General features: G+C 49.4%; 3 protein-coding genes across 21 annotated transcripts; 2 read left to right on the plus strand and 1 right to left on the minus strand.

The window, feature by feature from the left end:
• Window positions 1–14,321: 14,321 nt before the first annotated feature.
• Window positions 14,322–26,472, minus strand: ADAMTS15 (ADAM metallopeptidase with thrombospondin type 1 motif 15). The gene is made up of 8 exons (XM_054223226.1): window positions 25,523–26,472; window positions 21,167–21,299; window positions 20,360–20,527; window positions 19,620–19,903; window positions 19,004–19,181; window positions 18,703–18,884; window positions 17,923–18,098; window positions 14,322–17,481 (listed from the first exon to the last, which is right to left on the minus strand). Exons 1-8 carry the CDS (start codon window positions 26,441–26,443, stop codon window positions 16,701–16,703), a joined length of 2,823 nt encoding a protein of 940 aa, XP_054079201.1. The 5' UTR covers window positions 26,444–26,472; the 3' UTR covers window positions 14,322–16,700.
• A 9,749-nt stretch (window positions 26,473–36,221) lies between these two features.
• ADAMTS8 (ADAM metallopeptidase with thrombospondin type 1 motif 8) lies at window positions 36,222–53,284 on the plus strand. Its single transcript, XM_054223257.1, has 9 exons — window positions 36,222–36,855; window positions 44,730–44,969; window positions 45,217–45,349; window positions 45,874–46,041; window positions 46,254–46,552; window positions 47,158–47,341; window positions 47,898–48,070; window positions 48,177–48,352; window positions 50,074–53,284. The coding sequence occupies exons 1-9, from the start codon at window positions 36,229–36,231 to the stop codon at window positions 50,804–50,806; spliced, it is 2,733 nt and encodes a 910-aa protein (XP_054079232.1). The 5' UTR covers window positions 36,222–36,228; the 3' UTR covers window positions 50,807–53,284.
• Window positions 53,285–59,532: 6,248 nt separating this feature from the next.
• Window positions 59,533–120,454, plus strand: ZBTB44 (zinc finger and BTB domain containing 44). 19 transcript variants are annotated; one of them, XM_054223237.1, is made up of 10 exons: window positions 59,533–59,719; window positions 78,319–79,388; window positions 84,059–84,143; window positions 89,701–89,864; window positions 92,203–92,503; window positions 94,633–94,871; window positions 101,488–101,545; window positions 102,254–102,524; window positions 103,745–103,996; window positions 106,862–106,929. In XM_054223237.1, exons 2-7 carry the CDS (start codon window positions 78,371–78,373, stop codon window positions 101,499–101,501), a joined length of 1,821 nt encoding a protein of 606 aa, XP_054079212.1. In that variant the 5' UTR covers window positions 59,533–59,719; window positions 78,319–78,370; the 3' UTR covers window positions 101,502–101,545; window positions 102,254–102,524; window positions 103,745–103,996; window positions 106,862–106,929. The 19 variants fall into 19 exon arrangements, with proteins under 19 accessions (XP_054079212.1, XP_054079211.1, XP_054079216.1 ...); XM_054223236.1 differs by lacking the exon at window positions 106,862–106,929 and adding an exon at window positions 105,280–105,611; XM_054223241.1 differs by lacking the exons at window positions 94,633–94,871; window positions 101,488–101,545; window positions 102,254–102,524; window positions 103,745–103,996 and adding exons at window positions 113,512–113,702; window positions 113,853–116,194; window positions 116,457–117,939 and having other exon boundaries at window positions 106,862–106,986.
• The last annotated feature ends 1,442 nt before the right edge of the window (window positions 120,455–121,896 follow it).

Genomic DNA, 121,896 nt, shown 5'->3' on the forward strand with positions numbered 1-121,896 from the left:
TCTGCTTTTCAAGATCGGGCCCATGCCCTTGGTTGACCTCCGGCGTTTTACTGCCGCATGGTTTGGATTAGCTGACTCATTGTTTATGGCGGGGTTTCACGGCCCTTTGGTGGGGCCGAGACACACACACACACACACAAAAATCATCCGTGCTGGGCAACGGAGGGAGATTTCGTCTTGCAGAGCATCAATGCCTTGTGAGATGGGCAGGAAAGCAGGGGTTTCCTGGGAGTCTTGGAGAAACCTGTGATTTTTCATAGAGAATTTCTTACGTGCTGCAGGTGGCCCCCCAGGACTGAGGGGATAAACAGATTTCCAGCATCAGAAACCTTATCTCCATCCTCCCAACTTTTGTTTTCTCCAACCAGTCACCCAGACGTGCTGGGGATGGAAGTCAGATGTGTTCTGAACAGACGTGAGGAATTCAAGCCGGGGAAAATCATACCCTGTGGATGAGGCAGGAATTTGAGAGCAGAGCCGCTCCGTACCGACGTTGCCTCCTCCTTCTCGTGGTTATCTGCTGAAAACACCATTCTTTAATCAGACGCCCCCTGAGCTCAGCGGTGGGGGGTCTGAGGGTCTCATCAACCTCAACAACCCAGTCTTTCTTCTTTTGGAGGCCAAGCAAAGCATCGAGCCCCACTTCTTGGTGGTGCCATCGTCCCCACGCATGACCAGATGCAATGGGAGGTGACGGCTCCCCATAGATGATGCCCATGACACATGCTCTCCTGCTGCGCTCACTCCCTGTGGCCAGGTAGGGTTTTGCTGAACAAGCCCACTCTTCATCTGCGACAAGGATATTTGAGGCTTATTCCTCCCGGCGTATGTGATCTCAGCCACGGCTGAGGACCGCGGAGGAGGTCAGGTCCGTGTCCAGATGTCCTCAGGGTCTGTGGGCGTTTAGATTGCAGATTCCTTCTGGCCCCAACCCCATCCCTGTTCAAACTCGCAGATTTCCGTTGGCTTCACCGTGCTCCTGGCTTGCAAAACGCCGGAAGATTCAGCAAATGCAGCTGCCGTCACCGATTACCCCAAAACCTGCTGGCACGAGGCTCCTAAACAACCGGGGAGGCTGTCACCCCCGCACACTGCCATACCCTGCCGAGGACCTTCCTCTCGCTCCTCTCTTGACGCGAACATGCAACGGCAAATCCGAGCATCGGTGGTGAATAAACACTGGCATTTAGGGAGTAATTTGGCAGAGCCCGGCCAGCCGCTGAAGCCCATGTTGGTGTTTTCCATGATCGAACCAAATCTGCAGAGACAGGGTGTAGTAGGGTTGCAAACCGAGGACTTCAGCAGCGATTTCTTCTGGTTCTGGCTGTAAAAAGGGGCCTCTGTACTCATTGCCCCAGATGAAAACTTGTTGTATTTACAAGTGGAGAGGTGATTTTTCAGCTCCCAAGCCCGCAAGCTCGCTCTTCTTCGTCACCAGCACTGACGATCCTGCATGAGACTGGTAAGGCTTGGGTGCAAGCTGGAAATGGCAGATGTGAACACAGCCCAGGTTTGTCTCAGTCCCAAATTTGGGTTCAGCTCATGAAGCAAACAAGGGCAAAGTAGCAAAATTCCAGTCAGACCCATATTTGGGCTCTGAACTGCAACGCGGAGTGGTTCCCAGTAACGTGCAAACCATCTACGAGTCCTGGTCCGAAGCGAGAGGGGTTGGCAGTGCTCCCGGAGCCCTTGAGCACCACGTTGTTTCTTCCACCACGCTTGGGGTGGAGCAGCGATGTGAGCTCCGGCTGCGCTGCGCCATTTGCCACCCCAGCGCTGAAGCCATTCCTGGGCTAGATAACATCTCACCAAGCTCCTTCGTTAGGTCTTGGCAGGCTTTGCTCTTGAATATTGGTGCTTGGCACCTCATAAATGCAAGGTGTGCTGGAATGGAAGCAAAATCCATAGTGTTAAAAAGCACAAGTGAAAGACTCTTGGGTCATCTTTATGTTCTTGACCTCTCTGCCACCGCTCCAAGCTGCTGTAAGCCACCCAGCGCTCTTAGCGGACAATATCCCATTGATTGCCCGAGGAGCTCATGCCAACGGAGAGGGCTCCGCTGACATTCCTGGCCCCAGTCCGCCCTTGGAAATGCCCGGGACAATGCACAGACTGTGTAGGTCAGAGCATCGTCGCACCAATCCAACCTCGCTGGAGGCCTGATGATGGGCAGCACAAAAAGGGTCTTATGGTGGTGGGGTACAGGCGTTCCTTTCTCGGGGTGGTGGACGTCATTGATTTATTCCCTTTTCTCGCTGGAAACAAAATGCCCTTTAAAAAGAAAGCAAAAAAGCTGAACTGGACGTGCCTTCGCTCTGAATACCGCCGGTTCCTGCCTTGCGTGGCCTTTTCTGGAGGGTGCCCTGCCCATGCCGATAACCCCGGCTCGCGCTGGCCCCGGTCCCCGGGGAGAAGGGAATTAGCACTTCATATTTCTAATGTACAAGTCGGGAGCAAGAGGCCGGCTGGCGTCTAGGCTGCTGCTGGCCCCTGACGAAATTCCTCCTGCTCTTCGCCAACAGTCCCCGTTGGGTTTCGGCTGAGCCCTTCTCCCCAGAGAGGTGCCGGCATCGGCATCACCCCCAAACCTCCCTCCTCCCCGGAACCGCTGTCTGCAGGCGGTAAAAGCAAATCTGCTTTTAGGTTAGGGACCAGGTCTTGTAAAAGGCTGGGTGAAATGCTGAGGAGAGCTCAAATAACAACGTAAACCCGTGAAACGTGAGCAAGGGCTCCAAGGGGCTGGCTCCTGGCGGCATCTCCATCATCCAGCTCCATCCCCGGGGTCGTGCAGAGACTTTGTTTTGCTCAGCGCCGTGTGGTTGTTTGGTTGCTTTTTTTTTTTTTTTTATCTTTAATACCATCTTATTTTTATAGAAGCCTGTTTCCCAAACAGGGCCTATAAAATCTTCTCCCTGCCCCTTCTTCCCCGAGTAAATATTTTTAGCTCTCGTAAACACAGGCCATTAAGCTCTTGAGAGTGAAAACCAATGCTCTGGGAGACACCGCTATAGGGGCAACCCACGTTCCTCTCCATCTAGACATGGTTAAAGCACAACCCAAAGTTACACCCTTATCTCAGCACCTCTGGCCGGACCCCGTGGCATGGGTTTGGGACCCACCAAGGTTTGAGAGCCACCAAGGTTTGGGACCCACCGAGGTTTGGGACCCTGGGAGGAGGCAAAACTCCGCAAAGCAGGTGCGAAACTGGGGGTTTTTATCAAAGTAAACCCAAAGGAACGAGATGGCCAGAGCTCGGTGGGTTGCAGCTCTCCCCAAAACGTCACTGAGCTTGGAAAACTCCCATCCCTATCATTAATTGCCCCCCAGCCTTTGCCGGATCCTGTGCAGGAGATGCTGTACACAAGGACGCTTTGCTGCTTCTCGGACCTCACGGTGCCTGGATCATGCGCTGATGAGGTTCTGTCTTTCCTTTTAGATAGCAGAGTGGGGGGAAAAAAGAAAGATTTATAAATTCTACAGTTTGAAACCCCAGCGGAGATCTTTGATTCAACCTCCCCCCCTTCATGAGGTTTCCTGCTGTTGCTGCCCGACATTTCACCAAAGTTCATCCACTTTGATCACAGAATCCCTGCAGTCTTCACCAAATTCCCCTAAAACTGATGGAAAATTCACACACACACACACCCCTTATTTTTTCCCTAGTCAAAATGTTGACTTTTGGGGAAATCTGAGCAGCCACAGCGTTTCTCTGGGCTTTGCTGGAGGCCGGTGCCCTGGTTTTATACGAATTGATAAAGAAGTTGCCCACAAGGATCATTTGGAGCAGCCCGGCGAGAAACGCCGTCCCGTTCCCAGGTCTCGGCATTCGACCCAGGTTGCGCAATGAGCCGGGGGAGGCTGGGATTGCGCTGATGAGTCCAAGATGTCCCCAGTAAAAGGGGACATCCAGAAAAGGCCAGAGGAAGCCACCGGTGCCAGGAAAGGACACTGGGAAAGTCTTTGATGAGAGCAGATATGACGTTGGCTTGGATGCAAGAGTCCTTTGAAGAAGCAAGGGGCTGAGGATGTGGCTTTGGGACAGCAAGTGGCTTTCTCTGGCTGGTTGGGGCTGTTTAATCTGTCTGGCCCCGGTCTGTGGGACACAGGGTGGCCTTGGAGAGCTGGACTTACCAGGGCAAGGTCTGGAGATGAAGGCTGGGGAAGGGGCTTAGTGGCACGGCTTAGATGGAGCGAGATCAGAGCTGGGCTCCCGTCCAAGGTTGAGGGCAAGGCAGAACTCTGAATTTCCCAAGCTGCCCGAGCTTCCCGGGTTTTGCAGCTTTGCAGCCTCCCGGGAGCAGATTCCCATGGTGGATTCCCAGCGGCGGAGAGAGAAAGCTTCCCAAAAGGGCCCAAAACCCATCTGCCGAGCAGCTTCCTTCTCAGGCTATTTGCGGTACGTGGATTTCTGAGGAAAGCGGCTCCTGTTTCCCTCCATCCCAGGGGAACCTCCCTTCCCCCTGCAGCGATGCAAGCCCGAGGCCGACCCATCTGCCCGCCCCGCGGTGCGGGCGCTTCCCACCATCCTTCGGCCCCAAAAAGCATCCCACTGGGAAACCTTTCCGTCGCCATCAGGAGCCAGCAGGCCCCTGCTTTCTTCCTTGCTAGGGTTCCTTGGGGCGCGATTCGCACAGTTAAGGATAAGGCACATTTATTAAGCTCCCCAACTCTCTAAGCAGTGGCTGAAAGCTCAGGAGCATCCCAAGTTGTGGCTCCACATCTAGAGGGACTCCATTAATATTTCCTTCCCCTCTTCTTCTCTCCCACACCCTTTATAGGAGAATAGCGTCGTCTGTGAGGATTGGTGGACTTTGCTTTCCAAAGGGAAAGGGGCACTGAGCGCTTTTTGCAACCAAGCCCCAACAGCTGAGCCCTCGAGCATCGTTTCCCCTCTTGTCCCCTTTCCCAACCCTGAGATGGGAGAGAATCTCCTTGCCAACTGGTGGAAATGGGGGTGACCTCAACCAGGAACGCAATAAAATACATATATTATCCGCCCGCACCGTTCATTTTCCTCTTGCCGCTCCCTGTTTTATTTACCCCCCGATGTAAGCGCCGCCGAGAGCCCCCCGTGTGCGGCAGCGGGCGGCGGGTGGGGTTTGCCGTCCCTGAAATGAGCTGGTGCCGGGCTTGCAGGGGGGAGATGTCAGATTGCCCTGAGCCGTAACACAAACCGCACGCATTCATTTTCCCGTCAAATCGCCTTTAAACAAGCCCGATGTGAGTAAACATGGAAGCGCAGATTGCAAAGCCTGTACAAACACTCCCGGCTACCCGGTTTATACACAGCAGATGTTAAAGTTTAGCAAGCCAAGAGGGTGAAGGAAAAAGGTTTCTTTTCGCAGACGAGGAGGAAAAGGTGATGCGGTTGTCAGAGCCGGCACTTTTCGATGGGCAAGACCCACGTGGCAGCGGACGGTGGGATGCGGGAGGCAGCGACGCAGCCTGGAGCATCCCCAAAACCCCTCGCAAGGTGCCTGGTACCTTTTATTCGGCCCCGATTCAGCCCGGCGCGCAGCTCAAATCATCCGTGGGATGTGCCGGGGTGGGCATCGCCTCCGCAGGGCACGCTCCGGGGGTTTAGGAGGGTTTGTGGGTCGGGGCCATTTGGGATCCGAGCCGCGGCACGTGTAGGAAAGCGGCCGCCATCCTGAAATAATGTTATCTTAGCAAATGGGTTTGTTATGGTTGTCGGCTTCCTTGAGGAGCGTTTCTTAATCTAGAAAAGCCGCCGTCCCAGCGCAGCGGGAAGTTTCTCATTATCAGCTCCGAGGAGTTCGGAGATGAGAGATTAAGGGGAAAGGGACACAAATCCACTGCTCCGGGAAAGAAAAATATGGGATCTCTCTCTTCAGTAAAATGTGAAAATGCCTTGGAAATACTGGCTGCATCCAGATGTGAACCCAGGTAGCCCAAAGCTGTGATGGAGGTGACCAGATGTGGGCTATGAGCAGCCGCTGGCGCGGCTTTAGCAAAGAAAATCTAACAGAAAGTAGAGAAAGAAGAAGCCCCGCACCTTTCACGGTGCCTCTCCTCCTGTTTCCTCATTTTGCCACGTTCTTTGCATTGTTTTTCACAATATTTTGGGGATAGATAGATAGACAGATAGATAGATAGATAGATAGATAGATAGATGGATGGATATATAGATAGATAGATAGATAGATAGATAGATAGATAGATAGATAGATAGATAGATAGATAGATGGATGGATATATAGATAGATAGATAGATAGATAGATAGATAGATAGATAGATAGATAGATAGATAGATGGATGGATATATAGATAGATAGATAGATAGATAGATAGATAGATAGATAGATAGATAGATGAATGGATGGATATATAGATAGATGGATAGATAGATAGATAGATAGATAGATAGATAGATAGATAGATAGATGGATGGATGGATATATAGATAGATAGATAGATAGATAGATAGATAGATGAATGGATGGATATATAGATAGATGGATAGATGGGTGGATAGATGGACGGATAGATGGACAGATGAATGGATAGATAGATGGATGGATGGATGGATGGATGGATGGATGGATGGATAGATAGATAGATAGATAGATAGATAGATGGATAAATAGATAGATAGATGGATGGATAGATAGATAGATGGATAGATGGATAGATGGATGGATATATAGATGGATAGATGGATAGATGGATAGATGGATGGATATATAGATGGATGGATGGATGGATAGATGGACGGATGGATGGATGGATAGATAGATAGATGGATGGATGCATGGATGGATGGATGCATGGATATGTATGTAGGTGAAGCAATTTGAGGGGTGAAAAAGCCACCTGGAGACGACTAAAAGGTGCATGAAAGCATGGAGGAATGGAAATAGGAGCACGTGGGAAGCACAACCAGAAGGTGCCATCTGAAAGGAGTTTCATAGAACCATAGAATCATAGACTGGTTGGGGTTGCAAGGGACCTTAAAGATCATCCAGTTCCACCAGCCCAGGTTGCTCCAAGCCCCATCCAACCTGGCCTTGAACCCCTCCAGGGATGGGGCAGCCGCAGCTTCTCTGGGCAACCTGGGCCAGGGGCTCACCACCCTCACAGCAAAGGATTTCTTCACAATATCCCATCTAAGTCTCCCCTCTTTCAGTCTAAAGCTGTTCCCCCTCGTCCCATGGCTCCCCTCCCTGCTCCAGAGTCCCTCCCCAGCTTTCCTGGAGCCCCTTGAGGGACTGGAAGGGGCTGGAAGGTCTCCGTGGAGCCTTCTCTTCTCCAGGCTGAACCCCCCCAGCTCTCCCAGCCTGTCCTCCCAGCAGAGGGGCTCCAGCCCTCCCAGCATCTCCGGGGCCTCCTCTGGCCCCGCTCCAACAGCTCCGTGTCCTTCTGCTGTTGGTGCCCCAGAGCTGGAGGCAGCACTGCGGGGGGGTCTCACAGAGCAGAGCAGAGGAGCAGAATCCCCCCCTCGCCCTGCTGCCCACGCAGCACCTATATAGGAGCAAACACAGGCACTGTGCTCCCTGTCCCCCCGGATTTGGGCTCGCTACCCAGAATAAGGAGAATTTAGGACCTTTTCCTCAACATCTGCGCTTGCACCTCTCCCCCCCAGCAGGTCCCTGCTGGCGTCCATCAGCGGAGCCCCGTCTGTCCGTCCCACCGTCTTGTTTGGTTTATCGACATTTTCAGCCCCTACGTTTTGTCCCGCAAGGGGAATGTTGTCGGGTTGTTTTTTATCTCCTTCCCACTCCGGTTTTATCAGTTATTTATTTATTTGGGTTTATTGCTTTCCTTGTTCATTTTGTTCGTTTCGTTTACTCAATCCCCCAGGCTGCTGAAATGAGGCACCGAGACAGAAAATATAGGACAAATAATTATTATTTGCATGTTCTCTGGAACAAGCCAAGAAAGAGTCTCCGGGGAGAGGGTGGGATTCGCCTCTGTTTGTTTCTTCGGAGGCAATATTAAAGAGGAAAAATGTGAAAAGGCGGGGGGAAGAGTTAACCCTTGCCGGAGCCGCTTCTCGGCACCGTGGAGGGGACCGAGAGCTCCCAGCAGCGGGGAGGAGGAAGAGGGTGGATCAGAAGCAGGTTCCCCGGTGCTTTTGGCTTCCCACCAGCAGAAACAACACCAAAAAAAAAAATCAAAGGCAAGAGGAATCCCTGGCAGCAGGGAGAGAAAAGCCGCGCAGGCCGGTACCCAGGGCAAAGCCAAGGGCAGGGTTATATTTTTCCCACGTAAACTCTCCCCTCCACCAAAAATAATAATATATATATATATACCCCCCTCGATGGCATTTTTAGGAGTGAACCCCAGTTGGATTTAGTGAATAATTTCCAGGCTTGGCTGCCGAGGCGAGGGGCTCTCGGGCGGCACGTGGGATGCTCGGCATCCCCCCGAGGAGCCCCGGCAGCAAACATTCGGATGCCCATCGCTTTGTACCAACTCATCGGCTTTGCAAGGGAGCTAATTTGGTGCCTTTCTTTCTTCCTGCCTTTCCTAAAAGGGAGCAAAGACACTGACTCACACGCACGCGACGCGCTAATTGCGGCCGACTTTTATTTTTCAGGTCCAAATAGGAAACGTCGGCCACGGCTGGGAAACCACCTGGGCTGCATCAGAAAATAAAATCCCTAAAGTTTGTCTAATTACGTCTGCACTGGGGATGGGAGGGAGGGAGGAAGGAAGGATGGACGCAAGGAATTATACATAATCATTTATACAGGAGATGGAGGGTTTTTTTTAAATAAAGAGCAGCTTAAGTGCTTTAAAATGACGCGCTTTGCATTTTCTTCAGGACGTCAGATCCTTGCTCTGGAGGAGATGGTGCTAAGGACTGGAAGGAGGATACACCTTGTGTCTTTTATCTTGCCTTTCTCTTCCTCAAAAGCCAGAAAAAAAAACAAAAAAAAGAAGTTTAAAAGGGATTGAGCCAAAGATTTCCTTTGCAAAGAGGCACACATTTTGAGCGGTTTTGTACAACCGAATAAAGCACGCTGTGAACAACATAGAAGTGATTTTCCTTTCCTCCCCATCACCTTTTGGTCCTGCACAGCAGGCACGGAATCCCGGAGGGTCTCGGGCTACTCTGTGATGCTCCGGGGATGCAGAGAAGCCAAAAAAACCCGGGATTCAGGTGGGATAACAGCTGCTTCGCGTTAGCGTCTCCCTCTGGAGGTTTCCCTTGTTTTTCTTCTTTCTCCTTGTTTCCTTTCCTCTCCGCTCGCTCCTTTTTCTCCTGCCTTTGGGAGAAAATAAAGCCGCCCGGGTTCTCCCTGTCTTTCGGTGCCCGTTTTTCCTCCGTGTTTGTTTTTCCACGTTGATACATCCTCACCTCCCAAGTAAGTGCTGAAGCCAGGGGGTTAATGGGCAGCTTGGGAAAACGCCGATCCAGGCCGTACCTTGCCATGACCGTCCCGCGCGACCCCGAGCAAGACCCTCAAACCAAACTCTCCCCTCCCTCCTTAATCCTGGCGGTATCTAAAGATGGATGAAGACGTGGCCTTTAGTCTCCCTCATTTCGTTTAACATCGAGCGTGGGGATATTGGGGTTTTTTTCCCCCCAAACTCCTTGAGATTTTTTTACGATGCTCAAATAGACCGAGCTTAAACAGACTCATCTCCTCTTTACTCATCATCTCGCCGCACCTTCCCCTCCATCCCTTGCCCAGATGTCCTTCCCCTACCTCTCACGCCTGCCTTTCTACAGCGTTCGGGGCTGCTTCTGGCCAACATATGTCATCGAGAACACAGAGCGCCTTAATTATCTCTGGCATGACGATGTGGTCCCTATAGTGACCATAATTTCGGGAACATGTGTTTCTGCTATCCAGAGCCCGAGCGCTGCACTTTGAAACTATTCCGAACGATATAGAGTTGCAGAAAAAGCCGAAGCGGTATATTAGCAAGGAATAAAAAAAAAAAACCAACACGACCCTGTTCTGTGACGTGGGGAGGGATATATTTAGGCTGTTTTCTCAGCTCTTGTACACCCCGAAGGCTTTTGATGCCGCGTAAAACTTCCAGCGCGTGCGTGAAGTCGCTCCGCTCGCCGGCTGCACCGAGCCGGGAGGTGCCGAAGGGCCCGCTCAAAATTGAGAACGTGCTTAAAGGGCTGGGAAAAATGGGTGGTATTTAAGCACAAATAACGATTAAAGCACCGAAATGTGGCCCTGAGCACCTCGGTGGCTCCGGGACGGTGTATTTCTTCGCCAGCTCTGGCCGTGCTCGATGCTTCGGCCACCTGAAAGTGTCTCAGATGCTCTGTCAAACCCCCGCCATCTCTCTTTTTTTGATTTTTGAGCAAAAAAAAGCTGCCGTGACTGCAAATAATTACCCTCACGCCCGGATTACGTACAGTGTTGTTCCTGCCACGACTCCGAAACATTTCTCCTTGAGGGCTTGTATTTCCAGAGCTGTCAATCCAACACCTCCCACCGGCGCTAAATTCATTTACAAAGGGGTGAGAAAAAAGAAAAAAAAAAAAGAAAAGAAACGCTTTAAAAAATAAATAATCAAGCCACATTAAATAACCATTTGGGAGACCATACGCCTCCCAGGTTTGCTTGGCTGAACTTGAGATTAATTAGGCTAAATCCGAATGCAGCACCTTCCCCAGGAGCCGGCTGGAAAGCTCTCACCGCTCACCCCACGGCTGCAATTTTCCAAGGGTTTTTACCTAGTTAAGGATTATAATCTTTAACAGCTGCCTGATTTCCTCAGCAAATTCCTTCAGAGATGCTGACGAGGTCCTCGGCTGACCAACGCCGTCTCCGCTCCTTCTGCCATCGCTTCTTCAAGGATTACGCGTTTATAGGGTGAAAGTATGCGACGGGAGACCTCCAAAAAGATAAAACCCAGCTTTTTCCACCAGTCAATCAGGAGGTGGGAGTTTGTTTGCCATAAATCCACGAGCTCTGCTTGCCAGATTAGAGTCGGCCGGACAAATTTGGCACTGACCGTGTTGTATAATTAGAAAAAGAAAAAAAATGCTAAAAAAAAAATAATCATAAAAAGAAAATTAAAAAGACTCAGCAGAAATGCTTGTGGGAACGTGTCAGTTTGCTGGCTGGGGAGGATGATGGGGGGAAGTTTAGTCTGCTGCAAGTAGCCGGCGAGGGTCGGCATCGCCGGGGGGTTGGCATCCCTCCCCGGCCGGTCCCGCTCCGCTGCATCGCCCGGCCACGGAAAAGCCGGGGTTAGGATCAGTGACACATCCCCAGAGCCACCCGAGCAGGGAAAAAGGCCTTTTCTGCTCGGAGAGCAGGTTTTATTCCTGCCAGATTCGGGAAGGGCCGGCCGTAGCCGGCGCAACGTATCCTCCCGCAGCCGCCGGCGCCGGGAGAGGGGATGGAGAAATGCGGGGAGAGGTGCCGGGGTCTCCCATCCCTGCTCCACATCTCAATTTCATTTCATATCCCCGACCTCGGGCAAGCATCCCCGGTTTCCCCGTGTGGAAAGCAGAGCTCTGCGCTGCCCTTGGCGTTTAGTCCCCCACCCCCGCGAGAGGTTTTCCGCAGGACATGTGCTATCTATTAGGTCCGTTTGTTCAACCTACGCCTGGTTTTGCTTTTGTGTCCTGGCAAAACCCAGTAATAATAATAATAACAATCATAAGAGCAATAATAATAGCAAGGCAGCATCCCAACCGCAGGGAGAGGATCCGCGGCCACATCCAAGCGCCCTGGACCAGAAGGACAGAGGGGGTGCACCCCCCTCCATGGTTTCTCTCCCTGACGTTACACTTCAGGTAAACCCCTTCTTTTTCTTTTTTTTTTTTTTTTTTTTAATTTTTTTTCAGTCTTCTCGGGTTTCAGCTCGGGCCGGAGGAGAAGAAGCAGATTCGCAGGCGGTCCCAGATGCGGGATGGGGTTTTAGTTTCACAAAGGCTCTGCCCGAGCCGTCCTCAACCCTCAGGGACGGGTCTGGAGCGAAGCAGGCGGGGGTTTTGGCTGGACCTTCGTTCTCAGCAAACCCCCGTTGCGTATTAAATCATCGAGAGAGTTTAGCACTCGTTATGTGTGTTGCGGCAAGAGCTTAAGAGGCCAGAGATCTCCGTGTCCCATCAGGAGCCCCAGCCATGCCCCGTGCTGCTATGCCATGGGGGTACATTCCGTTTTCGTGCCGTTTTTACTGCGTAAAACATAAGAAAAGGTGCGTTGGGTCGGAGCAGAGGTTGGTCTAATGCAGCATCTTTCTCCAAAGGTGGCCAAAAGCAGATGCCCGGGGAAGTGCGCAAGGAAAGGGTGAAGAAAGCGGATGGGGGGCTGAAATAAGCAGAACTAAATGCACTTGTTCTGGCAGAGGACTTGGGTAGGCCTTTTCTTTTTTGGTAGGTTTTTTTTTTTTAATAGAGGGTTTTTTCGTGGGTTTTTTTTTTTCTTTTACACTAAACCCCACAGTCCTCTCCGTGTGCCAAACCAGGGCAGAGGGAATTGAAATGCTCCCAGAGGGGCATTTCAGAAATACTCCCCGTGCCTCTCCCGGGGGGTAAAGAACTCCCTTCTCCGGATTGAGATGTTTGTTGGGAGCTTGATGAGGACTCCTGGGCATAAGGGGATGAGTCTGGTGCCCATCGGTCTCTCGCTTCCAATTCCCTGGCTGGTTTTAACCCCGTTTTAACCCCAACGACGCTGAGGTTTCCGAGTTACGGGTTTCCTTCACGTTTTGAGGAGCTGGGGGATGCAGGAGAAGACGCATCAGTGTCCCCTGAAGGGAAAGGCAGCCGGCTCAGCCTTTACTTTGACACCGGAGAATCCAAAGAATCCCAAAAAGGGAAGCAAACCACAATTTTTTTCCATGTCAGAAAACCAGGAATCCCTAGAGCCATCAGTGACGGCGTCTTCACGACGCTGGGAAAAGCTACCCCTTCCCCTTGGGCACAGCACATGATGCTCCGCACCGTTTCTCTCTCCCTGGGAGCCTATTCCTGGGGCTCCGGGCTTGATGTGGATGCGGGACATCACCTGTGTCACCCTCCCGGTGCCAGGTGCCAGTGTTTGGCTCAGCCCCATTAAGCCACCACTGGCTTTGCTGGGACAAAGCTCCCTGAGCAAAGAGGCCATGACTTGGTTGAACACCAGCCTTCCCTCTGAAGTCTTTTTTCCTTCCTTACCGGGTAAATACTTGGGGGTTTCGAGGGTTTTTTGTCTCTCTGGGTGATTTTTAAGGGCACCTGGTTAAAAACGTGGCTGTCACCCAGTGCCGGAGGAGCAAGGTGTTAGTTTTAACTTAGATTTCAGCTGCTGAATAGATACTCAAGGGGAAAGCTATGGCACGGGGTATTGCACCGGCTGGAAAAATCACTCTTTTTTCCTAATAAAGCTGTTTGCAGCCGGAGCCTTTGCAGCGTGGGATATATTTGGGCTGGAGCTGAACTTTCACGTGGGGAGAGACTTGGGCGATCAATCCTTTATTCCCCCTGTAGGAGCCGGCGAGGGGAAGATGCTCGGTCGGGTCTGTCGTGTTTCTTTCTTTATGGTCATGAAAAGCAAAGCGACCTTGCCCCCCAGTAAAATAAGTTAAATTTGCCCAATCATTACAACATAGTGGGGAAAAAAATATTGGATTTGCTGGGGGGAAACAAAACGCCGGAGGGGGTGACACCGGGCAGACGTGTCCCATTAAAAGGCAGGGCTTTGTCTCACGGTTGGCCCTGAAGGAAGGGGGAAAGAGGGCCGTGACTCAGGGAGGGTGTGCTGGGAATCGGTGAGAAGAATCCCGGCTGTTTTCCGGGCACCCAGCAGCCCCGCAGCCGGGTGGGCTGGGCTCCCAAGATAATCTGGCTTTTCCCAGACCCTCCGGAGGCGATGGGACAAGGGGCTGAGACCCAGGGTTTGTCGGCATACGGAGAGGATGACTCCGGAATAGCACGTCGGGAAGGGAAGGGATGGTCCCGGACAATGGGATGTGCAGACTTGGTTGTTCCAGGATATGAGAGCACCCTTCCAGTTTACATCAATCCCTTTAACCCTATATTTGCTGATTCCAAGGCTAATCCTGATTCCTGGCTACAGCAAACCAGCCTCCTGTATTTCACGTCTCAGTGCAGGCGACTGCGTGGAATAATCCACCGCCGGGCTCCGTCAGGCTGGTTTTGGGTGGTTTTGTTTGTTTTTTTTTTCCCCCCAATAACAAATCCTGTAGCAGAATCAAATCACAATAAACCGGTTAGGCTTTCCAAGTTGTTTTTTCCTTGAATTATTGAGGCTTGAAAGAGGCCGGGATCGCAATAAGACCAGAAATGCTCTGCAGCCACCAACTCAATGACATGGGCGCAAACGTTTCCCCACCACCACCACCCCGTGGGAGACCAGGCGTAACTTTAAATACGGTTTTATTTCAGGTTTGCTATTGACGCACAAACAGCAGAGATCGATGTTTAGTATACATGGTATACACAAAGCAGCCAGTACGATCGGCATCTCCGTCCTTTCCCTTGCACGCTCGGCAAAAGAACGGCAACACAAGAAATCCCTCCGGCCCCATCCTTTTCCCCCCCGGCCTTGCCGCCCGATGCGAAGGAGGGTGACGACTTCTCGGTGGCTTGGAAACCATCTCTTGGATGGCCAGACACGGAAGGGCAGCTCCTCGGAGCTCTGTCCCCAGAGGAAAGCACAGCGGGCTCGGCTAATGCGGGAAAACCCTCCCGAAATGGATGAGAGGATCGTGGGGATGGAGAGGCGGGAGGGATTTCCTAGAACGCGAAATCCCATCCCCTGCGGCGCGGAGCAACCGCAGCATCTGCTGCCGGCTCCCTCGAGCAGCGTGGAGACCCAAAACATTGCGGTGTTCACAAAGGCGTCACCCAAACCCGGGGAGGATGGATGGGTCCGCAAACGTTGTCACGAGGAGTTTGCGAAGCTGGTGGAAAGGTCGAGCGAGGAAACCCTTGTGCTACCACTGCCCACTTTCTCATCGTCTTTCTTGCTTTGCCTGCAGCTGGAGACCTTTTGGAGCAGGCTGAAGGGCACGAGGAGTTTCCACGCTGTACCCACATGGGACCAAGCGAGCAAGGTAGGTTCCAAGCCTCTAGTTGCTGAGACAGCGTCTTCTTCTACCCATAATCTGTGTATCATCCCAAAAGTCCCTTCCAGCTCATCCCAGTGATGGCACAGCTCCACCCAGAGACCCCGGGTTGCTCACACGGTCACAGCTAATTGATTAAGAGGCACCTTCATCAGCAGAAAAGTGAAAAAAAGCGGAATGGTCCCTGATGGTTTGATCTGAGCAAGAGGCCTAAAGGATGGGTGGCTGGGAGGAGGGCGGTGTGTGAGGTAAGACAGCTCCGACCACCATGGGCAGGATGCTACGTAACCCTCGGAGGTACCGAATAAAACCCTGGAGGGGGAAACCGCTTGTAGATGCTCTGCAGCAGCAAGAGGCTCAACCCCCAACTCTTTTTCCACGCGCCTGAACCCCGCCGAGCCCTTTTTACCCCCAAGGGAAAACCCAAAACCTGAATTTATCTTCCGCTTAAAAAGCGATGCTGGGGACGTCGCCCCGGCTCCGCTGGAGTTCAGCTCAGGATTTCTCAGGGGGGCTTAACGCAGAGGGGAAAATAACCCAACGTGGCCCAAAGTCTGGGGGGGCGGAGGGCAGTGGGATGTCTGGGCACGGCGTACTGGTCCCATTAAGCAGTGAGCACCATTTCCAGAGCGGAGTCAAGTACCGGCGACTGGCGGGGCTGCATCCGACCCCCCCTGCGGCACCGCTCCGTGGTACTACAGTACTTGTTGGTTTTTTTGGAATGCCAGCTCAGATATCAGGTCCATAGTGATCCCTTTTAGCCCTGCAAAACTTCAGGCGGGTGGTTTCCAACCTGCCCTGGAGCGGGGCGTAAAGGAGCGTCCAGCTACTGGGATGCCGGCACAGCCCCGTCCTGAAGCACCATAGGATGGGAAATAACGCCCGCTGGGAATAACGGCATCGCCGCTACGCAAGGTTTATCCCTCGGGGAGAGAAGGAAGGAGGTTAAAAAAAAAATAAAAAAAATACAGAGTTAAGCACCATAAAATCTACACTGGTCAGGTCATAAACATGAGGAGAAAACGAAGATAAAGCCACCACCTTCCAGCCTGGCCCGGGGATGCTGCTGGGGCTCTCCAGACACCCCAGGCTCCAAAGTCATCGCCAGCGAGCCCTGGAGGCATCAAGACCTCGTCGCACGGGTGGCCGGACACCGTGATTTGCCGTCATTGCATTGGTAAATCCTTCTGGTCCCTTTTAGCACGAGTGTCGGGGGAGCCCGGGGAGGGGGGAGGTAGGCTTGGCCCTGGGAAGACGGGGGAGGCTTCGACTGTGCAATTTTGGGGCATCTCCCTGCCTGTCCTCGGCTCCATCCCGGGCAGCGATCCCCCTCCTTTCCATCCATCCACCCCCCCGACTCCCAGCCTCTGCCGGTGGGTTTCCGCGTCGTTCGGCGACTTCGAGGTAGATGTTCGTTCCCGCCCTGTCTCCGAGTGACCTGGTCGGTAAAATCCCTCTTTCCCGGGCACATGGGGTGTGCGTGCTCTGTCCCCACACCCAGGTCCCTTTTTTTCCCCCATTTTTTCTTTTTTTTTTTTTTTTTTTTCCCTTTTTTTCCCCTTCCCCCACTGTTTACTATGTGCTATGGACATCTCCCCCTCTTCCCAACCCCTGGCTGCTGCTCGGCCGCTTCCAACCAGAGGAACACCATGCCCTTCCTCGCGGACACTCCTTGACCTGCTCAGCACGGCCTCAAGGTGCAAAAATCCAGCTCCTGCGGCTTCCTCCGAAAATTGCAACTCTCCCGAGGCAGCAGGCGCCCGCTTGGGACCGAGCACTTCAGAGCCCGTCTCTTGAAACCCCGACCGCAGCTCTTGGAGCAGGGAGACCAAGGTCCAGCTTCCCACGCCGGGCAGGGCTCCCCACAGAGCCGCACGTCGGCCGGTCGCTGTGCGGCGTCGCACTCGGCAGCCGGTTGGCCGTAGGAGTCGCGACAAGCCACCGAACGCTTCTGCAAGCCATCGCCGCAGGTGACGGAGCAAGCCTCCCAGCCGCCCGCCGCCCACTTGTAGGAGGGACGTTTGTAGCTCGGTCTCCCACCGTCCAAGCGGTTGGACAGGCTGAGGACGCTGTTGTTGAGGTCTGGGGGGGTCTTGCCCTCCTTCTTGTAGGAGGACTTGTCCTCCTTGCTCTCCTTGGGGAGGTAGAAGGAGTAGCGTACCCGAGGAGGGGTCATCTTCCCCACGGAGAGTACCTCCAAAGTCAGGGGTTCCTGGATGGGCTTGAAGGCTTGGAGGCTCTCGACGGCGGTGCCGGTGCCGCTGTACCGCAGGACGCTGCCCTTCACCATCAGGTCCCTCTCCACGGCCGAGACGATGAAGTGGCCGTTCAGCAGGTACTTGCCCTGCCCGTTCTTCAGCGCCAGGTAGTTGTCGTCGCTGATGAGCCCTTTGTAGCCCCGCTGCCTGATGTCGATGTTGGAGGCGCCCGCGGGGATGACCACCACGAAGTTGTAGCCATGCCTGGAAGAGAAGGGCAGGCCATCAGGCAGGGGGACATCTTGCTGTGATGTGGCCTCAGCCCAAAGCTCTACAGCCCTGAGATCTTCCCACCCCTACGGTTATCTCCTCCTTCCCTTGAAGATAATTTTGAATCTCCTCTCTATGCTGAGTTTTGTCTAGCTTGAGGTCACCCAGATATGAGAAGATGCTTCATGTCCTCTGGCTCAACAGTACGGATGTACCAGAGAGAACTCCACCAGCAGAAGCCGATAGCACGTTAAATATGTCCTGCTTCTCCTTCAGAACTAGCCCAGGTCTCCATGCAGTGATGTACACTAGCACTAGGAGAGTTTGCTTGGGATGGACTTAGCCATCTCCCACATCCACCATCTCCACCCCCTTCCTGCATCCACTCCAAAAAGCTGGGAGAAGGGGAAGTGCACGTGGTCACCTAGCACTTACATGGGTTTGGTGAACAAGCCCGAGACCTTCTTGCAGCTCTTGTTGTCCCCTCCACACACGCTGCATTTGTCAAACTTCTTCTTGGAGCCCAGCTTCCCGTCACAGCCTGCTTTGATGCATTTACCCTGGACGCAGACCGAGGTGGAGTCTGGGGAGCAAGGGGTGCCGTCCACAACCTGCACGAGGGTGAGCAAAACAACCTGTTACATTTCCCTGTGCCACCCCACCAACCCCCCTGGAACGGTCACCCAACCCAGGGCTACCCAAATCCACCCAGCAGGCCCTGAGGAGACACCGTGCCACCCCGTGATCATGCTCTGCTTTGCACTTGGGATTTTTGGGGTCTCTGAGAAGAGACGGATGGGACTGCGTCCCTTTTCTGCTGCATCTACGTGATTTTCTGCCCTTCCTGTTGCATCGGTGCAAAGGGAATGGGCTGCATCAGGAAGACAAGCTAACATCACTCCTCTCAGTCCCGTGTCTGGCCATCTGCACTGCATGCACATCGCTTCCCCGGCGCCGTAATTATCATCCTCTATTTCAGCACAATGAGCATATTCCAGAGGCACCATAACAAACCTGGAGGAAGAGCCTCCATGGACAAACTCCAGCCCTGAAATAAATAAGCGGACACGTACATGCTGATTCCTACCAGCCTGGCGGAGCCCTCTCCTCTACAGCTAACACCAGCTCCCCACCAGACAAGGAAAACGCATTCATCTCCAGGCGCTCTGGAGTCATCCTACAGCCCAGACGCTGACCCTGGGGTCCCTCACCAACCTTGGGTGCCAGCACGTAGAAGTAGCCGGTGCCGTTAGCCCGGCAGATGAGCTTGCATTTATCCCGGGGCGAGACGCCGGAGTATTTGGGGACCCAGGAGACGGAGGCGGTGAGACGGTTGGTGCTGTGGCTGTAGCCATTGAAAGCCTCACACTGCTCCTCGCGGAAGCTCTTCCCCGGCACTGGAAGAAACGAGGATGTGCATGGGATTGGGGACCAGCCTGGACCTCCGGCGCTGGTTTTATGGGGTTGTTATAGGTCGTGCATGCAACCACGAGCGGGCCGGGCTCCAGCCCCTTACCTGCAGCAGGGCAGGGGTCCAGGTTGCAGGAGCGGTACTTGACGCGGACGCCCTCGCAGTAGGAGCCCCCGTTGGCAGGCAGCGGGTGGGTGCACTCCCGCTTGGCCAGCTGCACCCCGCCGCCGCAGGTCCGCGAGCACTGCCCGTAGGGTGCCCACTTGGCCCAGCCGCCGTCCACCTGCGGGGATGCCGCGGCATGAGATGCTGCATCCCCAGCCGGGGCTCTCCAGACTTGGAGCCATCCTTTTGCAAGCAAAACCTCTGCCGGCTGCCCCCAAAACCTGCCCAGGGCTGGACGGAGTGGAGCAGCAGCATCCCTCCTTGAGAAATAAGCAATGCCCAAGGGAACTCCATCTCTTGATGAGCCCCATGCTCAAAACCAAGCTCATGGGGCTTGGAGCAACCTCATCTAGTGAGAGATGTCCCTGCCCAGGGTGCGGGGTTGGAACGAGATGATCTTTAAGGTCCCTTCCAACCCAAACCATCCTATCTATGTTTCTTTTCACATCACTGTCCCCCCGCCGGGTCCCCAGCACCAGGAGGTGGGGGATTGCTCAGCAAAAACTGGGGGCGACCCCGCGGGATATCTTCGGGGGCTGGCGGCGCAGGTACTCACCCTGTACTTACTGATGTTATGCCTCTCAACGCAGGCACCCTTCAAGCAGAAGCGACCCTCGCCGCAGCCGGTGCCGTCCGCCCAGGGGAAGTGCCGGGTCTGGCAGACGATCTGTCCCCGCGCTTTGCCCGTGCACCACAGCTTGGCGCAGTACTGCATGTACGGGCAGGGCTTGGAGCCCACCCCGAAGGCCAGCTCGCACTGCTGGTTCAGGCTGTAGCTCGTCCCCGGCAGGTCTTCGGGCAGCGGGATGGGTTTGGCGGGCTGGTCCAGCAAGCAGTCTCCTGCGGGAGCATGGATGGGGGGTCTACCAGGTCCTCAGGGGTTGTGTGGACCAGCGTGGGGAGGGAGAGCATCACTGTGGGGTGGTGAGGGATGGCGGCAGGGAATTTGGCCAAAGCTATCCCAGCCGGATGCTGCCATCAGGACTGGTGTTACCCCAAGGATGGCCTCAACATCATCCCAGACCCAAGTGACTCCATCTCTTGGTGATGTTGGGTAGAGCAGTGCCGGCAGCCTCAGGGCAGACACCACTGCTGGGGACAGCCCAGCCCCAGGGAAGCTCATCTGGTGCAGAAACATCCCCAAACTCCCTATTTCCTTCTAATTTGGTTTGCAAAGAGGGGAGAAGAGCTGCTCTCCAGCCCATCAGCCTCTCCTGGTAACCAGCCCCAGGGACGGATCCTGCTCATACGGGGCAGGAGCACAGGGAAGAGGGCGAGGGGTGCAGGAGGGCTCACCATGGCCGCTGTCGAGGAAGTCGGTGATGATGGCAGCGCTGCAGGCTGACCAGGGGTTGGCGCGGTCGATCTGGATGAGGGTGGGGGACATCATGTGGTTGGTCTTCAGCCGACCGAAGACCTCCTCGCAGGCCTTCACGTTGTCGTGGGGCATGTTGAAGACGTGGCCTGGGGCAGGAGGGGGGGGAAAGGAAAGGAGGGGCAGCATGAATAACCCCACGTGGCAGACAGATTGGGGTGCAGCTTCTTGCAATGGGGGAAACTGAGGCACAGAGCCGGGCAGACCCTTGCAAGGATTGCAATGGCTGTGGACAGCCCAGGAGGCACCCAGGGAGGGATGATGCTCACGTAGGTGCTGGGAGCTTGCAGGATCACACAAGCCACCCCGCTGGCAGCATCCCCGGGGCAGCGCGCTTCCCGGCACGCTGTCCCGTGCACGTGGAAAATACACGGGAAAAGAAGGAGAAGGGAAATTGCAAAGAGAAGGAGACTTCAGGGCTCGTCCTCCCCCTCCCTCCTGCTGAGGAACGCGAGTATCTCCGGAGGTAGGTGTGCCCTCTGCCTGTTATTTCAGGATTCCCGAATCCTGGAAACCCACTGGGGTAGCAACCGCAACAGCAAAGCCCTTTGCTGTCTCAGCAGCTCCTTCCCACCCAGCTCGGGGCGGCGGGGGGGTCTCATGGAGTTTCCCCGTCACCAGATGCCGGGTATTGTCTGATCTTCCGGAGGATGAAACCAGGGTCATTTTGAACCTCGCCGGCTCCTGGCATCCCTCCCGAGAGAACGGGGAGAGCGGGGGAGCCTTACCCAGCTCGTGGGCGGTGGTGAAAGCCGACGGCAGCCCGTCGTCCTCGATGACGGAGCAGCTGCGCTTGGGGTCGCACATGGTGCCCACGTCCGCCATCCCCAGCGTGTCGCAGGTGGTGGCACCGCACAGGTCCTGCGAGGCACGGAGGCAAGGCGTTAGTCCCGGGGCCGGCAACGGGCATCATCACGGTTCCCCATCCCCGGTACCCCATGGTGGGCTGATCCCAGGCTGCTGGGGGGAGCCAGCCCAAAGGGATGGGGACCACACCAGGAGGCAGGAAACCTCACCCTGACCCAGACCGGGCTGCAACAATGTGTTTGCATGGCACCGGGGATGCTTTTTGGTCATAGCATCCTCCCGGGGCCTTCAGCAACAGCTTTTCCCACCCCAAAAGGCTCCTCCAGCCAGGGTGGAGCCAGTTTCGGCATGTAGGAGTCAGCCTGGCTCCCGTTCTTCAAGGGCCGGCCCCAGGCGGGTGGATGGGAAGGCACCTGGCCTTGGTCTCACAGCTGACCCACTTCTCATCCTCATTTCTCAACACCTTCCTAGGAATAAGAAGCCCCTGGACCGGGTCCAGATATTCCCAAGGCTGAGGGAAATGGCCCTGTCCCTCCAAAACACTTCACAGCCATCCCTCGAGGGGCAACCAAGCCCAGACGATTGAAGGAGGAACCACCCCCAGCTCGAGGACGGCCGTACCCCACAGAGATGCCTTTCCCAGAGGATGGGAAAGGTCCCGTCGTAGGTGGATCTGCCCTTCTTTGGCATCCAGAGGCCCTCGTGCAAATAAAAAGTCCCCGTTTGAAGATGCAAAGCCACTGCAGCCTTATCCTTGGATGCCCCCTTCCCCTCCTGGGATCTCTCGGAGGCTTGTGAAAGGTTGGAGCATCATCTCCATCATCCCAGCTGGGCTGGGAGCTGCCGGAGAGGCCGTGCAGGGGGCAGGGAGCAGCTTTCCACATGAAAAGAAAACGTAAGGGACTCGCCGGGCGCTCCCATGCTATAAATAAGCGTGATTCATGCTCCGCGCTGGCCCGGCCAAAGCGCTTGGGTTGCTCGAAATCTTGCAGGAGCGGCTCTGCCAACATTTCCAGCGAGGTTTCCAAGCTGAAGGCATTCCCGCGCAGGCAGGTTCAGCCACGGGTAAATAACAGTCCCGACGACTCCAGCGAGCCCCGGCCAGAGCTGAGATGGCTTTAACAGGAGACCTGTGGCTACGAAGTCTGGAGGCACAGATGAGACCGTGCTCTCTGGAGAGGCGAGGGGGCGGAACGCCTGGGTCTGGGCCGGCTGGTGGAAAAGCCCATTGTACAAACCGGGTTTGGATCTCCGCTCTGCAACAGTTTTCCTTGTCGGCTGGGACCCTGTCGCATCCCTGATCTCGCCGCGCATGGATGGCATCAGGTGGCAACCCCGCATCCCCGGTGGCAGGGCCACTGAGGGCGAGCGTCGGGTGACTCCATGGGGCTGGCAAGCCCCAGCACAAGGTCTCCCCTGTCCCAAAATGCCACCAGGAGCGAGTGCCACCGCCACGCTGAGCTAGCCCAGGGATGCAGCTTGCCCAGGCCCCCCTGCCCGTGCCCTCTCCGGTGGCAGCCCCAGCGCTGGGGGTCTGGGGGTGAAGACGGGGGGCCCACCCAGCGTCACGGGGGAGAGGCGGCCGCCTGCTGCTCTTTGAAGAGCCGCCGTTTCCTCGCTTGGCCCGGCGAGCTCTTGGCTCCCGGCCCAACACCTGCGCTGACACACTGACCCACTTCTCGCTCTGAACCTCGCCTGACGACCGCCGGGGGACACGAGCGAGCGGCTCCCAACGGGGGTTTTCCCTAACCCCCAGCACAGCCCCCCATGGACAGCCCCCTTTCCAAGGCTGGGCAGCATCTCTGGGCTCTAAAGGGGTCCTGATCCCCCCAAAACACCTCCTCCATCCTTGCCGGGGGTCCAGCCTGCTCAAGAGGGGAGGCAATGCAAACAGCGGTGCAAGGATGGAGCTATGGAGGAGAGGAGAGAGAAAGGCAAGAGGTTTAAGGTGGGAAAGCGGCATGCAAAGGGCCAGCTCTGCCTTTGCACGGCGTGCTCACCGTCACCGATATCCCCCACTGCCAGCCCAAATAGACATCCCGGTGGTCCTCACACCACGCCGAGGGGTTCAAGCATCCCGCTTGATGCACCGTCAGGGCTCTCCTGCCAGCCTGCCCTTCACCTGCGGGCGCTTCTCCATCCCCTTGTGAACTTCTCCAGATGTTCTGCAGGTCACCTGGGGAGGATCCTCGCAGCTCGTGCGTTAATTCGCCTACTCAGAGGCCAGGTCATGCACGCTCTGCCAACCGTGGGGGCTTCCCATGTGTGCCCAAAGCAACATCAAAAAGCCGAGTGCGGGTTTCCAAATTCCCCGGCAGCATCTGCTGCACGCTGGGCTGCAGCCAGACGTTCCTTGGTGTGACCTGCCTTCGGTTTTACAGCAGGCCAAAGATATTCAGCAGAACTTTGCTGGTGGGACGTCAAGGTTCAGGTCGGGGCGGGAAGCACGGCCGAGCCCTTTGCCATGGTGTGCGGTGCTATTTCCAAGAGGCAGGAATGTGGCTGAAGGCTGGACGCTCTGCAGGACCCTCCAACAAGCATCGTCTCAGGTGGGAATGTGAAGGTCCCACGGCTGTGGCTGCTGGTGGATCCGCACCCACCGCCTGAGCAGGACCGAGCTCCCCAAAGGTAAATCCACCATCCAGCACGACCGACATCGGGAGGGAAAGAAGCTGAGCAGGAAAGGACGGCCCCATTCATCAGCGACTCGTTGACACGACTGGAAACTGCCTATCAACCGGGCTTGAGATGAAATTTAAGTCGGGGGCTTATGCAACAGCTTTTTGGCAGGGAGATAAGCTTCGGGGTGTCAGGGGACCACAGATGGATGCACTCAAGGAAGGCAGATGTCTCCTCGATCGTGTGCCTTTGCACCGAGCTCGCTTTGGGGATTTCAGGAATGGATGGTTTAGCAATGTGTAAAAAATGCAGCCCGGCCGTGATCCGCAGCTTTCGAATGGCTGCGACCGAATCGGTCCCGCGTGCGGCTCCGGTGAACTCACCGGGTTTCCACCAGAGACGGAGCAGGCTCAGTCCCCACAGGGGTGTCAGGACCTGCTCCAGCAGCCTGGGGTTCAACCCTGCCTCTGCTCCGGCAGGATTTACAGACGGACAGAGGACACGGGGGGACAGGGAGAAAGGGTGGGACAAGGTGTCACCCGTCCTGCACAGCATCGTTCCTGCTCCGGGCCATCCTCAGCCCGCGTTGACCCCAGGTGAAGGGCGGCTGAGCCGGGCTGGACGCTGTGTCCTTCCCACCCACCAGTGCTTGACCTGGAAAGACGCTTTGGGAATGGTGTCCCTGCTGTTGAGGGGAGTTCCCCAACCCGTCCCTAACCCAAAGACATCTGGCCAGGGATGGGGGAAGGAGGTAAAACATGACAATCCCCTTCAAGCTGGGCTCGTCATTCTCCCCTCCCACTAGTGTAGTTCCAAAAATTTGGGGGTGAAAGCACACTAAGACAGGACCGCAGGGAAGAGGAGGAGCATTTGGAGCAGCATCACTGCTTCGGTGTGCCCCAGTTTATCGGGGTGGAGGAATGGAGAGCTCATCCTGGCGCAGCAATGACCCCACGCAGCCAAAGGCGAGCAGAAGGCAGCCCCTCTCCCACCCCAGGGAGGCAGCCAGCTCACGGCAGCGGTGGGGGAGGCTCTGGCCTCCCCCCGCCAAGATCTGCGAGTGCTGGCTGTATCTCTCCTGCTTTTCTTCCAGCCCTGAACCGGCTCCACGCAGAGCAGCGGTCCAGGTTCTCAGGAGGACCATGAGTCAGAGGAAGCGGGGAGAGGTGGTGTTTTTTTCTTGGCAGGTGGCACCGTGAGCTGTTCCCAGCCGGGGAGGGGGAAGCGGGGCCGCACTCCTCCTCTTCTGGGCTCGAATCCCCGCATTTTGGGGTGGCGGCCGCTGTGCACCGGAGCTGCCAGGCACTGGCTGCGGAGGCTCCTGCCAGCGGGCAGGGGATGGAGCGGCAGGTCTCTGCCCGTGGGGACAACTCGCCTTTGCACACCTCCTGGCCTCGCTCACCCCCTGGCAAGTCTTTCTCCGGGCTACTGGCCAAAACCTGCCCAGAGGACAGCAAGGGCTGGCTCAAGCGGGCTTGCTCCACACCTCTGCTCCCCCTGCCCCGGCATCTGAGGGTGGAGAGTCCCTTGGGAAAAGGGGATCGGGCACAAGTGCCACCTCCTCCAGGTGGGGCGCAGGTGGCAGGAAGCCTTAGCACAGCGCAGGGCTCCTGGAAATTGGGGACAGCCCCTCCGGGTCATCCTCCCCCTGCACCCACCTGCTTGGTGAAGAGGATGGCGGTGTCCCAGTACTCGGGGTGCTTGTCGCTGACCTTGTTCCACTTCTTCTGCCAGGCGCAGAAGTTGCGGAGGGTGAGGGCGGCGTTGCCAGTGACTTTGGGCCCCTTGTCGTCCTGCCCGATGAGGAGGAACTTGACGACGGAGATCTGGATGGGGTTGCGGATGCTGGGGTGCTTGTAGAGGCGGGCGGCCGTGGCCATCAGGGTGAGCAGGTAGTGCTGGAGGTCATCCCCGTGGAACTTCACCATCGACTCGTCGGCCACCACCAGGGTCTCCACGTAACGGGGGACCGAGGCGAAGCGCTTGGCCCGACCCCCTTTCCCCCCTCCACGCCCCCGATACTTGTCCAGCGCCTGCAGCACCCCGGGGGTGAGCCCGGAGCCCACGGCGCAGCGGGATGCTCCGGCCCCGAGGGGGCGGCCGGGGCTGCGGCGCTGGAGGCGGTGGGCTCCGCCCGCCGCCCCCCCCGCCAGCGGGCTGATGATATACTCGGCTCCACGGTAGCCGAAAGCCCCCCGGAGCCCCCCGCAAAGGCTGAGGGCGGCGAAAGATTCCCGGTCGCCGTTGACATCCCCCGAATAAAAGCAGTGGCGGAGGCCGGGGAGGGGGCGGGCGGCCCCGGGCGCGCCCCCCAGGTGATGGGCGGCGAAGGCGGGCGCGATGAAGTGGGCGTCGGGGGTGAGATGGAGGTAGAAATCCTCCCCGAAAGCCGAGAGCTGGAAAACCACGGCTTGCCCTCCCCGGGGGGGTTCGGCGGGACCCCGCCTGAAGTAAGGCCGCCCGTTGATGTCGGGGTCCAGGCGGAGGGGGGTGACCAGCTCGGTGTCCGCCGGGGGCCCCCCCGAGGGCAGGCTCAGCCCCGGGGCGCCCAGCAGCAGCAGCGGCAGCAGCGGCAGCATCCTCCCGGCGGGCTCACGCCGGCGACATCGGGGGCTTGGGGAGGGGGGGGCGAGGGGGGGGGGGGGACACAAAGCAAGACCCGGCCCCCCCCTTCCTCCCTCCCTCCTTTCTTCCTCCTCCTCCTCCTCTTCCCAGAACTCGGCGGAGGCTGGAGGGGAGCGCAGCGGCCGTGCGAGCCGCCCTGCCCCGCCGCTACCTGCCTTGTGGGGGCCCATCGGGTTTATATACGGCGGGACCGGGTCGGGGAGGTGTCGGGGGGGGTCGGGAGGGGGGGGAACGGGGCGAGGCTTGGCCCCGCCGCAGCCACTCCGGTGCGGGGGGCCGGGAGCGGAGCGGGGCCGGCGGAGGAGCGGGGCCGGGAGAGCCGCGCTCCGCCCGGGGCTGCCGCCGCCGCCTCCCCGGGGCGGTGCTGGAGGGGGCGGGATGGGAGCGTGGGAGGCGGGGGGGACACCCTCTTTACATGTGTTCTCGCAGCGGAGAGGGGGACCCTGCAGCCCCCCCCGAAGGGCCCTGCACCCCCTCTCCCAGGGATGCTGCGGTCTGCCGGGCTCCCTCCCGGTCCTGCTCTAAGCCATGAAGCTCCGGGGGGGTTAAATCCACAAAAATGGGGGTGCTGGGGGGGGGGTGGGGTGGGTGTCTGGCTGGGGCAGGGGTGCGCAGTGAAGATGAAAAGTCCTCTGTTCCACGCTGGTGTTTGGGACACCTCAGCAGAGTGGGGGACCTGCTATTTGGCAGCTATTCGGCTCTCAGGCTTCTTCGGGAAGGTGTTAACCTGTTTTTCACAGCCCAGGTGAGTCTAGCACCGAGATCCCTCCACACACCTTCAGATCTGCCATCCCTAGCAGAAAGCCACCCCCTGTGTCTCTGGACCAGGGGTACCCTGGTCCTCTTCTCCCCAAGGGACCAGCTTTCGGTGCATCCCTCGCTCCCCCACCCCAGCCCCATTCCGTGGCTCCAACCATGGCGCAAAGGGGACATTTCCACTTCTCAGAAAAAGCTCACCCTCCCTGCATCCTCAGGGCCACCAAAGGGAGCACTCGGTAAGTGTTAACACCCATAACGTCCCCTCCTCTGAGACCCCAGTATCTAGGGGTATAGGAATCTCCCCATGGCCACCAAACACCGTGATCGTCAGAACAGCGTTTGGGACCAGGGAGGATGCTGGGGCAGCTGGTGCTGTTGGGAGACAGAAAGATCTCACCGTGGGTGGGATTTTTTTTAGAGTGGGACAGCTAAAAGGAGAGCGGTGAAGAGTCCTCAGTGACCGTCTGTGGCTGAGGAATGGATTTATTGGCAGCAACAAGCACCCCGACACCAGGACGGGCTGCACAAGGGGTGCCCAATGCATCTTTTGCCCTGGCAGCAGCTCTGTTTCCACGCAAGCCCGTTTTGTGTCCGAGGGAAGGATGGATATTTCAGTCATGCTCCAAATTTACCCACTGGGCACCCAAGTCCTGCACATCCTCACGGCCCACGCTCCTTTCCAGCGCCCTGGGTGGGTTTAGCGGTAAAATTACGGCCTTCTCGTAGACAGTCTGGTTTTGATGCGATTTCAAACCCCAACAGAGGCTGCAAGCACGGCTTAAAAAGTTGTGCATATGTGAAATACAAGCCAAGAATGTTGCTTAAGACACAGAGCCCACAGCCTGGCTCGTTTCGGTGCCAGCGCTTCCCCGTGCCGTGGTTTGCTGGGTCGTGTGCCTTGCAGCTGAACTTGTGACCCAGAACAATCATCTGACTGCGCCGGGCTCAACGAATCAGGGATTTTGTCAGCTGGCCAAAGTGCAATGTGTCCGGGGGTGTCGATGGGACCACAACGAGCAAACGGGCAGCGAGGGGAAAAGGACACAACCTTGAGCATCTCGAGGTGCCAGGAGGGAACTTCTCCTTCCCACGGCACTGTCCCGTTCGACAGGATGAGTTTAGCCCGGAGACCGTAGCAGCACCCAGGGTGGCACATGGTCCCAGAGGTGCCACCTCACCACAGCAGCGCCCAGCCCTGGGCTGGGCCCGTGGCTCCTGGGGACATTTTGGGGGTGAAGCTGACTTTTGAAGCCGCGCTGGACGGGGAGGCTGCTGTGCTTCCTCCCGTCCCCACCTCTGCTCTGTTTGTTCTTTGTGGCTTCATGTTTAAAGACAGTAAATTCTCGTTCCCTTCAGACGGGATGGGACAGGCACCATCTCAGGCGGTGTCTGGTGTTCAGCATTGGGGAAAGACACCGCGGAAAACCCCGCAGGCTGGCACGTACGCTGAGCTGCAAGGAGCTCCGGGGGTCTCTGCCCTGCAGGGGTGAGGAGCAGGTGGGAAAGGGAGTAGGAAGGACCCTACGTGCACCGTGAGGGCACCTTGGCTCCAGGTACCCCAGCCATCATCAAGACGTTAGTCATCAAGGGTTAGTCACTGCTGCCCCGGGAGCTCCAGCCCCTCCATCTGGTAGATCTTCTCCGGCGGCAGAGGATGAGTCAAACCGAACTGGCAGGACTTTACCCCCAGCCTGGAGAACATCTGATTGCCTCCTGATGGGGAGAGGCAGGCAGAAAACGTGCGTGTTTTGGCTCTGCCTGAGCTGAGACACACTCCGTCCCGCCAGCCACCGAGTTTTCGCTGGACTCGCTCTGTCCCATGTTGTTCAGGGTGTGCCAGCACCTTTGCGGTGGAAGGGAAGGGATGGATCAGCTGCCTCCTCCATCCTCGCTCTCTCCCTGGACCAGGGGGAATCACCTACCCAAAGATGGAGCTTTGTTTGCCAGCCAAATCATCGGCTGCCTTCATTTTCCTGCCCACAGTGCGTAGAAAAGCTGCCTGAATGTATCTTTAGGGCTCAGCTCCAGGGGCTACCGGCGTGTCTCGGAGCACTCCAGACGAGAAGAGAGGCCTATTTTTAATTTGTTTTTCCTCTAGCTCAAGGCCACGACGTGATTTTCACAGCCCCTGTCGCTAGAGAGGACCCAGACAAAGCCCTTGAGCAGTCCCAGGGTTGCGGCGTCTACTCGGGGCGCTTCTATCTCGGCGGCACGTCCCTCTCGAGGGTGGGCAGGGAGGAATATCTCTGTTATGTCTCCTGCCAAGACAGAGGAGCAGATTACGGTGATCGGCCATGACAAGGGAGGGTTAGAGCCAGGAGAGAGCCCTCAGGGCCCTTCTTTGGGGACCTCCCGGCAGCTGCTTGGACCCCACAGCCCTTTACATCCACACGAAGGGGCCAGCCCAAGACAGATAACATCTTGGTCTCGCTCTACGTGTCTTTCCAGGTGTTGGAGGCTGAATCTGGCTGCTCTTCGTGCCTGGGTTTAATGGAGATAGGCTGGATACAGGCGACACGAAGGAGAGCAAGAAGGCAACACTACTGGTAAGTAGGGGATGGAGATGGAAGATGCCTTTGGACCTGGAGGTCCATAATAATATGGAATATTATATATTATGGAATATATATATTATATATCCAAAATAATAAGGAAAATCAGGGTATATACAGTAAGTTCAATTCCTACTTTGATTTTTGCCTAGAAACCACTTGAAGGTAAAACCTGTCTCACCCAGGCCTAATCCATCGCTCATCCCGATCTTGAACTGTCAGCGTGTGCTGACATGTGGAATATAAATGGACCCTCCTTCTCCCACCTTCCACCCGCTTCGTCCCAAGCACCTCTGGGAAGTGACAAGTTATTTTCTTTCGTTTTTTCCCCACCATTATGGCGGTGCCAACGGTGTGAATTTAGAAATAAAAGGACAAAAAAAAAAAAAAAAAAAAGGCAAAACACCGAACCTCCCGTATGTTCCAGTTCACAAAAGAAATAGTTTTAAATAGTCCGTTCGAGAGGCCAAAGATAGAGTGGGAAGGTTGTAGGCAGGGAAAAGCCAGTCGTTCACTTGCCTTGGGCTGAAAGGTTGGCAGATCGGAGGGCTGGGCTCTCACCCAAAAGTTCAGGCTGTGCTCTCCCAGCTCCCCACCACATGGGCAGGAAGGAGGATCCTCTCCAGGGACCGAAGATGAGTCAAAGCGAGTTGTTAGGCGGCTTTCCAGGAAAGAAAAGCTTGGAGAAAAAAAAAAAGAATAATAATAATAATAAAAAAATCTGGCTGCATCTAGATAGGGTCATTGAGGGATGAGATACGCAAGAAACCTGAGCACGTGGAGGTCTTTGTAACCTAAAACCTGCCCCATCCTTGGTCCAGGAAGATGCTGGATTTAATTAGATTTGCTCTGGCTCGCTTGATAGCGAGTGGCTATGGGCAGGATGCTCTGCCTTGGGTTTCCCATGCAGCCCTTGCAGTTCTTCCATGCAGCAGGGATGGCAGCAGCGCTTTGCCTGCCCCGTGAGAGAAGAGGATCTGTGCTTCGGACACCTCCAAGCACTGGTACGACACCAGAAAAAAAATCATATCAGCCTGCTTCCACCGTGCGCAGGCGACATAGGAGAGGGATGCCTGTGCCCCGCATCTCTGCTGCCTCCTCGCACGGTCCCACCATGTAATATCACCTCTGGCATCCGGCAGGGCTTCGATACGGGAATACCAAGGGATGCTGAAAAAATAGTAAAGTTCATTTTTACCTGATTTCCAGCCAGTTATTGCAGCTCCTGGGGTTGCTGACAGTTCATATACCCAGAAAGTATCCAAAATTCCCCTCTCTGTTCCTCCCCCACTTGGTATTTAAAGCTCTCCCCTGTTTAAAGGAAGACAGGAGCAGGTTTTTCCATGTTGTTTTTAAAAAGTAAGCGGAAATTTAGAGGAGCTAGACCATGGTCCCACATAGCCCCCAAAAATGGTATCCCACGTTTCTTACCGTTCATACGCACACCCTCAGCCTGAAGATTTATGACCCAGGACTACACGGCTCTATATTGTCCCCACCTGCCTGAGGCAGGGTCCATCCTTGATTAATTAATTTCAGGCAATGCTAATGTTAGAAATACATAAACCAAAGACGCCCAAAGACACCAAGCTTGCAAAAGGGCGAAGCTGCAGGTCCGGGTAAGCCTGAAAGGCTGTCAAAAAGTGATGCACGTCTGGAATAAACCCGGGGTGATGGAGATTCCCAAGCCAGCTGCCGAAGATGCTCGTCACTCAGGAGAACCATTATGAAGTTCATTCATTTTCATCAGCCCATCAACCCAGGGAGAGTGGAATAGGGGGGAGGAGGGGATTCATGTGTGGTGGTTTGGTTTTTTTTTTTCTAGAGAAGGGTATTTTCATTATAATTTGCTGTATTTATTTAGCACTGTTTATGGGCTGGTTCGTAGGAAAAGCAGCTCTAGGGCAAGCTTGGTCTATTTGGTCATATTTGGTCACATTTGGTCATATTTGGAGGTTTTTATCCCCAGGATGGACGCAGCTTTGCAAGGAATTTGGGGAAGGACCAGGCAATCCTGGGAGGCTCTTCTCACTGATGTGCTGATCTCAGGACACCTTGGAAGCTTCAAGACCCAGCCGGGAAGAGGAGAAGGAGCTCCCCAGGGAGTGCGAAGCCTGGGAGGAGGCTGCAGCGCTGGAAATAGGATTTAGCCCTTGATTTTGGAAAGCCGTATAAACCTGCCTTCCTCAGAGCCACACCTGCGCGCAACCCGAGCTCCAAAACCAGCCCGAAGCAAGGATGCTCTCTGGTGACACTTTCTTGCTCTGCAAATCAAGGTAGGAGATGCGATTGAAGGCAACAGATTGAGTTACAAATCAAAATGCAACTTAAAAAAAAAAAAAAAAAAAGAGAGAGAGAATAAATGTGGACGTGCCTTAAGATGGTTTAGAAATGGGAGGTAGAAACCTTTCAAATCAAATCAAATCAAATCAAATCAAGTCACAGCCGTGGCCTTTTTGCTCTCGAGGTACCAAACTCACGGTGCTTCTACGGCACCAAGAGCTTTCGGAGGCGGCTTCGTCAGTTGATAAACCGAGACCCAGCCTGGCTGTCCCTGCCCTTTCCTGAATCCTAAAAAAAACTCATTTCCCCCCCGTTTAAGCGACCCGGTAGGAATTACGGGTTTCCCCACCATCACTCGCACAGCCACCGAACCCCCCCGTACCGTCGGCACACGGTCGCCAGGGATGTGCTGCTGCACCAAGGGGTCAAATATTGCAATAAAGGAAAAGGCAAAACCAGTTTTTTAGTGGATAACGAAGGTTTTTGAGGTACCAAACACCAAATAACCACCACTTGTAAGGCAGGGGGGCCCTCTTGTGGCTGTGGTCGTGCGGCAGGTGATTAGGTATTTCTACCGGGATGGCACATTTTGCTACTTTATTCGCTTGCCGGTTCTCACTCGCTCCAAATAAAGCCCAAATCGCCCCTTCTTGTGCAAATCTAAGGCAAGAAACCCTTTCCCTGAATCTCACTTGCCAACCTAAGACGGTTTCACCAAAGATGACTTGGCAGGACACAAGGCCAGGGCCCTGATTTAAAGGTGGGTTGTTTTTTTTCTGGGAGAGATTTCACCCCACCTGCTGCCTTTGAAAGGAAAACTAACGGAATTCCTTATTTTTGCCATCAGCTGCTCCTGGAGGAGGAGGAGCGTCTCTGCTGCCTTCTCGCGGGGTCCCAACGCATTATGTCACCCCTGGCATCTGGCAGGCCTTCGATACGGGAATACCAAGGTATGCTGAAAAAAAAAAAAAATCATAAAGTTTGGTTTTGCCTGATTGCCGGCCAGTTATTGCAGCTCCTGGGGTTACCAATAGTTCATATACCCAGAAAGCATCCAAAATTCCCCTCTCTGCTCCCCGCCCCCCCCGAGCTTGGTATTGAAGGCTCTCTCCTGTTTAAAGAGAGCGAGACGCAGGGTTTTCCAGGGTGTTTTAGAACAGTAAATACCTGCTTATTTTAAACGGAAAACTAATGGAATTGCTTATTTTGACGTCCGATGGGGTTTGGGCCGGCTGCGGGCCCCCTTCCCTCTCCTGCAGGATCTGCAGGGATGGATTTCGGGATTCCCACCACACAGCACAGGGCGGCACTGACATCTAGTGGTAATATTTTAATTTTTTTTTTTTTTTTTTTTGAGCTTGTAGCTGCTTTATTGATGGCTCAAATAATTCTCCCTAATGTTTTTCCCTGGGCCGAGGGCAAAGCGAACAGGGGAATGCCTAAACCAGTAGCCCGGCACTGCAAATTTGGATGCGCTGCCATTTAGAAAGCAAGGAGGGCATGGCGAAGCATCCCAGAGAGCCCTGAAAGGGGATAATCTCGGTGCTGCAGAGCACGAACAGCAAATGCAGCGTGGGCCTCTCATCCTGGCAGCCAAAATTCCGCTGGGAGATGGGCGCCGGGTGGCAGGAGCGCAGGACTCCGGGAGGGATGTGGGAGGGAAGCCTGGCTTTGCAGAGCTGGGGGACGCGCGGAGGGGAGCGGGGCAGACGTTCGCAAGCTGTTTGATCAAAAGGGTCTTTAAATCACAGTGACTGGGGAGTTAATGGCTTTCACATGCTCCGCCAACCCCAGAGAAACGAGAGCCGCCGGCAAGGTTTGGTGGCAGCGCGTCCCGCAAGGGGTTAAGAAGAAGGAACCCCGAAAAGTCTTGGGGTGCCTCATCCTCTGCTGGGAGGAGACGCAGAGGGGCAGCCAGGTGAGGTTTTGCTCTCTCCCTTGGAGCTGGTTCCCCACGAGCCCGGCGAGGCTCGTACCGGCTACAAGAAATCCCAGCTACCGTTCGCGGAGCCAGCCGCTAATGAAAACCAGCGGCGCCTTCAAGCCGAGATGCGAGCGTGTCCCCCGAGATCAAAGACGCAGCGCCGAGAGCGGAAAGCCGGGGAATAAATTGCATCCTGTGGGAGAGACGTGCCCCGCGTCGCCTGCAGCCTTACCTGTCCTGGTTGAGGGCAGGGGCACCTCGCCTCCTTGCCCACCCTCCCACGGCAAAGCAAAGCCCAGGGAGATGCGCACCTGCAGGGCCAGGACTCACTTTTGGCTTCTGATCCTGCCTTTGCTCTGTTCTTCTGATTTTAAAGCCCGAACTGTGTTTCCCCCCCAACCCCAGCGAAGCTGCAGAGGGAGGAAAACCCACCCTGGCCTGAACAACACCGTGCCTGGGGTCGCTTTTTCCCCCCCCCCCCCAAATTATTATTTCCTCCCCTCCTGCGGTCGCAAAAACCCTGCACTTTAAAAAGACAGAAGTAATCAGAGCCTTGGCCCCAGGGCAGCGCGGCTATTTAGAGACAGGGCTGTGTGTTTACTATATAGGTAGGGATGCGGCTTTTAAGTGGAGATAATAATAGACGGGCAGATGTAAATACATCCTCAAGTAAAGGGAGAGCAGCCTTTAACTCCACGCCCCGTTGCTCAGCTGTGGCCAGACTCTGTTTTCCCAGGAATCCTGATGTGCCAAATGCTGCTTTACCCTTTCGGATCCTTTTAGGATAAGGCTAAGGGGGGGAGAAAAAAAGAAAAGCCTACATTGCAGAGGAGCTGGTCCTTGGGCTTGCATCCACAGCAAGGTTAAAGCAGCACAAGCCCGGTCCGGAGCATGCGCTACTCCCTTTAAAAGGCTTAGAAAATCAGGACAAGGAGCAGAATAGGACCCACCACCCCCAAACTGTGGCAAGAACATCCCGGGATATCCCAGTGCTGCAGAAAGGGTGCTCCAAAGGCCAGGAATCTCGTGAACTAATGGGGAAGGAGGGCTTAAGAGGAAAGAAGGAGTAATATGTAAAGCTTAATTTCCCATTCTCCATTACAGCTGGTTGTTCCCTGGTGCTGAGCGGGTTCCCGGCCAGGGACAGCATGTTTCTGTCCGTCTCCTGGTGTTGAGCACACGACAGTAGCTACCTGCTTTTGCAGCCCGAGATTTTATTATAGTCCTGTAGGATTTTCACTCACTGCAAGGGAATGAGGATGGGGAGAAAAAATTGATCTGAAAGGGACAAATCTGGGTATTAAATAAAGTAGCACAACATCTCCCCCCACACACACAAAAAAAAGAAAAAAGAAAAAAAGAAAAAAAAAAAGAAAGCGACAGGAGGAACTGGCTGCATTGTTTTATTCTCATAGGTATTTTCCACAAGTCCGATTTAGCCCGTTGCCTTATTCCAGCCAGAGGAACCCCCATGTGGACCCAGCTGTTTGTTCAGGGCATGGAAACCTCCTTGGATTTGTCGCTGTCGGAGATTTCCCCGGGGCCCAAAGCCCTCTCTGTCCTCCGCTAAGCAAAGGACATGGGAACCGAGGGGCAAAACCCCCCCGGGGCACCTTCTGCCTCGCAGGCTGAAATGAGATGCTCTCCAGCTGGCAAAGGCCCGGTGCTTTCCAGCATCGAAAGGATGCTGGGGAAAAATGGGAGAAGAATCAGCTCCCTGGGGTAATTTCTCCCATGGTGGGGAGGTGTGTGTGTAGGGGGGGGAACCGTGTGCCAAATCCCAACCCCATGGGGCAGGACCACCTCCCCGAGCCCCTCTGATGCCCGCCTGGGCAGGATCGGGCCCCGGCTGGGCTGAAGGGGTTAATGTTGGGAGAGTAACGGGCTGGAGTTGACACTTGGAAGCAGGCGGGGCTCCCGGCGCCTGATTGGCCTCAAATCCCATCCAAAAGTGGGTTGTTGTTTTTTTTTTTTTTGTGGTGTTTTTTTTTTTTTCTTCTCTCTGCTGCTGCTTCTTCTTTTTTTTTTTTTTTTTTTTTTTTTTTTTTTCTCTCTTTCACTTCTCCTCCTCCCCCAGGCTCTGGCTGGCAGGGGAGGGGAGTGGGGAACAGCGAGAGATCAAAAATAAACCTCTTATGTCAAAGCCGGGGGGAGAAAGTATAAATACAGCGGGCTCCGCAGCCGGCGCGGAGGCTGCGGGGGAGCGGCCGAGAGCCCGGCGATGGGGCGGCCGGGCCGGGCGATGGGGCGGCGGGGGTGGTGGTTGCTGTTGGGGGGCCGGGCTCCGCTCCACTTGCTGCTGCTGTGCCACGCGTGGGCGCTGCCGCCGCCTCCGCGGGAGACGCAGCCCCTGCTGCCCGCCCGCTTGCCCGCACCCCCGGGGCAACTGGCCCTGCGGCTGGCCGCCTTCGGCCGAGCCGTCGTCCTCCGCCTCCGCCCCGACGCCGCTTTTCTGGCCCCCCGCCTCCGCCTCCAGCGCCTGGGGGGCCGGAGACCACCGGGACGGAGCCCGCCGCGCCGGGGCTGCTTCTACGCCGGAGCCGTCGAGGGGAGCCCCGATGCCCCCGCCGCGCTCAGCCGCTGCGGAGGAGGGCTCCGAGCCGCTTTTCTCCTCGACGGGGCGGCTTACGAGCTCCAGCCCCTCGGGCATCCCTGGCCCGGACCCCCCTGGAGACGCCTGCACCGCCTCCAGCGCCGGGCCGCCCCCACGGGGGCTCCCCCCGCCGCCGCCCCCGGCCCCGGGGAGCCGCTCCGCCGGGCCAAGCGCTTCGTCTCCCAGGCGCGGTACGTGGAGACGCTGCTGGTGGCTGATGCCTCCATGGTGCGCTTCTACGGGGAGGACGTGGAGGTAAGGGCTGGTGGGGTCCATCCCTCTGTCCTCACTGCTCCCCCGTCCCTCTGTCCCTATGTCCCGGCTGCTTCTCCATCCCTCGGTCCCGCTGCCCCTCCATCCCTCCATCCTCTTCCTCCTCTGTCCCCGTCGCCTTTCCATCCTCCATCCCCCTTGCCCCTGCATCCCTCTCTCCCCTTCATCCTTCCATCCTCCTTTCCCCCTGCATCCCTCCATCCCCTCTGTCCCCTCCATCCTCCGTCCCTCCATCCCCTCCTGTTCCCATCCTTGTTGCCTCTCCTCCTCCTCCCACCCACAGCCCTCTGTCCCTGCTGCCTCTCCAGCCCCCCTGTGCCCCCAGCCCCCTAGCTCTGCCCGCTGCCGGGGCCCCTTGCTGCCTCCCCGGCCCCTGCAGGGACTAGATCTAAGGAAGAAATATTTTACACTGAGGGTGGTGAGCCCCTGGCCCAGGTTGCCCAGAGAAGCTGTGGCTGCCCCATCCCTGGAGGGGTTCAAGGCCAGGTTGGACGGGGCTTGGAGCAACCTGGGCTGGTGGGAGGTGTCCCTGCTCATTGCAGGGGAGGCTGGACTAAATGGTCTTTAAAAGTCCCTTCCAACCCAAACTGTTCTTTCATTCTATTCTATGATCCTATAAGCATCCCCGGGATGCCAGAGGCCACCTTGGGAGAGTGAGCTGGGCACGGGGTGGGGGACCTTGGCTCTGTCCCCACCTTTCCTTGCTGTCTAGGGGCTGTAAATCCCTGGAGCAAAGGCTGCAGGGTTGATCTATGGGGTTCAGTCGTGTTTGGGGACCCTTTCCTAGACCGAGCATCCTTTCTGGGGGAGCCTGTGTCTGCACAGGCTGGACACTGTCATGTCCCATCCGTCTGGTGTCCCCACAGAAGAGGGACAGAGTGGGTTAATGTCTTTCTTGCTGTGCTGCGAAGCAATGGGCTTAACTCCCTTCCGGATAGGAGCTGGGGCCAGATAGTAAATAAACTGAGTAATGCGTAGTCCCGCTCCTGAGCCACCTGTTAGCAGCCGAGCAGATGCACGAACAACCCTTTCCCCCAGCCACCACCACCAGAAACTCTCCCTCTCCTTCAACATGCTCCGGCTGCAGAGACCCTGCCGGTGGCTGGGCTTTGCGGAGACCCCGGGAGCAGAGACCCCAGTATGTCCCCTGCCTGCATCCCTCTCTGGGGCTGTTGCCCAGCCGTTTTCATCGACACCAGGTTATTTTTCACATCTCTTGCAAAGCCAGCTCCCCACCGCCCCGCTCCCTGCAGCGATGGGCTGTTTGGTCCTGGGGTCCAAATTCAGGTTTGCCTGGGCTGAAACGGGTCTTTGCAAGGGGATAACGGTGCACCGAAGTTGCTCGTTCTCTGCTGTGGGTTGGTTGGGTACAGGGGCTCTTAGTCCTTGAAGCCGGGGCTCAGCAGGGAGCAGTCGGGCAGCTGAAACCACTCTGGCAACCTGGCATTGCCATTTCTGCCCGCTTTGCCCTTCCCCTGGGGGCTTCAGCCAGCTTCTCCCCTCCTGATAGAGCAGCGTTTTAACTCCAGCCCTGCTCAGACCTTGAGAAATGCTAAACCTTGCAGCTCCAGCTGATTTCAGCTGCTGAGCATCACTCGGGTTTCGCCCCTTGCTTGTTTTTCCTTGCGTGCCACCACGCCAGGCTGGCAGGAACAGATAGCAGAGGATTAAGGAGCGATGGATGCTGCGCTTCGAGACACACACACACCCCCAGAGCTCACAGCAGTCAAAAAACAAAGTTTGTGTGGAGTAAGCAGGATTCTAAGCAACAGGCATATAAATGGGGGTGGAAATGACTCTCCCAGGGGTGTGAAGCTGGTCTCCGATTCCCCCAAAAGGACAGGAAAAAATAGTGTATTGCATCTTCTGCAAGCAGCTGGGCACCCGATGGTTTTAAACAACACCCAGGGGTCTCCTGCTACAAATAAGGTGACGTATTTTAGGGAGAGGAAATAACAATCCTCTGGGTAAACCTGGGAGAAGGCACGTATAGACAACCAAGGGGCTGACACGCTGGTACCCTGCCCTGGTTTGGCTGGTACGGCCCTGGGAGAGGGTGACGCTGCCCGGCAGGTACGTGACAGCTCCCTCCTTGGTTGCCAGCGTGTTTTCAGTCTCTTTGGCTCCCTTTTTACCGTCATCTCCTCTTTGTCCCCAAGAGCAGTATCTCTGCATCATCTCTCAGGGTATGTCGTGATGGGCAGGCAGGCTTTAAAGATCTCGGTTGGGATGAACGGAGCAATAGCGTATTTAAGTAGCTGGGAGAAAACTTTAACCAGAACCAGCCCTCGTGGAGCAGTAAAAAAAACAACAACAACAACAACAAAAAAGCCACCTGCTGTGTTTCTGTGTCTTTTGTTCTCAGCAGCAAAAATGCAGGGAGAAGCGCTAAGTTACTGCTAACTCAGGAGCCCAAACAGTCATCCCACTTCTCCCCAAATACCTATGGTTTTGGGGCCAAAAAAAAAAAAGTGATGGCTTGCTCGTGCTGGTGAGATCTTCGAGAGCTGACTAGGAGATGCCCAGGGAGCAGAAATGTTGAGTCAGAAGAAACCATATTTATTTGGTGACTTTTCTTCCCGTAACCACACTTTAATTACCAAATATTCATTAAAGGTCACAAGCATTGTTTGTATTCCCAGTTATTTTCTTGCATAAGCTGTAAGAGCTCAAGTAGGAGATAGTCACCGTAAGATGTGTTCAAGCGTTGCGAGTGATAATCAATGCCATGCGGTTGCTAGGAAAATGCTATTAATGATCTATTTCTAATCAATCTGAGCCATTATCGCTCAGCTGTTAACCTCATTTAGGTAACGAGAGCTTAATTCCACCTCCATCAATCCTCATGGAAACCAGGAGGAAAGGACGAAGGGAGCGCAGAGCCAGACCTGAAATTTGGGGGTTAATTATCATTCTTCTGGCTTGGTGCTGGCAGGAGATGGGGTATTTTGGAGGGGGGGGGGCATTAGCAGGAGGACAGTGCTGAGCAATAACGCCTGTGAGCAGGTGGTGGAGGAGGAGTTGGGATGTGACCTGCAGTGATTGGGAAGAGCCCCCTTTATATAGGGGTGGGTGCGAGGCCCCAGGCTGGCCACATGAGTTATGCTCTGTATTTTTCCTACAAAAGTACCCCAAACGCTCAGGAAACGAAGGGCGGTGAGCATCACGAACAGAATTAAGTGGGGGGTTTTGAGTATGGGAAACTGAGGCAGGAGGCGGCGTGGGGGCTGATCCCTCCGAGGCGCAGAATAAAGGGGCGCTTGGGCTGAGCACCTGCAGCTTGCGGGGAGGCTCCGCGAGGCTCGGGGGATGTTTGCCGAGACACCTCGAGCAACAGGCGGTTACCGAAACCATCCGCAGCATCCCCAGCCAGCTGGCAAGCAGAGTGGGATTCCTGTGGTGGGATCTCTCCCGTCTCTCGGGTGCGGATGAGATGCGTTTCCAAGCTCTCCTCTGCGAGCACGATGGCTCCGAGCCCCTTCCCTTTCCCCCTTGCACTTGCAAGCGAGGAGTCTGCCGTCCCCGACTCCGAGAGCTGGTAGTGACCGAGGACCACGGCAAAACCAGATCGATCTGATTAAGCTGGGATTCCTCGCCTGACTTCTGTGGGTGGGTTGTTTGGTTTTGTTTTGTTTTTTTTCAGGCAGATTTACCAGGTTTTTAGGAGTGCTGTTGCAATCCCTTCCCTCTCAGAGCAGGTGGGTGCTGGAGTGTGGGGCACGGGGTGCTGCTGGCGTCCCCCTATCCCACACCCGGATCCACCATCAAAGTGACCTCGGAGGTAAAGCCAAAGCCACCCCGGAGCCTCAGGTCCCCTCGTGTCCGGCTCCTAGGCTCGCTTTAGGATAATTTGCAGCTTGAGCGGGTGAGTGCGCTTAATCCCTTGACAAAAGGAGCCCGTCCCCTCCTGAGCCCATCCCAAAGGCAACCCGGGTGGGATTAAAGGGGATTTTTGCAAAGCGAAGGGGGGACCTGAGCGGGCGCTGCCATCCGTCGGCATCGCCGGTGCTCTTCCTCTGGGATTTGTGCACCCCGAGCTTCGATGCGAGGGCTCGGAGGACGGGGCAGCCTCCCTAAATATTCCCCCGGCCCCTGCGCTCGCTTCCTCGCATTGACCCGTTAATGTTAAACAGCTGCCGCGTTCCGGCCCCGCCGCTGGCACGGTGACGGCCGATTATCAAGGGCTTCGGTATGAAAGGCGCAGCGAGGAGGGAGCTGGCTCCCACCGCAGCGATCCTGCCCCGGGATGATGCTCTCGGGATAGGGTTTGGCTTTGTGTCCACCCGTGCCTGCGAAAGAGGTGGTGGCGGTCCTCCTTGTGCCTCAGTTTCCCCCGCCCTGAAAAGGGGGTAATTCCTTCTCTCGCAGCTCAGCCCCAAATACCCAGCAAAAAGGGGAAAGAGAAGGGGGGGGGGGGGAATCAAGTGACAAACAGAAAAGGGATGGGGCAGAGAGCTGGAAGGGCAGGAGGGTGTCCCCCAAGTGTCCCCCTCGCGTCCCCCGCCCCCGGTTTCTCTTGGCTGCTGCCCACGTTTTTGCAAGGGAATTCTTGGCCCAAGCTTCAAACCACAGGAGGAGGCTGGCAGGGCGGCTGCCGCGGGTGTCCGAGCCAGGGGGCCAGCGTGCCGACGCTGCTTTTTGGGGGGAGAGACAGGCTGGGATATGTTTTTACCAGTTGTTTTTTAAAAGCCGGGCAGGCCTTGCATCTGACCCCGTGTTTGCTTCCTTCCATCTGTCCGCGCTCCAGAAATCTCAGCGTTTCATTCCCCCCCGCCTTCACAGAAATGCTGGCTTCTAGGGAGAAAGGAAGGGCGGGGGGAAAGCAAGCCCCAAGAACCTTATTAACAACCAAACAAACCCACGGCCCCGCGTTGGGGTGAGCATTAATCTCCGGGAGATGGGAAGCGAGTCGGAGGGAGGCGAGTCGTGCCGGGGTGTTGTACGGGTGCTCCCCGCCATCCATCCGCACTGGGTGGGTCCGGCGGTATTAGATCATTATGCGCATACCACAATAATAGTTTAGCCTGTGTGCAAGAGCAGTTTCTCCCCCCAAAGGTAATAATAATAATAATAATAATTAAAAGAAAATGAAAAACCAAAGCAGTTCGGGGATCTCTGCAGGCTTCGGCTTCCGAGTGGTTCCCACGGAGGAGAATGTCAGCAGAGATTTTGCAAGCGCCCGTGTCGGAAAGCGAAATCCTTCAATGTTGTCAGGTTAAAAACAGCCACTTCCGTTCCCCGGGCCCTGATTTATATTTATTTTTTTGCCATTTTTAACCCTCTGCACGTGCTGTTTGCTGCTGGCAGTCTGGCTTTGGGTGATGCTGGTGGTACCTGTGCGTGCTTGGGCTTACAAGTGCCCAGAAGCGGCGATGCTGCGGCAGGAGGGGTAGCAGAGCTGCTGTAATGCAGGTGTGTCAGGGAAAAAAAAGGCATTCCCCCCCCCCCCCCCCATTTTGAGGAGAAAATGGGTGGAATTTGACCTTCTTGAGAGCAGAGGGGTTGCAGCCAGGGAAAAAAAGAGGTAGGAGGTTTTGGGGCGCAGCATTGGGCGGTAGAAACCCCTGCTGGGATGTGCCTGACCATACAAGCCCTGCGTGGGGCGGAGGAGGGCTGCTCCCGCGATCCTTTCAGGCTCGGGCTGGTGCCCTCTCCCCCCAGAGCAGGTATGGGGCTGGTTTTCCAGCTGTATTTACCAGTTGGACAGAAATCCCGCCGCCATCTCCCAGGATGCTGGTTGGAAATGGCAGGGAAGAGCCTTGCGCTCTTGCGGCGCCTCGCAAGGAGGCAGCAACCAGTCTGTTTGCACCTCTGGGCTCCCCAAACCTGATCCCCCCCGCCGGGCATCTGATCGCAGTATCCACATCCTCAGCCTGGATGCTGGGAAGGAAACTCCGGAGAAGGCAACGTTCCCTCCCAGGTGGCTCCTCAAGCCAGAGTCCGTTTGCAAAGGCACGGGGAGGACGGGACGAGCGGGATTCAATTCATCCGCAGCCAGTTTTTGGCCAAAAGTGCTCATTCAGCATCTCCTGAGCCCTGGGGAGCCTGTAACTCGCTTTTGGCCCCAGCTTCAAACCCTTCAGCCAAGCCAAGGTGGCGCAGGTGGGTTGCTGCTCTCCTCGGAGCAGTCGGGATCCATCCGAAACCCAACCAAGCCCCGCATGGTCCGGGGATGGGTATAAATGCACACCAGATGGTGGGACAAGTGAATTTGACCTTTTAATCTGCGCTAAATAGCTGTTTGTTCGCTTCGCTTTCCGCCTTCGCTTTCCAGACGAAGCGAAGGCGCGTGGATGTTTTCCGAATCCCTCCGTTCCTGAGGCTGAAAGAGTTTCTTGGCTGGATGTCACCCTGAGGACGCGAGGGTCAGTGTCCCGGGGAGGTTGCAGTAGGGACTGAGAACTCCCAGGTGAAAACTACTGGGATGGAGAGAAACCTGTAATGGGTTAGAGAAGGATGGGGCAGGATTGCAGGATTTTCTCCCTTGGGAATGATGGATGACCCCATGATGCGCCGCTCCAGCGCAGAGCATCCTTCCAGGTCTTCACGTGCGTGATTTTAGGAAGACTTTGTGCTATTTTTAGGGAGCTTCCCAACAGACTTTCCCCGTGGGGTAAACAATTCCCCCAGTTCCCCTGGAACAACGGCTCGCGGGGATCTCACCTGGGTTTCTCGCCTCAGCGGTGGCTTCTTCGTGACATTTGTTGCACGCTTGGGGCTGGGATGTGAGTCACGTCGCGGAGATCCGGCCAGTCTAAATAAACCAGTCTATTCAGCACTCCCATCGTCTTTGCCGGGGCCTGCCCTTCGGATAACGAGCCTTGGGATACGTCTTGCTGAAGCGAGACATCTGTTTACATGGAGCTGCCAGCGCCGGGATAAAATGTGGCAGAATCAGTTAAAATAGCCGCAACCGCCCTGGGTGAGTGGCTCTTTTGCTCTCGGTGCAGCAAATATGCCCTCGCTGTTAAGAGGAGGGGGGGTATCTCCGTAAAAATCTCCTTCCTTTTCTAAGAAAATGGCATTTTGTGCATGTCTCCGTCCCGACAGCATCGCGGTGGATGAGCGCGCAGGGAAACATGGATTTTTGGGCGAAAATCAGCCGTCGGAGAGGGCTTCCACCGAGTCCTTCCAGTTTAATTAGCTAGTGGCGCTGAAGCGAGACCGCGGGGTGTAATTCGTCTGGGGAGGAGAGAAGCCACTTTCTCTTTCCCAATACCACATTGTGTAATAGCTGCATTTTTTCCTCCTGACTGCGGGGCCGTGAACGGGTGCCAAGCAGAGGAGGAATTTCGATGCTCCGATAAGATGTTTACATCAGCCTAAACATCGCTGGCGCGTTTGACATATTAAGTAATCTCTGATGGTCCCAGTCGCAGAGCTGGGCAAAGCCTCGGCCGTCAAAGTGCTTTGGCTTCGGTCTGTCACCGAGGACGTTGGGTTCAAACCCTGATGAACAGCTCAGGCAGGAGTTTTGGAGCAATTTGAGGGTGGTTTTGCATCCGCGGGAGGTGGTGCATGAGGTGGTTCCTGCCCCGGGGCAGCGAGGGCAGGGTTAATGCGGTGGGAATATGCAAGAGCACTCGCAGGGAGACACGTGAGGTTTTCCCGGAAGGTTTCTGGGTGCAGAGGGTTTGTGGCAGGTGAGACACGACAGCTGGGGAAGAGAATGGGCAGAGGTGAGCTTGTCCTGCCCGTCCTCCCCCCCGGCACAAGGTGTAGAGCATCACTGACGGTGCCTGAGATGGTCTGGCCATGGTAGGCTTCATAAATGAGGTTGATTTCTCCTTTCCTAACGAAAAAGAAGAGCTCCGTGGAGAAGGTTTCACCCGGGCTTTGCCGCTGTCTCCCTGCAGAACCACGTCCTGACCCTGATGTCCATGGCGGCTCGCATCTACAAGCACCCCAGCCTGAAGAACTCCATCAACTTGGTGGTGGTGAAGGTGCTGGTGGTGGACGAGGAGGCGGCGGGGCCGGAGGTGTCCGACAATGGCGGCCTCACCCTGCGCAACTTCTGCAGCTGGCAGCAAAAGTTCAACCCCCCGAGCGACCGGCACCCGGAGCACTACGACACCGCCATCCTGCTGACGAGACAGGTCTGAAGGGTGCCTTGGAGGGGGCGAGAAGAAAGGGGTCGAGGTGTCCCTGGAGGGAGAGGAGGGATCCCCCCACCATGCAAAGGATGGAGCTTGCAATGGTGGTGGGGGGGGGGGGGGGTGTTGCGTTTGGGGTGCAGAGCACTGGTGGGTTGCCCAGCTCTGCTGGGAGATGTTGGGGCTACCAAACGTGGGACCCCTTTCCCCCTGTCTCACCCCCCCCTGCCTTGGCACCGCTCGCTCACAGGACTTCTGCGGACACCAAAGCTGCGACACGCTGGGGGTGGCGGATATCGGCACCATGTGCGACCGCAACAAAAGCTGCTCGGTGATCGAGGACGAGGGCCTGCAGGCAGCCTACACCCTGGCTCACGAACTGGGTAAAACATCCCTTCCCGGGGGCGGGTTGGAGGGGGGGAATTTTCCGCTTTTTCATCCCAGCGTGGCCCAGCCCCGCTGCTGGGAGGGGATGTAGCACAGCCCGGCACCAGCGTCCCCCGGCTGGGTACCACTCGCCAAGCTTTGGGCAGCACCGGGGAGCTTCTGGCACTGGCAGAAGCTGGTTTGCACCAGCAAAGGCACTTAGAAGTGGCTGAACTGGTATAAATCGGTTCATTTGCCCGATGTGATGAGCTAAGGCGTGGGACCAAACGCTTCTCCCCCTTGGTTTGCTACTCCTAGGGATGCGCTGGCTCATTTGGGCCGCTTTGCCCTGCATGCGGCTGTGCCGCTGCGCCAGAGCAAGCGCTGTTTTGTTGATCGCTTCTGATTTATCGAAGCAAATTAGCTTTTGCAGCGAGAGGAACTGCTTGGTAGCTCTTAGATGCTCCCAGCAGCCCGGGCACCATCAGCAGCAGAGCAGGGACCGGGAGGCTGCTGCTCACCGATGCTCTCTGCTCCCCAGGCCACGTCCTCAGCATGCCCCACGACGACTCCAAGACCTGCGAGCGGCTCTTCGGGCCCCTCGGCAAGCACCATATGATGGCCCCTCTTTTCATCCACTTGAACAAGACCCAGCCCTGGTCCCCTTGCAGCGCCATGTACCTCACCGAATTCCTGGACGGAGGGCATGGTAAGGAGCATCATCATTCAAGAACGGCCTTTTCCTTGATTGCTCAGGCTCTTGAGGTGGGATGAAGGGGGTTCAAAGCAGAGCACGGAGAGAGGTTGGGGGTGCCCTGACGGGTGCAATGTGTGGCGTTGAGCCTTGATGCATCATCTCGAGCCTTGATGCATCATCTCGAGCCTTGATGGATCTCCATCCTAACTCTCATCCTTGCCCAGGTGACTGCTTGCTCGATGCCCCGGCCGAGCCCCTGTCCCTGCCGGCCGAGCTGCCCGGCCGAGGAGCCCTCTACAGCCTGGACCAGCAATGCCAGCAGATCTTTGGCAAGGACTTCCAGCACTGCCCCAACACCACCGAGGAGGACATCTGCGCCCAGCTTTGGTGCAGGACGGGCAGCGGGGAGCCCCTTTGCCACACCAAGAATGGCAGCTTGCCCTGGGCCGACGGCACCCCCTGCAAAGCTGGGGGGCTCTGCTGGGACGGTCACTGTGTGCCCCAGGACACCCTGAAGCCCCAGGTAAGGGAGGGAATTGGGGACCCTTTGGAATTCCCAAACCTCTGACCCCAGTCCTGCTGTCTGCTGGACTAGCTTTGGATTTGCCTGATTTGTTTCCTGGCTATCTCTCCTTCAGCAGCACCTTTCGTTAATCTTTATTACCCAGGGCAGCGGGGTGGGAACTAGATGACCTTTAAGGTCCCTTCCAACCTGAACGATTCTATGATTACTGGCAAGCCCAGCTCATAGCAAAATGCTGCCGTGCCTTTCGCCGAGGCGCAGGCTGGTCTGGAACAGAGCAAGCAGCTGCAGTTCTGCAATTAAATCATCGCTTTTTGTCCCGCCGGGGGAATTAGCGGTGATTTCTGAGTCAGTCAGCAAAGTACTTAAACCCAAGCTTAACTTTGAGCACACGAACAGGCTGGTGGAAGTCAGGGATAACTTCATGTGAAGTATGTGCTTAAGTGCTTTGCTGGACCAGGGCCCCGGCTGGGGACGCGGGGAGAGGAGCTGGACGGGGGGGCAGATTTTAGCATTGCTCCAGACCTTTGCTTGCCCTGGGAGCAAGCAGCCGGGGATGGCTGAGCTCGGGGATGGATCTAGCAGCTTCTGGTGTCCTCTTGCAGCCGGCGGTGGATGGCGGCTGGGGGCCGTGGAGCCCTTGGGGTTCCTGCTCCCGGACCTGCGGTGGCGGCGTGCAGTTCTCCTACCGCCACTGCGACAGCCCCAAGCCCCAGCACGGCGGCAGGTACTGCGAGGGCCAGCGAGCCAAGTACCAGTCCTGCCACACCGACGAGTGCCCGCCGGATGGTAAGGATGCAATTCCCAAAGGCAGCCTCACCTCCCGCCCCCCGTTCTCCAGGACCCACCATTGCTCCGCTCTCCCTTGACTCTTGATCAGGGGGTGGAGTGATAGGACGAGTGGGAAGGGTTTTAAACTGAAAGAGGGGAGATTTAGATGAGATCTGAGGAAGAAATTTGCTGTGAGGGCCGTGAGCCCCTGGCCCAGGTTGCCCAGAGAAGCTGTGGCTGCCCCATCCCTGGAGGGGTTCAAGGCCAGGTTGGCCGGGGCTTGGAGCAACCTGGGCTGGTGGGAGGTGTCCCTGCCCAGGGCAGGGGGTGGAACGAGATGGGCTTTAAGGTCCCTTCCAACCCAAACCAGTCTATGATTCTACGATTTTCTGGGGGCATAATTTTCTGCTGGGGGTTGCGATCCCCTCTGGCTGGGTGGGCGGTGTGCGGCATCCCTCCCCTGCTCGCTCCTCCCACTGTCCTCGGCTCGCTCCAACATCTCCGCGATGGCCGAGGGCAGCGGTTCCTGCCAGCTTCCCGCAGCTTTTGGCTCATGTTTCGCCTTTCCTTTCAGGGAAAAGCTTTCGGGAGCAGCAGTGCGAGAAGTACAACAGCTACAACTTTACGGATCTGGAAGGGAATCGCCTGGAGTGGGTTCCCAAGTACGCCGGAGTGTCACCCCGGGACCGATGCAAACTCTTCTGCCGAGCCAGGGGGAGGAGCGAATTTAAAGTCTTTGAGGCCAAAGTAAGATTATAATCACCCCTTTTTTCTTTTTTTTCTTTTTTTTTTTTTTTTTTTTTTTTACCCCATTTCAGACCAAATGCCCTAATTTCTCCTGCGCGTTTCCTAGGTGATCGACGGGACGCTGTGCGGGCCGGAGACCCTCTCCATCTGCGTCCACGGGCAGTGCATCAAGGCCGGCTGCGATCACGTAGTGGGGTCCTCCAAGAAGCTGGACAAGTGCGGGGTGTGCGGCGGCAACGGCTCGACCTGCAGGAAAATCTCCGGCTCGCTCAACCGATCCAAGTAAGGGGGAAGATGGGGCCGGCAGAGACGGGCTTGGGGGGAGAGAAAAAACAGCTTTCCCCTCTTATTCTCCTTTCTTCTTTATTTTTTTTTTTATTATTGCGGAAGTGCTAGGCTAGGAATATTAGGCCTCTTCCTAGGGTGTGTAAATTTAGTTTGCTTTCTGTACCGAAAACATCGCACCTCCAAACCCCTGGACTCGAGGAGTGCTTGGCTTCCCCTCCATGCCATTAACCTGGGCTCGCGGCCATGCCAACCCCCCCAGCCCGGTGGCCTTGCGACAACCTGGTCTTCTCCCTGACCTCGGGAGCTTAAGCTGAGTTTATTTCGGGGCAGCGTTTATGCAAGCCAAGCAGAGTTTATTTCCTAAAATAATAGCTGGTGCTGACACCGGCGCTGGGCTCTGTACACCGCAAATAAATCCGCCGCCTCGAGGAGTTCACAATACACATCTCGCCCCGATGCGGTGAGCTGGACACGTATTTTGAGGGCTGATGAGGGATATAAGTGGTTCAATAGCTTTTCCCGGGGCTGGGGGATGAATTTCAGTCCTGGGACACGGGCACGGAGGCAGCCGTTTCCCTCGCCCAAGATCTCCGTCGCTTTGCCAAGGCGCTGAATTTAAGGCTTTTGTTGAAAAGATCTTAACAAAAGCCCAACGCGTCCAATTCCATGCGGCGAGGTGACTCACGCAGTCAAATTAGATTTCCTAAATGGTTTCCTTCCAGGGAGCCAGCTGAAATGGGGCTTCCACTCTCCTATGAATTGTTTGCGGTTGACTAAAGAGAGATTAGCGTGGTAGCTACAGCCAAGAAGAGATCCCATTAAGATCAGGGTTAGGCAGGCCAGGGTGACTGAGAGCAGGGTTTGACCCAAAGGCTTTGTTCCAAAATACTTGAAACCTAATTAATGACCACAGCATCGACCGTGGGGATGCGTGGAAAACGATCCTGCCGGCCCCACGGTGTGAGTCATTTTATTATAGCAGCAAGTAATTACCGTGGCATTGGGTGCTGAGTACCGAAGCCTTCCCGCTGCTGGCCCGGGAGCCGTGGGATGGGCTCTGGCAGGGAAACCCTCCCCCGAGGAGGAAATGTGCTCTGTGCCCCACAACGGCAGCTCTTCTGCATGGTGGTACCTGCAAAACCCTCCCAAAGGTGAGCCCAGGGTGCCGAGACACCCGCCCATGGATGGGGATGCTGTCTTCTAGGAAAGGCTTTCAAGTTAATAGCAAGTTGTCTACAATAGGAGATGTCTGTTGGGTTAACTGTTTGGCTACTGATCCGTTTTTAGCAGCGACATCTGGCCAATGTACGTAAGCGTACGATGCCAGCAGCACCCCAGCTCTCTCCTGTCCAGCTGTTCTATACCTATCTACAGCTGATGCCACCCTTCAGCATCACCGCTGACAGCATCATGGGCACAGCCAGGCTTTTAGTCCCAAACGCTTCACCCATTTCAAAAGAAAAAGGGGGGAGGGGAATTTCCCACCAAGGCTGGCAACCGTGGGGCTCTTCGTTTGAGTGCGGTGCTCGTTTTCGCATGCAAAAATCTTCCAGCCGAGCACACATCTGGCACGACTGCAGTATTTCCAGCTCTTGAGCACTCTGGGTTACACAGGGACGACTTCAGAGCCACAATGCCACTCGCCAAGTGCTATCCCCTGCATGGGTCTCCTCTTAATTAGTCCGGGAAAATAACTGTCCCTTTGCCCCGTGCAGATACGGCTACAATGACATCGTCACCATCCCCGCCGGGGCAACCAACATCGACATCAAACAGCGCAGCCACCGTGGGGTCCGTCACGATGGGAATTACCTGGCCCTGAGGACCCTCGAGGGCAAGTACCTGCTCAACGGAGACTTTGCCATCTCGGCCATGGAGCAGGACATCCTCATTAAAGGCACCATCCTGAAATACAGCGGCTCCATGACGACCCTGGAGAGGCTGCAGAGCTTCCGACAGCTCCCAGAGCCCCTGACTGTCCAGCTGCTGACCATCGCCAGCGAGGTCTTCCCACCAAAAGTCAAGTACACCTTCTTCATCCCTAAGGACGTCCCTTTCAGCAAGCAGAAAGGCAAAGAGAAGAAGTCGGCCAACGTCATCCGACCGATGCTGACCTCCCAGTGGGTGCTGGGTGACTGGTCCGAGTGCTCCAAGACCTGCGGCTCCGGCTGGCAGAGACGGACGGTGGATTGCCGGGATGTGGAGGGTCAATCCTCCACCGCCTGCGACAGAGCCCTCAAGCCCGAGGACATCAAGCCCTGCGGAGACGTCCCCTGCCCTCTCTGGCGCCTGGGTCCCTGGTCCCCCTGCTCCCAAACTTGCGGCGAGGGCGTGCGGACGCGCAACGCCTCTTGCATCGATTACGCAGGTAAAATCACCGCCCCGGAGAAATGCAGCTCACCGGGGCCACCACCGGCCACCGCCGCCTGCGTGCTACGGCAGTGCTGAGCGGGGGCGGGCTCGGCGGCCACGCATCGTGCCGGCCGGGATGCCAGACAAATCACCGACTCACCCGACGAATAACCACTCTCCAGCGGTTCATCCCCACCCCATCGACGTCTACCTCAGAGGGGGGAATAACGGCGGCCAAAAAAAAACCCCAAAAAAATGGGGAGGAATCACTTCTTTTCTTTTCTTTCTTCCTTTCTTTCTGGCCGGCTGCTCGCAGGCAAGTTGTAGTTTAAGGGGGAAAATAAGCGTATCGGTAGGGTGTTTCCAAAGAGCTGTTGTTAAACATGGTTGGAGACTCTGTTTGCGAGGTTTGCTGGGGTTTGTCGCTGGAAAAATAATGCAGAGCCTGGCTTTGACGTCGCCCCGTCCCGGCTGCAGGTCGAGGAGGTCCAGGGTGGGCGGCTTTGCCGATAAAATCAGGATCCCTTTGCAAAAAGCTTGGACCAGGTTGCAGTCCCCTGCCTGCCTGAGGGTGCCGTGAGGCTTAATTAATAATTCAGTGCTTTCACTGCGAAATGCCCATTGTGATACCCCGTCCCCCCTCTGGAAGCGGGCACTTGGGTGTGACAGCCTTTCCTCTCCCGTCCCTGGCTTTCCGTCCCCCCTGTCCTCGTTTTCTCAGCTTTGCTTGAATTTTGGAGAGGATTTGGCTTGCAGCAGGGCTGAGCCCAGGATCTGCAGATGCTGAGCCTCTCCCAGCCCGTCGCGGTGACCGAGCTCTTCACCTCGGGATACGTGAGGATGCTCGGATGTGGCAGTGGGGCTCCAGCCTTGCTCGAGCAACTCTCGGTGTAAAACCGAGCCTGGTAAGGCTGGAGATCTTTATTCCCATGCATCCAGCGCTGAGAGAGTGGAGATGTGATTTGGAAAAGTTTTGCTGTCGCTACATGAGTGATTTGGTATCTCCAAGCTCCTCTCCCGATGCCCCTCACCGCTTCCCTGCGGATTCCTCTGCCTTGTCTCCCAGCAAAACCTCGCATTTCCAGTGGGAACAGCCTTTTTCTCATAGGAAGGGGAGAAAAGCTGGAGGAGGAGGGCTTGTGTTTGCGATGTCTGAGCTTTCCCGTCTGTAATTGCGGAGCGAATCCTTTTTTTCCTGGCTCTTTTGCCTGAGCTAAGCTCCCATGAGACCCTTTTCTCGCTGGCAGGTTCGGGATGGGACTGTGGGATGAGCCGCTCGCCCAGAGCCGTGCCAGAAACCATAACACTTAATCGAAAACCCGAGATATTCAGCTTTTATCTCCCATGGGTGATCCCTACTGAAACCGAGGGGGCTGCAGCCAGGAACTGAGGGTACCGAGGGCTCGTCTCCCTCTTTTTTTTTTTTCTTTTTTTTTTTTTTTTTTTAATTTTAGGAAAGAAAATAAAGGCCAGCTGCAGAGTTTGGATGCAGAGCTGTTTGGGCTGTTGTTCAGACCTACCTTCGGGCAAATGTTCTGCGCCTGCTAATTAAATCTCCAGGAATTTAAGCCCTCTCTCTCGCTCTGGCAAATAGCTGGATGCTAAAGTCATGAAGCCTCGCAGGGTTATTTTTCTTTTTTCCCCCCTTTTGAGTCTGCGAGGGTTTTAACTCGAAGGCCAGCCTGCCTTTCCTCTCCAGCGTCGTAACCAGCGTTTAGGATGGGTCAGAAATTTCAGCCTGAGACGGTGCCAAGGAAAACGTCTGTATTTATCACAGAGGAGTCGTGCATGCCAAGGGTCTCTTCCAGTTTGGTTTGGGTTTTTTTTTTTTTTAATATTCACTGCGCGGTCGCTTAGCCGGAGCTTCCTAGGTGCAAAAACTCCCTTCCTAGATGCAAAATCCCCCTTTCCTCGATGGAAAAACTCTCCCTGCCGCCGGCAAATCCTGCTGCTTTGCCAGCAAAGGGGAGGATGGGGCGATGCGGTGTTGAGGTGGGGGGTCCGGGTGATGTTAAGTGGGATTCCTGCCCTAGCCATCCCGTAGCAACACGTAGCCTTTACGCTGATTTAAGTCAAAGAGGTTATATATTAGGATATATATATATGTATATATACGTTTCCCTTCAGTGAAGGATTGTAGCAGCGTACTGAGCCTCTTGTGTTAGGTATTTATTATAAATTTCTGGTTTGTTTTGTACAGTAGCTGTCTGGAAAGGAGGGGGGGTGGGAAGGAAAAATAAAAAAAAAAAAAAAAGACTGTCTGTGTCTTAACATGCTGCTCCGGAACCTGAGCGGGGTCGGAGAGGGGATGTCTCTGCTCGGCGTTTAACCACTTCGGTCAATGGCTGGTGTCTCCCTCCTCCCCGGTGCCCCCATATCAGGGTGCAAGTGCCAACCGAGCTGTGTAAGCGTAACAAATCCGACCCAAATTAAGCTTTGGACTCTGATTTTAAAGGGGGGAGAAAATATCATTTCCCAGTTTTTAGCCTTTTGTTTGTATTTGTTTTTAACTTTGAAAACAGTCTGTTTGTGACTCTGCCTTTACCCCCTCAATAAAGGATTTCTTGCCCGTTATTTGCCTCTATTTGCACTTTTCTCAGGAAATATTTTTTTTTTTTTATCTCCATCCCAAGAGCAATATGTTAAGGCTCCCTTTTCCATAGCTTGTTCAGCCTTAAAATAAATGGCTGATTTGGTTTTGAGATGCTAAACCAAAACTTTACGCAACAGAGCAGACAAAACCCGGGGAGCGAAAATTATTCCCCAGAAATTTTGAATCCTCTCTTTATTGCTTATGAGCAGCCTTTATGTATACATACATATAGATAATTCTGCTATGTGCTAGGACGAAATACAGGATAAACGGGGCTAAAAGGGAAAGGATGCTGCTCCTTCACTGACCTATATAATAACCATCGGCATTGGGAAGCTGGTGCAGTCTCTCTAGGTGGTGTCCTCTGAAACGCAGCATCACCAAAATTTGGGATATGACAACGTAGATTTTGGAGCTATCTCCTTGGAATAAGCACGGGCTCGTTACCAGGTAATTAGGATATCTTTGCTTGGGTTGAACAGGCTAGATGTCCTAGGTGAAAGCACAGCCTTGTGTTGAATAGCGGATGGGGTTTATTTTCCGTATATCGGCGATTTCCAGCCACGGATGGGCTGGGAAACGATACCGCCGCGGCTGGGTGGAGGCTGCCTATATTTAGCCCTACGGGAGGGCAAGGGAAAGGGTTAACCCATCGCAGTGGGATGTGTCGTTACGTTAATGGGCACAGCGACGCATGCCACCCTATTTATAACCAGGTGTGACATTCATTTTAGATGACTTCCCTTGGCACCCGAACAGCCGGGTCCTGGGTTTTGGCTCATTAAGGCAAATCCTGCCCCGGCTTTTCCCCTACCTTTCTTTTTCTTTGTTTCATTGCCGTCGCCGGGTTTGAGGTGAATAATTGGCATTTCAAACAATGCCAAAGGCTTTGGGATATTAATGGGTAGGAAAAAGTCCCTAATTAATCATAGCAGCGCAACCCTCACAATTCAACTTTTTAAAAAAAAACAATGGTGGGGTGAGAAAATAAACCTTGCGGGAGCTTCTCCGTCACCGTCCCCACAATGGTACCCCGGAGACAACGGGGACCAGCGGGCAGAGAGATGTGTTTCTCTAGTCCCATGGCGGGGGAAATGATTAGGGTCAACCCTTGGCCAGACGCTCCCCCTGCCACGTTGTGAACAGAGCTGCTCCCCAATCAGGGGTAATTATATTTTTTCTGCATGATCCCTCATCTACGGCACTTTCGGAGGACGCAGGATGCCACAGGCCACTCCCCCGTGCATGAGCATCACCAGATACGTGTTGAAACCGTGCTTTGCTCTTTTGTTCCTGATCCTCCTCCCTCCAAGGGCTGGACTCTCCTTGATCTCCCACCCAAGTTATTCCTGGATATTTGCTCCCCCTCATCCCTCTGCTAATGCTGGTCTTTAGTTTAACAGCTTTCCTCCCTCCATGGTTTATCTCTCCCCTCCTGTACCCTCTTGCAGCCCCATTTTGCTAAACGTGGCAAGCCAAACTCTGTAGGATTAGCTCATAAAATGATATTTTTTAAAAAAAAGCTCATAAAACCTAAAAAAAAAACCCCAAAACCCAAACTCTCCTGTTACTGCAGGATACTCCGCATAAATCTGAATTTATTGTCCCCTGACAGAAGTGACCGCAGTGTCCCAGCAAGGTCACAACAGCACCTGGTGCTCCAGCCATGAATCCTTCCTTATTCCTGATGGAAACATCCTTCCTGACTCCTCCTAGGACCATAATGTCCCTTTTCTGCCATTATCCTCTGCTCGGCTCATCCATCCCGGTCTTACAACCCCTCTGATCTTTTAGATCCCCCTTTTAGATCCCTCTTTCTCCACACAGATTGAATCCATAGCGGTTGAATTCATCCTTGGTGGCCCAAGCAAGGGATCCGATTCCCAGAGCTCCTGGAAAAATGGCATTTCAGAGGAGCTGCTGCAATTCAGAGCATCTTAGAAAACAGGATCCTCTCCTGTTTGGAGGAAACTGCCCACTTCAGCCTCCTCTCCCACCAAGCAGGATGCTTTAACCCCCGGGATTGTGCTTGCTGAGGACCAGGGTCTGGGAAAGGTTTCTGGGTTCCTAGGAGTGGACATAAACCTCAAATCCAGAAAATTAGGGGTTGCCACAGAGAGAAATCAGCAGGATTGAGCTAAAGCGAATTAACCGAACCCCAGAGACCGCAATAGGCTGGCGGATGGAGGGGAGATGCCTCTTGTAACACCGGTGGGGAATTAAGGAGTGGGCAGCGAGTCCTCGAGGGTGGGAGCAAAGGGGTTTTCCCTCTGGAGGTGCCGAGGGCAGGGCAGGGAGAGGAAGGCTGTGCAGGGAAGGTGTCGTTTGCTTTCCGTGTTAATGGATGCATCCTGCCAGGAGCAGGAAAGCGGGCTCATAGCAGCACGGGATCTGCTCTGAGAGCCGCTGAAGCGAAAGAAAAACTATCCCACAGGCTGCGAAAAGAGGGTGGAACAGCCTCCAGGCAGGAATTGCACATTCTGGTTGCTTGGGGCGAGCAAGGGAGAGATTTGAGGATCAAAGCGAGAAGCCAGGCACGAGGGATGGACAGGAGACGTAGCTGAGTGTCTTCTGGGTGGAATGGGAAACGATGATTTCTGTTTAGGCAGACGAGGAGGGCTTTCAGGGGACGGCACAGCCTGCTGCCGCATCCATCGTGCTGCAGACGGGACCCCCTTTCTTGCGGCAAGCCCCAGAGGCGATGCAGGACCGCTCTGCCAAGCAACCCCGGCTCCGGCAGCTCGTATCCGATTTACAAGCCAAAGGTGGGTGATAGGAGTCACCCTTTGAAAGCTTTCTCCTCATTTTCCCACCGGTGTTTTACACCCACCAAATTCCAGCCGGTTCAACCAAGGGACTCCCCCGGTCCCTACAGGTCCCTATAAATAAGCAATAGATGCACAGACCAGATTTACCACTGGGTTACTCAGGGTTTATGTCAGTGTAGCTCCATCTATGTCCACGATTCGAGGCCGCAATGCTGTAAAAATCATGTAGGAGCAAATCCCCTTAACCAGAAGCCGGTATTTCGGCGACTCATTGCAACGCCTCTGGCTGAGAAACTCCTAACTCCGCAGCAGGAGCAGACAGCAATAAAGGATGACCCGGTAGCTTGGGAAACCTGAGCAGGCATAAATCAATACAGCTCCCTCCCGGATTTACTCCAGCAACCGCCGTGGCTCTGGGAATGGCTGGAGAACCTCTTCAGGTGTGGAGGTCTAATAAATTGTTATTAATAAAACAGCTGCTTCTGCTGGAGTGGGAAGAAATTCGTATCGGAGGCAGGCTGGGGAGGCTGGCACGCTCCCCTGCGGGATGTGCGGAGCGCTCCGTATCCCAAACCTACCCAAACGCCCCACCGTTAATTAGAAACCTAGCAAGCCACGCAGAGTTGGTGGCCAGGAGGCGGGTGTGCCGTCACGGGAGGTTGTAAGGGAAAGGGAGAAAGAGGAAGAAACGAAATAAAAGGCACTTATTTCTTTTAGCAGGGTTGGGTTTGAATCACCGAAGACATGATTTTTTGGGGGGAAATCAATGCACGCGTGCGGGCCAGCTCCTGTCGCCATCTGCAAGGCAGCTTGCTTTCCCATCGGGAAAATGCTAGCAATTCAGGGGAAAATCCAACCTCCGGACACTGATTTGCACTGGCCAAGCACCCCGCGGGATGCCAGGACATCCCAGCCAGGAACCTGCAGCCCTACCGCTCACCTGGCACTGGGGCCGTGCTTAATTCTTGGGGTGTTTAGGTGTAATGAATGAATTCCTTAAAAAAAAAAGTCAAGGTGGTGCTTCATTGTGCAGTTTTAGGGCTTATTTCCAGGCCGTCCATAGGAAGTTTCAACGCTTTACTTGGAGGATTTCGTTATTTTGCCGAAGCACGGCGAGGACGGAGGCCACACTGAGTTTTACCATCTTCCAGACGTGAATTTGGGTGGTTTGGACCCAATTTCCCTCCTGTGCAAAGCCCATGACCTGCTCAGAGCAAGTCTCAAGCAGGACACGGCTGTTGGTTGACTAAAACCACTCAATTTACAACAGTTTCGCCATCAAACACCCCCAGCTCCACACTTTTCGGAGCAGCATTTTGAAGGTGAGGGATGGCAGCTTAATTTTTTTTATTAATCCGCTGTGATTCAGGAGTTGCCACGGATCGCCAGGAGCAGATTCTTCCTTAATTAAAGTCTTATTAAAGTGGAAACAACCCCTGCACATGCTCAACCTGCCGAAATTGGTGCAATTTTTCCCTTTTTTGCAGAAGAAGAGATTGCGGGGGGGGGGGGGGCTGTTGTGCACCAGGGTTGCGATACAGCTCCCCGCAAATAAAAAGCTAATGTAAGAGGAAGTGAAAGGAGAATTAAGCAGCAGGGAGAATTAAGCAGCAGAGATTCCAACCCTGGAGATTTCTCTCCCCAATTTTCCAAGAAAACATCTCAAACTGTCCCAGGTCCCATCTAAAATGTGGTAAAAAAATTACGATGGCGTTTTCCAAGGGGCCGGTTCTAAAATTTTTCTTACCACTGATGAACATTTTTGGACCGTGGCCTTTCAATCTGTTTCCTGCTTCAATTTACCGAGTGCTCGGTGTGAAAAAAAAAAAAAAAAACAACCACCCAAAAAAAACCAACAAAAAAGCCCACCCCACTGTAAAACAAGCCACGGAGGAAACGGTTGCGCTAACCACGTTAAATTAAGATGTGCTTAACCCCAGTTAGCCCGGATTTGGACCCAGTTACTGGGGTGGATTAATTAGAGATTCTTAAGTCTAAACTTGATTGGGATGGATGAAAACTGGAGAGCAGTTTGCACCGTCCTGGGCACCGGGGCTGCAGGCACCGGGGGGGGGGGTGGGATGCACAGTCCTGAGCACCGGGGCGGCAGGTACCGGGGCATCAGGGGTTGGGATGCACGGTCCTGGCCCCGGGGGTGCACTGGAGCACCGGGGAAGGGGGGCATACACGGTCGTGGGCACCGGGGGTGCACGTCCCGGAGCACCGAGGCGTAGGATGCAGGGTGCTGGCCCCGGGGGTGCACACCCCAGAGCACCGGAGGGGGGTTTGGGATGCACGGTGCTGGCTCCGGGGGTGCAAGTACCGGAGCACCGGGGGGTGAAATGTACAGTGCTGGCTCCCCGGGCCTGGGATGCATGGTGCTGCCCCCGGGGATGCACCGGGGGAGGCGGAATGTGCACGGTGCCGGCTCTGGGGCTGCAAACACCGGGGCACCGGGGGGTGGGATGCACGGTGCTAGCCCCGGGGTTGCACGTCCCGGGGCACCGGGGGGTGGGATGCACGGTGCTGGCCCCGGGGGTGCACTGGAGCACCGGGGAAGGAGGACATACGCGGTCCTGGGCACCGGGGGTGCAGTCGTCGGAGCACCGGAATACACGGTGTTGTCGCCGGGGCTGCACGTCCTGCAGCGCCGGGGGGGTGGGATGCACGGTGCTGTCCCCGGGGGTGATTGCACCGGAGCACCGGGGAGTGGGATCCACAGTGCTGGCCCCGGGGGTGCACACACCGGGGCACCGCGGGGGGGGGTGGGATGCACGGTGCTGTCCTGGGAGTGTTACCGGGGGAGGGAGGGGGCGCACGGTGTGCACGGTGCTGGCTCCGGGTGTACACACACCGGGGCACCGGAGGGGGTGGAATGCACGGTGCTGTCCCGGGGGTGCACGCACCGGGGCAGCGGGGCGTGGGATGCACGGTGCTGTCCCCGGGAGCCACGTTCCGGGGCATCGTGGGGGTGGGATGTACGGTGCTGGCCCCGGGGGTGCAGACCCCGGAGCACCGCGGGGATGGGATGCTCCGGATGCCCCCCCGGCTCGGTAGGATGCCCGTCCCGCCGCATCCCTGTCCCGGGGGGAAGGGGCGGGGGGGTGGGGGGTGGCGGGGGGTAGGACCACGCACTGCCGGTCCCGCCGCCGTCCCGCCGCCCCGCACTGCGCATGCGCCCCCCCTCCGCCCGGCCCCGCCCCGCCCCTCCCCGCCGGCCCCGCCCCCTGCCGCCGCGGTGCATTCTGGGACACAAACAAAGTGCCCGGCGCGGCGCGGCGGGGCGCGCGCGGTAGCTCGGACCGTCGGGAATCTCCCCCCCCCGCCCCTTCCCTCACCCCCCCCGCCCCCCCCCCCCTTCCCCGCCTCCTCCGCCCCGCCCCTCCCTGCGAGCCGCTCAGCGCGCGCGCCCCCACCTCTCGCGGGGGGGCTCGCGCGCGGCCCCCCCCCCCGCCCCCCCCGCCCGCCCGCCTTCCCCTCACCTCAGGGGGGAGGCGGCGGCGGCCTCTTCCTCCTCCTCCTCCTCCTCATCGTCCGCCTCCGCCGCCGCCTCCCCGCCCGCCGTCATGGCCCAGGCAAGGCCCCGGCGCGGCCCCAGATAGGGGGGGGGCTCGGCCTCCCGCCCACGCCGGGCCCAGCCGACCGCAGGTAAGCGCGGGCCTGATGAAGAGGAGGAGGCGGTGGCGGCGGGTCGGGGGCGGGGGGGGGGTCCGGCCGTTAGGGCCGTTGGTTCCCCTCAGGGGCGGGAGGGCTTTGAGTGCTGCACCCCCCGGTCCGTCGCCCTCTTTCTCCCCGCCCCGGGGTCGTGTCGCCCCCGGGTATCCCGGGCCACTGCGTGGTGGTGGAAGGGTGTATGTGTGTGTTTATCCCGCCCCAGGCCCGTCGTGCGCGGTGTTTGCGCGGATCCCGAGGGAGCTGCGCTGGCCGTGGAAGGCCCTGGGTGCGCTGGGCTGCCCGGGCACACGCAAACATGTAGTTTTCTGGAGGGAGGGGGGGGCGGAGGGGGAAGGGGGAGTTGTGTTGCCTTCTGCATCCCAGCGGGATACCTGCCGCCTCTCTTTATCCACTGCAGGCTTATGGGAGGAAAAGAGGGATTCCCGCAAAGCTCGCTGTCCCTTTGTTGTTGTTGTTTTTTTTCCCTACAACACCCCTTCTGCATATTCTTTACTGCCCATCTGCCAGGGTCTGCTGTGCTCCCTCTGCTTGCACCCGTGGCCACGCACGAGGAGGATATCGTAGTCCTCATCTGCCAAGATCTGTTGCATGTTTCTCTGCTCTCCTTCCATGTATTTGGGTTTATTTTTCTATATACAAACATAAACATTGGCAGATGCTGGGGGGGTATAGTCTGCTTCTTGCTTGCCAAGAGCCTATTGCCTCCTTTCGTACACACAGGGCAAGAGTACCGCGGCCTTCCAAAATCTGCTATACTTCTTTCCACACACAGGTGTGCTGGGGAATTCCTCCGTGCTTGACCACCACAGCCTCTTAAATACGTACACCCCAGAAGGCTTCTTCCTGCCTACAAAAAGCTGCTGAGGTTTTTTTCCACCCAAATAGGCATGCTGTCATTTTCTACTAACTCCTAAGGGACAACTCCTCCAGCCCATCTCCTGTTTGTGCTGTGGAGGTTGTTCTGCCCACTGATGAGAGAGAGTCTGTCTCCTACACATATCACACACACCAGGGTTATCCCACTGACTCCCTGCCAAAAGCCGGTGGGTGCATCCTGCGTTGTGTGTGTTTGCACACCTCGGGAAAGGTGCAGGCAGCATTTCACTGCTAGCCTTGGGCAGGCAAGCAGGCATTTCTCCTAAGGGCTTCCAGGGAGAAGGTTTCCACTGTTTGTCCTTTCATGTCTTACGTGTTCCCACAGACACCCAGCGGCAGCTGTTTCGGTGCCTGCCCCCAGACCATAGTACTTCCTTGCTACACGTGCCAGAGAGGTCACCCGTTCTTACCCATTTCTTATCTCTTCTTGGCTGCGATTCATGGCTGCCTGTTACATCTTTCATGACTGAGACTTGCAACCCTTTTTCTTCATGTGCCCTGCTGATACTGCAGTGCGATACGGTCAGGTTAAGCCTGCCTTGTTTTTTGCTTTGACTTTTGGTTTTTCTTTGCTGAGAAGTCTGCCAGAGTAAAAAGAAGTAGTCTGCGTACTTCCTAAGTATCTGCAGATCCCAGGTTGGAAACCACAGGACTAGAATTCATTCAGATTCTCTTTTCCAGTCATAGACATAATTTGTCCAGCCCAGGATCTGTTCTGAAGTTTCTAGAAGTCTTCTGCTTTCATAATTATCCTCATGTGAGGTCCTTGGTTTGCTGTACCCACGTGGGGAATTTCTCAGGTTTCCCACTTATGCGTATGTCCCTGCTTTCTCTCTGTACTTCTGCCTGACACAAGGCTTTTCCTTTTCCCCTTTTTTAATTTTTATTTTATTTATCCTTGGGGTGTCTAGTATACTTAGCTTTTACTTAGGTGGAGGTCACCCAGTTCACCTGCCGAGTTGATTCCCGGCTTCTAGCTGCGTGTTTTTGTAGTCTAGGTGACGTGTTGTTTATCATGTGTGGGGCACGCCTGCGGCACTGCTCCGTGGACCCTGCAAGGTGACACTGAGTAGGAACAGCTTTTGTGCAGGCAGGTCGCAGGCTGGGGTCTAGGAGTCTTTTAGGGGATTTCAAGTGCGGTGTGCTTTTCCTCTGCTGCTGAGGTCTCTCACCGCTGCTTGACGTCTCCGTGTAACGCAGATCCAAGGTGTGATGCACCTGGAGACCTTGCCTGGGTTTAAGTGCATCTATTTAGCGAGATAGAGCTGAACAAGTGTTAACCTGCTAGCTTAGACACAGCTCTACCAGTATAAATGCCTCCATTGATGTAAAACTGTTTATACCAGACACCAGTTACAATGCTGTAAGTGTCTCTCCCTAGGGACTACTTCTATTTAAACAGCTGTTTTTAATCCAAAACTTTAATTGGTGCGAACACTCCAAGCAGCCCCTTTCCAGGGGAAGGGAATTTCCAGCCCTACTTTACTCTCCCCAGGTGGATGTTGCACGGACGCTGACTTGTCAGGAGGGAGGATCACGCTCGCTTTCCCACACAGGTTTCGCGCTGGTTTTGTTTACAGGCTGAGAGAATTCCTCCTCTTGTGACTGTGAGGTTTGGAGAGGGGGGAGTGTCCTTATGTATTTCTTCTGTAATACGTAAGAGAAGTAGTCAGCAAGTGAAACTGAACCCTTGCCATGTTTGTTGCAACAGGAGGTTAATCATAAACTCTGGCAACTTTTAAAAGGGGTGGTTTCATTCTGTGGTGTCTGTAGCAAATGTGTGCTCTTAGGAGGGTCTGGTCAGCTGTTTGCAAAGAGGCTCAAAAGCAAATACAGCTTCCCCCCCTGTGTGAAGTTGAACAAGCTTCCCGACGTTATTTTTGGTCGTATCCCATGACTTGCTGGAAGGAGGCTTTTATTTTTATGTCCTTCTTGTGAATGGAAGTGTGATGCCTGTGCTATGAGGTGAACGGTGTTTGTGTGACTTGTCACTGACAAGGAGAATGTCTTGGATACTTGGCGCTTGTATTTGTTGCTTCATTTTCCCTGGCATTGTCTGTTACATCTGGTAAACTTCTTTTTCAATGGGCTTTGAGAACATTTGAGTGTTTTTCTGTGAGACAATCTGGCGATATGTGTAACTTCACTCCTTTTAGGCATTGTAATCCACTAGCTTAAACAAGAAGAAAGTCAAACTGTGAACAAGCAGTGATGCTGTTGCTGGCACGTGATGAGGAAGGAGATGTTCCTTGACGTAGAGGGGATTGTCTGTTGACATTCTTCTGTCTCACCCGGTTATAAGTAGGTTATCCCTGCTCAAATTATGCAACTGTGCAGACAGCCAGACTTCAGGAATTCCAAATACTTCAACGTGTCAAGTGCTGACTTCTAAATTAAATGCTATGGTTGCAGAGCGCGTTCACAGTCTGTCGCTTGAAATATGACATCAATCTTGGAATCGCGTGTGGCTGAAAAGGGGCAGCAACTTAATTGCTTGTTTCTTTGAAAAAATGTTGTGTGCATTTGCAGGAACAAAACTGGGTGGGAGATGTGCCTCTACCTGCGGTAGTGTTTCGATATGGAAGTTGGTGGTTAGCGTTTCACTGGTTATAAGCAGGAAAAAAATACTGAAAACATTGATTTATGTAAGAAGTTGAAACGCCTCGCTCTCTTCGTTTGCTGCTGCTGTTGCCTCAAAAGATGCGGTTTACAGCATATAGATCTAATTAAATCATTGTGTACTTATCGCTAAGTAAATATAGGAGTCCATTACTCTTAACTTGCCTTGGAGATCAAATTGATTCTTCTAATGGTTTCACTGGATGAAAACAAATGTCTGGTGCTGTTTTGTAAAAGGTGCCTAAATGAAATGGTGGTGGTAGGAAACAAACTGCAAACCTGATTAAAATGGCATTCGCGCATACGGATGGGAAGAGAGGAATTGTAAACGCTCGGCATTTCATTTAATTCTTACATTCCATTTAATCAAGTTAAGGAAGTGACTTAAACTGTGCGTTATTTGTAGATAGCATGTTTTTAATGTATTCCAGTTTACAGCTGGGGAAATAATTATTTGACGTGATCATGTTTATCAGAGTATGTGAATGATGGGATAATAAGGACTGCAAAAAGTGTGTTGAGCTCAGTGCGTGGTTTGTGACAGTGGCTAGAGTAAATCATTAGGGGGAAAGTGGAAGAGCATACATAGACAGCGCAGGAATCATTCCTCAGAACATCTACCTGTGGTGAAGGGTTTGGAGGTGGCCCGAGCTCGAGGGGATGTGCTGACAATCATGCTTAAAAGTGCCTGTTGGACTTGTTTTCTATGGATTTGCCTTGGCCTTTTGGACAGCTTATACCTGTAGCTTTTATAGTATACCTTGCAATGCATCCCACAGCTTATGCAAAAATTAATTCCTGGGTTTTGGTTTTGGTTTTTTTTTTTTTTGTTTTAAACCCAAAGAATGGTAATGTCATTGAGTGCCTCCTGGATTTTGTAGTATGAGAAAGAATAAAGAATCTTTTTCCAGTCACCACCTCATTTGCAATTTTATAGATCTCTGTGTTCTGAGTTTTCTCTCTTTGGGTTTCTTTTCTTTTTCAAGCTGTGTTGTCCCAGTCTGCTTAGTACATCTGCCTGCGGAGGCTGTTCTACATCGCTTTTTTTTTTTTTCTTTGAACTCCGCTATATTGTTTTGAGGTGATTTGACCACAACATTTGTTTGCTTGCTTTACCCAAGAAGACTGAATGAAAGCAGTTTTTTTTCAGAGCATTAGGAGATGCTTTCTAATAAAGGGATGCTTGGTAGCTCATCTGTGATAACATTATAAACATTTATGGTGTGTAATGTTTTATATTCAAAAGTACAGATGAACATAGTAATTGTAGTGAGAGCTATTGTTAGTGGAAATACAGTTATGGATACTGAAGAAGATCTTAGTTAGACATCTAGCTACAGATGGTAGTTGATACGGCATTTTGTATTTGGATGTTACCAAGAACGCTGTATGGAAAAACTGCAGTTGGGGTGCGTACTTGGCGGTGTTAAGTCTATAGGAAGCATGAAGATGTCATGTCCCGTGGAGACCCAAGAGCCCTAGAAATCACGAGTGGGTTTGGGAATAACTGGTGGTTTAAGGGGCAAGTTGATGCCATGTTAGGGATAGACATTTACATGGAGTTGGAGCTCTGCAGTTCTGACAGTTTCGGCAGTTTTCTCTCAGCACCTTAGGGTGTTTTTAAGTGCATAAATACCCCTGTTAAGAAAGACCTACTCAGAGAAGTTTCTGTGAAACGTTAGTAAAGATGCTAGAGGCTTAAAAAAACCTCACAGAACTCTCCTTATCCCCAGCCTGAGCTGTGGATGTGGTTCTGCCAGTCAGGGTTTGGCCATACAAGGGAAGAAAGTTAGAAAGCCTGTAAAGTTGCTGCTCACCTGATAACGTGATTTGTGGATAAATACAAGGATTTTTTAGTTTTCGGGGCCAAGAAGAACTCCTGTTAGGCATTTAAGTTTATCTGCATAAATGAGTCATTAGGAAAATAAAGGGTACACATAGTGCTAAAAGGGTGATGACACAACCACATTCCTGCTTTGCTTAAACTTGTTCAGGATTCTTTATAGCCGCTTCCGTTTGAAAGGTGGCTGCTTGTTTATATGTCTGTGACACCTTGACTAGCTGGCTGTGGTCCATGCTGTCTGGATTAGCAATGCCTTTTCTCCTCTTCAGATTGTACACGATGTGTGACTTTGCCTTGATCTCTCCCCTTTGCTCTTTACGCAGGTTTTTCCGTGGTGTTGCTTGTCAGCGCAGGCTTCCAGTACTTCGGGCGTTAATGGGGCTAGCGTGCTTCAGGGAGATTTATGCAGAAAAATTCATTTGTTGTAGCTAATGTGGATTTCATTAAGGTGTACCGCTTCCTTGCTAATCTGGAATAAAAGTGAGAGAAGGACAGCTGTCATTGTATTGTAATAAACCTGAATACTTCAAGCAACAAATCGGTTGACAGGTAAGCTTTGTGCCGAACTAGTTAAAACTAGCACTTAGCCAAATTTGGCTGTCACAAACCTAATGATTGTGATACACAGTTACAGTCATTTGTTTCTGAAAATGAGGAGACGGGTTTGTCATTTCCAAGTGACAAAAATTAAAGGCTCGTGCACAGTAAGGTGGGAGGCACAGCTTGGGGGTGATAGCAGAGGGGAGGGATTCTTCAGCTACTGAAGTTTGGTTGCTGTTGGGAGTTCTTGGGGCATAATATACCTGGTTAGGCCCTGGTTTTGTCTTGGAGGAAATGAAGAAATAATTTCTTTTCCGAGCATGGTTTTCACTGTGCTATCAGTTAAAATGATCTCTGAAATTCACCCTTTTCTCTCTGAAAACATGGCGTGTGCCCTTTTCTTTCTTCAAAGACATGTAGTAGGACTTGGCACTACTCCGTAAATAGGCGTCCACGTGTGCGAGGAAGCACAGATAGTTTTTTGTTTCTGTTTTTTTCTTTTTAACTCTTTTATGGATCTAATGCAGTAGTGCTACCAAGAAAACCTTGAACTGTACTAGAATATTTTGGTATGCAGATACAGAAAACCGTGCCGCTTTTCTTGATATTTCTTTCACACGTACCACCAAAAAGGCCTTGGAGATTTTTTTTTTTGTTACTAATTTGGGAGGTTGGCTTGAGTAGTCTTTTTGATGTATATTTTTCATAAGTTTGTGTTGGTATGCTTGCAGAGCTTCTGAAAGTGAAGGCTGAAATGCTATGGGTAGCCATGGTAAAAGAAGAAAAAATAGCTTTCTGGAATTAAACTAGAAGGTTGCTGCCACGTGACAAATGAAAGTAAAGTACTTTGGATATTTTTTGGCAATTTGCAGTACTTAGAAGAATTTAATGTTCAACTTGTATTATTTTTTTTTTGGTGGTGTTCATTTGTACTGCTGTTAGAGACCAAAGACTATAAAATAAAAAATGAGGACTTTTTGTTATGCAGGGTGGGAAATGGTCATGTAATGGCTTGCCTACACTGAGAAATTTGGGAAAAATTTAGCCTGAGTTTGCACAGAGCAAAAACGTAAAGAAGGTATTAACATCACATAAAAATTATGCATGAACACTGTCATGGAAAGAGTGGTTGAATTTGAATGTGTGCCTCAGGGATGCACGCATCTGTCTATTCAGTATAATCTGATTATGTTCTGTGGGGCTTGCCTACATGAGAGTATGAGGACTATGAATTCACTTGTTGCTTTTATTCTAGTAAAAAAAAAAACCAACAAAAAAACCAAAAAAAAAACCCAACAGAGATTTGCCCATGTATTAATGGCACAAGCATCTCTAGCACGCGCTTTCAGAGCAAACCACTGTTGAACTAGCGGACTAATAGTTTGGCCATGTGCTTTTACAGAGCACGGGTGAAACCCAGAAATTGCAGGGCAGTGAATCTGTTGTGTAATATTTCAATACGTCCTATCTAGTGAAGTTTGCACATTAATTTTTATTATGAGAATAAACGTAATTCAGTGTATAACAAGATCTTTTAGCAGTTACTGCTCGTATTGTTAAATGAGCCTCAGTTTTAAGTACTATCTGAAAATTTGCTTTTATGTGTTATATATAACACTAATGCGAGATTCCTACAATGAAAAGTTCAAAGTGCTGGAGGCTGGGGAAAGTGGCATTTATCTAGTTTGCTTATTCAACCATGTGAAAGCTATATTAGGCACATAAAGTTTATCCTTTGCACTGCAGCTTCAAAAAGGCAACAAGTTAAATCTGGGGCCTTTGAAGTAGTGAATGGTAACATTCTGTTCTCTGAAAGAGCAGACTTCAAATGATCACACCAAAAGTTGAAAAACTGTGGTGGCTAGGGAAAACAAGATTGCTGGGGGGAGGGGGGAAGGGGAGAATACAGGTCCCGAAAATGCGTGGAGTTTCTTGCATGTCGTTAGGAATAAACAGTAGCCAGAATATTGTACCTGATTGCATTCCTGAAGCTCTTTGCCCATTCTGTACCAGAATGGTGCAAAGTTACCGTTTTAAATTCTCCCCAGATAAATCTTATTGAAGAGTTCAGCTGTTGCGTGAAACATGGAACTTGTTGGAGCCAGCGAACCTCGGTTATGTAGAAAGGTAGAGAGTCTTTTAAGAAAATGACTTCTCTCATCTTTCTGTCTCTGTAAATGGTTTCAAGAAACATCTTGTCTTCTAGCTCTTGCGTAAAAACACTCAATGGCGTCAGATCAACAGTTTACATATGGCATGCACTACTGTACTGCCCTGATTATTGTAATCTCTTCTTTTAATTAGATCCTGAGATTAGGAGCTGTCTTGCTGATCAGTGCACTTACTGTATGCCCTATCAGTTCTAGCTAGTACATGTTTCTAGCTGAAACACCGTCTGGATAAGTGAGATGCTCTGAAAAGATCTAACCATAGTTTACTTCACAGACATGCTAAGGGGGAGCTGCACAGAGAAGAAAAAACACACCAAAAAACACTTCTTGAGAACCAGGAGGTGAAAATAGATGCTGACAAACATCTGATGAAAAATCAGGTATTACGATAGTCTGGTTGTTCTGTAGGCCTTTCAGTTTGCTGTTCAATTTATTCTAATAGTATGGAGAGATTTCTCCAAAGTCAGTTTTAACTAGTTAGCTTCCAGATTATAGCTCAGGTCCATTACTAGCTCCCTCATATATAATGTCGAGGTTTTAATTTCATACTGTTGGATTTTCTGTGACTTTAGTTCTGTTCCTAGGATTCCAGTTCTCAGTCATCTGTTTAATGTGTTGTGCTGACGATACATCTTAACCTTTTCATCAGCATTTTTTTGAGCCTGTGTCTCTACAGAAACACTCAGAGATCATTGCTAAAACAAGTCCTTGTGGCACTTCACAGGTAAATTCTTTAACCTGTTATTTCAAGTACATGAATTACTTCTTTTCAGCCGGCCTCTTAGCTGCCATTCGTCTATTCATCTCCTTGTTTTCACTAATGACTCTATATGTCATGTTATTCAAACATTTTAATGAAGTTCTCATCATACATGGCATTTCCTTCTCTTCTGAAAAATACATTATCGAGTCAGTTTGACATCAGTTTGACATAGTTTAGCTTCAGTAAACACAGGTGGTGTCCCATTTTCTGTTTATTTTCTTATTTTTCATTCTTCTTTTTTTCAGATAGGTTTCATTTTAGCCAGATTTCTGCAGTTGTGTACAAACACCTATGATCCTGTATCTTTGAGAGATGAGAACATCTCTATATTTTTAAATAATCAGAGCTTCTGCACTAAATATTTGAGAGATGAAATTAACACAGTGTTAATGTTGCCAAGCTTTCTGGCAGGTGTGTACCATAAAATGGGACAATCTTTCAACAGTCCTGCTTCTTTTTCTGGTACACTAGTACCTTTTCCTTGAGAATTAAAATATCATTTTGCATGTTTGTAATCACAGCCCTGTCTAATGGAAACGTTTCTAGATTGACTTCTAATGAAAGGAGTGGTAACATGTTTTACACACCTACAACGTGATCTTTAATCTTCAGGTTTTATCTGGACTAGGAGTTGTAGCTATGCTTTAATCTTCTTGGTCTATTAATCCAGCACACTCAGTGCCTACATACAGAGCTCTCAATCGTCTGTCAGTGGTTCCCAAGCTTTTTTGGCTACAAGCTGTTGTCAGCTCTCAGCTTCTCCCATCAGTCAGAAGGGTCTGCTGTTGACGGTGGCCATTTACAATGCTGTGCAGACTAGCTTTTGTTGCCCAGAAGCCAACGGGACCATTTAGCAGGCCAAATTTTGCTGTGTGTGCCTTGAATTCCAGCTCTGTGACATTTCCACAGTTGTTAATTTCCCGATTTGTCTGTGTATTGGTTATCTGCTATAGAGCTGTCTCATGACAGTTGTGAGTTTGTCAGTGGCAGAGACTGAAACTCTCATTTGTCTCCCGTTTGCCCAAGACATAAGTGGTGTGCAGTTCCTGTAATAGAAATTAAAAGGAAAGGTTTACAGTAGGATTAGATTCCATTGCCAATTTGAGATCGGTCAGAAGAAAGTCTTGCAGGCTGCTTCCTGTAGGCCATATATACAGGATGATAAGGGACAAGAATAAATCTAGAAGTGTCACTTTCACAAGGAAGTGACAAGGCAGAGCTGCACGAGAGTCTGCTGCAAGTGTGTGGCTGCTGGTAAACTTAATGAATGTGGCCTTGGCATCTGTAATCTATTACGGTCAGGCAGATGACTTCTTAATTCTGCCAGATGCAGGGGTTGGAACAGTTCCTTTCTGAGTTCCAGGACATGCTTGGGGCTTTCAAACAGATACAGTCTGCAAAGGACACTCTGGAAGATGTGTTGGCCCACATTGGTAAGTTCAGTGTCTTGTTCTGTTCCATCACTGGTAAGTTTTCGAAAGTTTGTGGAGGCACTATTATTGACAGATCCGACTTCGTCTGGGTGCACGCGTTTCCATCCTCTGCTCTGTGTGGGGCTCTAACGTAGGCTTCTCTTTAGGCTGTAATACTTCTTTCTGTCAGGCTGCACCCAGGCTCTCTTTATCTGATATCTCCTGCCACGCTGTCAGAACATGACTGCTGAATTTTTACATCCGACTTCTTCATTTCCATGCAAATGACTAATCTGGAAAACAAAACAAACATCCCTAAGACATGTTGCGCTTCACGTTATGTGTAGAAACAGCAACTCCTGAAAAATAGTGATGGTTTAATTAATGATTTACAGCTTTTTCTTTGTTATGGACCTCATGGTACAAGAACAACAGCTTTGTGACATGTTTTATGTTGGTTTTAATATTCTAAAATAAAAGTAGTAGATGTTCCCCTCTTTTTCACTGGAGTAGATGTTGCTTTTTTTGTATCCATCAAACATCCTGCTTTTATATGCTGAGGGGTCTTGTAGCATGAGGAGGATTTTGGTCATCTCTCTGTGGGTTGTACACGCTTTTTTAGTTTAGAACCAGTACAACCGAGACGTTTGGAACTAAGCAAATATTTCTGATTTAATCTTGGTCTTTGTTGCTTTAACAGCAGGTATTGTGCTGTTTGTGTTTAATATCCATGGTGTAAAAGAAAAAATAAAATTCTGCAAATCCGAGGAGGAAATAGAAGAGCATGCTAAGGTACTGCCCGTCTTTTGGCGAACAGTCGAAATCGGCTAACAGGAATGTGCAGAAGCGGATTGCAAGAACAGTACCTTTCCCTGTCCTGTCTTGTGGTGGAGATTTGTTAATACGCTGTTACCAGGGTCTCTAACACGATAATTTGGCTTCTCTCACAGGCCCCTTCAGTTCTGTTCAGATCAGCTCTGAGTCAAGACAGCTGCGCTAAGTGGACGTGTTTCTCGCCCCGCGTGCCAGGAGGGCAGTGGCAGTTGAGGGACGGGCTACGGGAGTTTTGAAAGGGTGCTGGCCAGGAGCACGCTCTGTTCAGCCAAAACTTGGGAGGTGTTGAACTTCAAGGTGGTGAATGAGGATGAGAAAACAATTTTGGTGAGCAAGCCCTGGGCTCATCATGACTGAGAGATGAGAGAGCTGAGAATTTTTGTAACTATTTTCAGGAGTTTGCACAGAAATGGGAGCTCTTTCATTAGCCTCATACCTGGTGCATATCAGCTTCCTCACCGCTGAGTAAGCCACATGTTCCAGCGTGTGAAGAGCTGGAGTTTGGTGCATTTAGCAACAGCGTTGGTTTCTGAACAAAGTTTACACCTTTATGCTAATAATAGTTACTAGCGAAAGCCAGAATGGGTGAATTTTTTACTGTCTCTTCTATGGGAATATAGCTCAAGAAGTTAATTAGATTAACTTTTAGAAAAAAAACCAGCAGGAATTAAGGCACAGTTGCCAAAAACAGTATCTGGGTTTTGAATGATAAATTGCAGGGGTGATAAGTGTCTGGGAGCTACGGCATCTCGAAGAGGAAGGGTATCAGCTCCTTCGAAATTCAACGCTCACCTGAAGCTCCAGTCATGCAAACCGGACTAAGATAGCCTGTGCTCCGCTGTGAGGGGAAAGCAGTCCAATGTTAGTGCAAAAATTACACTGTGAACTTTCCCTTAAAATGTGTATGTAAATGTTTTCTAATTTTATCCTTTCAGAAGTGTTCTGTTGCAGCTGACCTACCATCTCAATTTACAATAAAACCATTTTGTAGAATAAATTGCTGTTTTTGGCACCCCACTACTTGTCTCGATGCTTTCACCAGCTCTGAGAATTAAAATGCACCTACCAGATTTGTGTCATGCAAATCCACTTTTCCATCATCTGAGATCTGAGTCGTTCTTTTCCTATCCACGTAAAAGATTAATGTTGTCAATAGCAATGGTGTGTGAATCAGTGCCGTAACTGCGATCTAGGACTTTGCTGTGCCCTCACACATCTTCCTTCTTCTCATGGTGTGTTAAAGCTTTTGCTTTCTGTTATTATAGGGTTTAATTTTGCGGAAACTTAAACGATGTGTTAGAAACAGGTATTGCGTGGACACTCTGGGCCTTCCTTGTTCCTGAGGAATTATTTTGGAAGAGGAGCTGCTGGATGTTTTTTTTTTTTTCCCTTGTCCTTTGCAGATAAATACTCTTCATGGTCTGTCAGAGAACTTAGAGTAAAGGAATAATATGTGCTTTTGCACCTGTGTGCACTGACACTTTTGAAACCTGCTTCCTGAGAGTATTTTAGTCTGCATTTATGAAGTTCAACTCTAGTTCTGAAATGCTCGGACCTTTCTGCAGCAACATCTGGTGGTCTGTACCTAAAATTTAGGAAGATCTGCTTTTGGGAAGTCTCTTTGCCAGGGTTTTTCAAAGGAATAGATGGCTGCTTGTGGAGCAATTTGCCACTGTAGCATCCTTGGAAAGTGCTCTTGAAAAAAAAAAATAAATTAGGTGGTGAACATGGCTTGTGAGTACAAAGAAGCTAATGAATGCTTTTTGTGAGCAACACTAATAATAGACGGAGTCAATGGTCTCAAAAACTCTGGCACGTGAACTTGTCAAAACTGGTGTGCCAAAACCCCAGTTTTTACAAAATAAATGGCCTTATCTTATCACATGCAGTACTTCTAGAGTAAGTAGGAAAAGCACAACAGAATCTTTTATATGTCTTGAACTGTGAAAGAGCATATTACTGCTAACAATAAATAGATGGATAGTAGCATTTTAGGTCTTCAGCTTGCTGTGTGAAATTGCTCTACCATTAAAGCTCCCAAGTGGAGTTCTCTGGAGTTCCTTATCTCACCATCAGTGATTCTTCCCGGGGGGCTGTCCAACATGCAGCTCGAGCCCTAGCCAAGAAAAAAAGCCCCCCACAAACTCCTTAAAACAGCAAATACCTGAAAATTGTCCTCTCCTGTGGAGCTGGGAGAAAAGGGACACAGGAGCAATTTCAGTGTCTTGGGTAGTTCAGTTCAAGCGGTTTGGAGAATAAAAATCTGATTCCCAGACCGAGCGAGCGAGGACCAGGTCGGCCCCAGTACTCAATGCTCTCCTGTTTTTTGCAGGGTATGGTATCACCTCAGCCTCCGTTTATAGACTGCCCATAGCATCTATTTCAGGTTTTAACGTAACGGTGTGCACGAAGTAGCTTACTTAACACTAGCTCCTTTGTGCACTTGCAGTTTGAAGTGTGCTGTCCTAGAGGAAATTGAAGTTCTGAAGCACTGCATGTTTCTCTGCACGGTTCATTTCCCTGGTCCAGTCACCCACTGCAGCTAAAGGTTACAGGTTTGCATTCCACACATTCCAGTACACCAAAGCGAGTACTGCACATTGACGTAATTTTGAGCACAGAAACCTTGTGTTTGCCTTCTCTTTTTTATAAATACTGTCAGGCTTGGCAGTGGTGGGCTGAGTTCAAACTAGGTTTACTGACCTCACTTAAAATACGGTTTTATACAAGGTTTAGAAATTGGTGTTGATTCGTTTGAAAGGGGGAACAGCTTGGCAGCTCCAGCCAGCAGTTTTGTCAAGTGAAGCAAGGCAAGATTTGTAGTGGGAGACAGTACCTTTTATTAGGCCAGCTGGTGTTGGGGGAAACAGATGCATGTTTAGATACACAAGCATTTCAATTCTGAAATAGAAATAGCAAACTTGAAGTTAAGTACACACTAAGAGCAGTTGTTCTAATTCAATTATAAACTTAATTATACTAACCAGTTAGACAGTTTGAGGGAGCAAGAGGTGCTGGTACCTGTGTAGCACAGGGAGATCTTGACAGATATAAGGTGGATTTTTTTTCCTCCTGACTCAGAACAGCCAGTTATTATCTGTTGAAGGAATAGAGATGAGGTGTGTTGTCAAAGTTATGTTATCAGACTAATATTTCTGCTAAGGGTGTAGCTGTACATTGTTCCTGGTTGAGCTGTTTGAGGACTTTTCAGGTCACGGTTTTATCCCCGCAGAAGATTTTTCTGTGCCGGGGTTGCTACGACTGTTTATGGGATGATGCTGTAACCAGTGGCTAAGAAGTAGTCTGGGTTAAAAATAAAATTTCAAGAAAAGATAACAAGTGATCTGATTTACACCATGACCTCCCAGTTGTATGAATGTACCCGGAGGGCTGGCGAGCAGGAGGGTGGGAAATTCCGAAGCTTTATTGGGCACTAAAGCCAACATTGCATTTACGAGTCTGAATTTTGTTGGGTTTAGAACTTTTCAGAAAAGTTTGTGTTTTCACAATATTTTATAAGTGGCTACGAGCCAGGACACAGAGGGTAGAGGTGGGTTGGTAATTTTGTGGTGCTAAAAATTATCCACTTCTGTTGTAAAATGATGTAGCTGAGTGAGAAACTGAAGCTTTATGAGTTTACTTCACTGATTTTTCCAAAGAAAAAAACCAGGATTTTTATAGATACTATGTTTCAAAACCAATTATTTGAGCCGTAAGGTTAGGCAGGAGGGGAAAAAGAAGCTAACTTTTGGATACACTGAAGGAGGCAGGTCACATAAACAATGTTTTCCAATTCTGTTACTTTTTCTTTTCCATTTACACAACATAGTGTACACTTTCACCTTTACTGTTTCTAAGCACAGAAACTTGATGTGTGTTTAATCATTGTCTCAAAAAAAGTGTATGTGAATTGGTAACTGTTGCTAAAACTTGTTTTTCTGTAGCCTTGAAACAGTAAGAATGAGCTAAATTACTTTGAACTACTTAAAGGTCAGGTCTACATTACTGGTTGTAGGATTAAAAAAGAAAAAAACCAAACTAATTTTCAAATGAATTGTACAAAGTCTTTGGTACGGTAGCACGTACCTTCAAACTGCTTTCAGCTAATAGTGGAGACAATTCTCCTCGCCCTGGAAGTCCTGAAGTGCTCACTTCTGAATTCTCACGTTGTCTGGGGATCCACGCTGCGGTGGTGAATCCCCACACATTTCCAGTGCAGGAATGCATGCTGGAAAAAGCATTATCTCGAACTGCAAGTGTCTGCAGCAAAGTTAAATACAGCCCATTAAATATGGGCTGAAATGTCCCGCTGAGAATGTTTTGAAAACTTTGGAAAGTATCTTTAAATGTCACCGTGTTTCTCTTCAACTGTGAAATACTTTAACGCATCGTGGGCCAGGGCATAAACGTGTGCGTGGGGGTTGGGAGGAGAAGCGAGCCACCCTTTCTTTGATACCAACCCCAGACCCTGCTTAGAGAATCACGGATGATTTGTGGCTCAAAGACGAACAAGAGCTTTTCCAACGCCAACCCACTTACCACTTAGTTTATGTGTGCACCGTGAATTCCCCACCTCAAACTCTCCCAAGGTACTGTCTATGCGTAGTTCTAGTTTATGGTTCTTTAACCACTCCTGAATGTAGCACCCCGTACCTTACAGTCTAACAACTGCTGTCGTGGGCTGTCTAACAATCGGTAATAATCAGTAATAAGACGTGACAAAACGTCATTTCAAAATGATGACGATCCAAAGATGTTGGACTTGAGGTGAAGCTGTAGCGTTGCAGCCCTTTACTCTCTTTTCGTCACTGTGACTTAGTGCAGCTATAAAAGTGCCCTATGTCACTGAAAGATTAATAAAGAGAATTGAGCCATTTTATTACGTGGCAGAGCTTTAGCATGCTCATCTTTTCATGTGGAAAATATTTTCATATTGTTTAAATTACCTTCTAAAAATATTTGATGTTTTTACTACCTCATTAACTCTAAAGAACTGATATTGTTCCCGCGCCTCAGCACACCCCTTTTGATTTTTCTGAAAATAGCGTGCATATGCATATGTCCTTTGTCCCCAGTGAAGCCTGTGTCGGAGCCACTTGTTTGAATGGTGGTGTCAGCGCAATGAGGGGGAAGGTCGTTTTACAGAAGTGACTTAACGGAGCAATACCCCACATTCATGGCAGGCACGCTGCTCCTGCAATAAATTTAAATCAGTTTATTGCACATCACTGACTTCCGCTATTTTATTTTAAATTCTGTAACCAGATCAAGGTCGAGGAAGCAAAAGATGAAAGGAGAAGGGGAGAGGAAACCAGAAGAGGGGAGAGGCGGGCAGGAAGGGGGAAGCAGGACAAGGAATGGTTCAGAGCAGGGTTGGAAGGAGTTGAGCAGAATAGAGCTCTCCCACTTAGAGACTGGAGGGATGAACATTACTTATTCGGATGAACAGAGGAAAATGGGTTAGTCTTCTGGGTGTATAAGAATGGGGCGTATTGCTTGCTTAGATTTTTCTCCGTGTTTATGATTATGTATTGGTACTATTTCTAAATACCAGGTATACCATTGATAGTCCTTGCAAATGTATTATTCTTTTTGTAGCCAGTTGCTGAACAGAAGTACTTCTGGACTTCTGATGTGCCAAGGAATTGCTGCAGTAACTGGGAATTCAGAAGGAAGGGTATCCCAAGGCCGTTTTAGAATATGCTGTTACAAGATTTTACTGTAGTGTTTTGGTCTGAGATCAATTAACTATGCTTTTCATTTGATTCATGCTGGAGAACAGTCAGTCTGGGTCTTCAGATGCCTCTTGAGGTCAATATGTTTTCTTTCGCTGAAGGGAGTGTTTTGCTTGTGCTTAACTTCTTCCTCTGCAGGAGTGTGAAATTTCATTTTAAATCCAAATGGCCCTTATAGTTTCACTCAGACTTTATATATATTGTTAAGTGTTAGTTAATCTGTTCTCTCGAATAGATATTTTTCCTCTGTCTGAAAGGGTTTGCAGTATCAGAAGTGAAATCGTAGGAACAAGAAGCCGCCAAGTGCAAATGTCTGTAGAGCAAGGTAGGCTCTGACAGCTGCCGTTCAAATATGTGCTAAGGCTGGTGAGATTTGTGATCAGTTGTTCCAAACTTGCAGTGCTCTTTGTATCTGCGAAGCTCCACATGGGCAATTTGCAAGCGTGGTATGTTTTTGCGTACGTGTAAGGGAAAGGATGATGTGAAGAAGCTGGCTGACTCCAGGAAATAGTCAGATCCAATTATGTTGTTGATGTTTAACCACCAGCTTTACCGAGATGATATTTCTGTATCATGTTAATTGTCTGAGTCATGTGGAACACAGAAGACTTTTCATGGAGGCTTGTGGGGGGGCTTAAGTTAAGCAGGTGAAACATGGTGGCTTATGTTTCCTTGACAATGAAATAATTCAGAAATAATTGGAGCAGAGCCAGGAGCTGATTTTCCTTGTTTGGAGATGCTCCGCTCTCTGCAAGTAGAGGCAGCCTTGGTGGCCGCAGAAGTTCCCCTGCAGGAGCAGAGGATGTCTGGGCACACTGCGCCTAGCTTGGCACAGGGTCTTTCCCCTGCGTATCGCAGAGAGAGTGAATCAGCTTCATCCTCCTCAAATCAGAGGCATTTAGTTTTCAGATGCTGCCGCAAACTTAAAACTTGCGGACAGTGTGCGGCGTAGAGTCCCTGAACTGGTCCCCAGGAAGGCAGTTTTCTATTTTTCAGAAGAAAGAAGTTGCCTTCCTTGTATTATTTATCACATATATAAAATCAATTTGTGTGTATTTGATTTAAACCTAAACTTTCCTTTGAGGTTTATAATCCATTGTGTTTTGGAAGGAATTTTCAATAACTTCTCATCCTAGTCCAAACCCATTTATTAAAAGCAGCTTTAGGCAATCAGTACCTGCACTACAGCAGGCAAGCAGAGCTATTGGCAACTGTTATTTTATGTTTACTAGCTTGAACTCTGAAAATTCGTGCTCTCGTTTCTCTAAAGCTTTTCTGATATTAAATACCTTCTCTGGGAGATCTGCTTGCTCCTGCACGCTCGTAGGTGAACCCAAGCTAATGTCTTTTCCACTTAAAAGAAACATTCGACAAAGTCTGTGAGGTTTAAGAACCGTGAGCAATAGTTTCCTGAGCCCAGAAAATAAAAATACAGGTTTCTTGCATGGATGATAGTTTCAAAAACGCTTTCTTTTTAGTATTACAGACATTTGTTTTTCTCTAAACGGTGTTAGGAATTTGTTTTGAGTGGGCAGTAGCAGAAATGTTGAAGATGGTATTAGTGATAGATTGCAAATAATTTCATCCGCGGCTTTGAAAATTATAAGCAGGTAATTGCATTTCTGTAGAGCTCATTGCACAGTCTGGATCCTAGAAAAACCTGACCCTAGAGGATTCGGCTGAATTTTCTTCATATGGAGTCTTATAATCATGAAGCCACTTTGCTTTTGCTTTCAGGGACATGCTTTCAGAAAATGACAGTTTTCCTCTTTGTTGCAGGATACCTGTGATCTCTCGTATGTGGAAAGAACGCTAGCAGAAAAGTGAAAAAATGGGTGTTAAAACATTCACTCATAATTCCCCTGCTCACAGTCAGGAGATGTTGGGAAAGCTGAACATGCTCCGCAACGATGGACATTTTTGTGATATCACCATCCGCGTCCAGGACAAAATCTTCAGGGCGCACAAGGTGGTTTTGGCGGCCTGCAGCGACTTCTTCCGTTCCAAACTCGTCGGCCAAGCAGAAGATGAGAGCAAGAGCGTGTTAGACCTGCACCATGTGACAGTGACTGGTTTTATACCTCTCCTGGAATATGCTTACACAGCAACGCTATCTATTAATACAGAAAACATTATTGATGTGTTGGCTGCAGCCAGCTACATGCAGATGTTCAGCGTTGCTAGCACGTGCTCAGAATTCATGAAGTCCAGCATTTTATGGAATACGCCCAACAGCCAGCAAGAGAAGGTGCTGGACGCAGGACAGGAGAACAGTGCAAACTGCAATTTTACTTCTCGAGACGGCAGCCTTTCTCCAGTTTCTTCTGAGTGCAGTGTAGTGGAAAGAACCATTCCTGTTTGCCGAGAGTCGCGAAGAAAGCGCAAAAGCTACATCGTTATGTCTCCTGAGAGCCCCCTTAAGTGTAACACACAAACAAGTTCCCCCCAAGTGCTGAATCCTTCAACTTCTTACCCGGAGTCCAGAAATCAGCCCGTGGACTCGTCCTTAGCTTTTCCCTGGACTTTTCCTTTTGGGATTGATCGAAGACTTCAGTCTGAGAAGGTGAAGCAGGCAGAGAACTCTAGGACTTTGGAAATGCCTGGGCCCTCCGAGTCCAACAGAAGAATTGCAGATTACGTGACTTGTGAGAGCACAAAAGCCAGTTCTCCCCTTGTGATCGAAGAAGACGTGCGTGTCAAAGTGGAAAGGCTAAGCGATGAGGAGGTTCACGAGGAAGTATCGCAGCCTGTTAGCGCATCCCAGAGCTCTCTGAGCGATCAACAGACAGTGCCAGGAAGCGAGCAAGTGCAGGAAGATCTCCTGATCAGCCCACAGTCTTCCTCTATAGGTATGACCATTTCTGGGGTTAGATATATGTACAAATTGGCATGTGCGCACTTGTGATTTTACTGGAGGAAATAAGCTTCATGTTTTTTCATCCTTTGCTTTTGTTGAAACTGCCTTTTTTTTTCCTCCTGTTTTATGAAATGTTACATATAAACCCCGATGGGGGGGCAGGACTTGGAGCTCTTTAAATAACTTTGCAGAAGGCAGCTAAGAAAGGTAAGCCTGTTGGTAGACCTCCTTATTCAGGAGAGGTTGATAACCCCTTTTTGCCCCTAGTTGCTTGACTGGGGAAGATAATTCTGTTTTCAGTAGTGTCAAAAGACACGATCTCCGCTGAGCTGCAACACCAAATCTGAAAGACTTGTGGCTGTAGCCACAGAGGGATAGAATGGTACTTTGCATCAGACATAAAATCTTGTATAATCATGACAGAGAGCCTTTGTAAGAGGATTTGCAGTGGTGGAACACTGTCATCTTAATGCCCCAGACGAAAACAAAACCACACAGTCATAATATTGAGAATCTTTCCATGTCTCGGGGATTTGGTTCTCAAGTTGCCTCTTCAAATACTGCCAATTGCAGAGAGAAACCTTTTTTCCATGAAAGACAATTCGAAGCCAGTTTTGGGTTCTTCTAGCAAGCTGTTGTTTATTAATAGCTAATACTTAAAGGTTACTGTAGCAATCCTTTTTTTCCTCTTTGCACAGAATGCATCGAATGGCTTTTAGTACGCCAGAAGATAGGGGGTTTGCAGTATTTCTAGTTTAATTACCAAATTTGTGCCTAAGTCAGCTATTTTGCTTTCAGTTAAGTGGCTTGACCTCGGTGGAGTTTGTTAACTGAAAGATTTTTAATAAAGCCTGTTTTGTTTGAAGACCGTAAGAATGGCAAAGGTAGTGGTCTGCTTCATTCAAATAATGTATACATGAAAGGCTGTTTCAGTTAATTAAATAAATAAATGACAACAAAGTAAATAAATGTAGTCTAGTAGCCTGCATTATTTGTTTTGTTTGGTCAGCATAACACTGTGCCTTCTCTGAAGAAAGTGAGTGTTAGATCAGTCTGACCATTTCAGTATTGCAATATATAATCAATGTCGTTAAACTATTCAGGTAATACTCAGTAAAAAGAAATGAAAATATTTTCCATTTATCCCATCCTTCCAGACTTTATGTTGTTGGTTTTGTTCGTTGGTTTGTATAGCTCATGTGTTGATATTTTAGATTGGTACTGCTTTTTCCAAATGAAAATGTTTTATTTACTGGAGACAAGGCTGTTTACCTTTTCTGAGAAACAGACTTAATATCTTAATATAACTTAATATAACTCTTTGCCAAAACAGTGCATAGATTAAAAACTAAAAGAAACAATTTCTTTGCTGGGTAGTCTCCAGGAAAAATGGTTCTCGTTCAAGAACGGGTTTAGTTTGACTCAGTTTTTGACGCATAGTAGGAACTTTGGAAAGGCCTTGCCGGGGCCACGTGATAAGAGATGCAAATTATTTCATCAATGTAATTGTACCATCACAGACAAAATAGAACGAGTAGAAATAATGGTTAGGGAAAATTATAAATAGCATATCAAGTGAAAGGAGGGGGTTTTACCAACTGTAAATATCATGTTGAAGCAGCTTAAAAGAACAAACCGGGTGTAAACTCTAGATTCCCGGTGAGTAGCATATGATCTATGGAAATTTTCAGAGGACATCTCTTGAGTTAGAAATATCAGAAAAATTGCATACTCAAAAGTGGCTTGAATGAATTGGGACGTGAGAATAGGACTGAATTGTAGAGGAAGAGGTGCCACTGAGTGCTATAAAGTCTCCTTTTCTAAGAGAATCTTAGCGTTAAACAAAAAATACTTCAAAACATATTCCAATGACCAGGCACCTTACTGCATTCTGTTCTTGCTTGAGCCAGTTTCCTCATCGGTGAAGCGATTTCTGTTGACAAGCGACTTTGCACAGCTATCTTCAAAAGTTATCTGTTTAGAAGCCATGTCATGTTTTTGGGAAAGTTTTACATTTTCTTTGTCCTATTCTAGGTTTTGTACCACTGAGGTCCCGTACCTGACCATTTATATGGCATGGGCAGAGGGTCTTAGGCTTTAGTGATTATGTTTAAACTCAAATGTCTATCGTTGAGGATGTTAGTACAGCAAGCTCTTCTTAAAATGGCTACAGAGAGAAGAAAAATGTGCTAGGCCAAAGTCTTCAAAGCACAAATCTGTTCTTTGGCATTGAATATGTTTGAATTAATATTTAGTGGTATTTGCATAACATTGTTAACTATCCTCAGAATAGTTTTTATTCGCATTTTCCCATAAAGAGAAACAGCGCTCTTGCTTTTTAGCACAGTTCACATGTACCTAATATATGATAAGGCACGCTTTGTAGCTAGAAAGCACGTTTTACATCCCAAAGACGTATGTCCTTATGCAATAATATAAGAAGAGTAAATGGAGGCAGCACGATATGTTAAAGTGCAGCTTTCTGCTCCCTGAACATATTTTCCTCCTATAATTGCATATATTTATCTCAGTGTTTTATAGCGCATTTATAAAAGCATTCCTACCTCTCTTCCTGATATTGCAAAAACCTCTTATTCACTCTTTGGGCAATTTCAAGAATTGTTCATTTGCAATTTATTATATTTGGAAGCACTTTATAATACGGAAGGAGACGTGAAGCAGGGCCTTGGTAAATAAGTCATTATGGTTACAACAATAGCTATGTCTGAGAAGATATTTTCATAACTTATTAACACTGTTTCCATTTGAGAGGTGAGGGTATAAAATTAAATCGAAGAGCAATTTGGCTTATTTTTCAGTGGACTTTCGGTTAAGTATTTCAGGAGAACGAAGGATACATCAAAATGGGATTAACTTTTGTAACTTTATAGATTGCGTAGTCGCTGAAGTTCCCAAACATAGTTTGTCAGCTCATAACAAAATTATAAATTTTGATTCTGGTAGTGTTATTTGGAAACTGCTAGAGATGCAAGTTTCTTCCCATCACTGGCCCCATAACATGGGGTCACGTTAAGACAGTAATCTTTCACTTCAGCAAGGATTTTAAGAACACACTGTCCTTTATAGGGACAGCCTTTTTTGGAGACAGTACTCTCATTCCTTTTGACAATAGAAGCACATTTTCTACTTCTCTTCCCATGTCTTTGTTCCTTCTATTTGTTTTTCTGTTTTGTCTGACGTTTGTTGTTGTAGACCTAATGATACTGGATTTTCCTAGTGTGCTTTAGAGAAGAGTTCCCAAATTCAGATTGCTCATGTAGCATCCTCTTAGAAAAGAGAATTATTTTTGCCATAGCAGCAAGAGCAGCTCCTACCACTGTCCTAAGCTGTGCTCTTTCCCAGGCTGTAGGTGTAGAGAGAGAAATGTCCTTCCCCCGTCAGTTGTCATCTCACATGGATTCAGTGGTAGAGACCCAAAGGCTGCTTGGCTGTTCAGAAAAGTTCAAGCTGTGCTTAATATTCCATCTGAACAGAGGGAAAAGGGGGCAAGATGGAATTACCACTTCCAAGTGACTATCGTGCTACTAATCATACATAGGTCATGATTTGGGAGCCCCTGTTTTGGAGAGGAATGACGGCAATTCTGACCCTTCTGAAATTTGGCGGAGTTCAGTCCTTCATTTTTATCATCTCCGGTTGCACCCATAGACTCCACCAGAGGAAAAGGAGGAATGTGAGGAGATCCAGTCTGCTCTCTGCACTCAGCTTAAAGAGGGAACAAAACATGGTTTATCTAAATGGTAACATTTTACCAAACCGGAGGATTTTTTTTTATCACGGGGTATGATTGGCAGGGGGTGTGCACCAGTTCTTAGAATTGTTTTAGTACTGTACTGTCAGCTTCCCTCCCTGTGTTGGTGATATCAGGCCAAAATAACCTTGATTAATATGCCTAAACAAGGATTGAACGCCAAACGCCAAGTGGTGACGAGGGAGACCCATCTGAGCAACAGCCACATCAGGAGAATAAAGTGATAGTTTTGCTTTAATGCTGCATTTACCTTAGATTCTGTTCCTAAAACCCACTTGAGCTACATTTGCTTGACTGTTGGGACACTAACTAAAGCTCTGGAATGGTTTTGTGTATACATTTCTCTTACAAACAGATGTTTGGTCTCTTTTGTGCTGCATTTCTGATTTCTCAGAGGGCTCTTCCTGTCTCAGCATCTTATCAATAAATGAAGGCATTATCAATGAATATATATGTGGAAGATTTGGAACACAAAAGCAGCGTAGCGTAGCAGGATTGAACTCTTTATTGCTCAACAAGTCTTGAAAATTGTTGAAATAGTCCCTTTAGGTGAAGGTAACATTTATGCTTTACAATGTTAGTACTGGATGTGTTTTGACAACTCTGGCTGTATTTAACATAGATTCTTTCCATTTTCTAGGTGTGCCAAATATTTGCCCTTTATTGAGTTGTCCATTTACTGGATACTCTGTGCTGAGAAGAAGGTGATTTGGAACACGTTGCTTCTGGGTTTTCTAAATGATTTTCCCAAGGCAATTTTTGTATCTTATCACCCAGGAAGCAGTGTCTCTCAGAGATTTGGGAAAGCAAGCTCTATATGTATTTACCTGCCTCGCCAACCCTTTTTGAACACTTATTTGCATTAAATTGCCCTTTTTTTCTTTGCCTAGGCTCAATAGATGAGGGGGTTACGGAGGGACTACCCACACTCCAAAGTACCTCTGGCACTAACGCTCATGCAGATGATGATGATCGGTATGTACCAATGTAGTGTGCAAAGTGTTCTGCAGCAAGTGCTGTGCTGTAATTGACCCACCCAGCCTTCATCCCAGAACGTTTAGTTGTTCGTACATCTACTTCTGTGCGTTGATCAAAGTACAATCAGTGCCTGAAGGATCAGATGCTTTAGAAGAATGTAGGTGGTGAAAGTCAGAATTTGCTTACTTGGTGCTTTTCATTTCCTGCCTATTTCCAGGCAACACTGGTGAAGAAAGATAGTCATGGTTTTGCTGTTTCTTCATCACTGCTCTTTATTAATAAATAATAATGAAAAAATCTTTACTGTGAAACAGGTGTGGTAGTTGCATGCATGCTAAAGCTGACATAAAGCCACAAAAGCAACAAAACGAAGAGAGTCTTGGCTTCACGAGACATCACTGTTGCCATAAACCACAGAGCAGGCAGAGCAGCCTTAAATCTTTTCTCCCAAACTTTCTGCCTGTAGCTTCTTACCAAGATGCTGCGTGTCACTTAGTGTAAATATTTAGCGGTCTTTTGCTGCGCTGGGATGCGTGATTTATCAAGGGAATCCCTTATAAGGGAAAGCTGGCAGAGAAGGCAGCACGCAAATGGGTCTGTTTGGCTGAATATGTATCGTAGTTCTGTTAGAGCAAACTGATGTACCTGCAAGTGGCGTACAAGAGTATGCACAACTGGTTTGACTTTTATTCCTTTGCTTTTGTGGTATGTGTCAAGTATGGTGTATAGCTAGCTCTTCCCTTTCTAAGCAAAATTTTTAAAGTATTGACAAGCTGGCTTTTGCATAGTCTTTTGTTAGACAAGTGGATCTGAGGAAGAAGTGTGAACCTTTGGGAGTTGTTCCAGAAACTGTGTCAAGTGAAACTCCCCATAGAGATAACTATCAAGAGCTGCATTTTCATAGCTCATAAAATCTTTCCTGCCATTTCCATCTAAAACCTGTCCCATTGTGGGATTAAATCTGAAGGGAAAATAACCGCCTAGATAAGATTTTTTGTATGACACAGAAGATTTTATCTGTCTGCTAACAAACCCCACCATAAAAATAATACCCAGTACTTCGAGTTCGAATTGATAGTCGGAGCACATGTTGCATTAGAACTAGTCCAGGTTTTTAAAGCTATAATTCTAAAGTCAAGTGGCATACATATTTTCAGCAGTGGATTAAATCAGAAATTTCCTATAAAATTGCAGAGCTTCAGTACAAACTGCATAGAAAATTCCAAATGTATAAAATCCTTTTAACATGCTGAAAATTCGCACTAAAAGATCTGTTCCGTGAAGAGAAGGAAAGAATATTTGCCTTAGTTTATGCCCAAGTTTGAAAATAATTAGTCTCAGAGTAACAGAAGCATCAGCAAAATGAAGTAGAATTTGCACATTGTTTATATAAACAGTAAGGGAACTAATAGTTATGGGAATTTATGAAAACTTCAGACTCCAGAACTAAAATTTTCTACCAAGTGATTTATTTTATAAATTCAAGTGAAAGTGCCAAGGTTGTACTTATTCCGTGAATCAGTTAAATATGGAAAATGGTGCTTTCAAGTCCTAAGAGGTTTTCCATCACATGCGTGTGTGAATATGCCTGTCAGGTCGGGACAGCGCATTCTGTGACAGCCCTTCAAGCACTGGACTTTTGAATTCCCATTTCAAGCTCAAGACGGGGACATCAGCAAATAAATAAAAATTCCCTGTGCAGCGATTTGGGCACACAGTTCTGAGTGCATAAAATGAGATAATACAGGATTCTAAATCAAATCAGACATTCAACTCTAGCTGAATCAAATGAAAACTTGGTTAATAAATCGTACGGATGGAGAAAGTTTTTCCCTTGCATCTTGTTTGGTATTTTCTTTAATTCATCTTTAGTTTAAGTCCAGGTTGTACGTTGCTTTATTAGTAGAGATTTTCAAAACGTCAAAATCAGTTGTGAGTGGACAATGCAAATTTATATGGAAAAGTATGTACTTGAGTATATATTTATCATATTTCTATTTGTAAAACAGAGCAAAAGGCTGTTCCATCTGAAGGTCTTGCAGTATGTCATCCTTATCACTGTCGAAAGAATCATAAATATCTCAAAATTTAGGATATCTTATCTCTTGAGTTTCTGTGTTAAACAATTAACATAATTAATTGATCCTCCTCCATAATCAGTGTTTCATAAACAGCAGGTCACGTGTAATTGTTGTCAGCTTAATAGGTACACTGGAGTATTAAAACTACTGTTTCACAGTGAAGTTTGATACGTTCTTTCTCTGATATTTCGCTTTTCTAGCATAGATCCGTAATTCAGGCATGGCTGGTTTAGCAGTTAGTCTCTGTCTCAGTTTGTAGCTGCATTTAAAAAGGAGTCGCAAAGGCTCAATTACAAAAGATCTCTGATCCAATATAACGAGAACCTCCACTTCTCTAAAATAATTGTTATTTACAAATAGAGAACATTTCTAGGCTCACTGAGTATTCTGGCATTCACATTTGTCAGAGTTTAGTTCTACATAGTTAAATATGTTTATAATCTCGTGGTGAAAAGAAGAAAAAATTGCAAGTAGAATACTTCAGCGTTACAGTGAAAATATTTTAAACCTATCTCTGTTACAGAAATTCTCTGAGATGTTAGGCAAATCTCAACTGTTAAATGCCACATTTATCACAAATTGCAAGTCATGAACAATTGAGTAGATACGGGGGAAAAGAAGCAGGGGAGGGAAAATGTAATTGTGTTTCAAATGTAATTTCTTCATTGTGCTAAGGTCCGCAGTTGTGTCACCAATAGGTATTTCAGCCTGCTTGCAGTGTAAGGATGGAAAAAGACGTGCCAGTCACTGGTCGCTGGAGAGCCTCCTGATTCACATTTTATCTGCTTTAACCAGCCTTTCTCATCAGGAAGCTTTTATGTAGGAAAACCCCCAAACTTTATTTTAGATTTCTTCTAGGGAGATTGTCCCCATAGCGCTTCTCCTTTCTGTTTCCATTGCGGAGAAGCTGGCACCAGTACAGGCTTTAGGGATGAGCTAGCCTGAGAAGTCTGGAAACAAAAGGAGAGCTGTGGCTTCTAATTTCTGCCCTAGTTTGAGCATCTCCCTAGAAAGCTGTGGGAGCACGATGCACTTTTGCCTCTTCCCTATCCCCTAACGCAGAAATGAGGGAGGAAGGACCTAAGAAACATGTTACAGAAGATGAGGTTCTCTATGAAGCCAGTTCAGTGTTGTATAAAAACAAGCGTCATTATTATTTGAGCACACTAGATGGGTTTATCTATGTGTGCACCTAAGAGCAGGAGTTCTTGCTGTCCAGCCAGTTGTCCCCTTGTCACCCCTGCCTTGCAGCTGTCACTTCTGTTGCACGTAGCTGTGAAAATTTTCATTGTGAATTCTCCGGTCAGCTGAGCGCAAGGAAACCTTTTCTGAAGGGATTTGCCCCTTAGCCAGACTGCGTGTGTGACATTTGTCAAATACCACGTGAGGGGCAAGTTGTCCATCCTGGGCCCAAATCAGTTTGACTATTTGATTATTATGCTATTATGGCAGCTGGACTGTTATGCCTTATGCTTTTTTTTTTTCCAGTGTTGTTCTTTTTTTTAAGATTACTTTTTTTTTTTTTTTGATAACAGACGTGTCTGTTGGTCTGTGTTGATGGAGTTTTCATTAGAAAAGTGGAAAGTGTATGGTCATACCAACTCCAGAGACAAAACTAATGTTTCCACATCTGAGTAGAGTGAAACCTGTTCTTCATCTAGTGATCAACTCGCAAAGGAACAGGACTGCCAGAGATTGTCAGAAATGTGGTTCGACATATCAGAACCTATGTTTAAAAATACCCTCCTTTATTTGAAGTGCATTTGATGAGCCGTCAGTTGGCCGGTTTAGACCCATAAGTGGCAGCGAACTACATTCCACCAGGCCCAGGATATGAGCTGGGAACTTCCCTCTTGCCAATATTCCCTTTAGCAAAGATCAACAAGTCTGTCAGCATCTGTCTTTTCCACAGCTCTCTAGGACCCTACTGTGTATAAAAAGAAGTGAAGGACAATAAAATTTCTTCCTTAGAGCAAATATTATTCCAGTTCCATGTGAGACTAGAAATCCTTACTGGTTTTACAGACTGATTGATGCTAACCTCCTGCAGGAAGCTCTTATCTTGTGTATATCGAGAGATGCCTGGTGCTCTCTCTCTCTCCAGATAAATTTTACAACTGGAACTTTTACCACTGAGACCTATCATTGTACTCAGAATTCAGATACCCAATTCTCACAGTTGTACTGGCATCCATTTCCAGAGCAGGTAAAGGCAATTAAGGTGTTGATTTTAAAGAGATGATCCTAGTTCTTGTCCTCCTGTGCTGATCTGGTCTGTGGGTTTTTGTATGATGTGCAGGAAAATGTATTTGTGCAAAGTGCACATTTCATTCCCCTGAGCGCTGGAAGTCCACAAATTCAGGCTGACCTTGAAACCAGCAATCTGGGCTCAAGACGGAAGCAGACCAGCAAAAGGATCTGTTCAGCAGGGAGACTTTCTGACTGTGTGCAACAGGCAACATCATTGTACTTTCTTCTCAATACATTTCAGATGTCACACTTTAGTAAAACTAAAATTGCCTTGTCCTGGCCGTGGAATGTTCAGGGTCAGAGCAGTTCCCTGCTGCCAGTGACATCTGATCTGCCATCAGGCTGTGAGCAAGCTGAAATGTCTATTTCAACAAAAAATATAGACCTTAATTCTCAGGAAAGGGAAACCCCAGGTAAGTACAAACTCCTATTGTTGCTATGTTTCTACCAGCAGGTTTGTTTTTATTTCACCATGCCCTTCAGCAAAGCAAGTTCCTCGCCAGAGGACTTGGATTGTAACTCTGTAGTTCCCCTAAACAGTTTGCAGTTAGAGGCTATGTAGGAGCAATTAGTCAGTTTTAAATAAATTACTTTGAAAGTTAAATTGTTCCTTTATTGTACTCTGTGTGCTGTTTTTTAAATACAGCGCTTGAGCTATTCTCATAGAGGTGATTGAATCAGACAAGGAGCAAGTATTGATCAATTCGATTAATTTTTGAAACTTAGAAATATGTAATTGTAAATACTAATGTTTGTTCATTGAACTTGGATTGAAATGAAAATGAATTGGCTTTAATTTAATTCATAAATATTGAAGCTGCAAAATACTCCTTTGCTTTCCAGTTTGCTCAGTTCTTTAAATTCTTCCTCAGGGACTGTTTGCTGATGGTAAATCATCGATATGCTTGACAAAATGCCCATGCCTGGAAAATAAAGTTCAGTTTGCAGCTGCTGCTCAGACCCGTTGCCCAAAGAAACAGAGGTTGTTCTCTGGTTTCGTTCAGAAGTGCAAAGTCAATGAATATAAGACTTCAGATGCAGGTCAGACGCATTGCTATAGAGGCAGAGATTTCCAGCATAAATACAGAGCTAAAGAGAAATGCGAAAGGCCAGTCTTTTTCATCCTTTCACACAAATGTGTTCAAGGGTCGGATTTCCACGGGCCAGACTTCTTATTTTTTACCTCTAGCTTGCTTGTAAATGAGTGAATTTTTTCTTTGTAGTTTGGAGAACGTTCAGTATCCCTACCAACTCTACATTGCTCCTTCTACCAGCAGCACAGAGAGACCCAGCCCAAATGGTCCAGACAGACCTTTTCAGTGTCCAACCTGCGGGGTCCGGTTCACTCGCATTCAGAACTTAAAACAACACATGCTTATCCACTCAGGTAAGAAACATTACCGTTTCCAAGAATTTATAGACTCTCAGAGGTTTGCTTACTGTGCAGCAAATACAATAACGCAATTCTTTTTTAATCACCTGCCAAGCACTTGAGAATTGATTTCAGAAAGATTGGGTAGAGGTATGTCTCATTGAATGCTTGTTTTGATACTTCAAATCCACTGATAGCTCTACTCACAGATGATTAGCGTTTGTATGGACTGAAAAAAATCTGATTGCCTGAAACGCATCAGAATAAGTCATTGTCGTGATAAAGATTTGAGATGAAATAAAGTATACTTTGCGCTTTTTGTTGAACTGATGCAGATTGAAATTCTTCCTCTTACATGTTGTAACTGTCTGCTGTGTTTTAGAGGAGACTTGCAGCCATGAGAAAATACTATCTGTCTTATGTCTTTGCGTTGAGGAACATTGTATGCCTTTGGATCTCAGAATTTTTGGAGGGATTGCAGGACAACTGAATTGGTTTGATAATCAGTTTAGCTACTGCAGATAGTATAGGTAGCAAAAGGTTTGTGTGAATGCCTCCTCTGAGCCTTGATCTCCGAATTGTTCCATTCATTCTGATTTCTAACCTAAGTATGAGCTCCTAATGTCTTTGCTATCAGTGTTTTTCAAGACTTGTCAGCATTACTTGGCAGTAGTGTTGATGTTTTGGTGAAAGAAGGGAATATTGAAGAGTTTATTGCATTTGAGCACTAAGCCTCATGCTTTAGCATCTTCTGGTTCGGGCTTGACTCTCACCTGCACACAGATGCTGTACCATTTTTCGGCAGAGCAACCGCAGTTCTAAAGGTGTCATTTTTTCACTGTCAGCAATTATTTGTCAATTCCTTTCAAGCGAAATGACCATACTACATTTAGGACAACAGTAATAATAAGTGTCTAATAGTTAAAACAGCAAACTTTGGGGGCATATTAGGTGCGAAATTATCCCAAGCCGGTTGCTAATGTCTTCATTGACAGCAGGCAGACAGGCTTCAGTAAAGCACCTCTGGCTAACCTGTCAACTGGCAAGCCCTGGGCAAAGTTGGGAGAGATCTGAATAGCTGTTTTAAGAGTAATTAGCATGCAAAAGAAACTCTCAAAACTTGTAAACGTTGAAAGTGTTTTCACATAAGCAAAATGGCTGAAGAGATTTTCCTCAAACTATCAGAGGAAATAGATGCCCTTGGACAGTAGGAAAGCACGAAAGGTTTTAGCTTCGCAAGACAATATTCTAGTATATTAACTTGTTTTCACATGCTTAACGAGAAGTTTCGGTGTAACCTTAACTACAGCTTTCTCTGTATAAAAGCCCTAATTAAAAGTTCAGCTCCCGCTTTGAACGTAAGGAAAGCGGAGTGAAAGACCGGTGGAATTAACAGCCTGGGCTGATGCACATTCAGCCTTTTGAAAAAAACCTTTTTTATTCCTTGACAGCCCTATTATGAATAGAGCTCCATATTCCAGATTCTTGGCCTCCTGTTTGGATTTCCACACTTTCTGGAGTTCAGACTTTTTATTAAATCTTAGCCTTTTGGTGATTCAGTCTTCTATGTTGTAATAGTTCTGTCTGGGTGTGATTACATACCCTCAGCCACTGCAACGTGTTGCAGGGCTTGTACGTTTTAGGGTTTTATTATCGCCTGTAATAAATGAAAAATGAACTAGTAACGGAACTCCTAGATTAATATGAGAAAAAATGAGCGGCACAAACCTAAATGGTCTGAGAGAGCTGTCTGTCATGCAAAGTTGCTGAAGATTCTTGTACAGAAAGGTTCCCACGCAATATAAAGGCTGCTACTTCACCCTTTTATCACCATTCCTGCTGCATTACAGGGCCATCCTTGTGCACACAGTCCCCCTGCCAGAACACTTCTCTGAGGCCAAAGGCAGCCCGAAAAAGACATTGCAATTAAGGGCAGTCTGATAATTGCATTGTTGGGAACCAGTCTGGCACAAGAATCTCCTGAGATCAAAAGAGTTCAAAGACGGTTTGAGATGGCTGCTGCATCGGATACTTTTTGGCTGTGGCTCAGGGTTTTAGCCATAGTATAATCCGTGGAGGTTTATGTTCATTTTAAACTGTGGGGAAGAAGACGCGTAAGCGTTGCGGACAGGTCGCATCGTGTTGAAATTTGTTGGCAGTTGGTTCTGAGAAAGCATAGCTCTGTGATAATTGTTCCTGCCATTTTAAAGTTAACCAGAGAGTTTCTTCCTAAACCAGCGCTTTGCTGTGACTGGCCGCAGCTGCTGTCCTTTTGCTGTTAGAAATCTGGAAGGATTTTGCCAGTGACCTCATTGCAAAAGGTGAACGTTTTTCTTTGCTCTCTCTTCCGCAGGCATTAAACCATTTCAGTGTGACCGCTGTGGGAAAAAGTTCACCCGAGCTTACTCGCTAAAGATGCATCGCCTGAAGCACGAAGGTAAACGCTGTTTCCGGTGCCAGATATGTAGTGCCACTTTCACTTCCTTCGGGGAATATAAACACCACATGCGGGTTTCCCGGCATATTATCCGCAAGCCTCGGATTTACGAGTGCAAAACATGTGGCGCCATGTTCACCAACTCTGGAAATTTAATCGTTCACCTGAGGAGCTTGAACCATGAAGCGTCAGAGCTAGCAAACTACTTCCAGAGCAGGTGAGGTGCACAGCAAAAACCTAACAGGGAAACTTGCTTTTTTTTTTTTTTTCCTTTTTCTTTTTTTTTTTTTTTTCCTAAATCATCTTTTCCTGCTTTCAGGGCAGCCTGCTGTGCCTCTCCTCAGGTTGCCAGCTAATTCCAGTCACATTCATTCTTGCGCCACTATCTGTTATATCTGATCTGTCTTACAGCATCTAAGCTATATAGGAGGGCACTGAAGAATCGAGTGATATGCAGAAGCTGCTTCTGGGCTACTTAATTTCTCTTTTCAGTAGTATCTATGGACAGGCTAATGGTGTTAAGCCATAGCATGCTATACTATAGTATCTGTGGAGTTCTGTAAATGATTTGCTATTCAAATTCTCGTACATAGCCTGTTCGCTGACATAGGGAATAGACACGCGACTTCATTTGAAGTGCTTACCTGATGGTGGATATTGTGGAAAGATTGCACGATGCCATGCCTTCTCTTTTTTCATGTTCTAGGTAACGTATTACTAAATGATCAGACTAATAGGGTTCAAAATAGTAAGGGCCAGTTGAACATTTCTTGTTTATCAGGGCACAAAAGACTTGTCATCTCACAAATGCCTTTCGCTAAAGACTATTAAAAGGGTTCCGCGGCGTGAGACCAGCGCTGTATTCTGGTATTGAAATAAACATTTGTAACCGTTGGAATTTGAGATAGAAAAATAGGAAAGCGGCCGAGGGAAATTGGAGGAAGACAGATCTCACAGCTCTCAAATCTATGGAGAGGGTGCAGCTTGGTGTGTTTAAATCGTTTGTCTTCAGAAACGCAAAAGAAATGTATTGTAAATGGTGCGGCATCTTTGTAGATATGTAGATACCATCCCTCATGATTTCTAGACATGATGCTTTTTCCCCTACAAAACATTTCAGCATTTTGTTCTATTTGATTATCTCAGAAGTGATGTAGGTTGAAAAAATTGCAAAACAAACCAGGAAAGCCAGTCACTGTTTTTCCGACGAATATTGTTTAAAAGTACAAGTGCTTCATATCTGTGGGTTTACGCAGTTCTTGTTCTTAGCACTTGTGCCAAAACTGGAGCAAAAACTCTTAAGGGATGATGCCATGATTGTGGTAAGCACTTTATTGTTGTCGTCAAAATAAAGTCAGATTAAAGTACGTGATTTTTAGTTGTCTAGAGGCCTTCCTTTCGTTTGAATTTACAAACGCTAGGTTTAGCATTGCAAATTTGGATTTGAAGCACTGAATGCTGCTGTCATTGAAGAAGATGACTGCTTTTAAGTGGATTATTACTAGGAGGAACCAAAGCATACGAACGTCCATTTATGTAATATATATATATATACTTGCCTCAAGTACAAACTTACATGTCTGGTGCTGAAAATTTGCAAAGAAATTTTATTTTTGTTATGTCCTCACGCTCTGAAAATACTACTGGAGAGTTCGGTAGATTTTCTTTGGCTACACTCAGCCATCGGTTGGTAAGAGTAAGTTCCAGAACTGTTGTCCAGAAAGGGCCGAAACGGGGAAGGAATGCAATTCCGTTCTTTTCACTGTAGCGTGATACGTGTCAGCATCACAAAACGCCGCTGTAGTTGGCAGCCTCCTTATGCTCTCAGCAGAACCCTTCCTTCCTCGCCTCACGCTTCTCTTTCCAGCCTGTCCGCTCTGCGAGGAACGCTGCTGCTGTTTCTTGGGTGGATCTTATCTCAGGGGTGGAAAAGGCCCACATCTTTGCCAGCGCTGAACTCATTTTTGTTTCTATTTTTAAAGGTTGAGTGCTCCCTTTTTTCAATGAGGTTTTCAGTGCCATATGATGTTCCAGACATTAACTTTCATTCTCATCAAGGTGATACAGTCTAAATAATAAGAAGTTGCTGTGTAGGAAATATGGATGCACAACGATGCAAAATAGATGCTTTTGAATAAATTCTCTGTGTGTTTAAATGAGAACCAGGTTATAGTGCTTAGTGGAGTATGTCGCTGTGATGATCTTAGAGCAATGTGAAATGAATACCTTTGTTCTCTGTGCAATGCAGAATGTAGCTTGTGTGTTGTAACTGATACAAAGAAACTGATATCGCTAATGTTTGTGTGAGAAATGACGTTTCTCTTCTGTCCTTTGCCCCTCTTCTAGTGACTTCCTAGTACCGGACTACTTAAACCAGGAACAAGAGGAGACCCTCGGGCAGTATGAGCTAGGGGAGCATGGCTTTGAAAGCAACTCTTCTGTCCAAATGCCTGTCATTTCACAGGTGTCGTCAACTCAGAATTGTGAAAGCACTTTCCCCTTGGGGTCTCTGGGTGGGTTGGCAGAGAAGGAAGAAGATGTGCCAGAGCAGCCAAAGACTAATGCCACTGCTGAGGCAGCCGCAGGTGACCCTCCAAAACCAGAGCTGTCATCTATTACTATTGAATAATTCATGGTTTGGTTTCATTTTTGTTCTTTGGAAAGTGCCTGTGTTTGGTCCTGTACATTTTAATTTAATTTTTTTAAACAAAAGTGGGGAGATTTTCCCTTTTTACTTTGTAAGCTACGCTTTAAACAGGAAACTGCAACAGATGTTACATTATTTTTCATGACTGAATGATCACTTCTGTGAAAATATTTAAGACTGAATGCACAAAAAGATCTTGTCAGAACATCATGGAAGCTGTGATACACTTCTAAAGAAGAACAACTGATTCAGATCACTTTAGCTATTTCTTCTTCCGCGGTTAGAGCAGCTCATTAAGTTTCTCTTGCTTCTGCAGACCCTCTGGTTAAGGGAAAGAAATCAGAGGAAACCTTTTTAAAATGACAAACAAAAGGATGCATTGGAAATCATTATTGAACAGTTTTGACTAGTTGTGAGTGGATGCTTTAATCTTCTGCGTAAAAAAAAGTGACACTTCCTATCTCTGTGCCCGCTGTTTTTCAAAGTGCTTACTGAAACCCTTTTCTTGGAAATGGTAAGCATTTTTGAAACTAACAGTCACACGCTTTTTAAAAACACATTGTCCCTTTTCATCTCAGATGAATCAGTTTTGACAAACCAAGTGATGTCATGCCAGGTATTCCTACTTCTTATATTCCAGTCCTTTTAGAAACTCCTTGATCAAATAGCCTGTCCAGATTTGCCCATCTAAGGTTAGGCGTGGAAATAGTACGGTCAGGAAAAGCCTAACGGTGCATAATGAATTGAGGATGATAGAAAAGTAGATATCCGTGCAAGCCTGACAAATATCTCATGACTGTATCTTTCTGGAGAAGGGGAACCACCTATGAAAATGAAGGTTTTCCCAAACTGAAATTCTTAAATCCTGGCCAGATTGTTTGCAGTTCTGGTCACTTCCCCCAATCATATATACTGTATTTTTACTAATCTCCAAAAGCGAGCTAGAGGGAGTTTATAGATGGGAAAAAATGAGCTCTTTTGTGCATTATTGCACATTTTTTTGTTTATACATACGCATGTATAGTTTCTGAGATTTTTATTAGTCTGTTTTGGACAAAACAAGCAATTTATTCTCTTTAGAGGCCAACTTTCTAACCCAACAGGGGGTTGTTTACAAAAAGCCTATATAGCAATGATGAATTGTTCCTGTTTCAAAACATTTTAAATCCTTGCCAACTTGGTTTATTAAAGGCCATTACTCCAGCTACATACACAGCTCAAGCAAGCAATAAATTGAAAGATTTGCAATTTCATTTTTCCATATTTAGAAAAAGCTGCAAATTTAGGGTGTGGGATTTTCAGAGCAGCGAGTCTTGTTTTGTTGAGGCTGTTTGGGCTATAGTACTGCTTTGAAACCTAAATTAGGAAGTACATTAGGAGGTTTGTGATTTTTCTTATTGCTTCTGAAGTTAACTCAGTGTTTGATGCCAAATGCTTACCGCCTACAGATGACATGCTGAGCGAGTAGGTATTACTTGATCTTAGTATTCCAAAGGCATGGTATACTCCCTTAGTTTTGAATCTTGCTTTTTTTTTTAATTGTTGTTTTCTGTCCGGATTTGTTTTACGCAAACGTGAGGAGGAAATGAAACCAATAGAGAAAGGTTGCTGCTGAAGAAACAGAAGGCACAAAAGTCGTATTATATCTCAAGATCAATTTGTATTCAGTTAGCTTAGGCAGCTCTGATATTCCGTAGGTCTGAGTTGTTTCTGTTAATAGCCACCTTTTGTAAGGAAAAAAAAATTATTGCCCTTTGGAAAGAGCTTAAAGGGTTTCAGTGACTTTAACAATTTTTCTCTGCTGTCTTTAGGTAAAAAACACACATTTTAGCTAAATAGAGCGAAACCAGTTGGGATTTAAGCCCCTTCCAAGTTACTGGAATGAAGTTTCTCCACCAGATCCAAAGGGTGTTTTAGAAACATGCTGCAAAGAAGTTCTCTGCTACAATTGAGTCTTGTATGTCTACCTTTGTAAGTCTTAAAAGGGCTTGAAGGAGAAATTCTTTTTTTGGCATGCCGTACTGTGAATTAGTCCGGTGCCTGTTGATGGGCTGAATTTAAAGACCAGTTCTCTTGCGCTTCTGGTTTCTATAACTGAGAAGCCAGTGAGACAAGACAATGCCTTTTGCTGAGTTTTATCCTGAATTATAGAGCTGGGACAGTGAACTCAAATACATTATTTTCTTTTTTTTGTAGTAGGTGTTACTCATCTTTCCAGGTATATGAGAATCCTTTGTGATTCATGTAGTAAGAAGTACTTCACGCAGAAACTCGTTTCCAGACTGTACAGATGTAATAAAAAAGTTGGTCAGATATAGGTGGACATAACCTGCTGTTAGACTCTGATAATTTTCACCCATTAGATATTTTGCTGAACAGTTTATCAGTGAGGAGATGTGCAAATGCACAATAGACGTATCTGGATATTGGATTTTTAAGACTTAAAATTTAGTGTCAGAAAGCAAACTGCTTTCTGAATACCAAAGAGAAAGGGGGGGGGGGGGGAAGTTTAAAAGAACTTTGTAGCTCTAATCTGGTCTTCCTTGAAAAGAAATGAGTGTCATTATCTGTTAGCACCTTGGCACAAGGCAAGTCGTGGGGTTCATTGTTCCTTGCACTGTGATACACATTATCTTTTCAACCCTGTGTAACATCTTAATTTAGTTCTCACTTTTCAATCTGATTCAACTGCAGGAACAATAGAGTTCTTAGAGGACTTTGTCTGTTTGTTTGGTTTAGGGTTGGGTTTAGTTGTTAATTTCCCTGTTTGTAATTGTTTCTTGTTAATATCTCTTTTCTCCGTAGAAGTGAGCACAGATTAAATACAAATGCGTTTTGTTTCTCCTCCCTAACTTTTTGGAAGTGTTCGGTACTTTGAAATGCTGTTGTTCTTCACAGGAGAGATGTGAAAACGTAGAATATCTTAAAACAATCTCTGTTGCTAGTATGCTCTAGATTCCAAATTGTGTGAGATAGGTATCTAACTAAGCTAGAAAAAACTTGCCTTAAACTACACTCGGGATTAAACCTAAAGCATAAATTTCTTTCAATACTTTATCAGAGGGTTTTGAACTCTGGAGTGCGTTTTCTTTTTTTTTTCTTTTTTTTTTTGTTTTTACAAAAAAGCCCCCATTATTTGGTATGCATTTGTATTTCTGCTTGACAAGGATCACACAATCACAGAACAGTGGAGATTGGAAAGGATCTCTGGAGCTGACCCAGTGCAACCCCCGTGCTCAGAGCGGAGTCGGCGAGAACAGGTTGCTCGGTCCAGGCAGATTTTGAATATCTGCAGAGATGGAGCCTCCCCAACTTCTCTGGGAAACCTCTTCCAGTGTTTGACCACCCTCACCGTAAAAAAGGTTTTAGTATGTTTAGATGGGATTTCTGGTGTTCCCGTTTGTGCCCACTGAGAAAGGTCTGGCTCTATCTTCTTTGCCCCCTTCTATCCAGTAGTTTTACGCATTGATAAAATCCCCTGAGCCTTCTCCAGACAAAACAGTCTGATCAGCCTTAGCCTGTAGGGCAGGTGCTCTCGTCCCTTCATCATCTGTGTGGCCCTTATAACTTGTTTAGCATTTCTTCCAAATAGCTACACGTATGACCCATTGCAGCAGTTTCTTTGTCTCCGAATTCATTCGCAAAGTGGTGTATGTCTCGCTTTTGCGTATTCTTCTCCCAGGTGGCACCAATCTTTGCACTCAGTGGAAAATCCTTTCCTCGCCCATTTATTTTGCAAGCAGAGTGCCTTTCACGACCACAGAACTAGCAAGGTTCTGCCGTATGCCAGGGACCCGGATTCTCGGAGTCTGTGCAGGGTCTTTACTCCTCGCATATTGTGTAGAGCAGTACGTCTGATGGGAACAATGGGAAAGGAAGGGATGGGGTTTTTTTATGACTTAAAACGGTGTTTTGGGAGAATGGGAAAAAATTCAGAAGCTTTCTATTTCCCCGCAAAGAGTGGGAGGAAAAGAAGTGCCGTTTTAGCCATGCGGGAGATTTAGCCAAGTCGGAAGGGTTTGTTTTGTTTTTTGGCTGCAGACACAGAGCACAGCTCCCCTGGAAATGCGTGGGGATGCCTACACATTCAGCAAATTAAGCTCCCCGTCAGATCTGCTTGTCACTGTTCTTACACCGCATTCGAAAAGATGTGTGTTCCTGATGGTTTGTCTGTCTTACTACAGCGTGAGTTCAGTTGTCAGGCTCGCAGATACTACGGTCAAGTCTCTCATACTGAGAGATTAGTAGACGAGGTTATTGAAAATGGTTCTGGGTTCACATGTATCTTGAGTCTAAAAGGTGTGAATTTAAACTTTTTAAAAAAGTAATAGCTGCCAATGCAGTAAAATATATTTTATAAGACTATGATCCCTATATGTCCCTTACGGGATAAAATTTTATTGTTTTTAAGCTATGGTTTAAAGTTTTTATATGAGGGCTTCAGTCGCTTCTTGGTTGCTGGCTTTCCCCTCCAGCCCCAGGATGGAAGAGCACTGAGACTATTGCCAGTGTCTCGCTGAGACGAACCATGAAGCATTTTATATGCAAATAGGACGGGAGCTTTGTGCACCCTGCAGGGATGGAGAAAATGCAGATGTAGGAGCACCCGTCCCTCCTAGATCCATTGCAACTTCCACACCATCAGAATATGGAAAATAGCTAATTTTCATTCAGATCGATTACGTTCCAAGTTTTGCTTACAAGGTGAAACCCAGTTTTTGGAGGGTTCTCATCTCCAATTATGGACATAATAAATTCCATAGCATTTTGATGACAGATAAGAGGGTTCAAGGCCGGACGGTGCCTCAGCCACATCAGAGGTCCCTACTAAATCGAATCGGTTCAAAGCGTTTGAGGAAATGTACCATAAAAACAACCAAACAAACAAATGTGAATTTTTTTAATGCAACAGTACTTACTGCTCTGGGTTTTTGTTAACTCAAGGTGCGCTATCACAGTAATTCGGTGTCCCGCAGGTCTCAACTACAAATCTGGTTGCACTAAAAAAGAAAAAAAAAAAAAAGCCGAATCAGTTTGTGGTGCTGCCAGCCTGTGTGGCATCTGTACCTACAGTCTTCCTGAGGGTTGCTGAAGTCCCCAGAGGAGTGATTTTGTTTAACCATTCGTTTAGCTGATGCATGCTTTTGATATTCTGACTTACAGCCCTGGCTACACAAAGTTCTTGGACAGCTTCTTTGCCCTGTTCCTGCAGTGCCTTCACTCTAGGTGCTGCCCTATGGTGAAACCCCGAAGAGGGAAAAGAGTAAGCTGGAGGAAAAAAATGTGAATTAAATTATTGTTGGGCTTCTTTGTGCATTTTAGTAACAGTGAAACCCCCTTAACTGTGCCAGTCTCCGGTCACCAGCCGTATATCCAGTCGTCATCTCATCCACAGTACAGCTTCTCTTGTTGATGCTGGCCACAGCTAGATTACTTGGCATGTTTATTGACTTAACAGAATTGTTTTTTGGTTTTGGTTTTGTTTTTTAATGTATACGATGTTTAAATACACTTCACATTTTATATAATACTATCTGGCTATTAGTATTTTTCAGGAACCATAGTTCTTGGTGGCTATATATATTTTTGTGACTTTTTTTGTAAACTAAGTGCCGTTTCAACGTTACAATCATTTTTAGAGTTATTGTAATCAATGTGAATATCATGTTTTTTCAAATCTGTTCTGAGCCTGTAGTGTTTGCTTTGTGATCATATGTGTAATGTATATATTCTGTATAGTTACATTGTATTGAAATACTAGCTTGTTTGATATAAGAAAAGTATGTATTGGGTACCTTTTTGCTAGCCTGGTTGTTTAATCTTTAAAAAAAAATGTTCTAAAATACAAAAAAAAAAAAATCTCCAAACTGGTCCCATTATAGGTCAAAATTAAGGGGGGAGAAAAACTAGTTTTGAGTGTCTTTGGATAGAAACATGAAGCTAAGATTTTTCATTAAAATATTAATGTTTTATGGAGTATATCTTTGCTTTGTGTCGTTATTTAACTATGCCAGGGTTTGTCTTACAGTACAAAAGACTAGCTCCGACCTTGGGTAAGAAGGTGTGACGCTATTGCTAGAGCTACGTTCTCTTACGACTTTTGCTTATAATTAGTCTCAAAATAGTTGAGTACGAAGAGAACTCGCTGTTGCTGAAGCTGTCACGGGGAGGAAGGTAGTTTAAAACAAAATAAGCATTAACAAATGGTTGGAGAAGTTACATGAGTAAAGAGTAGTAAGAATAAAGTGCGCATTTCTGTTTAGTTTTCTATTGTATATTACATTTCCTTTTGTTAATGTTCTCTTTTAGGCTGTATTCTGCAAAAGCGGTGGGGCCATCTTTGAACGGGGTTTTATTGATGGAAAGCCAGCCAAGAATGAGCCTAATCAAATTAGTCAAAGCAGAAGATGTTTAAAAAGGACAGTAGACAGAGCCATCGCGATCGCAGCTGCGAGCTTCCAAATAGTCACAGAACAGCCTAGAGTCATGGGACTTAAAATACACCTCTGCTGTTTCTGGCAACCCTTGCAATTAAATTAATTTGCCTCCTACAGACCCACCTGTCTGACGGAGCTGGAATGCTGGCTGGATCAACACATAGCTAGGGCACAGGTAGGAAAATGGAAGTTTTGTAACTGCTCGGCTGAAATTTTAACTCTGCCCGGTAGCCTGGATGAATAGCAAGCAGGCCGGCGCAATTAGTACACTAGCAGTCAAATTGTGCTCAGCATCGGAGACGGGAGAGAAAAAGAAAATGGAAAAGCGTTCCATGGTGCAGAGTAAGCAGCCACATGGATGGATGGTGGGGTTTGAGAGTTTTGAAGTTCCGAGTTCTCATTTTCCTGAGGACCTTGCGTAGGGACAGAAGTATTTTATCAAAAGCGTAATTGGAAGAGGGAGCGTATCTGGTGAAGGCTTTGGAGAGAGTTAAGTTTGAGATGTAAAGGCTTAGGCTCCGTTGGTCTCCCGCAAAAGTAAGAATTTTGCTTCTTTGAAGACAGACAGCCCCAGTTAGGAGCACGCAGTGACGCTTAGCAGACCGTTACAGATCTGCAGCCTGGATGTCTGTATATGAACATACACTATCACAAAGCCAAGGCGAGACTGCTGAAATGCATACCTTTGATGGATATCGAGGGTCAGGCTTGTGACTTGAGCGGCTTTTTCCAAAGCACAACCATATGTTTAAGTTTAGCCTGAAACCTCTTTTAGATGTCCTTAACAAAGCAAGTGTACACTATTGAAGTTTTTCTGTGGCTTCCTTATAGCGTTTAAGCATTTTATGCCTGACAGTAATGAAGTACTATTTCTTTTGCACAGAGGAGAGCGGCTGAGATGAGATTGAACTCGTAGCAAGTAAGAACGTAGTAGAGCAGGGACCAGAGTTCTCCCAGGGCTTGCTGCACCATCCCTACGTATGTGATATCCTGGGGAAAATGAAGCTGCTAAGAGAAACCTGGCTTGGATTATGTATAAAGCGCTTTTCACAAGCTGCTTGTGCATGCTGCACCTCCAGAATACTGAGCGTAACTCTGTCATCACCGTTCTTAGAGCAGAGATTGCTGTGAGACCGTGAGCAAGCAGAGCAGGGGTAAGTGTGTACGTGTTACAGCCTGGGTACAGCTCAGAGACATGTGCGTTTCAGTCATTTTGGGGATCTGTTAACACTTTTTTTCAGAGGAGACGCGCACTCTTGAATAGCAGATTGACACTTGCTGATAGTAGCCCTGATTTTCTTAGTTGCTTTTCACAAATCCTTTAGAAATAGGCCACAGACACCCAGAGTGAAAACCGTGCGTTTGAAAACCGCTCGGAAGGCTTGAGTTAACTGCCTTTGGTCGTGACTTGCCTTCGTCTCAGTCGCAAGGTCTCCCAGTGGAGATTAGAGAGCAACTCACGGGGCATCTATTTGCGTATCCCACTTGAACCTTTACCTCTGATTGCTGTAATGTGAACTTCTATCGGAATTTTGAAGTTAATGACCTGGGTGCTTTGCTCGACTGGGTGTTAATTTGTGTGGCTGTGCCACTATCACTGACTCTTAGATACACCCCCCGTTTTGAATGCGACTGATGTATGTGGGAGTATCTTCGAGAATGCATCTGCTGCATCTGGCTAAACTGCATTCCCAGTCTTCCATATGCCTGCATAAAACTAGATGCTCGGGCCCTGTGTTTTGTAATACTCTCATCATTTAGAAGATAACAGTTTTTTTCTCACAAAGTACTGCTTGTTCCCCTGTGCACGCACGCGCGCACACACACAATCTGTATGTGCTCATTCAGAAGGAATTTTGAGCAACGACCGTGCAAAAACATCGATTGACCAACTCTTTCCTTGCTGCTTCCCTACAGAAACCGCTGGTATTACTGTCTTTTTCTTGGTTAATTCTCATGGGATGAAACAGGTTACTGGCTTGAACCTCCAGCAAGGACCTTGCATCCCTCTTTTCTTAGCCCTTGGAAATTTTTCTTGAGTTCGGAGTGAAAGGGAGGAGCGTGGTTTCCTGCGCTGCTGTGCTCATCTCTAAACAAGCTTCTCCTCCACAGGGGGGACAACATACTAATTGTAAGGAAGCAGATATATTTTGTGGGCCCGAGAGGGGTTTTTTTTAGAGGGGGGGAGTGTTGATGGTACGTCAGTGTATTTTTCTACAGTCCTTAGTTATTTGTTGTCTTAAAGCATTTATGCAGTGCAGAATAGCTTTCAAACTACCTTGGGCCCAAGATAGCTGTGAGTACGCCCCAGGCATTCGTGCCTCTAAAGAGACAGAAAAGTGATGGTAAAATGGATCGTCTGAATTCTTTGCAGGCAGGAGAGAGACATCTACCAGGTGAGTACACCTCTGAGTCCAAGGGGAATAGCCAGAAGCGTTGGGAGAGGACCAAGGAAACCACGATGTGTTTGGGGGCTGGCGGAGGAGGTGACTCTCAATTCTGGGATCATTGCTGTGTGCGTAAGCGACGACGACATTCTGACACACGCACATGAGGAGAAACGATCCCTCGGGGTTTGATGCTGTATCGCTGACGGGTGGGAGCCCACTGGCTTCAGAAGAGCAAGGTAAATTACAGTCCCAGGCCACTTAAGCATTTAAATAGTCTACCTTTCCAGAAATGTGTTTAAATCGGTCCTTAAGAGCTTACCCATTTTGTGAACTTTACTTTTGCCAGTTGCTTCTCTGACTCAGCACAGAGTATTTTATAGCCTGTGTACTAATGGGGTGCACAGAACTGTTTTTGGAGAGTTTATGTGCATAAACAGACCCTTGCGCTGGGTAAAACAAAACTGGAGAGAAAAGACACCAAAGCACAGGACTAATAGGCAACAGAGCTCAGAAAACCAAAACATCTCTCCAGGGTAGGACTTCATCTTCCCACAATTTAAACGAGAAAAATAACAAAAATCCTAACAAAACCTTTTATATAACTTCAGGGTTGCAGTGATCAGTTTCAGGGTTGACGTGACAGCAATTATAAACAACAGTTATGCAACTGCCTCGTTGATTGAATTGAAATTAATACAGAGAAAGAGCGAGCCAAAGGAAAAGACATGGCTTTGGGTTGGCTTGTTATGTTTTAAATAAATAAAAAAATGCTCAGGTCAGCCTCTTTTTCAAAAGTGAGCGCAAGCCCAGGGTGACAAATCTCCTTGAAGAACGGACAAAGTGAATCGTTCTTGAAAATTTTATTTGTATTAGAGGCAGAATTTTGTTTATCTTCTAAGGCTTACAGCTCCTTTTTTTTTTAAGTCTGACAGTGAGGAAATTCAATATGTTAATTTGCTCAAGTTCTTTCTACTTTAAAACTCTTTTTTTTAAAAAAAAAAACCCCTGTTTACCACATTGTGTCATTGGGTTTTGTGGTTCCAGTGTCACTGATTCACGCCATCTGAGGAGAAGGCCCACGTCTGCCTGTGTGCATACACTTTATTTCCTCCCCTCGCCATCTGGCAGGCGCTCAGATGTTTTCGAGTGGAAGCGTAGGCAACGTGGCTGCTCGCATTGCACGGGCAGTGCCTGGTATCTCAGAGAGGGATGCTTCCTCAGAGTGAATAGCATTTGGATGCTCTCGAATTCACGTAAATTCAGGGAAATTCTTACTTTGGCTGGCTAAACTGGCAATCCGGAGTCCTGCCTGTGTTGTACAGGAGTTGTGCCCGGCTCATTTTCTGTGGTCTGTCTTGACAGAGGCAGGATGCAATTACTGTTCAGTACCGTTAATGGTTTTGTGTGGACTTGAGCTAACCTCCTGGAATTAATGCGCCGTTGTGAGGTAGGTGTATTGTTTGCATTGCCAGAGTGGATCTCTTATCGAAGAAATACTGTGGCTTTTCTGTTTCTCCAGGATTTCTCCTGTTGATACAGGGAATAACGCATCCAGGAAGGGATGAGGGATAGGAATGAAACCTGTCGTTTCTTTGCTTCTCCTCACCTTTTCCACCCTGAGTGGTAGGAGGCAGAGGAGCCTCGAGCTTGTTGCTTCCAGTGGGAGAGAAGCAAGCAGATTTTGGAGGCTCCTGCGCGAGATGGGTTTGCTACACATCCCACTGACATGTGTGCTCGCGTGAGTCATCCAGGGAATTCACTACCCCACATGCAACAGGTTCGGTGAGCGAAGTGCCAAAGAAAACCTGCAGAATATAGCAATTCATACACGCACACTCAGCTGTGATGAGTCCTTGTGCTGGATTCCCTGCCGGGTTTGCCACAGGTAGGCATTGGACGAGTGGCTTCATCCCCGGTAGCCTTGTGGAGGAAAAAAGCTTATTTTAAAGCTACCTGCCTTAGCTGTTGAGTTTCCAAAGGCCACTTGTCTTTGCTGGGCCAGTAACTCGCGTTGCTATTGCCCTTGGCGTGCTGTTAGGTGCCGTGAAGAGTGTGGTCTGTGCAGCCATCTCCTTGTCCTTGCTTGCCTTTCCTGCTTGCTTCCTTCCGTCTGTTGCCGCCGATTCTGAGGGAGCAAGGAAAAACTGAAAGCTTGCACGGCCTCTGACATCTCTCCAAGCCAGGAATAAAGCACAGGGAGGTTAAATTTTACGTTTTGCTTAGCCTCCCCTCTGGAGGCATGAATAGAATTATAGGAGCTTGATCTATAGTGCGGCTAGGCAGCTGCGATGGGTGCTTTATTAAAGTCCATAGCAATCAAGCTAACACAAACCAGAACCTTTCCCTGTAGCTTTATGTAACCCTTTAAAAAGTGATGGATGTTTTGCAGCAGGAGTGGGGGGAAATCAGTAGGTTAGGTCGAACTGCACAACATGATAACCAGAACAATTAATAGCACTTAATGTGAAATAGCAAGCTCTTGGCTCCTCAAATATTAGATTGTTTATAATCCAGGACAGGTCGCCTTTAAAGCATGGCTCTCATCAACAGGGTGGCTATAGAGGCCTCGGTACAATAAAGCTGTTCCGTGGAGATGATCCTTTTCGCTGTCTGTGATGTCTTAAGTAGTGTTTTTGCTACTGGTCTTGCCCCTCTTTGTCTCAGCGCTATAGGAGCAATTCAGCTTTGGGGGAGGGAGCTGGATTCCTTTCTTTCCAGAACTGGCAGCTGAACTGTCAGCTGAACTCTGGTGGCAAAAGTGCCTTTTCCCCATCAGTTGCCATTTGTGCAAATTCACTGAATCAGCTGCAGCGCTGTAACTGGGCACGATCTGTTTTTGTCTTTATTGCTAGTGATGATGCCAGAAAGCCTGCAGCTTGAATTCCCATCTCAAAGTGGGTTTGCAGGACCCGTGTTCTGAAAAAGCCTTTCTTTTGTTTGCTGTCCGACACATAGAAACTCTGAGCTGGATGTTGGGAGAGACAAAGGATCTAACAACACAGAATGTAACTCGCTTGACATGCCAGGGCACATTTCCCCCCCAGCTTCAACACCTTGGCTATTTTGATCCCTTAATTAACCAGAGACATTCTGTTTTCTAGGTATCAGCTAATAGACCAGGCAGCCACTTATCTGTCTTCTTTCCTAAAGCCGGAGAAGGAGGAATCAAACCTCAGCAGGAAGAGGGAAGAATCAAACCACAGCAGGAGGAATCAAAGAGAAAGAGGTAATTCCTGCTGAACGAACGTCACTCTTACCAGGATATAAAAAAACCAGCCTCCTGGATCTCCTTACCATCTCAATCTCTGCAGGGCTCATGCAGAAACTTCGTGTTTTCTGCATTGCTGTCCGCTATTCTGGATTTCTCTTACACAGGGTGGAGCTGCATCATTTCCGGGTTTCTTGTGTTGTGAGATCGGCACAGAAGTGTTCTAGTGCACTCAGAGGCTGAGGTCCTCATGCCTGCAATATTTTTTATACAACTGCATAAAATTCATGACTGTGTGTGGTTCTTGTTCAATCAGGGATGTCAAGTCCATCCTCTTTTCTCATTAAAGCTAACTTTATTCTTAAACTCCTGAAGGGAGACAAGGGGAATGAAGAAGTAGAGTTTTGGTTTTCTGAAAGTGTCTTCAAAAGATAATTACTGGATTATTGTAATTATCCCCAAAGCAAGAATATAAAACCTGCAAAATTGGAAACCAATTTTCACTACAACTTTTTAATTTAGGAAGTAACTTACTTTCTGAGTTGGCGGTTCATTTTGAGAAGATAGACTTTTTTTTTTTTTTTTTTTTGACAAAATACCTCTATGGTTTTGAAATTGCCTCCTGAAAATATCTGATTTTTTCCCCATGATTTACCTTGCTATTAAAGGTTTTCTTCCTGACTCGGAAGACGAGGTAATTTCAGATCACGAACATGTTTCACAAAGAGGATGCCGTTCCCTGCAGGACTCTGGCTTGGCCTTTTGGCAGACTTGGGAAGCCAGCGCTCCCTTACTTGCATTCAGGTCACGTTTGGTAGTTTGGCTTTGGGGCAGAGGGGGTTTTGTCACGGTTTGAAGACTAGAAAAGAAACCCTTCATTCCCCTTGTGAAAACCGAAAGGAACTGGGCTGGAAGACGGCAGCCCACCATAAAAGTGCATCGAGAAGGGCAGGTATTCGCAGCCCTCTTTCGACTAAGCCATGTGTAGTTCCACTGCCACAACCATGGAGCAAAATGCTTGCCCTCCCTATTCTACTTATAGAAAACAAATATAATATCATTAGAGTAGAGGAGAGGCTGGACTTAGTAAATTGCATTAGCATATTGGCAGAGTTTAGATTCCTGTCCTGGAAGAGTATCCATAACAAAACAATCTGCTTAATCACCCCTCGGTCCAGCAGCCTTGAGTGAGAAAAACCAGATTTTGCAAAGTAAAAGCAGTTCTGCGGTTACCTTTCCAGCCCACTGTCCTTAAACAAAGCAGTTACATCTCGGCCTAACCTTGTGGTGAATGAACTTCAAGTCTCTAAGTCAAGTCTGAATTTAGCTTATGGTTTTTTATCTCCAGAGGTGTTTCATTAGCTCAATTACAAGTGACACGTTCCACTGTGCGCTGCTGACTGAAAAAACTCAGCCAACCTAAATCCCTCTCCAAATAGAATCCAATTAACCTCTTACTCCCCTTTCCTTTAATCCCCCATGCCTCATGACTTGTTCACAGCCACACCTTTTAAAGAAGACCAAAGTAAACTACCTGAGATAACGATGAACTTAACGACTGAGGTGTTTGTACTTGATTTCTTGGTTCGGTTGGGTTTGGGTGGATGCTGTTATTGTTCGCAAGGTGAGAGCCTATGTTTTTTGTGATAGTGTCCAGTTCTCTGTTGCACAACCCATCACTGGGACAAGTGCCTCACCGTCCCCGTCTGTAAAAGACAGGCAGCGATCCTCAGTAACACGTAGAAAAGTTGTTGAACGTGTTGGACGCAGACCTCTGTGTAACTGCTGAGACCACCCAGGGACATAACTGTTGTTGCGAACGTGCTCGCTAACGATTCGGTTTGCTTATATGAACTTCGGATCCTGGTTAAGCATTGTTTTGAAGGTGCTTAAGGTGCCTGGGTGTTACACTGGCTTCCTGCTCGGGGCTGAGTTTTGCCCTAGATCCATTAATGTTTTGGCAGCAGTACTTCCTCGCTGGTGTTGTCAAGACAGTTAGATGCTGAAGTCATCAGGAAGGCATATAACCCTAAATGGATGGGTTGGATCAGTGACCTACTTTAACATACGAGTCTTGCACAAGTCTGACCTTCTCCCCACGATCCACCCTGAGACCTCAGCAGCACAAGCCATTTCAAAGCATCCCGTGTGCTGTCCTGGTCATATGTTGAAGTCTTACTCGCAGGGCAGCGAGTCCATCGGCTGGAGCCAGGAGCTGTGATTTGGAAACCCCGAGTGCTTGATTTGGCTACAGCCTTGCTTTGCAAATCCACACAAACATCTCGTTTTCTCCATTTTTTTTCCATTCTATCCACAGTCCGTGTCCTTCCTGAAGACCTTGTGCTCCCTGTGAATTAGTGGTAGGATTATTACCCGAATTTTGTCTGCTTGCATGCTTAAGTAGGCTCTCAAACTGGGTTGAGGTTTAGGCTGTAGCCCTTGTTGGGTTTTGCTTTGTTAACAGGCGGTTATTTTTTAAAATAGTTCTGTTGTCGTCTTATAAGCATTTTCCTCCAAACGTGCCTACTGATCAGGACAGATTACAGCAGTGGTATGGGGTTACGCCCCATAAACTGAGGAATACAGTAAAAGACATACAGAAAAACGCAAATCTCATCCAATAAGGATGCTCTGTGTCTTTCGTGGTCTTGGATTGGCGTGATCCAACTCTATGTTCCAGTCAAAGCTACTTTTGGAAGTGTTGCTACAGACGGCACCATAAAATTTCATATCTTCGTTGGGTTTCACTTTTTATTCTTGTAGGTCTGAATAGCCTGACAAGCCCGTTTCCTAAAAACCTAGTGCGTGGACTGACACCGGGAGTGCCGTATTACCGTCCAAAATGAGTTAGTGTCTTCTGTGGGACAGACTCGAAAAACAGGCATCCGTCTCGGGAAGGCAGACAGCTTCTGGGTGGGAGTCGGGATGAGTGCCGACGTGGTGTTTTGGTGGGGCAACACGGGCAGATCGTCCAGCCCAGTGCTGTATTTATATACGTGCGTGCGTTTGTGCAGCTCGCTGAGTGATAAAACAGGATGAATGCCCTGTAACGTGGGAAGGCAGCGACGAGGCTGTACTTAACTGCAAAGTCAATACTGAGAGAACTAGTCTGGTCAGGTTTTCCACTGGCAATTATCTATTTATTCTCTTCGCATAACATCTCTCTAAATCCTTTTTTGGCTTTTCTGCGTTTGTTTCCCCTTTCCAACCCTAAGCTGAGCATCCATCCTTCCTATCTTTTGCTGTCTAAAGCCCGTCTCTCGCCAGTGGTCCCAGCGGCCTTCAGACAGAGCGCACGTCTCCCCGCTTCCCTCGTCATGGAAAACGGCAGCCTTCTCCTCCCTTCGCCGCACCCCCGGGCAGCTCGGGACTGTTGGCTGCTAACTTAGGCAGTTTCTCTGCTCTGGGCCCAGCTGATGTGTCTGGGTTTTACGTAGCAATGGGCCCGATCCCAACCCTGATCTAAGCCTGCCTAGAGGAGCTTTCCCCGTCTCCTGAACGAAGCTGGGACGTTCACAGGTCTCTGTCCAGTTCAAAGCATGGGTGAACCACGTCCCTCGGTGCTTTGGGCTGTTTGAAATCCGCACAGCATTTCGCTGGCTTTAGCCGATGTCTTCATTTAACGTTCTCTGTTCTTGGCGATGTTTTGTTTCTGCCCATCCCCTTAAGAGGTCAAGTGCTTCCACAGGGAGGTTAGCCTGTAGTTTTCCATGCAAGCAGACTGCTCCGCGCACGAGTGAATTTGTTCTGTGATAATACAGCCAAGCAGGCAAAACCACAAGTAAATCAGACTGGGTTTTTTTCCCACTTTTAATAACAGTTTACTATTCTGTAAGTGCATGTAAAGCACATGCCCTATTCCCCCAGCCAAGGAGCTTGACAGCTTGTCAGCAAGAACTACCATAGGTCTAGAGTGACTGATTTATACAAGTAAAAGCACACGTGCCAAGACCTGGCAGCAGCTCGCTCCTTCTTTTTCTTTTTTTTTTGTCACAACTTGGCAACCCTCTCTCTTCTCCTTCATCCAAACTTTTGCCTTTTATAGTCTTTGAATAACGCCTTCTTTTTATTATTTTTTTTTTAATGTATGGAGCTGTTTCCCCCTCCCTTCTCTTTCAGCCGTTTGCTCTCCGTATCTGAATTGGCCATGGGACAGGAGATCTTGGCTTCACAACAAGGAGTTTTTGACTTGAGTGCACACAGTCACAAACCTGAGTGCACAAGGACTCGTATTTTTGTGCATGGGAGCGTCAGGGCTCCCTAACTCTTTCTGACCTGTGCTCGGATATTCCCATGCTCGTGTGATGTACGTGCTTGTGCTAAAACTCATCTTCCTTCGTAGAAACGTGTGCCCATCCCTGAGCTCACACTGGAGCAATCAACCGTTTATTAGCATTGATTCTCGCGTTCTCAGTATGGAACACTCATTTAACGAATGCATATCCAAGTGGGAATTCTTGCACACGTGCACATACACAGAAGCGTAAACTACCCTGTGGCCTCCAACATAGATTCAAACTTGATTATGTACGAAGGTTTATTGATTTGCTCTTTCTCACTCAAGCCTATATGCAGGTACAGGCTCATGCACAGCTGTGCAGCCACGCGCTTTTTCAGACACACGCATTCTTAGGCACAGACAGTCTCTCACACATAAGCTTATAGATTTATGATTTGTTGTGAGAGTGGAAAACAGCTGCTGCAGGCTAATCAAATACAGCAGAAGATTTAATGCAAAATATTGAAAAACACTGTCTGGTAGGAGGGTGAAATTCTTAAAAACACGCTGGTCTCATGGCGCTCGGCCAGCGCAAGAAGATTTGCACCTGGCCATGATAAACGTCAGCAGCGGGTCTGGAGGAGGCTGCTTCACCCTTAGAGGGCTGCCAGATCCACGGGCTAAAATTCACATCGGGTTTGGCCCTGCGGATGAGAATTCTGAGGCTGTGGTTTTCCAGGGGCATGCAAGCAGAGCTGATTAGCGTGGACTGGTGGGAAAGAAGAGTAGTCCGACTCGAGCGCAAGGTTTGCAGCACATTGGCGGAGCAGGTTGGAGTTCTCGCTACCGGCTCACTTCTGCCCGCCTCTGTGGACGCATGGGAAGCCTGTTTCTCCAGGGCTGTCAGTTCAGCACCTTTCACCAGTTCGGCTGAGGCTGCGAAGGCTTGGAAATAATTAACTGCAAAGGAAAGAATTTCATCTCAGGTTTCTGCTGACTGACGACACAGGCAATTTATGATGCCACAAGAAGCTCAGGCTGGGATTATTTCTGTGTAACTCCCAACGCTGCCGCTTGGCAGCTTAGTGACTGTATTGGAAGTGACTGAACTAGATTAATACCTTGTGGATTTGAACTACAGACTTCCACGAGTTTGGAGTTCTGGGCCTCAGCTTAGCTGAGTACAGACTAGAGCTGCGGCACTTGCAACGTCCTCATCTTCCTTTCCTGGTGATTTCTCAGCACAGCTCTCCCCTTTCTCACCCGGCAGGTACGATCTCACTCGTCCATTTCCAAAGGTGAGACTGCAACGGGCTGGGCTGTGAAAATAGCGAAGAATCGGTGTCCTTCCCGTGAAACGTTGTCTTGGCAGCCTCAGTGGGTCTGTGATGCTGCTCGCTCTTTGGAAAACGAAGCGAGCGGCTCCTGCTTCCTTGGGTGCTAGGCAGAGAAAACGTGATACCCGAGCAGGGCGCTCAGATGTTGCGGCTAAAGGACGGGTGTATTTTGTTCCTGTCTGTTCCTGGTCTGCAACAGGAGATGAGAGGCTCCTGCGCCGGTAGTGGTTTCCGCTGCACACCCAGAGATGGCTCTTTTGCGGTCGATGGTTGTGGGTTTAATCCCTGTTATTTACCTGCAAACGTGTATCAGTCTTTCTGTTTGGAGATGCCACAGGCTGAACCAGCAGGTCAGTTCTCTGGGCACCCTGCTGTGAGCTGAGAGAGAAGGTTTTCCAAAGAGCAGGGCCATGGGGCAGTGGGGCCAAGCCCGCTGATTTTGCACGTGTCTTCAGACAGCAACTTACCCCCAGTTCTTCCTGGATCTGTCCTACCCACATGTGCTGCGAATACCTCCCTATCTTCGCTGTGTCTTTTGAAATCAGCAGGTGAGCTGTGCTGTTCAGTCTGTTCTTTGCAGTGAGACACCAGCTGCGCATCTACATGTTGGTGAACCAACAGCTCTCTGACTCACGGCTGATGGGCTCCGCGCTGCCAAGGAGCCCAGATTCCCTTTCTCCATGGGTAGACAGCCCTGGGTGGCATGAAGTACACATTGAAAGGCGCCGTCCGGGGATATGAGAAGCATCTGTTCCTTCCAGATGTTCAGTCACCTCGTTGTTTGTTAGATTTGAGGACAGGAACCCCCTTCAGTTATGTGAGACACTCACTGTTCTCAGACGTCCGGGAGAGCGTGTGGGGTGGGGGGAGAATTGGCTTCGTGTGACACCAGCAAGGAATAGAGGCAGAGGTTTCGTGCTTTTTGGAAAACACTTGAAAGGCCTTTGAGCTCTGGCTAATCTCCATTGTTCGTGTGTTTTCCGGCAGCAGAATGCGAGAGGAAGAACGGAAAGAGGCAAGAGAGCAGAGCTGAAAATTAGAACTGGAAGCCTTTCTTGTGCTCAGGCGAGCTTGGCAGAATCCGTCGTGGCAAATGGAGCTGGATGCAACAGAATCCAGGCTTAAGCTTGGCTCAGATCTTAGACCCAGCAGAGCCTCCTTCCATCTGCAGGAGCTTTGTGAGTAGATGAATGCATTTCAGCCAGCCTCACAGAACCAGACGCGAGTGCAGCTGCTGAATTCAGCTGTGGAACAGGGCAAAGGCTGGCGTTGCCCCAGTTTGTGGACTTTTTGCCCACAGCCATTTTATGCCTTTGATTTTTCTACAGGCTTAGTGTCTTCTTCCGTTGGAGATCAAACAAGAGTGTTAGAGCTACAACAGACGTCGCAAGCTTTGACCCATTAATATGCAAAATGCATATTTTTGCAGCAACATGCTGCAAAATGCCATGCACAAAGTTGCCTGTAAATGTTCAGCGGAGCTGTGTATTGTGCCTGAAATGCACTGAATTCCACGTTAAACCTTTAATCCCCTCCACTCCCAGCACGCTGCGTTTTAGCACTGTACGGGCTATTTGCAGGGCGCCATTTTGGTCTGTCCGCATCCTTATATCCTAGCTGTCGGGTGGGTGGTTTGAGATACATGGTTCCCATCTGGGTTTCTTTTCTGACGGAGAGACATTTCTAAGTCCAGCAAAACCTAAACCAGACACGACTTGAGGAATAGAGGTAGCGGGGGTCTTTATTTTTCTGTAAGGGTTCAACCAGGTACAGACTAGAGCAAGGCCAGAGTAGAAACCTGACGTTGTCTAGAGAAGCACCAGAAAGAGCTGTCTCTTCAGTGTATCGCTTCTGTCCACTGAGGGAAAACCCTGTGCAGCCCCCAAACTTTCCCACTCAATACTTGTTCCCTTTCCTCTGCAACAGCAGAAAAGCTTTGTTAAAAAAAAAGAGTCGTTTTCAATTCAAGATTTTAAATGTTTTGTTCCTGACGGTGAGTCAATGATTTTTCCAGTCCCTCCCCCACAATAAACAAGTGCAGGCTGAGTGTGGTCCAGAGGAAAATGTGAGTTACACATGTCCTGGCCACATGCTTCCCCGGTACCGATGATAACCATATGGTGGCTTTTAGACCCCAGCTCTCCAACGAGGAGAAGCGTTAGCAAGAATCGGTGCAAACTCCTGCAGAGTAGATACATAACCCAGCCTTGCCTGTAGCTGCTCGCGTGTGCCCAGCAAACACCTTCATGACTTAGTACGGTTGTAGTACCTCATTTTCTAGTTCAGCTTCACCTAAGCTGAGGAGGATTGGGCTAATGAGCTTGGTTAAGAAACTCCTGGAGTACAGGAACCCTCCTGTAACAAACTCTCGACGCTGAGCCCACAGCTCCTATATTGCACTTCTCTGCTCCAGCACTTTGCTCGGGAGAGAGAAGCGTACAGCCCATCTCCACTCCTTTCCGAGTGAGCACAGAAAGTGTATTTTCTATTCTGGGAAAGGAAAATAGAGGGGTTGGGGAAGGGCAGAGGCAGGCCTTGGGCTAATTTCAAGGTTTAGGGGCAAACCAAATACAATAGGTACGTTATAATTTTGGCACCTCGCTCACTCAGGAGGCAAATACAGGCTACCGTCCCTAGCTAGAACAGCCCATCAATTGCTTGTCAAATTTGAGGACTGTCATAGAAGCAGCCCTGTCCCAAAACCAGTACGGGGATCACAGCGTGCAACAGGCCCCCAGAGCGTGTCATACCATTACGCCCTTGCCTGATACTGCTTGCGTACCGTGTGTGCAGGGCTCTTGGCTCCCCACAAGTTAGCATCGTCACCACCATTTTCTGCAGAGCAATAAGAAAGCTGAAGTCCAGGTATCCCAGAAGACGTTATTCCCATCACGACCTGAATAACCTGGAAGATTGTGTCATGGAAGAAGGTCCTCTCACTTTGAGGCTGCTGTTTTAGTTTCCCTTCCTCCCAGCTTGCCCTGGCCATTGCTCACAGATTGAGATTTCCCCATGCGTGGTGTCCCATTCCTCTTCAAAAACAGCTAGTCCCTGCAAGAACTCCGAGTCTCACCTACCTGTGTTTCTACTTCCTTATTTTGAGCTACCAGGGGAGCAAACAGGAGGAGGTTCATTGATTATTTGTAGCGTAAAATCTCAGCTAGGTAACCTTTATTAAAGCTAAGCTAAATACACAGCAAACATAAGCTTTACTCAGGCAGCAGTTCACAGGAACTTGGCAGAGGCCTGCCTGCGTTTCAGAATCCTTGTCCTTTTTCTAGATGAAAGCCCTGCAGAAGGATTTGTTTTTCAGACAGAAGGCAAGCCAAGTTGGTGATTTCATCCCAAGGCAGGCTGTGTCAAGCTGGTCCTATTCAAACACGCAGGAAATCAACCTTGGAGCTCGTTCAGAAATGAGGATGGAGAGTGGGGGTAGAGAGGGGGGCCCTGAGGAGGACAAGATCTTGGATTCGGAAACAGAGCTCGGAACAAGCAGGGAAGATACCTGCTGTCAGCGTAGCGCTGTAGGGATCCGTCCCTCGCCCTTTGAAGGATTAACTGGCAAGGCTTCAAGTTGCATTTCTTGATTTCCAGCTCTTCCAAGAAGCTGTCCCATCTCTGTCCTCACGGAGCCCTGCGAGGGACATGCACAGCACCGCTCTGATAAGAGGTCAGGTGGCTACCACAGGCGAAGGCAGATTTTCTCAGAGTCCCCTCATTCCTGTACATTTTTTTCAGGTTAAAGCAATCATTGTCTCATTAAAGCAGTTGCTTTCTGAGCGTAAATGTGGATTACTGAGAAGAGGAGGAGAGAGGGCTTGCTCTGAACAAGGGAAGTGGGGAGAGGGGAGAAGGAAATGGAAATAAGACTCTTGTGAAGTCGTTCTTTACAAGCTGGTGTAACGATCTCCACTTAAACATTTGTTCAGCAGCTATACAGTACCGGTGGTAAGAGGGGAGGCAACGGATGGCAGGATTCAGACCATTTGTTCTTGGGTCTGCGGCAAAATCTCTGAGATCTTTGGACAGTCCCTTCCCGGGCAGCGAGGGAAGCCCGGAGGAGAAAAACTTGGCGTCGTTTTATCTGCCGCATTTCTGCAGCTGCACACTTGCCTGTTGATCGGCGAAGATATCGCTCCAAGAACCTCCAGTGCCGTGCAGCATTTTGAGTACAGCTAATCACATGGGAAATTAGTGAGAGAAACCTGCCTGGGATATATGTGCGAGTGTGTATAATTCTTCATCCCTAAATAACATCTCAGCGAGGCAGGCAGAGTTTGCTGTCACTGCTAGAAAAACCTCAGACCTGCCCCTTTGCACTTAGTCTGCCTAAAGAAGAACTTCAAGGACTCCAGTCCTTCCTTTCTAGCAATTGCTTTCATGGATCCAGATTTTAGCGGTTTGGGTTTTTTTTCAAAATCAAGCACTTTCTGATGTGAATAATACCAACAAAATGTTTGCAACTTGGCCTGGAGGATGGGAAAAATGCAGACACCAGAAGACCAGGCGGTTTCTTAACGTCGATGCTCATTAGGTACTTTTTAACATTAGTGGCTGGTGCTGGAATCTGCCCACGCAGGCTGGAGGCTGAGGAAATATTATTTGAACACATCTGCTCCAAGAGATACTGTCAGACTTGGGGAGCATCTTGTGGTAATTAGGGGAATTCGTTTCCTTGTACAGTCCAGCAGAGTTTTTTCCTGATTGGTTGGGGTTTTTTTCAGTTTGTGAGATCAAAACACAAATAAAAATTTGATTTTCTGCATTTTTTTTCCCCAACAACTGAAGGGCTCCTGGGCAATACTAAGCCCCTGTGTTCACGTAGCGCCTTCTTCCCTGCCGCGAAGCACCTGGCAAAGCTGGGTAAGAAGTATTTTGGAAGTAAAGGAGGAGAAACTCACAGCCACGGGCTCAAAATACAACGTAGAGTTGTAGACTATAATTGCCTTTCCCCTTTCTCGTCCCTGCCGTATCTTCTGCCTCCTCATTTACCAGCCTACACGTGTGCATCTGCTCTCCAGATAGAAAGCCCCCATTGCAGGGGGCAGAGCAGACCGGTTGTCTGCTTTCGGCTCTCCTTTCCAAAATGCTGCCCTGAGCTCTCCCCCGATGGCTGTTGTTCGAGCGGTCCGCAATTAGTCTTGAAAGAAAGGGGTTGAATCGGATCAACCAGAAGATGTCCCAGGCCAGAAGTGCCTTCTTTCTCCTGCTCTTGCCAAAGGCAGGGTGGTACCCATCTTCCCCAACTCAAAACTCCATCCATCTCTCCAAAACTCTACTCGTCTCTCCATGAGAAGTACTTCACAAAATCTTTTAAAGAAGAGGACAGCTTTAAGCCCCTCTCTTCTTTTTTTTTCTGAAAAAGGGGCCTTTAATATGCTTTAATTAAAAGCTCATTTGATGTCGCTTTTGAAATTCTGTGCATTTTGTTTCCATTCTTACTCTTTTGTGTGTTTAAATCAGTACATTTCCAAATAAGGTTTTGGTGTGCTCACTGCAGATCTCTGTACTCACTCCTTGAACCTTAATGCTTTTTGTAGCGTGGAGCAGTGACAGGGTTATGTTAACCTCTCTGCTTCACTGGGCACATTTGTTCCCTCAAAATCAACACAGCAGCTGTAGGCACTGACATCTGAAACAGTCCTGGCTCTCTTTATGGCACGGAGTTTCTCTTTGGGGTATGTGGATTGCACGGAGTGCCTTGCAATGAACACAAGCCAGAAAAGCAGGTGCTCAAGGGCGATGAACCCCTTAGGAAAATGTAGGCTTTTGGGCTGTCCTCTTGTTGGCTGGTCTTCACATCTGAATAGGCGAGTGCTGCCTTCTGCGACAGAGCCGCGGCTGAGAAGCTGCCCTGCGTCAGCTTCTGAGGTAGCATCTCCTGCCCCACAGCCACCCCAAGGTGCCCACAGGGCAGACGCCTAATCCTGGCATCAGAGCTTCAGCACAGGGAAGTGGCGTGGCTTGCACAGAGCCAGGAGCCAAACGCAGGTTGGGTGACTCCTGGTTGGGCTGGCTACCTGGTCATCTGGGAGCTAGCCCGTGGGGCAGTGGCGTGGAGGAAGCTGCTTGGGCAGCTGACTCGCTCCAGAAGGACACGGAGCTGTTGGAGCGGGGCCAGAGGAGGCCCCGGAGATGCTGGGAGGGCTGGAGCCCCTCTGCTGGGAGGACAGGCTGAGAGAGCTGGGGGGGTTCAGCCTGGAGAAGAGAAGGCGCCGGGGAGACCTTCCGGCCCCTTCCAGTCCCTCAAGGGGCTCCAGGAAAGCTGGGGAGGGACTCTGGGTCAGGGAGGGGAGCCACGGGACGAGGGGGAACGGTTTTACACTGAAAGAGGGGAGATTGAGATGAGATGTGGGGAAGAAATCGTTTGGTGTGAGGGTGGTGAGCCCCTGGAACAGAGAAGCCGTGGCTGCCCCATCCCTGGAGGGGTTCAAGGCCAGGTTGGCCGGGGCTTGGAGCAACCTGGGCTGGCGGGAGGTGTCCCTGCCCATGGGCATCATGCCCGTCAACGACATGATCTTTAGTGTCCCTTCCAGCTGTAACCATGCTGTGGTTCTATACTTCTGTGATTGGGTGTACACTGGGCTCTGTATGTCTGTAGTGGGGACAAGTGGGTTCCCTTCAGGCCAGGCTTGGTTTGGAGCCAGGTGCAGTTTGACCCCAATCTGCCAATTAGGCTAAAGAGGAGCACCTGGCTGGGCTTAAATACTGCTTCTCGGGGGAGGAGAGCTGCCCAGTCTTGCCCGCTGCATGGTGGGCTTCTGCAGCCCTTCCTGGGGAACTGGAACCTCGAAGGAGGAGGACGACGGGAGCTCCAAAAAGGACTATGGTTTTGCAGGAGATGAAAGTTGGAGACTCCGGCTGAAATCCCAGAGACTAAGCTGTGCTGCTTTTGGGATCCTGTGGTTGGTAACACGCAGGAAAAATCAAGGTGGGAGGTGAGTGGAACAGTGTAACGCTGAAGTACAAATGCTATTTGAATTGGGGAGGGATAAGGCTGTGCAGTGACTCTCTTTCTATCTGATCGCGCTCTGGGGAGTGGAGAGCTAGGGAATGCCCTCTCTAGGGAATGCTGCTGGGAGAGGAGGCAAGGGTATGTGTGTTTTAGCTTTTGAAAAAGCCCTCGCTTTGAGGCAGCAAAGGCTGTCTAGAAAAAGCCTGAGTTGGGGCCAAGATCTAGGGAGCTTGCAAAAGTAGTGCAGGGGTTCCCCCGACTCCTTACTTTCCATTTCTAGCTTGACCAGCAGCTAGAGCCTTTCCTCGTGTGGCCAGGGATCTAGAAGCCCTTTTTTCCTCCCCAAAACAGGAGCAGATAACACCAACAACAAATGGCCGTTTTGAAAAACTGAGGCTTTTGACGGAGCAGCTCTCTGTCTTGTGTCCGGATGAACACGCTGGGAGGACGACGCCATCAAAAGGTGCCCGAAGCGCTGAGACGGCGCAGCCGATACAAAGGCGGTGAAAGGTAAGGGGAAGAATTAACTTGTGGGAGCTGTTTCAGATGCTGGGGAGGTGGGCTCGGAGGGTGAGGGTGCTGCTTAGCTCAGTGCCTTTTGCCTGCACCGTGATCGTGTTAGTGCTGAGATCTGAATAGTTTTAATTTTATTCCTAAATTTATGCGCTGGGCACAGATCATAAAAATCAGTGATGCGGTTGCCCAGTGGAGATGAAAGCTGCTTACCTGATGTGTACGGTGAATAACAATGAGAATTAAGTTGCACGTTTCTGCTATTCGAGGTGGAGGAAGCTCTGCCACGAAATGGTGGTTTTCCTGAAGTTTTGTCTGTTCCTTAGCGCCCGTGTTGTTAATCTTCATATGGCTTTTCTGTTTGTTTCTTCCCAGCCTTTGGAAGCCAAATGCTCAGAGGTGGCGCCCGGCATCTCTCCGTATTAGTTTTGAAATGGGGAAGATTGCGACCCAGAAGTAAGGAATTCGGCAGCTTCCTATGGGTGTGCTGAGAGGAGGTATGGTTATGGGGGGGTCTCAATTAAGGGGGAGCCTGTGTGACATTCCTGGGTGTAGTTCTGTGTGTGGCATGACTAATGGAGAGCCCTCCCAGGACAGGGGAAATGGAAGCAGCGGTCACGGGGCTTGTGTCTTCAGGAGTCATTTTTTGTTGGCTGATACTAAGAAATGAGTGGTTGTCATGGTTACCGGCCTCCCTTTCCTGGTCTTGCCAAATGTCTTCTCTGGAGCTTCGGGCTTGGAGCGGGATTCAGTGTTTCTCTCCTGTTGAGATCACGCTCTGATCCAAGCGCCTTGAATTTCAAACGTGCCTACTTTGTCACGCCGGTGTGACGTTTACGTGTGCTTGGGTATCTCGGGAGCCTTTGGTGCCCCTCTCCTCTTACTGATCCTTTTCCTGAAGAACAGGGAAGAAGTGAATGGAATAAAAATCAGCTGCAGGGATACTTAGGGATGCAGCCCCACGTTTGCAAGTTGGGCAGAGGCGTAGGGTGTCTGGGTGGGCCTGTGGGGTCTTGGTTCTCTGTACGTGGGCTCAGGGGCTCGGTACAGGTGGTGCCTCCCGTGGAAAAACTTCAAGGGATCAGCAGATCTTCTCTCTCATTCTTGTTTTCTATGTTCAAACCACAACGTGTCTAGTTATGAAGTGACCTGAACCACAGAGGTCAGTCTTAGCAAAGCTTTTGGCTTGAATCTGTCTTCCCCCTCCCCTTTTTTTTTTTTCTTTCTTTTTTTCCTTCGATGCCAGTAGAGCAAGCTTGAGTGAGAGGTGAACAGGTCAACAAGGGGTCTGTTTGGGTTGGGGTTTTTTTTGAGCTGGGTTTGGTTGGCATTGCTTTAGACGGGGAGCTTAGCTCCGAAAAAGGGCTTGTGTGAGTTGTGCTGGAGTCCCCTGCAGCAGGGGGATGGCAGGGATCGCAGCAGGCCGTGCTGCGGAAATTCTTGGAGTAGGGAGAAGGTGAAGAGTCTCAAAGGAAACATGAGGTCATTTCCCTTTTAACTTAGTACATTTCAGAGATATTTTAACAATTAATCAATATCTAAATCTGCACTCCATTATAGGGCTTGGCAACGTGTTATTTTATGGTCTAACAAATGGGAGCCTGCGTGTGCTAATAGGTTGAGTCCCTGAGCTACGCTAAAGGTTACTATCACATGGCAAGGGATAACTTGCTCCTCCCTGCCTCTTCTGAGATGAGGTCAATTACGTTTACCATTTATGGAAGATATTGTCCCAATTAAAATGACGAGGATGCAAGGAATCCACTTTTGCTTTCTGTATTTTAAACTTTTAAAGTAATAATCACTACCAAAAATCTGGGAATGAGGGGCAGGGGAATCACTTTGCGTAGCAAGCCAAGTGTTACGACATAGCTTTGGCTTCAGGCACCGAGGCTGCTGCTAAG

Source organism: Rissa tridactyla, chromosome 17 (assembly GCF_028500815.1).
Source record: "Rissa tridactyla isolate bRisTri1 chromosome 17, bRisTri1.patW.cur.20221130, whole genome shotgun sequence".
NCBI classification, from domain to species: Eukaryota; Metazoa; Chordata; class Aves; order Charadriiformes; family Laridae; genus Rissa; species Rissa tridactyla.

Bases quoted from the DNA above. Each gene is read 5' to 3' on its own strand.
- ADAMTS15 (XM_054223226.1), bottom strand. From the start codon at position 26,443: ATGCTGCCGCTGCTGCCGCTGCTGCTGCTGGGCGCCCCGGGGCTGAGC. The intron at 18,885-19,003 runs GTAAGGGGCTGG...CGTTTCTTCCAG, and splicing joins GGACCCCTGCCCTGCTGCAG to TGCCGGGGAAGAGCTTCCGC. The intron at 17,482-17,922 runs GTAAGTGCTAGG...CTTCTCTTCCAG, and splicing joins GGCTTGTTCACCAAACCCAT to GCATGGCTACAACTTCGTGG.
- ADAMTS8 (XM_054223257.1), top strand. From the start codon at position 36,229: ATGGGGCGGCCGGGCCGGGCGATGGGGCGGCGGGGGTGGTGGTTGCTG. The intron at 46,553-47,157 runs GTAAGGGAGGGA...GTCCTCTTGCAG, and splicing joins AGGACACCCTGAAGCCCCAG to CCGGCGGTGGATGGCGGCTG. The intron at 48,071-48,176 runs GTAAGATTATAA...CGCGTTTCCTAG, and splicing joins TTAAAGTCTTTGAGGCCAAA to GTGATCGACGGGACGCTGTG.
- ZBTB44 (XM_054223230.1), top strand. From the start codon at position 78,371: ATGGGTGTTAAAACATTCACTCATAATTCCCCTGCTCACAGTCAGGAG. The intron at 79,389-84,058 runs GTATGACCATTT...TTCTTTGCCTAG, and splicing joins CCCACAGTCTTCCTCTATAG to GCTCAATAGATGAGGGGGTT. The intron at 92,504-106,861 runs GTGAGGTGCACA...TCTGTTTTCTAG, and splicing joins GCAAACTACTTCCAGAGCAG to GTATCAGCTAATAGACCAGG.